General features: G+C 39.5%; 4 protein-coding genes across 7 annotated transcripts; 2 read left to right on the top strand and 2 right to left on the bottom strand.

The window, feature by feature from the left end:
- The first annotated feature begins 14,722 nt into the window (after window positions 1-14,722).
- Window positions 14,723-15,532, top strand: LOC134057878 (protein FAM27D1-like). The gene has a single exon (XM_062514922.1). The coding sequence runs from the start codon at window positions 14,723-14,725 to the stop codon at window positions 15,530-15,532; it is 810 nt and encodes a 269-aa protein (XP_062370906.1).
- A 19,388-nt stretch (window positions 15,533-34,920) lies between these two features.
- On the bottom strand, window positions 34,921-55,203 carry ALG5 (ALG5 dolichyl-phosphate beta-glucosyltransferase). Its single transcript, XM_062514722.1, has 10 exons — window positions 55,114-55,203; window positions 53,944-54,085; window positions 53,049-53,095; window positions 52,326-52,394; window positions 51,016-51,108; window positions 49,337-49,450; window positions 47,946-48,005; window positions 45,112-45,263; window positions 37,361-37,446; window positions 34,921-36,162 (listed from the first exon to the last, which is right to left on the bottom strand). The coding sequence occupies exons 1-10, from the start codon at window positions 55,201-55,203 to the stop codon at window positions 36,050-36,052; spliced, it is 966 nt and encodes a 321-aa protein (XP_062370706.1). The 3' UTR covers window positions 34,921-36,049.
- A 217-nt stretch (window positions 55,204-55,420) lies between these two features.
- EXOSC8 (exosome component 8) lies at window positions 55,421-64,817 on the top strand. 2 transcript variants are annotated; one of them, XM_062487650.1, is made up of 11 exons: window positions 55,421-55,440; window positions 57,097-57,133; window positions 58,154-58,217; window positions 58,768-58,841; window positions 59,421-59,466; window positions 60,480-60,585; window positions 60,671-60,716; window positions 60,970-61,066; window positions 62,081-62,201; window positions 64,174-64,280; window positions 64,679-64,817. In XM_062487650.1, exons 1-11 carry the CDS (start codon window positions 55,424-55,426, stop codon window positions 64,792-64,794), a joined length of 831 nt encoding a protein of 276 aa, XP_062343634.1. In that variant the 5' UTR covers window positions 55,421-55,423; the 3' UTR covers window positions 64,795-64,817. The 2 variants fall into 2 exon arrangements, with proteins under 2 accessions (XP_062343634.1, XP_062343633.1); XM_062487649.1 differs by having other exon boundaries at window positions 64,174-64,816.
- A 391-nt stretch (window positions 64,818-65,208) lies between these two features.
- Window positions 65,209-94,893, bottom strand: SUPT20H (SPT20 homolog, SAGA complex component). 3 transcript variants are annotated; one of them, XM_062487648.1, is made up of 25 exons: window positions 94,807-94,893; window positions 93,834-93,931; window positions 91,883-91,918; window positions 90,692-90,750; window positions 90,542-90,608; window positions 89,091-89,217; window positions 88,358-88,461; window positions 87,704-87,820; window positions 87,509-87,562; window positions 87,180-87,319; window positions 85,802-85,958; window positions 85,659-85,715; window positions 83,989-84,060; window positions 82,832-82,989; window positions 80,665-80,697; window positions 78,642-78,753; window positions 76,416-76,524; window positions 75,999-76,157; window positions 73,936-74,005; window positions 72,751-72,905; window positions 70,434-70,489; window positions 69,045-69,158; window positions 66,859-66,964; window positions 66,203-66,330; window positions 65,209-65,351 (listed from the first exon to the last, which is right to left on the bottom strand). In XM_062487648.1, exons 2-25 carry the CDS (start codon window positions 93,849-93,851, stop codon window positions 65,214-65,216), a joined length of 2,346 nt encoding a protein of 781 aa, XP_062343632.1. In that variant the 5' UTR covers window positions 93,852-93,931; window positions 94,807-94,893; the 3' UTR covers window positions 65,209-65,213. The 3 variants fall into 3 exon arrangements, with proteins under 3 accessions (XP_062343632.1, XP_062343630.1, XP_062343629.1); XM_062487646.1 differs by lacking the exons at window positions 66,203-66,330; window positions 69,045-69,158 and having other exon boundaries at window positions 76,416-76,521; XM_062487645.1 differs by lacking the exons at window positions 66,203-66,330; window positions 69,045-69,158 and having other exon boundaries at window positions 73,936-74,248; window positions 89,091-89,220.
- Between the last annotated feature and the right edge of the window lie 49,286 nt (window positions 94,894-144,179).

A 144,179-nucleotide genomic window follows, 5' to 3' on the forward strand; every position in this document is an offset into this window, starting at 1 on the left:
TGGTTAGGCTTCACACACTATTTCCATTGTTCCTTCAATAAATCATTTTGAAAGAGAAATTATTCTAAATGTGTAGTTAATTTTCAGTGGTTTTCTGTTTGGTTTTTGATGTATATTTTGGGCCCAAGCCTCTCCTCCCCACTATCCACTCCACTCATTTTAGAGTTGGACCATGGAAATTGTTAAGTATCCAGTCACTTCAAATTGTGCTTAGAGTTTAATGCACCAGGCAAATGGTTGCAGGGATAAGATTATTTTTAGTACAAAAGAAAATTTCCCTCTTTTTTATATGCTGGTAGCTGTAGGTTCAGCTAAATCATCTTCTGTTGGATCCCAGAAGCCTGGGGTTTTCGAGCTTTCAGTGCTGTCAGGCACTGACCCCCTGGAGAACACTGCTTTTGACCTGAGGCTTTGGAAATGGCTTCTAAATATGAGTTATGAAGTTAAAATCATGAGTGTGTAGGGAAATAGAAGTGTGTGCTTTCACATGGTGAGGGGTTTTAAATTTCATGTTTTTCGAGTATAGTAATAGGTATGGGGACAACATGGAGGATTTTGAGCATTGTCTCTTTCAGTGTTCATCTTCTTCCTTCTTCTTCATGGATTTCAGGTAGTAGTTTCTGGTTGGTCAGACTAGTGTCACACTAAGGGTCATGAGAATGTAATTATTGGGTCAAAAGTATAAATAATATAGGTGTTAATTCTCTATTGGACTATTTGTCTTTAAAAGACCTTGTAGCAGCTGCATCTTCCTCTATTTTCCTCACCTCTAGCAGGTAGCTACAAGTGCTGCTGAATGCTCTGTACTTTCTGACAAGATTTAATAAACAACCAAGCCCAAACACGAGAAAATCCATTTCCTTCGTGTACTTGTTAATCCTGGCTCTGAGTGAAGGCAGACAAGACTAAGACAAACCACTAATTAAGTGGTGCAAAACCCCCGCTCCGCTCCTACAATCTTCCATGAAAAGAAATCTGTAATATCAAATTTTATGGAAGCAAGGAGTAGAATACTGTTCTGATTTCAACCCCCTCTCTGTCACTCCAATCTCACTGTACTGTCAAGAGTTGTAAAATATTAACTGCAAAATTAATTTAAACTACTCTGAGATTTCATTTAAGGCTTTTGAAAGATTTACTAGTGTTCTCTAAACTTATTTATATTTTCTTACATGGAAGAGAAAAACCTTTTTGCCTACACATTCTGCTTCTCTTCAACAGTTCACAGCTTTCTGGATCCAAATCACAGACTTTTGGACACAGTTTGTGCTGGATGGATCCTGAGTTATTTTTGCTAGGAGTTGCTACATCATACAAGGTCCAACAGAAAGAGTTTAGTTCTTAAGGGCTTTTCCCCTTTTTTTTTTTCTTTCTTCATATAGCTGGAGACAGTCTAATTTTAGCTGAAAATTACATATTTCCACTGACTGGAACTCTGAGGAAAAATGTCCTTGTACGTCAAGCTATTTACTGCTTTAAATATATTTCATTGACCCCCTGTGCACAGCAAGTCCAAAGGCCTGAACTACACAGAGAGCACTTAAAACAGGATATGGGGTAGCTTCCAAATGGATGCCTCTAGAAAAGCAGGTCCATGACTGCCCTAGTCCAGCCTTATGGACCCTTTTGCCCCCACCAATAAAGGCCTGCTCACAGTCTTCAGTACCATTTAGATGTAACCACTGAGGAGACAGATGTTGTCCACCATAGGGAGTGGCAGAGCTCTACAAACCGTATTTGTGCACAATTTCCTTAAATGTACAAATTTTGTAAGAGTTCAAAGGACCCCTGGGGACACTGTGTGCAGGCACAGGTACAACACCATGAGTGAGACAGGAGGCCAATCCCAAGGACTGGTTCCTTGGCACACTTGGATGTCCTTGGTGCCATGCAGCTCTGGAGCATGCTGCAGTGTGAGCACACATAGGCCAGGGCAGCACAGCCTCTTGGACAGGCTGTGATGCTTACTGAGGACCAAGGACTGCCTGGAGCTGTTTTTCTCCCAGCTCTTCTGTTTTGTTCTCATGCCCATCCTTATGCCCCACTGCATTACCCTTTGAGATGCCCATCACCCTGAGAAATGCAGATACATGGAAACATAACAAGCCTTTTCCCTTCCTCCACAACAGCAGCAGTGGTGGGGGAAGAGGCTCAAAGTCCCAAAAGCCTTCCACTGCACTAGGAGGATGCAAGCACTTGGCCCCACAGAGGAGAAATCATGGAAGCAGCTCTTTGGCAGCAACAGCTACTCCTCCCCCCCAAGACTTTCATATGCCAAGCACCATGAAAATATGCACAGAGGAACTACAAAACTGGAAGGCAAAACAGGCACACCTTGCTGCAGGCAGTCAGCAGAGCACTGAGCTCTGCTTGTGCAATTTCTACATCATCCTATGTGTGTATTCATTTGTCCTCAATTGTCAAGAGAAGCTCTTGACAGAGCACGGCAGAAACCCCCTCACATGTGCCCTTCGTGAGTCAAAGATCAATTCCATGGAACTATGGAAACCTGTCCCACCATACAAAAAGAAACTTCAGATTCCAGGTTTTTTCCCTACTCTGTATTAGTAAAAGTCCAGTGACCTGGAGTATCTAACTGCATAGTTACTAATGCCTTTACACAAAACCAAAGTATATTCCAAACACTTGAGGGTACACGTGAGAACAAAGTCAGAGTGATTTATCACAGGAAAAAAACACCCCTCAATCTGTTTGTAAAACATAATGTGGATAAAATTTAGCCAGGCAGGCTCCAGCCTTTGCAGGAGAAAGCTCAGCAGCCTACAGAGCCCGGCACCAGCCCCATCCTGACATCCTGTGCAGTGGAGGTGTCTGTCCCTCGCTGCCCTGGTGAGAGCCTGTGAAGGATCCACCATCACATTGCTGTCATTGCCTAGCGGCACCAAACCACATCCTCACATGAGAAAATTAAACAGTGCTGGGATCACTGTGGATCAACCCTGAAAGCAGCAACAGGAAGCAAGGAAAGCCTGGGATGAAGGCCCACTGGACCAGTAGCAGTGTAGAAGTCTGCTCTATGCTGAAAGGGAAAACGGCTCACACTTCTTATCTGAGGGGGTCTCCTGGGCTCTGGCATGTGTAAACAACTGCTCCTGATAAGCTAATGCAACATTACAATCATCAGATGTGAAAACATACATGTTCACATAAAAGTGTTGTCCCGAGATTTTCTTTTCCATTTTGACCAAGGATTTAAATAAACACATTAATCTCGTTCAGTCAAATTAAATAACTCAACAGTGACATCAGTATGAGTCTGAGCACTATTGTTGCTAGTGGGAGAGTCGCCAAGACTATGTGTATAAAAGCAAAAGCTGTGCTTTGCAGACCATGTGATGTAGTCTCAGATAAGTACATTGCACAATTTCCTACTGCTGCCCCCCCAGTTTCTTCTAAAATCTTTTTCCCCCAAATTAAACTGACATATAAAATATAAATGGTATTAAATAAACTAAACAGCTTTCAAATAATATTATCAGAGCATCCTAGTTTAATGTTATTAAATTACCTAATACTGCACACTATTCAGCAGACTAAGCCTATGTTGCTATGCTTAGATTCTCCATTGTGAAATAGTGAGGCAGCCACTCTGCTCCAGGGCTGCAACGACAGAGATGTCAATTCACAATTTAATTTTAACAGTCTTTCAGGACAGCAGTTGCTTAAGCTGTATGCCTTTGGAAACAGGCAACTTGCCTACCCAACTGGAATGTTTGAAACTCATGTTTCAAACGTGATGTATTTTCTGTGCTGATGATCCACTGTGTTTCTTGACGCTTGATACAGTTTAGAGTGGCAGTGGGGAGGAAAGTGTTACAGTTTTGATCCATATTCCCAGCACATGTCCATTATACAATGATGGAAGTTCTGGTCTGGTCAGCTCTATCTCCCTAAGTGACAATATGATATGCTATCATGAGGATGAGTCAGGCATCATTCAGGATACATTCCTAACACGATTCCTTCCTCTGGGACTACAAGGAAGGCTTTGTCTATCTGTCAGCTAAATGACTGATCAACACTAAACACGGTCAGTCTTCCATGCTGTAAATCTTTATTCCTTTACTGGGTTTAGCCTAAGATCTGAAGCTTGATTTAGGGAAAAGGTAGAAGATGTATGGGATATGAGCATGGGCTCACCCTTTTTTTTTCTGTGGTCTGCAGGAGAAGATGGGACTGGAAACATGTCAGCCCAGTTCACTGGCTCCATTCTCCCTAAACATAGGGTTGTCTTCTATTGCTGGCACAATAGCGGTGGGAAACATCCCTGGGCACAGCAACTTTATTACCTGTAGCATGTTATTACCACAGCATCTGGAATGGCTTCAGTCTATGCCAGCAGCACTCCCCCAGACAACTATGGTGCACAGTTCAAGAGTTAGGAGGGAACAGGGGTCACTCCTAAAAAGAAGTCAGCATAGAGCCACCATGTTTTGGAGGGTGAGAAAACCATGGCACAGAAGTAAGCCTCAAGGCCAAGAACAGTATGAGGCATGTTTAATTTATTAGTGCAGAAGCAGCAGAATTTACTTGGCCACATAAACATAAATTTCTGACACCCATATCTGAGCTACTCATCCCCAAATCCCTAAATATGTATTTGAGAAAAATATGTGTGTACATGGCATGGACCATTCCACTTAAACGTAAATATCTAGGGAAAAAAATAGCAAAATTAGGCACTGCATACAGCTAATGCTGTGTGAGATGAGGCACCTCAAGTCTGAATGACTGCAAGGCTAAGAGACAGCAAAACAGACATGAAGTGGAAGGTACCAGGATATTTTAGCCTCCTCCTATGCCCATTTTTCACCTTCCAGTGTAGAAATAGCCTGTAGGTCCCCAGGTGAATCAGGAGAAATGTGTTGCTCCAAGGGCTTCACTTCAGTAACTTCTACTGAGGTATTAAAGAGCCTGACATGCCAGGAGCAGAGGAAAGCCCACCATAATTGTGGGCTTAAAATTTCCTAACTGGAGCCAGGTCCTGATGAAGTCAATAAGAGGGGTTCCAGAGCTCATGGAAATTAAACATGCTCTCCTCTGTGTCTTGTGCTGACATCTCCTCTATGGAAAGATTTTGTGAAGTTTAGATTTTACCTAATGTAAAAAGGATCCATTGTGTCAGGGAAGACTCCCATCACATCTCAGCAGAATGCCTGTACAGTCAAACATGCTGCTGAAGTTTCCTCTAATTCAGTTGTCATAGAACCACAATCATAGAATATCCTGAGTTGAAAGTGACTCACTAGGATCCTCAAAGCCAACTCCTGGCACTGCACAGGCCACCCCAATAGTCACACCCTGTGTCTAAGAGCATTGTCCAAACACTTCTTGAACTCTGTCAGGCTTGGTGCTGTGACCACTTGCCTAGAGAGCTGTTCCAGTGCCCAGCCACACTCTGGATGAAGAACCTTTTCCCAATATCCAACCTAAACCTCCCCTGACACAGCTTCATACTATTCCCTCAGGCTGGGGGAATTTCACTCCCATAGGCACAGCTGTGAAATTGTACCAGTCCTGGTTAAATTTCACTCTAAGCTTTCTGCAGAAGTCAGAAGGGAGAACTTTCATGGATGCTAATGAAAACATACTTAAGACCCCACTGTGTAAAAGCAAAGTGCCTAACTTCCCTCAAAAGCGTATCTGTGAATGTGCATGCAAGTACAGGTGTAGGCAGATGTGTATGCATTTCTGGTCTCAGCATAAAGCTTCAAGGTGCTGCCTCCACTCCAGCACTTGCCCGGGCAAACTGCATGGTGAGAGGCATGGCTATCTGTCTGGAGAATGCCTGACATCACCAGTCTCCGTGTCACTGCAACTGCTAAGTAAGGCCACAGAGGGAGATTTCTCAGAGGGTTGTCTAGACATAAGCTGTACAGTTCTTGGAGATGCATGTGGCTGGAAAACAGAGCAGTCAGACAATTATAGCTGGAAGTCGGACACTCGGTGACTAAATCACAACAGAACTGGAAGGGAGGAAATTGTTTCAGTCAATCAGGGTGAAGAGGAATGCAGTGAACATGCTCTTGGTTAGTTATTTTTACGTAGCACTGATTCATTACTTCTACCTACTATGAAAGAGAGAAGCATGTGAGTTTTCCTAAATTAACTGATTCTCGGTATGTTTTCAAATGTGCCCAGCCGGCAGCAGCCCACACACACCAGGGCTGGCAAAGAACCTCCCAAGTCAAATCATCACTGCCACTGGCTATAGGGATCTTCTACACATTAGCAGGGAAAAGGTGTTTAAAACAAACAAACAAAAGTGTGTACAAATATGTGGGTCTCAACTGAGTGGTGAATCTCACTGACCTGGCCTTGGGCCTCACGCACCAGACCTTTTTGGTTTTTGTTGCTCGCAGAGCAACTTGGAGCTGGGCAGCAGAGGTTTCACATGTACACTCATTCCAGTGTGAAAGCAAATGCCTGAGCAGCACAGTCCAGTAATCAGCTCATGGCTCAGCAACAGTGGCCACATGTCATCTTTGAAGCATGTAAATCACTTGTTCCACTCATGGAACCCTCAGCATCAACTGGGGTCCCCCGAGGCTTCTTCTTGTCCTTTGGACCCACCAGACCAGGGTGCTGTTATGAATCTATCTGAAATCACTGTCTTTCACACACAAGAAAATGCAGTGAATGAGTTACTCATTACAATGTTACCAACTTATTCCACAGCCACAGAACCTAACACCTGGTGTTCTAATTTAATAGGATGTAAAGAAGGCTGGGTTTTTTGGGTTTTTTTTTGTTTTTTTTTTAATTAAGAAATTAAATTTCTTCCCAGTTTGACCCTGGACTGCTCCAACTAAAAACAGGAGGTAGAGTGTTTGAGGCTCAAATTTATCCATGTTTCGCACAGCCCTAGCAACATCTTGTTTATTTGAATAAGCTTAAATGAACAATGCAAGCTTCTGAAACTCATTTTCTTAAGTCTTTTTCAAGTTTGTTCAGAAAACCCTTCTACAGTGAACTTCATGTGCATGCATCAATATCACAAAGCAAATCTCACAGCGCCTCATGCCTCTCCAGACACTTTTTCACCCTGCGGAGCCTTCACCTGAACTCACTGCCTCCCAAATAAAGAAGGAACAAAATCTGATACTAGTGACTAAAAACTTGTGACATCCACGTAATTTTTCTGAGCTCGTGTAGCCACTCAAGTATTACCTCATCTACTCATCATCTTTTAGCTTCTTTTGACAGGAATAACACATTCTTATGTGATATAAAGAAGGAAAGATTCAAGTATAAAAGCTGCACACCTTAACACAGCTATGTGCACTTCCATAGGCCAAACATTTGCACAAGTGTTTCAAAGCATAAATTCTGTTGCAAAAGAAAATTAAGTACCCAGATCATACTTGGTGTGCTCATGATGCCTGATTAGGAAGGTGTGTACCAATTCCTGCTGTCGGACTGCTCTGGATGAGCAAATTGGCAGATGCTTCAACAAAGCTTTGTTAGTGTGACATAAGATGGGGAGAACAGAGGTGCATGGGCATGGTAACAAGTACTCCCGTGTGCTAAGGCTGTTGCAGGCAGGACAGGGGCAATCTGCCTTTCATGTTCGCTTGAAAAATGAGGAGGAACATACAAGTACAATAATGTGTTGGGATGGCTGCTGCTGGAAGTCTGTGGGTGCATTTTACTCAGCTTGCTTCAAAAATAACTGTGCTGGCCTTGGGGAGGAAAAAGGGACTGGAAAACCCCTTGATATGAGCCCTTATGTCCCTACATCCCCTACTACAACCAAGCAAAAGGGCCCCTCTCTTCAGGTGCAGCACTGGGCTAGCATGGCTACATTGGCTTTTACCCCTGGGCTACTTGCATCCAGCTGCTGGGGACAGCAGCCCAAACCAGAATGCTGGACATTCCCACCAATCTTTGCCTTTGAAAATCTCCCACCATATCTGAAGGCACCCTGCAAATTTACCACAACCAATGTCTATGTAAAAATATTAACTGGACCAATTTATCACTACGATCTCTCTCCAACTGCACTTCCTTCCTTGATATTAATTTTTAAAGGAAACCAGTGACTGTGATGTTTATAATGAGTGAACCGCACAGTGTTCCTTGTCTGGGCCACACTGAAGTTTCTAAGATGCAATCCCACAGGGACACATCCTCTTCTCTGCCTCACACCCTGCTCCCTGCAAGCAGGAAGAAGTTCCATTCAGCTGGTCCCTGCCTTACCTCTTCCTGAGGCTGCCTTGCTCAGACTCAGACTGCCACCTCCAAGGAAGAGCTCCTCTCTCAGCTGCTTTCCTCCAGCAGAACTGAAGGCTAAGGAGCACTCATGCTGTGGAGGAGCTCTGAGGCTGTGTCTGTGGGAGAAGGCAGGAGGCATTGGGGTGATGAGGAGGTGCATCAACCTGCCCTAGGAAGCCAAAATATCCTCTCATGGTTTTGGCTATTCCCATTTTATAGTCAGTCAGTCTTGCATTCTTCACATACCCACCGTTCCCAGAAACTGTAGAAAAGCTCATTGGTGTTTCTAAAAATGGAACAGTTAGAAATATGCAAAAAAATAGAACTCCTGCTTTTAAAATAAAAGCTGTTTCGTCTCTAATACAAAGCATGCAGCCAAGTGCCTCCAGAACAAACACTTCACAAAGGAAGAAGGGGACTTGAAAAGAATTTCAGCTTCAATGCTGGTCTAAAGTTTATAGCCACACTAATCAGATCCTGTAATCCTTGTTATCAATCACTGGCATTCTTGGAGTCATTCCCAAATACTCATTTTAGGAAAAGGATTTGCTTAGATTTAGATGTTAAGAATGTTGTGAATAAGGATACATCTAAAGAACAATTACTTCACCAAGGATGTGGCACTCTAGTCTGGTGGAAACCTGTTCTGGAAGTTCTGTGCCTTAATTTGTTAGAAGAGAATATGCTTTTGGGGACCTGCTTGTGCCTTTACAGTGCACACGGGGAAAAAGGATAAAGAAAATATTCTCCTCGTATTGTATGGTAGCACATCCCACCTCAGAGAGGTCTGTATGAAGCATTACTCAGTCCTGGTGTTAACACAGCAGACATTTTTGCAGATGATTTAGCATCTCATAGCTTGGAAAGTGAAATACAGATCAATCGATCATATGGATCATGGATAAAATACTCAAAAAGAAGAACTTCCAGAAGTGCTTCCCCTCTGGCAGCAGACCTGGGAAGGAATCAACAGTACTGTTGGCCACCTCTCCTTCTCTCCAGGTGAGACAGCCTGGCCAGCTGCATAGGGGGGGATAGATTTCACACACAAAACACTTTCTGTACACATCACACTAGCAGTTGTCCATGGAATTGCATTAGTATTTCATTGTGTTCAAACCATATCGCATTCAAATCTGTTTTTCCTAAAAGGCTTCCATTGTGCATCACTGTGGGAAATTGCTAATGCAATAAGATTGACATATAGGTTCTCCTGCATGAACATCTGCAGTAATCTGTGCTAATTGAGCCCTCAGTGGCTTGTGAAACCCTGCAGGGAGGAGGAAAGGTGGAGCATCCACAGGGCCTACATCTTGGAGAACTGCAGCAATAATAAATAAATAAATGTGTGGAGACGAGTTAAGCACTAGTATCAGTGTGCTTTATCCATGTAAAGATCTGATCCAGCGGCAAGGATTGCCTTAGTCAAGGCACCAGGATATTTTCTATGAATAATATCTGGATATGCTTGGACTGTCTGTGGAAGTTATTTCCCAGTAAGAGGGCTAAGAACAAAAGGAGCAAGAACTTGCCTATCTAGTTCCCTCCTGTGGGGGAAAGGACATAGCTGGCCATTCCCAGTGACTTCAGCAGATGATGTGGGTGCTCAGATTCTCTGTAAACCAGAAGACCTGCTTATGAGATTAAGCAGATTTCATATACCTACATTTGAACTTGGGAGTAAAATCCAGAGGCTGGATTCTCTTTAGCATGTAAGATGACATGTCATGTTAACTACCACCTTCAGAAAACACTGAGTAAAAGGCACAAAACAGGCCCTGAGTCTTTAAAAGAAATATTTTACTCTTCTTCAAATGCATCGCAGTATTCCAAGGAGTACCCCATTTCTTCATGGCTGTTTCTGCCCTTCCTCTCCCTCCTTAACACTCCCTGGTGACCCATGCAGCCCCTACAGCCCAAGGCTCCCAAGGTGGCCACCACCAAGAAGCTTGAGGTGGTCCTGTAGGACCACGCAGCAAGACAGGCATGGAAGCCACAGGCTGCAGCCTCCCATGGGAATGGATTTTGGTTTCTCTACTCTAGATATCTCTGTGAAGGCCTCATGCCCTGTGTGAAGTAATTCAAGATCTGTTGATGAGAGAGAGATAAATCAGCTACCTCATATACTCTGCAGGGTGAGAAACTGCACGTTGGCAGCTGGGCCAGAGTTAATTTGACAGAGACAAGTAGGTTTGGATAGGCAAGACCAGCAAGTAACCATAAGAAAGTTTTGAAAAGCCACATGAACTCTTTGTGCCTCCGGTCAGTTTAGTGCCTACTGGGCAGTGTGTGGGATTGCTTCCTGCCACAGACCTCAGGGCAAACAGCTTTCCCTCAGGTGCCTTGATTTCTGCATCTGTCCCACAGGTACCCTGACAGGGGTGGCTTTGCAAAGCATCATCAACTCTTCTGATGAGGGATGTTGCAAAGGAACGCTTAAAAGAAAAAAAAAAAAGACTGCTTTGGTTTTGTCTTTTTTTGAGGGGGGGTTCTTTGTTTTTTGGGTTCTTTTGTTTTTTGGGTTTTTTATTTGTTGGTTTTTTGGGGTTGTTTTGTTTTTTGGGGTTTTTTGGGTTTTTTTTGTTAAGGGAATGCATAGCAAGAAAACACATATTAAAAAAAAAAGATCAAGTGTTGTTGTAATGTATTGACCTCAGCTGCAGGGTTATTCACATTATAAAGAATTCTTCATTAGGTGGAACTTTGCTGCTTGCCGACAAGGCCTTCTGGAAAGGGCACCTCCATGGCCAGCTCCTGCCTGCTGTTCTGCACAGCACGGTGGGTGACCCAGCACACCACCAGGCCAAGCCACCATTATCAAGAAGTGGTCAATCTCACTCCCATTGTGGCCAGGTAATGAGGGTGAAAGGAAGCCTGAAGCAGAACAAACTCTAATGACCCACTAGTCTGTTAATTTTCTTTCCTGCTCATTTCTCTCTTTTAATGGACAGTGAGTTTGAGGCCAACAGTTGTGGGGAACTCGGGATATGGGGAATATTTTCAAAACTTATACAAAAGCCAGGCTTTCTATAGAGAGACTCCAGAATGCGAGATGTTTCAGAAAGAAAAGCAGAAGATGCAGGATTTTGGCAGGGTCATGATAAGTGGGAGCAGAATGTAGGTGGGAGAAGAGAGCTTGTTGGGAAATGGGAGGTTGCAGTATCAAGCTGGAAGGTTGCCACAGTGTGGACTAATGCTTTGGCATCTGCAAACAAAAGGAAGGAGAAATGTAAGAAGTAACATGAAGAAAAACTGTCAAGAGATATCTGGAAGTATCATGACATATGAGGAAACAGAAGAGGCAAAGATGATGCTAAGTTTGGCAGAGGGAGAATGGTTATGCTTCTGACAAGGGAAAAAGAGTGGGAAGGAAACAAGTTTGGATAGAAAGATGTGAGAAAGATAAAGCTTTGCTCCTCCCAATCAGAAACACACCTCAATCTTAATGCTGTCTCAGAAAAACAGTGATCAGTTATCAGATTTTCTTCTTCTGTTTTTTCTTTTGTTTTTTTAAGTAAGGATGGCTGTATATATTGGGAAGTCTTCTTCACTTTAGGTCCACCTCCGCCATGTCCTTGGTGCACCCTTGTCCAGAGGAACTGAACCTCAAAGAGAACTCCTCAACCTTACATCTGTCTAAGGTGCAGAAACCTGAAAACAGTCCTGTAGAACAATCTGCCTGATGTTTCACCTGCATTAACCAAAATGCAAACACGTATTAGTCAGGATCTCTGTCTGGGCTCTGATCCTGCAATCTATTAAATCTACTCATCTGCAAAAGCACAGCTGGATTTTTACCTGCTACCATAAATACGCAGGGCTCAAGTGTCTTTAAGTCACCTTTCCACCTGTAAAATTCCCACAGTATTAACCATTCAAACATTGCAGACAAAATATAAGATGAGAAGTAATTTGGGATATTTTTGAAAATGAGTTTGTTGCACTGTATTCAAAGTCTAGTGCTTCCTTACAACTGTTCTCAAGACAGTAATAGGACCGCAATGATTATGTCAAATTATTGTTGTGTCTATCCCTTGCTGTTCATGTACAGTAACACTAATGATTCTTTAAATCTGCCTGTATCAGGAAACCAGGCAGAACAACCTTTACTATGAATATTTTTACTGAGTTGTTTTCAGTTAAAATATTTATGATGTGTTGCTTTTTTTCTTCCTAACCCTGTAATTATTATTTGTAAAGGGTACATATATATTGCACAGAAAATGGAATCTCTCTATGCTGTCACTGAATTTTTTGCAGCAAACAAATTACAGAGCATATATATATATATATATCTTCCCTTATCCTTTTAAGTTTCTGTGAAACAGGGTACCCAGTACTGCTGATGCTGGAATTACTGTTAGTATCAGCAGCACTGGTGATAAACTCTAGCTAGTGTTTTGGTTAGAGGTCACTTGTAGTTAGTAGTCATTGTCCTTTGAATTTAACAATGGAAAAATAAAATTTTATAGCGACAGATTAGCCTGGCCATCAAAATTACAGCACTTTAGCACTCAGGAGAGAGGATTGTATGACACACTATCTCCCTGTCTGATAACAGCAAATAGCTAAGAATTCAAATGCGAGATGCAGAAAGCCTGTAAAAGAATAAGAGGAGAGAAAGGAGGATTGACTGCCCAGATGTTATGTGATACATTATATTGACACTTCTACACTCCTCTCTTAGTGAGCTGGGCCTCTTGTGCCCACTGAAGCGAATATGGGGCACTACTGCCAGTTCCTGTGAGCATAACTTTCAAATCCGAGGTGCCACTGAGTTCCTCTGTGCCACATCCCCACCTTCTGCAGATACTTGGCACATGTGAGCATGACTCTTAGTGAAATACTAATTCTCAGCTTCTTCACAAAGTTGTGCAGTTGACAGCTTTGTGTGTGTTCATTTCAGCTGCTGCAGGTAAATAAAAGCTATCTCCACCTCGTATCAGCTCACAAATACCGACACAGATTTGATGCATCCATCAGGAAGTCTCCAGGATTTTATATATCATATGGATATGATAAGGATTTGTGATAAAATACACTTGACCCTTATTCCAGGCATTTTTGCAGAATTACTGTTTATCAGCTTGTGTGTGAGTTAACAAAGTGAAGAAGAAAATGTTTCTAATTCCATCACAAAGGCCAGACAGGAATGGGAACTACTGCCAAATCCGGTAAATACAACATATCCTTCTTGATACAACTGACTTTAAATGTATTTTTGGGCATGTTTATTTTAGCTACTAAGTCAAATTAACTCAATATTTAAAAAACCAAAAAACAAACCACAAACATCCCCAGTCTCTGCTTTAAAATCTAACAGGAAGCTAAGATGAACCAGACAGACACTGGTACTTATCAAATCTGAAAGAAGGGAGTTGTCTGGCTGGATTAAAATGGATGAGGTTTGTTTGAGTGATGACATTTGTCCTACCATTGCTGAGGAGAAGAATTTTGCAGCACTTTCTTCATCTTATGCTCCTGAAGATAGGAAGATTAGTCCTACCACACAAATACTTGCACATATAGAGAGGCACATTTCCACACATCAGAGATGCTGGAGTGTACTGAAACTTGCATTATCTGCAGTGTCCTTCCCAAACCACTGCAAACTTGAATACATTCCCAAACTGTGCACATAATTTCTCACTTTTGCCAAGGGCTTCACTAAACAGTTGACCATTCTGGGTTGAAATATTTCTTTCACTAATTTATAAGACACAAGTGTGTGTCTCTGTGGCCGCATATGCCCATGTGTGTGTCATTTATTTTTATTCCCACTAATGCCTCTTTTAAAGCAGACCTGGCTAGCATCAAATAAATTTACCCATAAAATCGAAGTAAGAAAACACAAAGTTACCAAACAATATCTGAATTGTTACCAATGAGCCCAACTCCGAATTCCCTCCGCTTAGAGCTGCCTGGGCACGGAGATAAAGTCACAGTGATTTATAATTTGCCATATCGAGGGCTACTGTTTTTGGAAATGTTGGTTACTTGCTAAGATGTAACGTCCTAACTTCGGAGCCAAAAAACAAGAAGCCAATCAGATTCATCGTTCGTAGCTGGAATAAAAACCCCAAATCGCAGCAATTCTGCTCCGTTGTGCCCGGGAGCGTGTCCAGGAGCGGGATTTCTTGAACAGAAAATAACCTCTGAAAGGAAAAGTATTTCCAAACGTGTCATGTGGGACTCTGTTGTTTCTTTTCTTTTTCTCTTGTTTTTTTCCCTCTCTCCTACTTAAACGAGAAAGAAAGAAATCCTAACAGCGGGAAGACTTGTCAGCGTTTAGCCATCCATAAAAATGTTTTTTCCCCGCGCTCCTCCTTTCGCTCGCCGTCCTGGCGTCGGTCTGTCTCATCTCGCTGCTCCGCGGCCCCAGCCCCCGCCCGCACACCGCCCCAGCCCAGCGGGGCCGGGGCCGCCAGCCGGGTGAGAGCACCGGCCCCGGGGCGCCGCCGCGACTGCCCCGCCGGGGCACGGGGGGATGCTGCGCCGCCGCCTCCGCCCCGCCACCCTCACCGCTCGGGGAAGGATGCGGGACAGCCCCGGCGCGAAGTTCGGGGAGACGGCGGCGGCACTGTTCCCCGTCCCCTCTGCTTCCCCCCTCCGCCCTTCCCGGGACGCGGCCGGGAGCCCCGGCTCTTACCTGCCACGGGCGCGGGATGGGGTCTCGGCGCGCCGCGGGCGGGAGCGCGGCTGCAGCTGCGCGGCGGCGGGGCCAGGGCGCAGCGGCAGCGGCAGCGGCAGCAGCAGCCCCGGCCGGCGTCAGTCAGGCGGGAGCCGCCAGGCTGTATTAGTGCGCCGGGCTGGACCGCGGCCAGCAGCGCCGCGGCCGCTGGCCCGCCCCTCGGCCCCCCGCCCCCGCGTCCCCCCGGCCGCGCCGCCCCTGCCGCACTCACACACGCTCACACACACACACACACACACACACACAGCACCGTTCACACACACAACAGCATCGCTCAGACACACACACAGCATCGCTCACACACACAGGATCGCTCACACACACATAGGACCGCTCACACACCCGATGGCACACAAGCTCACATACACCCGCTCGCACACTTGCAGCGCTCGCACAACGCGCACATCGCACAGATACAGACACACGCACACGCTCAAGCACCCACGGGCACTGTCGCGCTCACGAACAGAAGCCCGCGGTGTTTCACTCACACACTCGCACCATGCGCCTCCCCGCACCCGCGCCCACCGCACGCCGCCCTTCGCCGGGCTCACCCTCCGCACACGCAGAGTTCTGCCCCTCCGGCACACGGGCTCTCTCCGGTGACAGAGCTCACCCCCAGGCACAGGCACACACACGAACCATCCCCGCGGAACCCGCCCTTCACACAGCCCCGCCGCCGCTCGCCTCCAGCCCCGCGGGAGCCCAGCCGCCTGGGATGCCGCAGGCCCGGTCTGCCCTTGGAGGGGATGCCCCGATCCTGCCCTGCCCTGCCCTGCCCTGCCCTGCCCTTCCCTGCCCTGCCCGGAGCCGTGCGGGGCCGGCGAGGCGCTTGTGTGTGACCGCGGGGCCGCCCCGGGACCCGTCCTTCGCCCAGTGCTCTCGCAGCCGGCCCTTCCCCGGGGTCCTTCTCGCCAGCCTCCGAGCCCCCGAGGATGGACACAGTGGCCAAACGGAGCGTGGGCCAACTTCAACCCCGTCCTGCGCTGCTACGAGCGCTGCTGACCCGGCTTGTGGGCACACGGGCAAATGCCGGCTGCGGGCAAAGACTTGGAATCAGCGTCGTCCCAGTGGGACGGCTGGACAGCACAGCTGCGACAGTTTTGGGGATCAGACTGCGCCTTTCCACACCGGGCTGTGCAGGGGTCCCATAATTTGTCGGACTGGTCAGAGAACAGCAAACTGCAGCTGGCACTGATGAGCAGATGCATCTCCTGCTCCAGATTACCTATTAAACCCTCATATTCCCTAGAAGTAAGCATCTCTAGCTATGTAACGTATTGCATTACCCGTAATAAGAAAGGGCTGAAAGAAGGGAAGTCAAGCGGCTTCAAGGACAATAGACATAAAAGCTGCTCATGAAATTGGGGCTCCAGGCAGTGCTAGGAACAGGCACTGTCTGAACCTGACCCTGGCTGCATTGAGGGGTTCCAGTTAAATTGCGCTGTGCCTTTTGAGGTCAATCAATAAATATGATTAAAGATACCATCCTGCTGACATTTTCACCAAAATTTTTTACATTGTAAAACATGACAGCAAAGCTAATGCTGTTTGAGTAGACATCAAAAAGCCACAATGCAATTACAGCTCCGCAGCGCAGTTTTATCGAAGCATGCGTGCGGGAGGGCTGTGGTGCAATAGGGAGATACAATGTAATGCCCCAAAATATCTCTGATTCCCGCTTTGGACTAAGTGGTCTTCAAAGACCAGTGGTTTCCCCACTGCTTGTCCAGCTTCTCCTACAGCAGACTTCTCGACAGATGAGCGGCAGAAGAAATGCTGTTAATTTAAAATCTCTGTAAATATTAATAAAGTGTCAATCACACATTCTAACTCGGCGTTCTTTTAGATTTAATCTCCACAATGCTGTTTATTTTTAACTGGAGACATCACACCACAAATGTATGTGCGGGGCAGTTGGGGGGGGTAGGGGGGATGGTTCAGCAGAGGTGCAGTGTGTAACTTACTGAAGCACAATCAAATTCTGCTGGGTCTCACTGCATCTCTTTCTGGTGATGAAATCTCTGGTTTCTCATGCCTCTGCTCACAGTTTCTGCTACCAAAAAAAGGGGTGGCAGGAAAAGGTGGGTCTTTAGGTGGGTCTTTACACCTGCCACTCTGGTGCACAGCCTGTTGTGCTATCTCCAGTCTATCTTCATTGGTGTGGTACATTAAAATACCAATACTGGTACTGGAGTGATCCCAACCAGCAGGTGGGGGTGGGGGGGGAGTGGGGGGGGAATGGGAACAGCAACAGAGCTGCTGCCTAGATTCAGCTGTCAGTTCCTAAAACTTTACTTTTACTTTGATTGAAGCTTCCATTTAAATAGGCATAAATTATTTGTGAAAAGACTTAATTGCATTTCTATTTGTGTGGTGGTGGTTTTAACTGTGCCATGTTGAAAAAAGGTCTAGCTAACAGAGATCAAATGGGTATATATATATATATTACTAGAGTTTGATATATTATAGATTGTATAGCAGGCAATAATATTTTTGCACACAGTTGTATTTCAGATCATGTAGCATGCACACATACATGTTTTATTACAAGAGCTGCATATATGCTGGTGCTGCCTGCGATCTGTTAAAATTTTGGAACTATGGATCTCATCAGGAGCAGTCTCATATATCCCGTTTGTCCTTTCCACCCTCTCCTTTCAGAGCTTTCAAAGAGCTCAAATCAGGGCCCAAATCAATGAGCCCAGATTTTCTTCTGCAAGGCTTTCAAAGCTGGTGTCCTCTTCGTGAGGCTCTGCTCTTCCTGCCAGGGCGACTCATCACCTGTCACTCCTCTGCACCACCTGGGCTCTGCTAATTCCATTTCTCATTTGCCATTATCTCTCTCCAGTGTCTCATTTCCCTTCCTGCCTTTTGTACAAGCCCTCCTTTAGCCTGCACACGATGTAACTTTCCTTCTCAAATCCCCTCCTGTAAAATAATGGACCAACCTTCTTTACTCATAAAGCAACACCCAATCTGAGTTTTCTCATTATTTTGCTCTGCATTTTGTCTTTTTGTACTGGGCAAAGCTGTAAAGAAAATCATCAGTATAAAGTAATATAGAAAATAGTAAAGACTGGATGTAGCTGTAAAAGGGATGGAAGGATACTAAAGTTTTTTAGCACTGATACTGTGTAAAACATAGAATAACATGAATTTTCCACTTGGAGGGAACTGCAGGTTCCTGAGAACTGTAAATATACTGACTGTATGTACTGCTCCAGGGCTCCAGTGAAGTACTGGCACTGTCCACCACCGAACAAGGAGCAGCTGTTATAACAGCAGTGTCGTGTGCCATGCGATGGAGATCCCTCAAACAGCTCCAAGTGTGCTGCTGTGGGCACTAGAAGACTCCTAGCCACAGTATCTTGGATTTACTGCGTGAGTTACATTTTCCTCAAGGGCTTTCTCCAGGCAAAGACACAGCAGGCACTTGCCTCTGGCAGCAGATTTTTGGGAGCAGCAGCATAGCTGTGGTTCCATTGCCCGCTTTGCCTGTGCCAGAGCCCTGGAAAGTGAAGGCTGTTCCTGTATTGCAGGGTGGAGTCAGACATGTGGGGCAGCATTGCCAAGAAGCAGCTGACTATTCGAGCAGCAGCAGTCACCATCTCACTTTCTCACAAACCCAAATCCTGCCAGAAGGCCTGTCTCCACACCTTTCTCTTCCCTTCCCAAGAGAGGCCTGGACCAGCCCCAACCCCTTGCCCTCAGGTTTGACTGGTATTTCTTGTGCTGTCTGGAAGCTTGGAGCTTACCCTGCTTCTTATCCACAGCCAGTTTGGATATCTCAGTATCCTAACAAAGATCCCAACAGTTTGGACACATCTGCGTCAGGTTTAAAAATAAACACTTGAACCATCAGGGAGTCTTACTTCACACATCTTTTCCAGCATAAGGAGGTAAACCATTTACTTTTACAAACATGTTTTGTGCTACTCGCATCAATTTCCTGCATTTTTATGGTTTAAGATGCTAATTCTCAGAAGAAAAACAGGTGGAAAAAGCAGCTGCAATCTTGTGCAGCATGCTGGTGAATGCAGCACTGCAGAGACTGCGCTGGGCAGCTGGGTGGTCTCTTCTGTCACAGAAAAGGCATTACAATTGCTCATCTCACTGCTCTTTGCTATAGACGCTGCAAGTGAAGCTATAAATCCAGAGAGGCAGAAGAAGGAGGTAGGCAGGCAGGTTTGGAGGTGCATCCCTAAAGGAAGAGAAGGAAAAAAGGGAATCAGCAGTAGAGTGGACAGAGTAACAAGGACCACCTGAGAAGACTGAAAAACAATAGCTCAGAAACAGAGGGAGACGCAGAGGTGAGCAGGCTGAGTGGCTTCATGTACTGCCACCACGATGGGGATTCTGTCCCCTTTTGGGTCAGATGACTAGTAAGATCTGAAATTTGTCATTTTGCTTCATGGCACTTTTCATCCAGGGTTGAAAGAGGTGTCAAGAAGTGAATGAACATACTGTGGTATGGACTTCCTCTTGGTACCAAATGAACTTCCTCTTGGTACCTTTTAAATTACCAGATGAAAAAGACTCTACAAAATATTTGGACTGGCCAGGTTACTAGTTTTCATAAGTGAAAAGGACAATTTCCTATCAGTATCATAACAAGATTTTTGTTAGTGCGTGTATGTAAGTATTGGCTACAGTAACTGCACAAGAATGAAATCGTGATTGTGATTAAAGATTTTGGGGGCAATTTCTGCTCTGAGCTAAAATCCCATAAATTCTAAGGAATTCCAGGGAAATTTGTATTCTTTGGGAAATTTGTATTCCAGGGAAATTTATATTCATCTTATAACACCAAAGCTCCACAGGGTCCCTTGATTTTTTTTCCTTTTCTTTGATCAACATACAATGACTTGGCTTTAATTCCCAAAAGCTTTTAGTGCACTGAGATCCAGCTACCTGCCTTGTTATTTGTGCTGTCTTTGTTCTCTGCTGCAGAGAATAAGACTTGAGATGCTCAGAACAATATGGTTGTTGAGATGTTTTTTATTCCAAGAGATATGGATTGACCCTAGAATAGGTGAGATTAGTTGGAAGAACAAGATTTTCCAGTTGACAGTCTGTTACTTTCTCCTCAAAACTATGAGACCTTGTGGAGGAAGAGAACAGAGATAACCTACTTGCACTTCTCGTTCCTTTAGCATAGCAACATTGATGACTTAGTAAATCTTAGAAGGCAAAATCTGGAAGGATTCTGTTTCCACCTTTTTTAGCCATCATTGGCTGAAACCTGTGATAAATCACCTCCCTGATATTTGCTTGACCTGGATGAAATATTTATGCGCCTCTGGCTCAGCTGGCATTGATTCAAGAACCGCTGTAATCCCCTGCTTTCACTTCACCTTCTGAACTTCACACCTAATGCTGAGAAGAATCAGATGGAAGTCTCAAACATTTTATCTAAGTCCATTCTTTATCTTACTAACCTGAGCAGTTTTCTTGTTGCTGAGGGCTTGCTTAGATGAAAAAAAAAGGTATACAAAAGAAACAATATACAAAGATTCGTTGGCAGTAAGAATGAACCACTGTCTTTGACTTCACATATAGACAGAGGTCCCAAGATTTCCCTGAACCTTGGAATTAGAGCCAACAGCTATGGTTGAGATAGAGCAAATCTTCTGGAAAAAGAGATTCTGAAATCATTAGTGATGGAAAATCCATTATAAGCCTTGCTAAATTGTTCCGTGGTCAGGCTTATCCTTGGCTGTAAAGAAAAATAGCTTTCTCTGCTCTGAACTTTTCTAGCTACAGCTACTAGAAGTGTGATCTTGTGTCTTTACACATGGGAATAAAAGTTCATTATTTCTGCATGTCTAATTCCTTTGGAGCCTGTGCTTATGCTACCTTTTCCTTCATACACTTGACAATGGCCTTTAAATATCAGGTGATTTAAACATCTTAAGAGTTGCTGGGCTCCCCTTTGAGTCCTCTCCAAATTGTCAACCTTTTTTGAATGGTGGACATCAAGAAGCCAGCCTTCTCCAGCTCTACTAGACATCAGGGTATATACACAGAGAACAGTTGACCTTCTATGTCTCTATTTCAACCTATGACGTTCACACCAGTATTTAATAATTTTGGTCCTTGCTGAGATGAAGTACAAGATTTATTTAGATTCTAGGTTAGACTCCCCATCCTCTCATACCTTGACCTGCAAACATTATTCACTCCAGCATGTCACTTTACAGACAGGAACAGTGTGCAGAAACATGCTTTTTTCTTGAGCCAGGCTTACAAGAAAGTACTGGAATAACTACCCCATTGCTGAGGGAGAAACTCTACCTCTGAAGAACAGATTAGGCAAAAATCTGTCAGAACAGCTGGTTCTTTCTTGGAGATGGGGAGGGATGGAATGACTTTGAGTTCTTCACCTGGCCCACTGACAAACTAATTACACATTCTCTTCAATTCTTTTTCTCTCCCTTTTTCAACAATGCCATAATTTGTGTCATTGGCAAAGTTCTCGGTAACAACTTCATAGATAGTTCTGCGTCATTATCAAAAACACAGTTTAATACTGTTAGGTCAAGAAATTATATCTTTGAGCCCACATTAAAAATCCATCAAGCTGATAAAATTTTCCCCATTTACAGTGATGTTTTCAGACCTAGGAACTAGTCAGTTTTTAATCAATTTAAAATAGCACAAATTCAATACAGCTTACATTTATTTCCTAATTAAAATGTCAGGTAGCATGAAGCTGAATACCTCTGAAAAGTCTGTAATATCAAACTCATTTCCTTTGCCAGCTAATTTTAAAATTCAGTTTTAATTTCACCAGATATATTTATTGAGTGGTGTTACATCTGTTGTCCTCCTGTTGTCCTCCCTTAATCCTTTAGTGACCACGGCCTGTTTTAACAGTTTTATTGCTTTACCTGGAACTTCTTTTTAACTCTGAAAGACCTCTAATCACCCCACATAGTCCATATATCTTAAAATGCTAACATAATATTAGCTGTCTTCTGCTTTAATGTTCCTAGTCTTTCAAAATCTCTTGAAGTAGCATGTGTTGGTCATAGAGCTCATTAGTGCTCACATTTAAAATCCTTGTGAACCAGGCATTCGGTACTGAATTTATAAGAGCAGGGAATCCAGTAAGCAGAACTTTTCATAAGAAGCTATTGACCTGATAATTTAAAAATGTCTTAAGTCAGGGTTTGCTTTTAAACATCATCTTCAGTTATTATTAAGATAGAAAATATGTTATTACCTTGCAGTATAAGTAATTTATCCTTTTTTTTTTCCAGATAGATTTTGAAATCTTTAATTTATTTTTTCCAGTACTATCATTTCTACCTAGTGCTAAACAAATAATTGTTTGAATTGCTTTAACTTCTGGAATACTTAACTCATTTTTTTCTGCTACTTTTGTTATCCATGGATTTATCCCCCCCTTTTTTTTTTCCATTATGATTTATTTTTTCTAAAATCTCAATTTCTTTTTTGTCTTGTGTGTTTTATAAGAACATATTTGCATTCATACTCATTCGGGGTCTGTCTGTTCTCTGTTAACCAGAATAGCCTCGGTTTTCAGTTGGATTGTGGTTTTGAAAGCATCTCCTAGAACGCATTAAGCAGTTGCTAATTATTATTCCCTTTATATTTATTTTCTTTCTTTTCAGCTGATTTAGCTTCAAAATGCTTTCAGCTTTGTAAGACTGAATTTCTGGTTTTGGTTTGTGGTTTTTTTGTTTTTGTTTTTGTTTTTTTTGTTTTGTTTTGTTTTGTTTTTTGAGGAGGGGGTGTCTTTTTGTTTGTTTGTTTGTTTTGTGGAAGTTTTTTTGTTTTTTTATTATTTCCAAGAACATGTATAGCTGTCTAAACTATCTCCTGATCACACATCACAAATGCAATTAAGTCATGATACCTTGCAATTAAACAATCTCTGTATAGCAATCTCTGTATTTTAGTGATAAGCTTTTCTATCCATCAAGACTTAGCCCAACATAGATTCCTTCCATCTTAGATGCTAAATTTTTGAGGCCAGGGAAGCCATCCTTAGTGAACAGGACTTTTCAGAAGAAACTATTGACCTTACAGGGTATCATTCCTGACGCATTCTGGAAGTAGATTTAAAGTGAATTTGTAGAGAGAATTTTTTTTCTCTTGACCACATTGTCAATGAAGACGAGGTATGAAGAAGATTTTGGAAATATTCAGTGGGGTCACCTTGATGTGTTAATTTCAGTTCGGATGTGCCTCCTTCTGTTTGAAACTCAGCTTGAACAGTTCCACTGCTCTCTACAAGTACCTGAAAAGAGGCTGCAGCAAGGTGGGGGTGGGCGCCTACCCCCAGGCAAAACAAATGATAGAGTGATTAAGCATTGGAACAGGCTCCCCAGGCAATGGTGGAGTCACCATCCCTGGAAGTGCTCAAAACCCGAGAAAACCTGGCACATTGTGATATCATCTAGTGGGCATAGTGCTATTCAGTTGGAGGTTGAATTTCATGGTCTTAGAGGTCTTTTCCAATCTTACTGGAAATTTTGTTTTATCTTTGCCTTTCACAGTGCAGCAGTTATCCCTAAAATGCCCTTGTGTGTTCTGTTTACTTAGAAGGTACAGGATTGTACCTTCTACAAGGTACTTGGATTTTCACATGCTTATATGATTTCTTCGTATTCTTACTCTACAAAGGGAAAAGAATAGTCACAACAACAGGGCAGTAATTCCCCCCTCCCTCACCCTTTTTTAAATGGATTTAAAAGCTCATTAACAAATTTCTCAAAACAGAGACTGCAAAGATGTGTTTCACTTTTGGAGAAAGCCCATCTTGGAAGGTCTTTGAAACCCTAATCACTAAATAGGGTCCTCGGCCTTCCCTCTCCAAATGAAGACACGTAAAGATGTTAAAAATTAATGTTGATGGCAAATATCTCTATAATAATATTTTATTTTAAAACACTCCCATGGTTTAAAGAAATACAGTACATATGCCTGCCAGGGGATTAAAAAAAAAGACATCCTTATAAACTAGACTATTTAAAGCTCAAAATATAAAAAGAGGGAAAATCCCTCAGTGATATCTGACAGACAAGATTGTACTGATAAACATATCTTATTTGTTCAGTGTTGGCATTAAAGCAGTTCCAGTGAGTAGAAGGGAAAATGCCATCTGTATTAGAAAACTCAAAGTGTTTTAATTAAAAACTTGATTTATATGGATCAGATAGATTTATTTGTATTGTTATTATTTGGCAGAAGGAAAAAGAACCTCACAAACTTATAGTTGCTTTAAGCAATAGGGGTCAAGCAGTGCATCATTTTACCCTGGCTTTGCTTTAAAACAAGTTGGGTTGACTGAATATTGAATATATTGAAAATATTGAATATATATACACGGACTGAATATTTTGCTCAGGAGTTCCAAGAAGGAGACCACTGCACTCCAATCCACTCCTTGCAAATATATTGATCTTGGAGATCATTAAGTAATTGCCATTCCATAGGACAAGCAGAAACAGTGCTTGGAGGTCTGTGCCTTTCAAAGGGAGATGCATTTGGTAATATATGCTCTGATTTAAAGTTGACTGCAGTTAATGGGAACTACCACCACTATTTTCATCAAGTTATAGATCAAGCAGTTATTAAATAAAGATTTCAAGAGTAAGTATGTGATAAATTCAATCCCCTGGGAAACACCTGGCACCAACTACCAGGCCTCACATTTAATCAAGTTATCAGAGAAGCTGAGATACATAAAGATCTGTTTTACTCAGCATCTGTTCAGTGACTATTGGACATCTGAAATGTACAAATCCTAAAGAATGTTTTAATACCTACAAACATTTTTAACCCACTCAATGCCCAGGATGAAATACTTTGAGATAGCTCATTAGTCTTACATTTTCTTGTCTTACCATAAAAAACCCCAAACCAAAAGAGAAATAAGGGGAGAACAAGCTATTTCTTATGGAGAAAAGCAGATCAACATTTAAAGATTTGCCACTAAAGCATACCTGTAGATATATCACTGTATGATCTTCAGACAAATAGTATTTATTCCTTAAGTCATAAAGCAGCTTCTTATTTTCTAGAGTATTACCACATTTGAATTACAGAGATGAATTACAGTACATGATGCATATACTGTTGCCATTTCATGATGTCTCTCCATCTTTTTCCATGCTCCAGACCATATTCCAGAAAAATGTCATCATTCCTTTCACAGAAACATTTGTCCAACTGTAATATGGATAATATGGACCCTTTTTTTTTTGTTTGTTTGTTTGTTTTGTGGCTTCCATCACAAGACATAAAGGCACCATATTTTACAATCTAACACATTTAGATTCAGTGAAACTCTATGTTACTGCACACTAATGTAATAATGAGAAATGTAATTAAAGTCACTGCTATAATAACATCTTATCGGAATGCACAATGAAGATAAACTTGCTTATTCCAGAGACAGAGGGGTTATTGCATAGGAAGCAGTTTGTCCTGATGGATTCTTTGATCTACAACCAGTATCTCTGTTAACTGGAGGGGTGAGGAAGGGCTCAGTATATATTACCACATTTTCCTTTGGCTGCCAAAGGGAGGATAATTAAAATAAAGGGGGCTTCATGATCAAAGAAATGGAAAAAGTTACGCTGTCCAGTCAACAAGCTAAGGGAAAAAGTTTTTAAAAAGATCTTCATTAGTAAATATTTAGAAGGCACAGATGCTGAATAAACACCTCATTTAGCTACAGAGTTCAGCAGAACAATTACTGTATGAAAAAAATCAAAAGATTCAAAAGAAAAATAAAACTAGGCTGGTGGCTAGTATGTAAACTGTGTAGAAATACCACAACTATGCACGAGGTATCAGGTTTTCTTCATAAAGGGTGAGAAATTACTCTGATTCATCTCTCCGTATTTTGTACACAAATGAGACTGGATGGCAACTGAAAGCTTCAGAGAAGGCTCAGAAGTCAATCCCTGGGAACTGAGTGAGATAGCTTCAGCAAACTGGCCCTTGGCACTGTGAATCTCAAACTGGAGTGCCCAACTAGCTCCGGTCTCTCCCAAAGGAGGCACTAACAAGCAGAAGAGAGAAGAAAATAAGAGATTTCTTTATTCTGCACAATGCTTGCGAAAGATGGAGCACAACGTTAATTGTTTATTCCAAATACTTAAACACTCAGTGCAAGGGTCCATGTTTGCAGAGTCCAAGTGGAAATGACTCAGCATGCTAAAAAGAGCAGGCTGTCCTGTTGTAATTCACATAATTAAAATATTCTGCCTAAATGCATTACATCTCCCCACACACATCAAAGGCTTGTGTTTCCTCAAATTCTGCATGTACATTTAGGGAAGCCAGAGTTCTTAAGCTCTTATGAGAGAGAAAATATGATGTGGTCTGGGCATCTCTGTCTTGGTGTGCATAACATCATAACACTGTGCAAAATACCAGGTCCCAGGCAAAGATGCTTAATCTTCAATACATTCTGCAGCACCACCACTGCTCTGTTACTCTTTGCTGCATTAAGGGCAGTGTGTCTAATTCAGTTTGTACATCAGCCTGTATCGACATGAGCTTGTGTGTGGGCCCACCAGCAGCCCAGTAGTGCTGGAAAACTAGGTTGTAGGTATTAAGGAGTCAGCAGGAATCTGTGTCCTAGCTGGCATATTTTTAAAGGTTTTTTGTTTTGCTTGGATTTTGAAGGCTGTATGGGGAAGTTCTGGGGAGCAGAGCTCTGTAGAAGAATAGCACTTGTGATGTGAATGGGCAAGGGCCTGCTGTGCCACTGTTGGCATTTGGATAGGGCTGTCCTTTTCCTCTGAGGCTTTAGATAACATTGATGAAGGCTTCATCAGCATATGTGAGATATTTTCTCTCTGGCCTGGCAGCCTCCAGGTGATGGAAAATGCAGGTGGAGAGGCAGAAGTTGAGGGAAATAAGGACTCAGCAATCCCCATGGGGAGAGAGCAGCAGCTGTGGGCTTTGGGTCAGTAAAAATAGTGACAGTCATTGCAGAGGTGTCCTGAAATGAAGGAGGAACCAGCAGTAATGCCTGTGTGGGCTGCTTGCAGTGGGACTGACTGGATTGTGGGTGCAGCCTTGTCGGGCTTTGCTGGAAGAGACATTGACAGTGAATATGAGGGCCAGGCACTTTGTGCTTGTTGTACCCTCTTGTATCGTGCCCTGGAGATGAGTGATGTTAGTAAGCTGAATTCTCAAAAGTTCTAGAAGAATAGGTTGCTCTTTTTCCCTTGTAGCCCAGCTGGGTCTACAGCTGGGATGGTTTTAGGTCAAGGATGATAATGTGAAGAGAGTGAGGGTAGGGGCCAGGGTGTGGTGGTGTTACTCTCTGGTCTCTGGATGTCAGGTCCAATCTTTTCCTTGGCTTAGGGGGATGTGTTCTGGCTGACTATGTGACAGACAGTGTCAGGACTCTTCTGGTGGGGGCAGCCACTCCAAAAACTGGAGCCTGTCACCTGGCCCACATTCTTCTTGGCTGAAGCAACATCTCCCTTCAGGTTTCTTTAATGTAATTTGGTATTTACAGCGGGTTGGTGCTATTTACTGGGGTATTGTACTGTGTATCTTGTGAATACAAGTCTTAGGACTGACAACTCTAAACAACTACCACATAATTCAGGGGATGAAAAAATGAGCATATTTTAGAAAAAATTTTCTAGTTCACTATTTTCCCATGATACTCCCAATCTAGTTTTCTCTAGCAGCAGTAACCAGTTATTCTGTGGCATTTAGTTTTATGCTACAAAACATCAGTTTACCAATTAATTTTCCCTCTTAGTGAAGAGTTGGGGAATAGATCTCATTTCCACAACGTAAGTGTAAAATTCCTTTTTTTTTTTTCAGCTTTCATGAATTAGAGCGGCTCTCCTTGCCTGCCTTAGCCCCTCAGTTGAAAGCTGTTGGGCATAAGAGGTGGTGCTTGGTATTTGTAGGAGAGTGAGCACCAGATCATCATCGGAGGAAATAAGGAAGTAGTGGCTGTGTCACCACAGCAACATAATGGCCACAACAAAACGGAGCAGACAGATTTTGGATCCAGGTTAGCTTAAAGGAATTTAATTTGTAGTGCCTCTTTTCTGAAACAGTCACTGAGCTATGGAAAGCTCCAGCATGAGGGCATTGAAATCTGTTGGGCCACTGTTCAGCAAGGAGTGCAGAACTCCTGAGGACACAGAAAAGTGGAGAGGTACACACCCTCCCTTCAAACAGAAAAATGTGTTTGAGAATGGGAAGTCTTGGTTCTTGTCCATGTGCTGGAAACTGCTTCACAACACTTCCCTGAGAAGCAATTGAATAAAATGCCTCTGCAGCACTGGAAACAAGACAGAGGACTCCTTTCCCAAGGGGATATTTAAACTTTTCATTGGAAAAGATTTAAACTTGTCATTCGACATATTTTGTCAGCAACGATTTTATTACTCATTGGCTATTAATCATGGGCCTTACTGTGGCATTCATATTTCAAGTCATTAGCCTTTTATATTCTGGCAAAAATGTAGTAGATCTGTAAGAGTGACTGTTCCCTGCTGTTGAGAAAGCCATGGCATCATAAAACTTGAGCAGCCTTGCACTAATGTAATCAATCTACTAAATGACAGCTATATTTGAAATACAGTGTCCATGTATAATGCCTCACAATGGAAAGCAAAATAGTGGTAGCACTGTTGTGCTATGGCTCAACACCAGCAATTTCATGAGTTTCTTGTGTGAAACTACTTCCATGCTGCACACCCTTCTTGAAGGTCTGTTCCCTCAGACTTGGTGGTGCTTATCAAACACCAAATGGTGTACTGGGCACATAGCATTTTGATGTCAGGTTTGCATCCTAGCAATATGACAACCACATCTTTTTATTTATTTTTTTTAAATTACATTATGTCTTAGATATGAAGGGTAAATATTTGCCACTGACTTTACATCCAGTGAATGTTTCCTGCAAGTTTTTTTGCTGTGTCAAACAAAGACCTGTGAAACCTGAGTCAATTTATTTTGAAGTTTTTTATGGTGATACTGACTACAAAGACAACAGCCATCCTAGGGGCATTGCATACATTCATCTGTCCTCTTGTTTGAGAATGAAGAATTAATGTCTACAGGACACAGTCACATTTAGTATGGGATTTGACTCTGAGTGAATATAAATGCAGATTAAATTGGGGTAAAAATGTTGACAAGACTGCATTAGCAACATGGAAAGAACAAACCTTTTGTAGAGCTAGGAATTTCCCAATACACTTTTAAGGTCCTTGTAAATTACTATCTAGGCACAGCTGAGAACATCAGTCTACATTCCTGCTGAATTTTCCTAATTCTTAAGTATCTGATTGAGTGCAACAGTGGCTTTATGAATGACCATTCTGCAAATTTTTTCCCCAAACATCAAACATCTTGCTTGATGGAAAAATAAAAGCTCTTGCACATTGCTCAAACTTGTGCAGTGATATTATCCATTAGATTTGCACTTAGTAGCAAAGACAGTATTCTCCCCAAAGTAATCACAGTGCATAATAAAGCTTATTTGAAGTGGGGAGTATAATTGCCTGCTGTTGACTGCACACCTACAGAACTATAAGCCTAATACTTGCATTGATAGAGAATATCTCAGGAGGAGAAGAGCTAAAACCCCAGGACCTTTAGTGCAGCCTGCAGGCAGGGTAATTGGGGTCCCAGGTAATTGACAAAATGACTTCATATTCCCTGTGAATGTTTGCTGTTCACAGCGAGGAGCTTCTATTCCAATGTATTAAAATCTTTCGTCCTACCACTGGAAAATTCAGTAGAGGTTTTTAGAGGGTAATTAAATTATCATGCCCATCTTCCAGATTAGGGCTAGACTGATTTACTGTATAATCTTGAGTAAATAAGGGGTAGCCAGGAATAGAAAGAATGCTTCATTATTTTACAACCCAGAGCAATCATTACATGTGAAATTAGATTCCTGTAACCATGCAGATCTGTTCAAGGCACTCCTGAAATTCCTTTGTGATGGGCAAGGGTGCACACAGCAAGATCACTCTTCCCTCACTACTTTCTTCAAAACCTTTCAGTACTGGAGGCAGAGCATCCATGGTTTCAGGGAATGGAGTGAGCCTTACACTAAATTTTCCTTCCTTCAGTCTTCTCAGTGTAGGATAAAATCCCATTCTCTTGCCTCTGAATGATTGTTCTGGGGCACCTGAGCAATGACCCCGCATTTGGGAGTCTATCATGATCCTCTTCTACTTGCTGGAAAAGGGAATGTCCAGGATATGAAGTTAACTCTTCCCTGATTCTCATGAGGCTTAGGAAGGCCCTGGCAAGTATGTGAAAGACAAACATCACACATGTAGACAAAATGGTGAGTAACATCTCCACTCTGCAGTACTTCTGTAGCATCTGACAAATCACAACATTCCTTATTCTTTGTTTAATACTTAAAGATGAATGGCTCTATTAAGTTGTCTAGCTCTATTTATTCATTTTGGTAAACAGACTTTTTCAGTAATTTGTTTGATAAGTGAACTGAAAAGGTCCAGATTTCTTCTGCCATGGGATTACTATAGGCAGATATGAGTGTGAGTGCAAGAATTTCAGAGGTGTCATGGAAATTGAGGTAATACATGAAAACATGAATAGTGTATGCAGAAGTTGCTTAAGTCTAATATATTCTTGTGCAGTCAACCATTCTTCTTTTCTAGCTTTCTAGCAAATACTGGAATGAAATTACTTGCTGTCTCCTTTATGAGAATAATTTTTGTATTTGTTCTTTTTGTAGTGCCCTTGCAGTACTCCTGCAGAAATGGGCTATTTTTCATTCTGTTCCTATTCTTAGGAAGCATTTTATTGAAAAAATAAATTGTCAAGAATGGTAAACTTAGACATAACATCAGAAAACATTTTTGTGAGACCAGAATTTTACTGTTTGATTGAAAACCAGTAAAAGTTGTTCTAACCTCATCTGCATTTTGTCTTTCATTATCACAAAACCTTCTACCAGGGGAGAACCTAGCCAGACTTGTAAAACAACCAAAGGGAGAGCTGACAGTTGATTACCACTTCCAAAAAGTATGACTTGGCTTAAAAACTGGAAGATGGCCATGGATATGGTTTTGGTTTTTTGGCAGCAAGATATGGAAGTTATCAGCAGTTCTGTTGTTGAGATCTTAAATGGCAGAACTAGTCAGCCAAAAAGAGTTAGAAATTCCTTGTGGTTTTGAACTTTTTCCTAGTTTGACAGTAGATGACTGAGAGTATGCAGTGGGTGGTTTATGGCAGCCTGTGCAACTAAAGCTGTAGTGTGGCTACAGGGTGAAGCCTGTTCTTGACATAATTAGCTAGACCTTTCTCTACTCTACAAAGATAGGAACATAAGGATTAGTCCCACATGTGGAAGGCAGCTTTCCAGAGACTAGGAAAAGCGAATTTGCCAAAACCATTTGCAGAACTCCATGATTGTTCATCATCCTGTGGTTCAAGCACCTCTTCTGATCTCCAGTCCAAAAGCTGACACTCAATATTTCCTTTTGTTTTGTAATGGGATCCTTATACAGCTCCAGACTAACCTCAGATGAAACACCAAAACATGGCAAAAAACCACGTGGTAATGCCACAGTTCATGTCACCTCATTCTTCAAGAATATTGCATAGAATGTGCCAGCAACAAAGGCTTGGATTCAGTCTAGAAATTGAAGTTCATTTTGATAAAACACCAAATTGATGAAAATCCAATGAAGGAAAGTGATCTTGACAGCATAGCATGAAGAACCAAGGAAGGCAGAGCCTGACTGATGCCAAGGGGTGCACCTGAGGGGAAGCTAAGGTCATGTAGGCAAGAAAGATCACCTGTGGCTAAGCCATTTTGGAAGGATGTTTGTTTGGTTTACAGCTGCTTCTTGAACACCAAAGAGTGTTCTGGTCCTTGGAAGACTAAGCCCAGCAAGTAGGACTGGAACAGTTTTGCTTATTCCTTTTTTACACCAGAGAAATACCTAATTATGCAGCCAGGGCAGTTGAGCAGATCCATGAACGAACAATTAAGTAGATTAAAAAACATCGAGGGAAATGGAGGCTAGTTAGGACTTTCTTATCTGATGGATCTCTTAAATGAAATCATATTCTAGCACACCCCTCTCAGCTATGATCTCACAACTATTAGTAATGCTTGGTCGTATGAAAATATAATTTCTTTCCCAGGAAGAAACAAAGGTTTGTCTGTAGCTTCTCCCCTGAGCCTTGATGACCCCTTGGGCTTGTGTGCTTAAGACTCCCTGATGTGCTGTTTGACAGCGCAGTAGGCACGACTGGGTAGCATCCCATTCTTAACCTCTGAATCCCTATCCCAGAATACTAGATAACTTATGGTCCAGCTGGCAGGGTGCAGCTTCCAGCAGTGCTGGAACACTACTTTAATTCATGCCCCTTGAGCTATTACAGACATGCCACTGCATCCCTAAGAAACACACACGAATCATAATTAAGGTTAGATGTTATTTTAAGTAATAAACACTAAGATACAGAAATTTCACTGCAGCCTTCTGTCTTTCTCTGTCTCTTCATTTCAACTATTTTTAGTTTGCAGTTAGCATTAGGACTGTGGACTCAAGGAACACTTGGACAATAGATACATAAATAATTATGGATAGGTCTCCAGAGCCTTAAACATTATCAGAGAATTCAAGTTAAATACTGGCTGGTACTATTCCATGGCTTGGAAATACAAGCTGTACTTATACATATTGCTACAATTTTATTTCCCATGGTGAAAACCTAACCTCAACATTGGTGGTAGTGGAAGGGTCTGCACAGAATCTTCGAGAATTGCAAATTGATGTATTACTGAATGCAATTCTGCAGAACTGATGCCATCTTCTATGTCTGCTTATACTTCACTGCAGTGAGCTCTGAGTACTTTACATTGACTGAAATAGATTAAACCTGTGGGATTACTCATTTAAGAGTTATCCTGCCTTGTGATAATGCTGCAGTGTTGCTGAAACCTGTTAAGAGATATTAGCTGCTAGAGTTGTCACAGAAAACATATTGCACATCCACAGACACGCCCAAGAGTAAAAAGAAAGTTTTTACTGTTTTTCCAACTGATAATTAAAATGTGAGTTAAAAAATAGCTTGTAAGGATAAAAGCTAAGTGCCTATCAAGGGATATTGCATAGCTAGTGCTTTGGGTTGTGATACAAAATAGTAACAGTAAAGAACTTGTGTAAACTACTGAACATTTTCTAGTAACTTGATTTTTTTTGCATGTGTTTTTCAAAGAGGACTCTTTATATTGTTGCCTTTTGAAAAAATCTCTTGTGAAGTATTAGTAAAGTGGTGCAGAAAAGTAAGGTTTTTATGCAGATATACAAAAGTTTGGGGTTTTTTTAAATTTAAATCTCTACTTATAAAAGCACTGCCTAAGCAGACATTGACGTTGGTAAGAGTGTTGCAGAATTACCATGTAGACTTTCTCCAGACTCTTTCTTTTGTTTTTATTTTCTTTTCACAGTCTGTGAGAATACTTTGTTTTGAGTCTTTGGAGAGCTGGGTCAGGACACTGAGTAATACAGAAGAATTTCACCTCCTGTAGGTCACCCCTGCAAATGCAAGGCTAGGAAGAAATAGCAAAAGTTAAGACTCCACTGAAATACAAATAAATGTATCTCTGCAACTCTACAAAGAGAAACATCACGACAAGCTAAGCAGAACACTGGTTTGAATGACAGCCTTGGTGATCCGGGAGGCTCTTTGTTTACATTCGAGGCACTTAGTTCTCTACACAGTCTCGGCAATTAAGCAGGCCTGCATCAAATGTGAATCAATCAGCTTTTTTTCCGACTAGGAATGACTGAAACATTCTACTCAAACCTCCCATTTCACGTTGCATCACTTCGTAAAATCAAGCGGGGTCCCTGGAACATGTCAACAGCCAGAGTTGGATTTTTCTTGATGGAGCTCAGTAATTTCAGGGTCTCATTTTGAGAGGGCAACAAGATCTCAGGTCTTGTATAGACTTAAAGGAGGAACTTTAATTTACTCTTCCTGCCCTTGGAAAGTGTACTAGCCTCCAGGTGACAAGTCAGTCTACAAACTTGTGGTAAGTTCACAGCTACCAAAAGGGGAACCCCTCATTTTGCTGCTGCACCCTTTGCCTGCTGGACCATGGAGGGAGTCATTTTAGATCACCAGAATGGTAGAAAACGATCTCAAATGAAAGGGAAAAAAAAAGCAGACATGCAGAAGATAGCATCATGCCATTCTAGTGAGCTGAACTGGCTTGAGGGAGACTCTAAGCCCCACAAGAGGCGTAGAGAGGGAGCAAGAATATTCCCCTTTATAGCTCTGCACAATTAAACCAGTACATCTGCTTCTGAAACAGAACCCAGGAGAATCTTTTCCTGATTCTGGGATAGCTGTGCAACAATTGAGGTGTGTTGAACCTGAAAGAACACACAGCAGAGCAGAGCAAAAATCTAAACCCAAGTGTAAGTTTAAAACATGCTTTTTTAGAGCTTGTGTGTGGTGAGTCCTGGTCTCCTGTTACTGCCTGTGTGTCTTGTACATCATAACCTGCAAACAACTGCATAGGAGCTGAGTATACTACCCAGAAGACATCTGAATGCTACATGAGTGACAGAAGACAAAGCCAACCGCCTTTCTCAGCTGAAGTAAATCTTCCATTTTGCTCTGGCTTTCAGCCTCAGCCCCAGAGCATTCTCCTTTTCTATTTCTCCCCATTTTCCTTCCATCTCAGCTGGCTCCTTCTTTTACTCCAGTTCCGCTTTTATCCCCACTGCAAGGGAATGCATCAGGCTACTATAGAAGCAAGCACTGCAGGTCCCTTCTAAATCAACATATTTTTTGATTCTGTGAATCCACACTGCAGTATGTGTCCTGAGGAGCTGGTATTTTATTCTAGTAATGGCAGTGAGGAGTGGTGATTGATTCTGCAGAATTGAAAGACACACATCTGGACAAGGTAAGAAAATAAAGCCTTTGAAGTCAAACTGAATATATTTTTTTAGAATTTATTCCAGCACTTTATAGAAAACTGAGGTAACCCTAACAGAAGCAAAACTCAACCCAGTGTTACAGAAAGAATAAGAAAAATCACCAATGAATTCACATGTGAAAGTACAACCATACATTGTTAATTCTTTAAAGCTCTTCAAATTTGTACAAGTTTCAGAGAGACAGATTGACTTATTTTGTTGGCACTTCACAGCTACTTTGAAAGCACAAATGAAACTGTTACTGTACTGTAATGCAGTGTGACATTAGTATGAAAGAGTCAAGACCCCTCCCTCAGTCTCTGATCTCATTTGAAGCATGACAACATCAGACTGGCATTACTAATGCACAGGTCCCCAGTGTACACTGGGTCTCGCTTTTGCATGCTCTGAGCTTTCCATACCCTTCACTACAGACCTGTAGATGTCAAGGACTCCTAGCCTTGAGCATACAGCAGTAAGTATATATGAGCAAAATGCATTTACAAAGATGTTTTAAAATTAAATGTGCTTTCTCTTGGACCTTCTACAGTCTGGAAAAGATCTGCAGTTCCATCTCAGGAAAACTATTTCAGCTTCAGACAAAAACATTTGGAATGTCAAGAGACTATTGCAAATTCTGAGAAACAACTTTATGAACATTACTGTTGTAACTCAGTAAAATCCATTAATGTTTCCCACAACACTGAATCTAAACATGCATCAGTGTGAACCATGAATGATAATTCCAAGTTGCAATATGGCCTAAAATTTCTAGATATAACAGAAACAAATAGTTGTGGTCATTCACAACAGAACATTGCACAATGTAGAACAGAGTGCCTCTTTTTAATATGTAAAAAGAGATTCCAAATATATGATGAGACAAAAGCAGATATATTTATTTGAATGAATTTATAAGACACGTTCAAGCTACTATTTAATAAAATAAAAACTTGATTACCACTTAAGAAAATCTTTTTGGAAATGCTTTCTTTTCCCCAAATGTAGAAAATCTCTGCTGACAATCTTATAAAACATACACATACTGCAAAAACAAAACATACAAGAGCAATGAAGAATTACCTCAGCTTTCACCACCACTTCACTTGATTGAAACTGTTCTTATGTTCCATTAGGCATAATAATATATTTGGAAAATGTAAATAACCTAATTACATTTTTTTGCTTCAAGCTTCCAGGCACCAGTCATATACCGCAGTCGTATAAAAAGAAGATCCCTGCCCATCTGCAGCCAGCTCCAAAAGGGAACTAACTTAGAACCTGTGATTAATGAAGAAGAAAACCAGAATGACATTGTTAGAAAAAAAATGAGCACTGGCACGACACACATTTAAGCAGTCATGAATCTCTGCATTCTCAGCACACTCAGCCCCAGATTTTAGATCTTTACATTAATAAAAATGTTATATTTTGAAAGCAATTGCTTTCTGGTAATTACATTATGCCACAGGTGGGACACTCTGGTTTGCAAGAAGCATAGTCATTCCATGTATGTGACAAGATGTGCAGTGCTCTCTGTGACAAGTCTTTGTTCAAGTAAATGGAAACCTGAACACCAATAATTAAGCAAATGATTTGTCCAGCAACTTTGGAGAAGAGGCCCATCAGCTTGTTTTACAACAACAATATGAAGCTGCCAATCTTCAGGCAAGGCAAAGAACCCAACTTGGTTAGAAAACCTTACTTGGTTAAAAAACCAAGCCTTCTGCCATCTCTGCTAACATTTGTGTTAGGCGCAATGTACACATGGAGCTGCACTGAAAGGAAACATTTCTAGTAAAGTTGGCTCAGGACATTTTCTACTTGCATCTGTCATCATTGCTACAGTTCATTATAATTTCTGTTGTTCAGGGGTTGTGCTGAGGAGATTAAAAGAAAGATAAAAAAACATGAGAAGGGCAAAAAAATAGAGTAACTGCATCTGATGGGGGGGAAGTGAGCCAAATCAAGTGGTACCTCTTAAGCTGGCTCTGCACTGATGAACTATGCATGGAGCTGAGTAGCAGAGACCTCCTTACACGTCTGAAACAACATCACATCTTAAGAAGAGATGGTGCTCTAGAGGAAGCCTTAATGGCTGAGAATTTTGGAAGGCAAGATGCAGTGAAATGGAACTGAATCAGTAAGTGATAATGGTCAGACTCCCTTCACAGTGTTTTACAATTGCACTAATTTATTAACAAATTACAACAAGAGGACATGCCAAAGTAGTGTTTTGTCCTATCAGTGTAACTCCTTACTTTTGTCTCCAGTGGGACTGCAGAGCTTCTCTGTCATGCTACCCCTTTATGCAGTCTTTCTGTACCAAGCCATGGCAGTAGGTTTGCAAGGACATGGCATTCAATATTTGTATGGAAAGATGGCTGCGTGCTATCAAAAGCGGGTAAATAGGGCAATAACCTTGTTACTCTGGATTGACATGTCAGCAATCTTATAAAAACATGAACTATCTCCCTACCTTCTATTTCAGTCCAGTTGACAGCAACTTCTGCTATAGGTATTTTGATGCGCTGGGCTATATAAAGAAGCTCCACGTCAAACGCCCTGAATAAGAACGGGAAATACCAAATATAATCACACATACTCCCAGAAGAAAGACAGTGGAAATGTTAATTAAATGATTATTCAGTTATGCAGTTGCTACCAATGCTCTATGGGTCAGATACAAATGGATGGGAAATTAATTTTCCTGACTAAACATCTCAGAACACAGCCAAAATACAGACAACAATAACAATACTTCACTGTGTCCTATTTTTGAAGGTATAGATGACTCTGTGTTCAGCCCTCTGCTTGCCTTTCATTCTGTCATAATCACAATTTAAACATTTTTGAAGACCATGAAGACCAAGCAATCAAATGCAAAGCATCACTCCACATCTCTAGTATAGTTTCATCAAAGAGAACATCTACCTGCCGTTGCTTTATGCTGATCTGCTGGGTGCTCCTTTTACTTTCTCAGTCAAGGAACTCAAGGAGGCAGCATAGAAGTGAGAAATCATTTATGTTATCGTGCACAACAGAATCCAAACAACAGTTAAGTGAGCACTTAATGCACAACACAAAATCCCTCTTGAGAGACTTGTCTTTTTTGTTGGGTCAATTTTTTGCAGGTTGTGCAGCAAAATGAATTGGGACAGTGATCCTGCTCTGTCAGGTGCTCCTTCCTGCTCACTTTGTCCAGAATACACCTTAATCCTCTCAGTTCTCTGCACAGAGAATTGTCTGTTTCATTCCTGGAAATGCATTCTCAAGTGGGCCTTCTGGCTCTGAAACCCCAGACTTTTGATATTCAACAAGTAGTCTGGCAGCTTTTAATGCTCGTTTAAAAATCAGCATATGAAACTGCCAGTAGCTACTACTGGCAGGGTTGAACATAAATAACAATTACGAAGATTCTGGTGATTTGTCTGGTTATTCTTGTTGCTAAGTCCAAGACAGTTTTCTTTTGAAATGAAAGAAAATCTTTTGCCACTGGAGGAAATGTATGTATTAAAGGGTTGCTTGAATTCATGTCTTTGGTAATTCCATTTAACACTAGAGAAAAGATGGAAAGGAACAGACAAGGTGATCAAGAGCAGGCAGAAGACACACTTTAGCAAGTTTCTTGCTAAGTTCAGATGTTATTTCCTTCTACTTCAAGCCACCTTATCCTTTTAAGCAGCACATTTCTGTAAAACTATTAATAAATTCAACAACAACAGCAGTCCACTGAAATGCGCACGCAGGTCTGACAGGTAGGTTCCCACTGAAGTACAGACCACAGCAGGCTGGCTTGCTGGTGGAATCACAGGCACACAAAGACCTGAACTCGCGCTCTCCGTGTACATGACAGGAGAGCCACTGATTCCAAACAGGACAGCATTAAAACAAGCAAAGGCAGTACAGATTGATGTTATCTACAGAGACTAAAGCTATTGTGTATAGGGAATTTAGAGCTACTTTGCAAATCTGATTTTGATTAGGACACAGGCCTTCTCATTGTCACCAAAGAAGTTACAAGAATAAATTATTTTTTTAACTCAGTGAACTAAATCTGCTCCAAGCAGCCTTGTCATTTCACTGCTTGCTTTACATGAGGGTTGAATACTATTTTATTAATCACTCCGTAGTCTCTTCTACTGAAGAGGTATTTAATTTTTTGCTGACATTTTACATTTGTGAGCCAAAAACCCAATGTATTCACCTTTGAATGTTTATGAATCATGTGTATTAAGACTAAATCTAATTTTGTAATACTACTTAAATGACTAAAAATCTTAAGAGATGCAGAATAATTGCCTGATGAATTAGACTGTATGAGCTGCTCTAAAAGTATTACATAAACTATTAGCTTAGTGAACTAATAGTTATTTGCAGTAATTCCTGTGGACAACTGATTACTGGAATGTCAGCACATACATCACAGAAGAACAACATTAAATAGTTCTGTGAACTAGAGGGCTCAAAGCAAGAGATTAAAAGCACAGGAATTAATCAGGTTGAACACTAATATCATTACATGTGGCTGCCATTTGGGTAACGGTGAACATATCCTGAAATTAAAAAAACTATTCAAGGCTGAAAGGAGAATGACTTCAGTAGAATACCACCAGGTAACCATTTTTCATCCCTTTTCCCCACCACCTTTCAGTATACCAGAATGGTTAGTGAGGGAAGACAGACTGCAGTGTGCTCAGTACACTGACAGCAGCACAGCCATACTCCAGACCACCAGATCCAGATGGTACAGGAGACCCATACAGAAGCTTCCACAGCAGCAGATGAGCTGTAAGTGCAATTCATGTGATTTGCTGCAAAGCCATTAGTGAGCAGTTAACCTGGGACAGAAGTGCTCCTAGGAACAGCAAGCTGTTATTCACACCATGTACTTCATTCTGTCCAGAATACCCAAACTTGGCTCCAGCCTGAAAGAATTCAGGTTCCAATCTAAATACCCAGAGTCAGCCAATAATCTATGATTTGAACAATTTCCCCATCTATTTCTAATAGTGGCTCCATGATGAGGTAATTACCACGAACATGTAATATAAAATAATGAAAAAATTCTTAAAACAAAAAAAAATGCGGCTGTGTTTTGCTTAAGTAGCAATTTAAGACAATACTGGCTAAAATGAATTTAAAAACCAAGCTGGTAGGTATTTAATTGAATTCAGTCTTTTAAAACCAAATCCTTAAGATGGTTGAGCTTACAAAATATCTATCCTTAAAAATTATTCTGTATTTTAAAATTGCACTAAGATTCTTTTTCTGGTCCAATACTATTTGTTTCAAAAAACAAAATCAGGCCTTCATTTATAATGTTTTAACTGGAATTTATGAGTTTTGTGCATCCAAGATATGTTTTCCCAGTAAACTCTTAGAGAAAACAGCCAGTGGTCAAAGAGGTCTAACAATGAAAAAGGATGCCAAGTGGGCTAGATTGCCAGAACTGCCCTAGCTGAACTTGGGCTTTTGAAAGTCCACATGTCAGCCAAGAGCAGGACTTTGTAGAAGACAAAACAGACACATTTAAAACAGCAAAAGTATTTTTGCGTTGATTAGACACGCATAAACAATTCTACTTGCCATGCACAAAACGAGGAAAAAACCAGTTCATTCCACTGCTTGTATTGGTCTACAATGGGACAAAAATGGGAAAAAAATCCCTGTAGCGATATGAATGCTTATTTTTCTCTAATTTTTATATAGCAACTCATATTTAGAGATTAGTGACAAACTGGATAAATAAATATTATTTTTTATATTGCTCTTCCCCAGTTTTAAATGTGAAACAGCATGCCTTGTTCAGTGCACAAGGAAATTTTTCTAGATAAAAGTAACAGCAACAACTTGATCTGCTTCATTGATCTGTTGGCTTGTACAATGCCATCATAAATTTCCACTTCATAAAAATACGCCAATCAAACCTAGGACTAGAACTACATTTTGAATTTCCCGTCCTTTTATCATAAAGGTATGACTGTAATTGCTATGTCTAGTATTCCTAAAGATAGATATTTTCAGGCTGGAAGAAATTTTATCTTGTTTTTTTTTGTTGTTGTCAGAAGAAATCAATGATCAAATTTAGGATGGGAAAACTTGGCCAGTGAGATCATTTAATTTTCCAGTATTTCTCCTGTGCATCAAAATTTAACATGAACAGTTACATTTTTCAGGTCAAAACTGGAGATGCAGAACTAGACCTTCTTTTGTAGCCTGAAGTGAGTAATTCCAACTGTCTCTGTTATGTTTTTATAATATCTCTTTTAATTTTCTTTTAAGTTTTAAATTAAAAAATCTGCTCCATCCATTTCGGAAAAACAGATTAGCTGTGTAATCAAATTCAGAATCTAAAACACAAAGCATATGCTCTCTGTTCAAAGGGCTGCTTTCATTTCAAACTAATGTCAAAACTTTGATATTTAGAAAGTAAATTTCAAGAATGTTTCGTTTATATTCATATATACACTGCCAAAGGATAGTTAAACAAAAAAGACAATGAGAACACTCACCATAAAAAGCCAGTTTAGTATTCAAGCATTATTTCTTAGTACTGAATATATAAACAGTTTGTAGAATCTATTAATTTTCAAATGCTTTCTAAAATTTAGGGTTAGATTAAAAATATTTTAGGAAATAGCTTGGTCTCTCTTTAAAAAGTGTTATGTGATCCTTATTGCCATAATATAAAACTCTATTTATCCTTGTATGCTTCAGTTTCAAGACTTCCTAAATATAAGCATCCATAAATCAAATTCAGCACTGCAAGAAGAGAAATCTGGTCTGTTTTCTTGTATTTTTAATATTAAAGAGGTGATATTCACATCAATGTCCACTGGAGTGGAAAAAGCATGATGAAAGCATAAAGAAGTGAGGGTCTAAGCAGGTGGGAACTATTAGATAGCTGATTTTATAGCAATTTTATAGTAACGTCATGAGGAAACATGTTATGCATCAATTTTTGTCCAAGTATTTTTTATAAGCATTCACCTAGCACTGTAGTACCCCCACAAATCCAGCCCTGACTAAGCTTGAGCACACAGGACATGATCTGCTTTGTGCAGAAGCCTGGTACTCATTCCCTTCAGCAGCTCACTACGTGTTCCAGTGCAGCAGCTGGGGAGCCCTGGGCAGGCTCCAGGAGCAGGGTGCTTAACTCAGATGGCTTTTATCCTATTAAATTCAGCAGCCACCTCCATTATTCCCAGAACATCTGAGCAATGACCACATGGAACTGAACACTCCTTCAAGTACCTAACAGACCTGCACCCCACTTGTGGGATTTTAAGTTCCAAAGAGAATCAAATAATTACCTTGGATGTCAAGTAGCTCCAATGCAGTGAGGCAGAAATGGAAATGAATCCAGATTTCAGAGCCTCTTATCCAGTACTAAGATAGTGGTTTCTCTGATACCCCTTGCTGATGGTTTCAGCATGAACAAGTTTCTCTGTGACCAGGTGGGGACTCCACAATGTTTCAAGTCAGCAGAAGTACAATACCACTTACTGTTTCTTAGTCTTCTGCTTCCATACTATTATAAGTACAGAACCCCTATGGCACAATGTCGAACCAGTCATTTTACATGTGTTATGCAAGAAAAAGATATCAGGGGCCAGATTTGCTTAAAGTAGGAAGTTTCCAGCATTGACCTGTTTCAGATTCTGACACAACTATATTCAAAGAAATCCAACGCTATGGGATGAATGTTTGCTGTCCCTATATAATTTCCAATGGCAATTACTCCAACTGTTTGTACAACACTGACATTTCACTTAGGACTACCATTTCCCTGAATATATGCACTCACTGCTCATACCTCCCCAACTCTCAGTTTATTTCCAGATCTTATGAGTATTAACTGGGAAAGGGATGATACTTGGATTTGTGCACTGACAGGCTATCTTCCAGTTACACATGCTGAACGACTAACTGCGGAGTGAAAAAGTAACTTTTGAGACCTTACATTTTTTTATTCTGCAGTGGCAATAATCTGAGTTTCTCTCCTCTAAGACAGTTTAATTTTCCACAAACCTTGCCAAAGCTTTTGATCTTGAAATCTCTACTGTTCTGTCAGATTTGATTTAAATTAGCTAATCAATATAAAAAAGAAGCTGGGTGAACACAGAGACTGTTGACTGACAGATGAGCATAAAACTAGACAATACACTGCCAGTTTGAGCAGAACTAAACCAAATTTTAAAAAACACAAAAAACCTATGGCTGTTTTATGCAAACTTGTGACTTGGAATTAACTGAAGAGCTTCTTTCATGGAAGAATTTGAGTTGTTCTTTTCTTGATACACAAAACAAGCATTCTTCATCACTAACCAGTACATTTCAGAAAAACAGAAAAACACACAGTGGATTAGTTTATGGATTACTGTAGATAAAAAAGCAAGAATAGAAGGCTTATCTAGTGGCACATACAAGGCACAGTGAACTAAGACATGAAGATCTTGTACGTTCCACACCAACTATATCAATACTATAAAATGTTAGCAATATCCCTTTTTCATTGCTTCTATTCCTGGATAGTGGGGTACAGAACAATTGTTTATACTCTTTCATTCCTTTGGTGCTAGATAATTGAAGTGGCAGAAGAAATCTTATTTTTACCCAGAAAATACTTTTTATAACCAGTAAGCCCAATTACAAAAAAATCCTTCAGTTTAAAAAAGAATAAAATTTAAGATTTAATTTTTACAGCTGAAACTGATTATCCACATTTATTTCTTTCAGTTTTCTTCTTGAAGTGCTTAATTTATAAAGTAAAGTTAAATAAGGCAGTTTTGAGATGTGCACTTCTGGGCCTAATGTATGAATTGAACCATGTATTTAGAAAATCCCTGTAAGTGAAATTTACAGAGCTTTATGGATCAAGACTGGGTTTGGAGGTAGCAGCACAAATCATACTTCTGGCTCAGCCAGAACCCTATAATCTCCTTCAAGGCAGTAAGCAAACCACTTGGGTGGGGAAGTGAATTTCTGACGATGCTGTTCTGACAAAGCATTCAATGCAGCAACAGCTCTGCATCCCACACGAGATTCATGTGCCCAAACACAACATTTGCAACTGCAGTCTGGAGGGGCAGTACAGCTGTCAAAGCTCAGCCTAAAATGATACACATTGGAATCGACTAGGACTGTAGGATTGCACACATTTGTGCATGGGAACATTGTTCAGCAGTTCTGTTCCCTACCAAACAAGTGGAAGCCCATGAGAGATTTCCCTTAATGAAGACAACAGTTTAAAGACGTTTGATTACACCTAATTAAACTACCCCTTTTTAGCAAAAATTGTGGCATAGAAAATTTACAGAAATTATAGTATTTGTGTGAATACAGTGCTTCAGTCCTATAATAGTAGTCATGGCTCTATCACTCACATACAGGAACTGTTCTACCTAAATTACAACTAAAGGAGCTCTCAAGTAATTAAAAGACTACACATAATTTTCTGTTGTCTTAAATTAATGGCATCTGTCAGTGGTCCTCACATAAAATACATTAGCAAGAAAATAAGTAAAGAATTAGCTTTCACTTTAGAGTCCTCAGCAATTACAAACATCTTATCAGATATTGATTTTACATAAAATACATTGGTTAAGCAGTACTGAATTGTAATGTATTAAAAAAAAACGCTGATAAGAATTTTGAATACTCTTAACATTCTGTATCATAATAACAGCTTCTCTCCCTTTCTTACTCTGCTTGCATGGCTCATATCTGTAGAAGTGGAGAGGACTCTCAGAAATTGGGAGTGAATTACAGCACCATGAAAAATTGTTAGTTTGAAATTTCTTCTGGAGGTGAAGAAAAAAGATTTATTGGGATTTTCAGGTTTTTGAGGCCTTTTCCCTCTTTTTTCCTCTCCTCTTTCCTAATCAATTACCATTTCCTCTGACAAGGCAGAACCAAAATATCCTACCTAGAATTACATACATCTTTTAAGAAACAAGAATAAAATTGAATAAAGAATAAAATTAAATACCCAACTACTTTCCTAAAATGTATCTTAGTAAGAACACAGAACTTCTAACAATTACCAGGATACTTTAACATAACAAGAAATCAAAGCTGCCATGCAAGCAATACTATAATTGGCTAAACTGTGCAGCTGGGATTTGTATATCACATGCTTCATCATAGCTGCAATACTAAAATTACTTTTTCAAACCCATGTTCAATTATTACAAAACACCACCAACAAAAAAAGGAACAATTTACCAGCGTTCTATGTGAAGGTTTGAGAAAGTCTGCAAGGCAGCTTCTCTGGTTAGAAGTTTAAATCCGCACTGTGTGTCCCGGATCTCTTTGACACACAGAAACCACACCAGGAAGTGGAACCCATACATGAGCAGAGTTCGGAAGTAAGAGCGCTGTGGACAAAAGGCAACAAGTGGTTTTATTTGAGTGATGAGTGAAGTGCTTCAAGAAAGCTGCCTTACAGGACAGCGACTCTGTTTTGTGATAGCTTTAAAAGTTTGTAAACTGCTTGTATTTTGCACTGGAATGAAAGCATAACTTACCAATTGTTACAGTCAAACAAAATTTTGGCTGAAAGGGAATGATTTTGATCTAGGGAAAGACTTGCCAGTCGTGTATAGTCTACGATAGGAGAAATCAAAGTTCCTTTTTCTCCTCTCCCTAGTTCAGAGCAGTTTTTCACTCTTCTTATTATGCCTTATTAAGTACAGCAGGAACCTGCACCTGGATTTCAGATAATTAATGTAACAGCAATAGTATCTTCTGCATGATTCTTTGTAAGCATAAATGGACCAAGTGAAAAAGAGGTCTAAAGTAAAGGCTGTTGTGCAAGACATCTCATTTGTATTTCCAGCAATGTTACAGTCATCTCTTTTGTTCTTTTGCTTTCACAGATATATTTTATATCTCTGATAAATGTTCCCAGCCTACTCTTTGGTTACATACAAGTTACACACAAGATGTTCTTGACACCATAATCATACAGATAATTTTGTCCATGGACTGCAGAGGCTGGAGTCTGGATTTGCAGAGGTCCCTCTTAGTCTTTTACTCAAGACAGTTCCTAAACCAACTAGAACTGTGATCCAAAAATTCCTTCTGAACTCACTGCTGTTCTCAAGCTAAATTTAAGTGATTGTATCTAAGCCATATATCACGTAAAATCTTCAGGAGCCAATGATTCAACTGTTAAGTGTCTCTGGGTGATAAGACATGCCTTTAAAACCAACAATCTAGAATGTCACTTGTAAAACAGGGAAGATGCTTGGCTTATTAAATAATAGCCTTTGGCTCAGGGAAAACCGAATTCATAGCTTGTGCCTTTTGAAAAGTGCTCCTGCCCAAGGTTAATCGTGGATCTGGTGTGGCTTCTTTGGCTCTTTTGGCTCTTGTGACACTAGGCTCTCATCAGGGCCAGAAGGGAAGTGCTAAGAGGCTGCATGATTGTCGGACAGTGAAAATGCACTTACTTCACAAAGAGGAGTTCCTGGGTTACACTTATCACTCCTAAGACTATGCAAGTCATAATACAGATACATTAAAGGACATTAACAATTCTAGAGGCAGATCAGAATTCTTGATGTACTGATACTGAATGCAAGGGTGAAATTCTGGTCTTAATAAATTCAATACAGCTGCTTATCACAGCTTCATTCTACCTATTTATATGCCCGTAAGTCCAGAGAGAAATCCCAGCATCTAAAAGATTGCTCTGTAACTTTTTTACACCTATTGCACTATACAACAGTCTTGTCCCACTACAGTAAAAGCAGTCTTTCCACTCTGGTCTAGGGACAACTGGGTGATGAAACAAAATGGGGTACACATTTCAAGCAAATCAGTACTACCTAAGCAGTTTGCAGATTGCTCTATTAAACATTCAGAAATATGGGGAGAGCAGGAAGCAAATGATGAACACATCCTAAAAACTGTACTTTTGATGAAAAGATGAAAGTTCTGTTTGAATTCTTCTCCCTAATGTAGCAAGACCTTCAAGAAACATGAATATACTGAAAGAAGTCTGTCCACATTCAGTGCTTGACCACGCAATGAAACACTTTTTCTGGACTCCCCTTTATCAGCTACATATTCACCCTGTAGTAGTTCCTGGTTTCTGATAATGATAAAGGTTTTTTTCTTGCTGGGTTGTTTCTTTTTGTGAGGATGCATGCAACATGTATTTGCAAGATCTCAGGAAGAATGAACCACTCCAATACTATCTCATAAACCAAAAGAAAAAAGGTACAGATCTACCAGGGGCTGAACATTATCAGCATAACTTCTTTTGAACTTCTGTAATTATTTTAGTAGTTGTGTATATATCTTAGAATAAATTCAAGTACTAACCATCAGTATAAATAAAGCTTACTCTTGAGAACATTCACCATGATGAGCACATCCAATGACACTAAAAAATGAGCCCAGCAATGTGTCTGGTGCAATTCAAGTTCCATGCCTGTGCTTTGTCAATTACTGTCTGCCAAGACATCAGAAAATCAGATGCAAGATAAGGCCTTGTGCCTGTGCATCACTGTTTATTATACAAGAGTCACACATAGAACAGTACTGTCTGTGTGTTCAAGACTCAAAAATTTTACTATGAGTAATAGAGAAGACTTAAACCACTTTCCCATGAATAGATGTACTCTTCAAACAGCTGGCTGCTAATTATCCCCAACTCATTTTAAACAGGTTTCAAGATCTGAAGGCCAAGTTCTTGCACTGGAAGGAAATCAATAATAACAAACCCATCAGCTGTCTTCCATTCCAGCCCCAGTACTGGTTACTAGCTACCAATTCTGTCAGGGTTTAGAAGCTCTGTTTGTGAGGTATTCTGAACTATAAAAATTAAATCCATAAATTGGAACACTAACTGAAATGAGTTCAAAGTGCCTGAAATCTAGAACACATCCTTTGTATATGATGGAGGACATCCTGCATGTATGACAAGCTTTTCCTTATTTTTAGCATCCATTCTTTTACAAATATTGATTATCTAATTGCAAAAGCTGTAGAGCAGAAACAAATAATGGAAATATTTGGTTACTAGTACACAGCAGGAAATGGAAACAAACCTTTGCTATTGAGTCCTTCTCCAGATGAGCTCTAGAACCACAGGAAATTGCCATCCCCTTCTGTACAGGAATATAAATCAAAGAGTTATTACTTAAATGAATATTATTTGAATAGGTGGAATCTTGTGTTGAGAAACATAAAATAAAAAAAAAAACAACTTCAAGGCAGTACACTTCTCTACTTCCTGTAGCTGCACTTCTACTGCTAGGTTTTGAGCCTAAATCAGTCTTCTACAATTAAGAGATAATCTATAGCTTTACTACAATTTGCATATGGTGTATGCAAATTGCCTCAATTTATTCAGGTTCTGGTTAAACTTTACATTGTTTATTTCATGCATACTGCAAATGTGTTTAGCAGCACATGTAAGTATGCAGTAATCCTAGGAACTAAATGTTATAATGTACATTTTCCTTAAATATTGCACAATGGAACCAGTAACAGAATAAAGCACTTTTTGCATGGATGTATCTTCAAACAAATAAAATGTCATGGTATCAGACAAAAATATAACCTCATAATTAAATTAACGTGATCAAAACAAAAGGTTTAACACTATTCTCACTACTGCTACTACTTCTCACATAAAAATCTCTCAAATCTACTCTATTTGTGGCCAATGCTGGAGAACCAGCAGCTGCTGCCACCCTGGTAAGAAAGAGAGTCAGGGTCACACACTGCCCGTTGGGTCCTGAGCCTGTGACTCTTGCTTTCACAGACTGCAACCCCTTCCACAGGTACATCCATCCCACACAGCTCTGTCTGGAAGGCTGCACATCTCATCTGACCCTCTGGGAAACCAGCTGAAAGTACCTCACTCATCTGCATTTAAGCAGAAAATAAACCTCAGTTCTTTCAAGTCAAGCTCCCAAAAGAGCATGACTGTGCAGGGAGGTGTTCTTGTTCCACAGGTTCTGGAATTTTTGTTTACAACAAAAGTTCTTCCAAATACTGTCATTAAACTAAAGACCCTGAGAAAAGAACACCTGTATAAAAGAGGATGGAATTAAGACGCACCCTTAAAGGTATATAGGATGACATCAGATAAAATGAAAAAACAAAACAGTTAACGAAGAAAACTAAGTAGGCATCACATGGTATTTATACAGAACAGAACAACTTCAAATAATTTGAAAGAAGGACAAACAGCAAATAGAATGCTCTGTACTGCCTTGAATTAGGCACAATGGATGCAAAGGAGGTAAGAACTACAGTGAAATCTCCTACTGACAGCCCGTTCTTGAGGCTTCTAGCCTTACACTTAGGTCTTCAGACTTCCACCTATATCTTCAACTGGATCTCAAAAAATTTGAAGAGAACTACAAAAGTCTGTCTTGTGTATTAAAGTATGCATGTGTATTGAAGTAAAAGCATGAGAATTTATACTCACAGGCCATGGCCGGAGATTCTTTAGACCTTCTTCTACTTTTTCAATATCTGCAAATTTTGTAGCTCCATCTGCATCAGCCATAAGAATCTTTTGTCCCCGAGAACTAAAGACACCCTGCAATGAAAATAGTCAATAAAAATATCAACACCTTTGAAATCAATTATTTGTCATAAGCCAGGTGCAAGACACTCCAAAAACCTAATGTAGTAACAAGACAGTTATGTCTCAGAGATTCCACACAACAGGTGAGTCTTAAGATTCTGCTACTAACAATAGTTCACCTATTTATAAGGTAGTAACATCTATAGACTTCACATTCTGAGTGTCCACAGTGACAGACAATGCATGCACATGAAAGGCTAACAATCGTTCTCAGGAAAACCTAAATCCAAAAGTCAACAAGTTGCTACAGTCAGCTCTAGAGGGGAGCATGAAGAAGCAGTGATTAGCAGTTGCCACTGCACTGGATGGCTTTTCTTTGTCATGTGAGCTACAGAAAGGAGGATGCAGTGCGAGTTTTTCCCAACACTGTCTCAAGAAAATTCAAGAGCTATTTCTCAAAACTAATTTAAGATTAAGTCTCAAGTCACAGTATCACTGCAAAACATTTGTGATGCACAGGTTCCACAGCTTATTTTGCCATATGCTTGGTCAGAAACATTTCATAATTTTTGAAGGGGTCCAGACAGGAAAACAATTAGCAGTGGGTGTGACAAAAATACTGCTGCAAGCAAACATGCATGTGTCTGGAAAAGCCTGTCAAGGAAGCAGCTGTACACACATCCACTCTACACGATGCATTGCAAAAGTATATCACACAGAAAATTGTTCTCCTTCTCTTGGAATAACTTCAAAATTGTATCTCTTATAATAGTTCCATAAATTCTAATATAATGTTCTCTCGATTTCCTATAGGTACTCATTTTCCACAAAAAAATAAACTGACACACTAAAGATAGAGCTGAAAATACATGTTAGTGACAATCCATAGGTGATACTGCCCTTTTTCAGAAAAGCAAAGAGTCATTCATTGTAGGAATACGATGTTCATTCTAAATGTGTGACAGCTATTTCATTTTTAGAACATGTTTATGTTTGTCTTATAAAAATACCTCTGTGAAAGCACAAATTGTGCTGCTTTGACTATCGACTGTGGGTGATAGCAGTGGGCTTCAGTAAACATAAACTTTGCTGGATTAATTCTTGTTTATCAGCCATGGTAAAAACCACAGCCATGACCTGGAGAGTGAAGTTTTGTCTACAAAATCTTAACTTTAATCTGTCTTGGTCTTTTTTTGTTGTTGGTTTTTTTTTGGTTGGCTTTTGTAAATATAAGCCTATTGCTAAGTAGAACTAACATGAATATGAAATTCAAGCATTTTTTCCACTTTGAATTCACTAACATGAATATGAAATTCAAGCATTTTTTCTGCTTTGAATTCTCATATTAAAAAAAGTCTTTGTTATTGATCTTTCTGAAAAGACAACACTGCTGTCAAGATCTAAAATAAACTTATTTTGAAAGAAGTTTTTGCTTTAATTTATAGAATCTGTACTCAGTTTTATCATAATAATTTTGTTAATGCATTGAATTCAAAATGTCAATCAGCACAGTTTTATCTTCTGCATATTTGGGCACACATAGTTCAAACAGAGAAGTAGATGAAAGTATTAATTACCGTCCTGACTGCTCCCCCTTTCCCTCGATTTTTTTCCAAAGATATCACTCGCACTTTGTCACTTCCATATTTCTTGGTGTACTCCTTTGCAACCTGACAGATATACAAAAAACCAGCATAAAACAAAACCAGGAATCAAGGGAGAAATATACATTTGCTCACCCTTCAAAAGAAAATAAATTAATATCACAGAGCCATAACCACTTCAGTCGGCACAAATACATTGCCAGTGTTCACTGGAGTCTGCTTGGGAAAATAAAAAACAGTTCACAGTCAAAACAAGAAGACTGAAGGAACTAAGTAATGTTCAATAAGAGCAGGATATTTCCCTAAACAATTTCAACTCCCATCGTCCCACCTTCAAAAACTCAATCCTAACTTAATTTATATCATACTATTGCAGACCTTTTCTATTAACACCAATAGTTAATAAAATAAATACAATTTTCTATGACAGCCCCCTATTTCTCACTTGTTTTGCTGCTATTTCTGGTTTTGAAGATAAATTCACGTTAATTTAAAATTCCATTCATACTGCAAGGATCTGAACATTTTGGTACACGTTGTGAGGAAGCGAAAGCTTGAGTTATCTACTAATTTTTTTCTAAAAGTTGTCTTGAGTCCATTTAAGTCCAGAGGCCTGCAGCCTTTGTATGCTCAGTTGAACAAAATGGTAGAAAGAACGCATAGCAGTCAAAAATATATACCAGCAATCCTTAAAGCAATATGCATTTTAGTGACTAGCTCAAACATCTTCCAAGCAGTAGGAAAAAAAAATCCCACAAGCTGGCTAGCCTTCCTTGCCAGTGACATACATCAAAGTTGAAGCACCAGAATACAGAACTATTTTTAAAATACTACTACTGGCACATGGATTTTTAAATAAGCGATCCCATGAAGGGTGTGGGAAAGAACTATGTCAGCTTTTCTGTCAATCACAATATGAACAAAATGTTTAGCTTCCTCAAATTAATATTCACGTCATCACTATGCACATGAAGAGTATTTAATGAGAAATTTAAGTTAGGATTAGAATTCTTAGAATCTCAGCTGCAGGAAAATGGCTGTCACAGCTGCCAATCAAGAAAACTTGAATTTGCAAAAGAATTATATGTGTATTCATGTGCATATGTGCCATCCACAATGCATACATGACAATGACAGGAATAATTCAGAAATGTGAACTTCAACTGTCAACTGCTTCAAGTACCAAAATAAAATATAAACCACTATTGTATTCCACAAATATACAAAAATCCAAATAAAATTCCATGCCTCTGATTGGTTGAGAAGAAATTTCCTTTTCTTACCTTTGCAGTTTGATCTTTACTACCATCATTAACCACTATCACTTCGTAAGTGAATGAAGGATCTTGTTTCTTGAAAATAAAAGCAGAAATAATGCATTTCATCCAATTTCTTAAGTAGGCAGTAGGTCTTTCAAACACCATTATTCTTTTCTCTCTAAGAGTCATTCACAGTTTCCAACAGACATGATGCAGTAGATTTCTTAAGATGGCATAATTAAAGAATTTTGCCATATTTGATGCAGGTACCCATATATTGGCTTGTCACGCTACCATCTAGAACTGAAAAATCAATTCAGTTGAAGAAGATGGAAGCTTAGAAAAACATCACTTTTAAGAAAACCCAAACAAAACCCACAAAGTTTTCACAATGGGCTTCTTACCCAGAGAACAAATCCTAATGAAGAGCAGAGGTTTATGAAACTTGGAACAAACCAGGACTTAGTTTAGAAAGCTAAATGCATGCTTAAGCCTTAACTCTGTCTTGGACAGATTTAATGCATATGAAGATTTTTTAATCCTATAGTAGCATATTAAATTTTTACTTATTTAAAAATCCTTTCTGCCACTCAATCTAAAAATAACTGGTAAGAGACAGAAGCATTATTTCTAAGTGGCCAAGTACTACTGTTTTAATGTACACTAACATGACAAAGTGACTAGATCTCTGACTTACTATACACAATACATGAAAAATAATGAATTTTGAAAACAAAAAGTAAATACCTGTCTTTTTTCTAAATAATCCAAAGCTTCATCCATCATAAGTGGTACTAAAGAAAAGGTGGAGGAGGTCAGGTCAGGTTAGTAGATTTTAACACCAAAAGCACCTGCACAAGCAAGCTGAAAACAGCCACAAAGCAAGGCTGAGCAAATCAACTCTTTCATACAACACTACCTTCAGTAAACAAGCTTAGCAGCTGCAACTATAAATGCTGTCCTTTCTGAATGCAGAAAGAACACTTAAGAAAATCACAGATACAATACAAAGCAGGATAAAAACATTTTTTCTGAGGAACCAACTTTTTAGTTTGAAGTATGTAATTCTTTACACAACATTAAAGGAAAAAAATAAATCACTCTTTATGACTGACCCTCCAAACTAGCACTGACTTTATCTATTTAAGCAAGCTGTCAGCTTGCCACATCAGCTTCAGAGCTTGATTATTTCTATCACATCTAAAAGCCTTCTCTCAGTATCAGGTGCTCCTATCCATGGTCAAGTCAAACACAAACCCGTGAGATCATCCCTTTTTCTCCTTGTCTGAAGCTGCTGTTGTTGTTTAAGGAGTGGGAAGTTCTTAAATCAATTTTAAAAGTATTTTACTACTTCTTGCCTGGCAGCATTTACAGGGGCAATGAACAGCCATTCTTCTGGGGTTCATTAAAATTAAGAGGATTTTTACAAGTGCCCCATGTTATTTTTAGCAGTGGAAATCAAGTTACACAATGCCTTAATTTTGAAATTCAATGTACTTGGACTGTTTTCTGGGAACCACATCCAAAATCTGATACATAACCCGGCCTGCCAGAATCTTCTGCTAACCCAACTGACCTCTGTATTATTACAGTAACAACAGACAGATTTTTCTTCTTTTCCTCAAAACAAGAAAAATCTTACACCGGTTTTCCTCATTGTATGAAGGCACAACGACAGAGAGTTCTCTTGTAGCAGGATCATGTATATTTGGTGCAGATCCTTTCCTGTATTCACCATCATTGTGTGGCATTGTTTTGGCAGTTACATGAGCGATTACACAAATCTGTGATGAAGAACAAATAAAAAAAGTTGTCCAGCATTCTATTAGAAGCTTACCTAGCTGTTAAATGTGCCATCAGGGGTAACCAAATATATTTCAGTAGTGAGGCGGATTAATGTTGTGGAATTTCACACAAGACCAAAACCCTCTCCTGCCGTTTGGTTACTCCCACTCTGACTGACCACTCTCAGCATCATTGGCTTGTACCTGTTTTAACTGCAAAGCATGCAGGTGCTTGCAAAGTCATGGTCCAAGTCCCTTCCCCAAGTAACCCTGAGCACACAAGCGGATGTCACCTTAGATCCCCCAACAAGCCACTGAAAGCAATGGAAAGGCTCATGACCAGCCAGACATGTGCTTGCAAAACTGAGGCTCTGATTGCTTTATGCACGGCTAAAAAAAAAAAAAAAAAGCGGTAGAATTAGGGCTCTGGAGCACTCTTACTTGGTGACACCACACACAGAATCATTTAGGTTCAAAGAGACCTCGGAGATCACCGATGCCCCAACACCACAGTATCAATTAGAGCACTGTACTCAGCGCCACGTCCAGCCTTTCCTTAAACACCTCCAGGGAAGGTGCCTCCGCCACCTCCCTGGGCAGGATGCATACGTGGCACTGTAGACAGGCAACAGAATTCCGCTTTCCAGGGGGTCCAACTTCTCAACCGCGCAGGCCATTTCGGACACACAGAAACACAGCAAATACCCATATGGTTAACGCGAAGGCGGACATTTCCCAACACGGACTGTAAGGCTGAAACGCTCCGTCCTGGTCGCCTTTACCAGGCACGGCACGCCACCCCACGCCGAAACACGTTCCCCGCACAAGCCCAGCCCTGCCGGCTTCTGCCGCCCGGCCCGGGCCGGCCCTGCCGCCTGCGGGGCACGGCGGCACCGCGGGACCCCTGGCCGGGCCGGGACCCCGGGCAGCGCCCCTGCCCCGCACCGGGGGGCGGGGGCGTGCACGGGGCGGCCCCGCGCACCGCCCCCTCCACGGAGTCCCCCGGGCACGCCGTGCGCGGCTCTCACCAGGACGAAGAGGAAGGCGGCGAGGGCCGCCAGCGCCAGCGCGGCTAAGGGCAGGGACAGGGGCAGGGACGGGAGCGGCGGCAGCGCCATCGCCCCCGGCAGCCGCGGGGCCCCAGCGCGCCGCGACAGCGACGCGACAGCGGCCGCGCCGCCCGCCGGGTGCCGCTGGGAGCCGCCGGCGCCCCCCGGCGGTCAGGGCCCGGCAGCGCCGCCGCCCCTATGGCCGCCGCTGCCGCCGGTCCGCCCGCGGAGGCCGCCGGGCGGGAGGGCCGCCAGGGGGCACCACATCCGAGGCGGGGACGGCACCGCCATGGCGGCGGCGTTCAAGTAAGTGCTGGGCCCGGCGGCCGCGGGTGCCGCCCGCGTCCCCATCCCCATCCCCACCGTCCCTTCCCGCGCCTCCATCCCCACCGCCTCGGCCGCCCGGGGAGCCCTGAGGGCTTTGCTTTGTCCCGTCACCGCCGCGGCGACGCGCGCCCTCGGGGAGCGGGCTCGGCGCGTCTCGTTGGGGTGGGGTGGGGGCTGAGGAGAGCCGGCGTGTGCGGGAAAGGCTGAGCGAGCGGGGTTTGGCCAGCCGGGAAAAAGCGGAGCTTAGTGAGGCCCGGAGCTACCTGGTATCACACAGTATTCCCAGCTGGAGCCTTAGAGATCCCCGAGTCCGACTCCTGGCCCTTTGCAGGACACCCCCAGGAGTTACAGCACGTGCCTCAGCGTTATCCAAGCGCTTCTTGGACCCTGGCAGTTTTGGTGCTGTGATCTCTGTCCTGGGGAAATTCCAGTTCCAGTGCAGAATCACCCTTTAGGTGACTAACCTTTTCCAACCAAAACCTCCCCTTACGCAGCTGATAGCGTTATAAGGAGGTTAAAACTAGGGTATTCAATTACTTCCCATTTATAACTACCCATTTACAACTAATGTGCGAATAGTAAAATGGTTTGGGTCAGAGGGGATCATCACAGATCATCGAATTCCAATCCGTCTGCCAGGGGCAGGGACACCTTTTGCTAGACCAGGCTGTTCAGAGCCCCATCCAGCCTTGAACACTTCCAGGTACGGGGTATCCACAGCTTCTCTGGGTACTTTGTGCCAGCATCCTTGGTTCTACTGTACTTAATGACTTAAAAGCTTCAAACAAGGTTTAGGAAGTGCTGTTACGTGAACTGGAAGACAACAGACCTTGCATTGGCTTTATAATCCAGTAGTACTGGACCAACACCCGTGGAGCCAACAGGAGCCAGTTCATGCTGGCCATTGTGTTGGTGATGACTCTGTATGTTAGTTTGCATTTGGAAAACTTGCTTAATTCCATTTACCTTTTTTTCACCCCTGCCCCAGAAGCACTGTTTTAATGCAGCGGTGACTGCTTCATTTAAATATTGATGCCACCTTTTATAAAAGCTTTTTTTAACCTTAATCATCCCTGTTTAAAATACTAATATGCAGAAACTTACTAGTGTATGATTAATAATAAGAATTACTTCTTGTCTGAAGCACTGCATGAAGCATGTTTTGTAATTTTATATTTTCTCAAAGATTCTAAGAAAAACTGAATAATTTAAATTTTTTATACAATTTTCTGCGTCTGAATGCAGTCCTTGAACTAACAGATATTTCACACATTTTATAAAATTTTCCTTTTTGCATTCCTTGAAAGGCATTTACACCCTTCTGTCACTGAACACTTTTTATGATTTAAAGCTAATAGGATTAATGAAGTAAAAGCTAGCAGTTCTTATTCAGTGTATGTGCAGGCAGGTGCCTTGTATGGAAGAAGCGTTTTGGAACTGATTTTAGGAAAGCATCTTTTTTTTTTTCTGGATTAGTTTAGAGTTTCCTCATTGTTCTATAACTATTGCTAAGCAGCTTTGTCAGGCATCTTGATTCCCAGATTATTTATTGTTGTGGGTTTGTGCTTGCTGATTTTTTTTTTATCTTGCCTACTCAGAAGCTTGCATTTAAACTTCTCTTTCTATTTGTTCTAGAACTGTAGAACCTTTGGAATATTACAGGAGGTTTTTGGTGAGTGAAACATGAGATGCATGCATAAATTCCTTATAGTGATTTTTTTTCTTGCTTGCTTCTGCCCTTCTAACTTGTCTGTATGGAAGTCTGAAAGTATGGAAATGGAAATTGAAAAAAAACCCCAAAAAACGGTTTGAGCAGGTGAGGAGCATTTATGCTCTTCAGAACATGTTTTTCTTTCCATCTGTGGTGTTGATGATGTTCATCTTGATGGCTTAATGCTTCTGTTGGTTTTGAAAGGAGAACAGGTTAAATTTGACTAAGATGGTGATGCCGGTTCTTATGTAGTACAAAATTATGTCAAACCAGGCTTTTAGATGCTACAAAAATTAGTAATAGGGACTATTGCTGCTAACCATGCACACTGTAACTGTGGAGGAAAAACACTGACTTTTGTTACCTTAAATTAGTTAATATATTATTGAAGTTGTATTGACTTAGAAATGGCTCCAGTATTACTGCAGTTTTGGTTCTCATCGTTGAACCAGAAGTGTTTGCTTTTGAAAATGTGGTGAATGACAATTCAGATCTAAAATAATGGAACATTCTAAGGATTGTGTGTTGCACAGCTTCTGACTGATTGTATTTGAATGTTGGGTGTTCTTTGGGTGCAATGATTTTCTTTGGTTTTCTTTAGTTCACTCTAATTTTAAGAGCTCCACTAAACAATGCAGACAGGTTTAAACTCTCGTTTTAAGTTACCAGTGTGTGTTCATTATTTGATGACATTCTGAATCTAGCTTCTTAAAGTACCTGCCCTTGAGACAATCAACTTATATTGTAATAACTAAATGTAATAAATAAATGTAATTAATTTTAAAAATCAGGGGTTTTCTTTTGTAGGTCTACAACCGCAAACTACGTATCAGTTGATGAAAAGCCAGCTGGAGTGTGACTGAGTTTTCCCTAGCATTTTTGAGAAGAGAATATTATTTTTATGAACTTTTGTAGCAAAAATATTACTGTGTTATGTGATAAAGTATGATTTCTTATTTGAAGTTTGTAATTTTTCTTTAGAAAGAGAACTGTCGGCCTGATGGAAGAGAGTTAGGTGAATTTCGGACAACCACTGTCAACATAGGCAAGTGCTTATGTGGAATAATAATAATAATAACGGGGAGGTATTAATATCATGTTATAGAGGTGACCTTAATGACTTGCTAATTGGTTTTCTTGGTTCTTGCATTTGGAAACCAGGAAGAGGAAGGATTTTTCTTTACAGTTTCAACAAGCGTCAAAGAGAATGCATGGTACAATATTATCCTTGAGCATTGTTTTCAGTCCTGTTCCTGGGCTAATGTGCACAATGTAATTAGTCAGTTCTGCTCCTGTATGTGCAGCACAATTTAGGTGCCCTCACAAGTTTGCAGATGACACCAAACTGGGAGTGGCTAATATGCCAGAGGGTTGTGCTGCCATCCAGAAGGGGCCTCTGCAGGCTGGAAAACCTCAGCCATTCTGTGTGATTGACTGTTTCATACAGAGATTCCGTTCCACTCTGGATTTGAGACTTTGCTTAGCCTGTGTTTAGTATAAAATGATGGAAAGTAAACACTCTGTGAAGGTTGGATGTTTTTTAACACCCTTTGAAAGGAAAACAGATTTTATTGAACACTACTGTTTCTCTTCAGGTTCAATTACAACTGCAGATGGTTCTGCCCTGGTGAAGTTAGGAAATACCACGGTGATTTGTGGAGTAAAAGCGGTATGGTTGATTTTTATCTTTATTTATCTTTTAGCTGACTTTATGCATTTCTGTTCAGCATTAATCGCCCTTGGAGTTACAACAATGTGCCAGTCACATGCAATTACAGTTTTTCACCCAAGTTACTTCCAGACCTGAAAGTTAATATGTAATGTGATTGTATAATCCTGCTTGTATAGTCTGAGAACATGTATTTTTGTGAAGCCCACGGTGTACGGGGAAAGATGTGTATAAACTAAAGTCCTTGTTATTTCTAGATAAAAGCTCTATAACAGAAAAGTTCCTGAACATCAATCAGTAAGTGCACTGGGAATGAGCTGGCTGGACTATTTTATGCCTTGTAGCCTCAACTCTACTGCTGGCGTGCTGTGACCTACAAGACAAATGACTGCTCATCCCTGTACTGAGTTCTTCCATAGGAAATTTAGAGAGACTAAATTCAAGGACTGATTAAAAATGGCTTTTGTAAATCTCACTGTAATGGTAACTGGGACGAAAACAACCATTTGTATGTAGAACAGCTGGAAAATATTTTGTACAAAATTCTGGTCTTCATTTTTCTCTTTTCTGTTTCTCCAGGAACTTGCTGCACCTGCAGTGGATTCTGCTAATAAGGGATATATTGGTAAGCATTTCAGTATGGATCTTACACGGGTTTTGTATTGCTTCAGTAAAAGGTTGTGAAAGATTTCTTAAAATAATTAATTTGGATCAAATTTTATTACATCCCTTCAAATTAATTTCAAAATTGACATATAGGCATCTAGAATTCCCTTTGCTCTGCTTGTGAGTTTTCCATATACAGCTACCTTTTTATTGCTGATTCCAGCCTGGGCATGGAAGGAAACCTGCAGCAGTGTGTATATGAAGAGGGAGAGGGTAATCTATAGAAGATAGTGGCATGCAGGGTTGTGCAAAGGAATGTTAACTTCTGTTTCAATGTCCCAGTAGGCAAAAAATGTAACTTTTAAAACAGTGAAATCTGTTTATTTCTCAGAGAACTGTCCCGGTATATCCTCACTCCTGTTTGGAGTTTCTTTGGAAATAAAGTAATTCTGTGGAAGTGGGAGCTTAGATGAAACCCCCTTTTTCTCAGGCATCTCCCAAGTATGTTGTTTTCAGTGAGTTTGACTATACTTAGGTTCTTTTCATGAATGTTTTTGCATGTTTTTGCTTCAAGTCTAAAGCCTCGGGTTTTAATGGTTGATGAAAGGCAGACAGCGTACCAGTAAAGTCAGGCAGTGGGATGGAAATGCTGCTGTTTCCTGATCTGTTGAAAAGTGCTTAACACTTGAAGAATTTGTGTTGGTCATGATAGTCAGAGAAGGATTATAAGCAGAGAATGGTAGGATTATGTGCTTTCCCATGGAATATATAGTTTCTGAGGACAGAGAGTACTACAGGACTTTAAACTACTACAGTACTTAAAAAGTTCTTTAATACAAACTGATGCATAACTTTATTTTTGAAGGGAGAATTAGGAAGGCTCAATCGAAAAATTCTTGGTCTTGCCTTTCATTTGAAGTCCATAAAATGGTATTAAGAGCATCTGTTATTTATTTTTTTATTTATTTTTGATTACCCACTGCCTCCTTTCTTTGATTTATGACTAATATAATAATAATTCTTGCTACCTAGTTCCAAATGTAGAGCTGCCATCCCTCTGTGCAGAGAGGTTTCGCTCTGGACCACCTGGTGAAGAAGCTCAAGCAGCGAGCCAGTTCATTGCAGATGTGATTGAAAAGTAAGAACCATCTTAGTGCTGATAAAATACAAGCGACTCTGCTGGAGAGTTTTCTATTTCCATGCTTACTCTCATTGTATTTTAGTTCACAGATGATAGTGAAAGAAGATCTGTGTATTGCCAATGGCAAGGTAAGTTGTATCTCAGAATGAAGAGGGAGATAGTAACAAGATCACAGTACCTGTACACAGGTACAAATACAGAAGGTATTTGAGGTTATAGGGGGTTTTAGTGTTGTTTTTTTTGCTTTTCAGTCTTCATAGCTTAGTTTACATCCTAAGTGCAATTAAGTGTCTTTATTTAGTTTGGCAAGAATTTTCTTATATATTGCACCATTTGCTTAGCTGATGTAATATCTCATATGTACAAACCCTTTTTTGCTAGCTTGCTTGGGTTTTATACTGTGATATCATATGTCTGGACTATGATGGAAACCTTCTGGATGCCAGTGTCTTTGCTTTGTTGGCAGCATTAAAAAACGGTAAGTCTTCCTTAGAACAAGAGACATTCTGATTAGTGTTGCTTGGAGAAATGCATTAATTTTGAGTCCTGGTAAGTAGGTAACTGATTCATGGGACTGTTTGTTTCCTGTTATTTGAATGCAAATACAAGGTGGAAATGGTGGTTGGATGCCATAGATGTGTAACACTTGAAAAATAGGATCTTTTTGTACACTTACTATTGCTTTCTTAAAAGACTAATGTCCGTTTTGTCATGTGTTCTTTGGTGTCAGATACCTGAGTCTTTCAGCAGTAGCCATGAACGAGTTAATATCTACATCAGGGTATTACTTTGACAATATATTTTGTGTAGGCAGGATGAGCTGTCAGAGGCTTTGCTTACAGAAGTACTTTGTCACAACAGAATATTCCTTTCCTAGCTTAATGCATTATAGTTTGTAAAAAAACGTGTGGACTGTTTGCAAGTGTGTGGCTTATAAAGGCACAAAGGCAGCAGTTTAAAGGGAAGATTATGGCAAGGGCTCCCTTTCTAACTCTGAAATGTAAGCCTTGGAATTCTCTAGCTACTTAGCTCTTGTTTTCCTTGTCACTGGCAATGTATGGGTTGTCACAGCAAGAGTTAGCTGAAGGTCAGGTTGCACTGTTTCTACAGATATATAAAATTCATGACATGAGATTATATTGTCCAGTAGACTTGGGGAAATGTACTTTTGGTTAAATATGACTCTAAAGTGGTTCAGTTATGTGGCATTTTGGAAGTTGAAAACATTTCTGTGTAAGGAGAAACACTTCTGTTACCTTGAGTACAAAAATCAAGTACTTCCTTGAATGGGTAGTTCTAAGCTAAATACCTTCCTTGAATTCAAATTTTTTTTTTGTAGACAGTACTATTAATATAGGCAAAACTCTATTCCGATTGATTTTCAGTGGGTTAAAAGAACAGTGTAAATATTTCAGTAGTTGTCAACATCTCTAGGCCTGCTAAATGCAGCAATGTTTAATATTAGACCATTGTAATATTTTCATCTCTTCAGTGCAATTGCCGTTGGTTACGATAAATGAAGAAACTGGTTTATCAGAAGTTAATTTCAAACAGAAGAACCCTTTGATTATCAGAAAGCATCCGGTTGCCACATCATTTGCTATATTTGATGAGTAAGTTCCAAACTGTTTTATACTTTATGGAAACAATGGTGTCTGTAAAACAAATGAAAGACAGAGGATGCCACCAGTGATGTTTCTGCACTTCTGCCAGGGACCAGTGTGGCACCTCAGGAAATGCTGCTCCACCAATATTAAATCCACAGCCTCTCTCTCTCTCATTGAAGAGGCCCCTAGTTCTGTGATGTAATGAGTGCACAGAACAAAGTGCAGTCTGTACTCTGCAGCTTCTTCCTGTGGCTTAAAGCAGAAATGGTTCCCAACCTGAAAGACAAACTTAAAAGTACAGGGGTGGGTACTGTTTTAGGTTTTGGAAGTAACTTTAAGATGAAAATGTACCAATACAATTAATGTTTTAGGAACCCTGTGTTAGTAACTGATAAAAAAAGAGGGTGGTTTTTGAACAGCTTATTCCAAGGATGTAGTCAACAAAGAAAGTAAGAAGTAAACAGTCTAGTTAGAATAATAGGACCCCTGGATAACTGAAAACATGATTACCCAAGGTGAAGTATAAGCAACATGCTTTAGTCATTGTTCATGTTGGAAAATAACCTGATTATGAGAATTTGAAGTAATCACACATGAAAACTTGACTCCTCATCTGAAATTGCTTACTGCCTCTTCATAAGGTGAAGAACGTTAAGAATGTGTGCTGCTGCTGTTTATAAGAAATGTAATAATTTCTGGTGACATCTATTTGCAAAGTAGAAAGTGACAGGATAGTGCTCACTGTGCTGTTCAAGATTTAGGTCTGCTTGGAGATGTTGAGGGGTTATGGCACATTAATGTGTATTCACAGAAATGATTAGTAGGGCCTTTCATAAACAGATGGAGTAGGGAGGGCAATAATCTCAAATGTTGATCAGATGATTACCAAAATGCATTAGACCAGGACATTACTGGTACTTTGAAGTGCCTCTGTTAAGTGCTTTAAAACCATTTCTGCTGGGTCTGAAGTTCGATGTACACAGAGCATTTGGGTAACATAGTAGGGAGACAGTTGTGAGTAGGGTATTATTTACACACAAATCATACATACTTACACATACACTAAAAAGCTGCCTGGAGAAGGAGGCTTTCCATGAGTGTCTGTTGGGCTTTGCTTCCTTCCCTGAAACCAACTGATGCATCAAACAAGTTACTTAAGTCTACTTTTAGCTCCTAAAACTAAGTATTGAGGGGGTTTGTGCCTGTGTTGTGTGGTTTGTGTTGTTTTTTTTTTTAATTCTGGTTTGTTAATTTTTCTAGAGCTGTTGACACAACCCTTTCAATAAAATGCTTTACATACCCTGGCTTCCAGAGGCATTTTTCTTCTTCATGAAAGACTTCCTTGAATAAGTGGGAGGTTGCTGGTTAGCATGGCCATGGCTGAGGAGCACTGGTGCAAAGCTGCTCCTGTGGCAGTGACCTGTACATCAACAACTGCCATCCCTTGAACTGCTCATGTGATGTCTGACTGCAGAATAAGCTGTCTTAAGCAACCCACTGAATCTGTTTTTGAACTATTCCCAGTCTGAGTGATTTAGAGTTCACTGACAAAAAATGGAGAACTACTTTGGTGAACTTATCGTTGGAAATTAGTTTTGCTTTAAGGTGTCTGGTAGAAATTAGTGCAGCCTACACCTAATACCAATGCCAGTCTTCAGTGTAACTACAAAATACTGACTGCAGTTTTTCATACTGCATACTGCAAATAGAAATTTAGTGACATTTTCCTGCAACACGCTGCTGTCATAAATTTATGAAACAGCTTCTATGCCTATTTTCCAGTCATAAACCCATGATGATGTGAAATCTCCCACACTTTTTGGGTTTTTTTTTTCAAATTGGTGCATTTTGGTAGGACAACAGATAAGCTTGAGCACTAAATCCATTACTCTTTTCTAAGACTACAGTAAAAACTATTTTGCAATAACATTAATGGAGCAATGTGTACTAACATAACTGCATGCAATTCTTTCACAAGCACATTACTCATTGTTGATCCAACTGCTGAAGAAGAAGATTTAGCAACTGGAACAGTAACCATTGTAACTGACGAAGAAGGCAGACTGTGTTCTGTCCATAAACCAGGTATTTTTAAATTTACTACAAAGAAACCTATGCAGATGATGATGTTGGGTCAAGAAAAGATTATACACCAGGTTTGCTTTGTGAGATGTGGGTGCTTTATGGTAACAGTGTCTGCTTGAATCATCATTAGATTACACACTCTTGAAAGGAGCTTTAAGATGGTGGCATGACTAAAGTTCAAAAAGCAGTCACAGCAGAGGACAAATTCTGGGCATGTCTCCGTTACAATTCCTGTTTGTTTCCTTCATCTTTGCCTGAAGCTAGGGCTGGGAAAGCTATGTGCTCCCCAGGTGAACGGTGCTGGTAATGACAGTTGGTGTATCAAATTTGGAAATCATAGTTAGATACATGTAACTGAAATATAAATAGAAAATCAAATTGTTCCTTTCAATGTTTAGGTGGAAGTCCCCTTACAGGAGCCAAGCTTCAGGACTGTATCAGCAGAGCAATTACAAGACACAAAGAAGTAAAGAAGCTGATAGACAAAGTAATAAAAAGTATAACACCCAAGTGAACAAAAAGAGAGCTCTTTTCAAAAGTGGATTTGTAAAAATTGTATTTGTTACAGTGTTCACAAACCTTTTATACTAAATAAACAAATACCAATACTACATTTACAAAGTTCATTTTTTCTAAAATGTTTTTCACCCTTATTCTATGTACAATGGTGTTGAGTGGTAAAAAATACAAGATAAAACATTCTGTTAAAAAATTAAGTGACTTGAGGAAACCAGATCCTAGTCACTTTAGAGATGAAATCTTTTAAGTTCTGTAAGGCTGGTTTCCAAAATCAGTTTATTTCTTTTAGTGTAATGTCAAAAGTTCATATTCCCACCAGTAATATAAAACACCAATTTAATTTTAAGCCTTTTCCTTAATAATCTGGGAAAAAAACAAAACCTTCAAATCAATTTTTTTGGGGGGAGGCAAGGCTCATGATTTTGGAGGGGCTGGTGTGCCTCTTTTCCTTTTACTTTTTGAGTGGCTGCCTGAAAGCTGTTGATGCAGGTGAGCTGCTTGTGCTGCTGCTGCTGCTGCCATAGCCATTTGATGCTGCAAGAATCGCAACTGCTGCCATGGAGGAGAAGGGAGAAAAAGCCTGTTAGTGTTGACTATAAAGCTTTCACATCAGGGAGAATGAAGTGGGGGGAGAGAAAGAAAAAAGGAGGAAGCACCAGGTTGACAAAAGGAACACGCCATGTACTGGGGCAATGGGTACAGTCAAGCAGCACCAGTGGCACAGAAGCCTGCTGAGGGCACAAGCTAACATTTTACACGTGAATGTGCACAGATTGGGTTCTTTGCCCTTTCTCTTCATTGCAGTAACTGCAGTAACTCAGCAACTTCACTGAGTGTTTGGGTTACACAGTACCTTTTAACATGATACATTCTCAGTGTATACATTGTATGAATTTTCTATATTTTTCTTTTCCTCCTATGTATTACAAAGAGAAGACTGTGTGCTAAAAAAAAATGCTAAAATATTTTCATGTAGCATCTGAATGGTAAAGGAATGCTTTGCAGAGCTCTTGCTTTCATGTACTGAGTGTAGCAGTGCTACATTTGAACTTCCAGGTGCTTACATCCATGCCATTTTGAAATCTATTGGCACCTGGTATAGTATTTAGATATGTGCCACAAGCACCCCTTGAATGTTTGCAAATCAGGAAGGTGGAGGGCTTAAATGAATAAAAATAAATTCAGTGCTCCAAGCTGAGAGAACCACAGATCCCAGGTCTTGCATGATAGTTTGCCAAATACATGTTGGTTTTGTTGTTTATTTTTCCTTGAATTTGCAAGACCGTAACTGCATTTGTTAAAAAGAGAGCCCAAAAGGGCAACGTTTTTAATTTTGGAGCCAAGAATTGTATTTTTAATTTAATTTTTTTTAAAACACAGTCAGAGTGAAGTTGCTGGATTACTTGTATCTGTTGCTGCTGCTGCTGCAAGGCTTGTTGTTGTTGCTGTTGCAAGGCAGAAGAGAGCTGGAGTCTCTGCTGAGGAAGGCTTTGCCCAGGTCTGTTCACAGCAGAGCCAAGCTGAGACAACACTGAGAAAGGAGAAGGGGAAAGCAGGCAGGTCAAAGAAGTCAGGTTGAGTTGGTCAGGGGAGGAAGACATAGGAATACAGTGTAACAGCAAAGGAGGATCAATAGAATTAGTTTCAGAGTCAAATTGGGAACAGTGCAGAATAAAGTACATGATATACATACTCTGTTAGTTAGAACATAATTAGATTATGAAGTGCTTGTGGAGAGACAAAGGTTTCTCACACTGGATGTTAAGCACACAGTTAAAGAAACATTCCTTAATGAAGTCTGGCATGAAGTTTCATGCATTTTCATTTTGTCTTAAGTTGTTTCCATGTGATATTATCAATTAATGGCACGTAACTGCCCAAACAAAGCAGAGAAGTGCATGCTTTAGAAGTAGAGTATTTCTCATAGAATTCACGTCCTGATAATGAACAGTAAATCATTCTGATCTAGTGTAAGACTTCCTTAAGACCAAACTTCATTTCAGTGTGAATTTATCAACATAAACACTTAGCTACAAAAGGAGGCTCAGCAAGCACATACCTGTGGCTTGAGGTTGCATAAAATTCCCTACTCCAGTCAGGTTAATTACAGCAGCTTGTTGGGCAGATAATGCCTGATCTTGATTGGATGGACCTTGGTCAGACCCCTAGCAAAAATGAAAAGCTTGATCCTTATTACCAAACTTTTGTAGCAACGAACAAGCAAATAAAGCCAGTGTGAAGGCAAACTTCTGCAGTGCCATTTAAAAACATTTAATGCTACATCAATCCAGCGTGTGTAGATACAGGCTATAGTGTAGTCACTAACAGCAGAACAAGCGGATACTGAATACCCCCAGAACAACTTTGTTTTGGCAGAAATGGTATTGCTCCTGTTACCCAGCAGAAATCCCACGTAGCTGTCAATTTCTCTGCAGTCCAGCAGACTGCACTTTACTGTTGTAATCTAATGACAATTTCCTGTCCCACTCCCAGCCCCAAAGTCTTCAGGGGACCCTGAGATATCCACGTGCAAAGGTCCTAATCAATAAAAGTGTGCAAAGCCTGACACGTTCCCATGTTCATATTGTGCCACGCACTCCTTAATTTCACAAAAATACACACCCCACTTTTAAAATTGTACTTTCAGAACAGTAGTTTTCACAGTAATCACTTGAAAGGAATTCGTGGAGTCTGACCTAGTTCTCCTGAAGTCAAAGGGTGCAGAATTAGAACCTTTTCTAGAACTTAAATTATAACACAGGGAAATAAAGCATTATATGCACAATTTGAGAAAACTGCATGGCTCATCAGTCAGAAAAAAAGGTGGTGCAGTCCAGGAGTTGCAATGTTTCTTTAGCATTACATTACAAATCCACTAAGATCTAGGAAAACCAGGCCAAAAGACTGCACATTGAGACATCATCACCTCCATGATAACTAAGAGTCATGGAACAATCGTGGGGAAAATCCCTAAGTAAGAGAGAGAATGCAAATTTGTATTACACCGGTAGCACAAAAAATTGTTGGTTTTGGGCCCAAGTTTTTTCACTAAGCACTGTGAGCACATACATTCCTGTCCTTATGAAAGCTAAGGAATCCAGTGTTCATAATAGCTTATTTTAGCCAATGACACTCTCCTCTACAATGCAAGGTGTGAGAGAAGTTCCTTAGGACAATTTAACCAACGCAGAGATTTTCTCCATAAGAACTTCTGCCACAAGAAGGACTATGCTTACACCAGCCTTTTTGTAAATGCCCTTGATGTTCAATATCTAGAAAATAAAATCCAGCAGTACAAAGTCATATGATTCTTTTTTTTAGTAGTTCAACTACTAACTGACATTCAGAAATTTGGATGCTGTGAAGGAACTGGAAAGTTTCCCATTAAACTGTCCCATAATCCAGAACAAGGCCTGTAGCACAGAAGGCTATATACCATAAAAATTTTTTGAAGAGGCATCTTATTTATGAACAGCCTACAGAATCACAAGTGAAATAACTACAAACTTGAGTATCCAGTAGAGTATTTGGTAAGTAGAAGGCTTGTGTGTCAGGAAATGAACACAAAATCAGAGCAGCTAGTTTTCTCAAACTACTGCATCAATGTTGGTTAGGATTTTTAAGTACTAACCTGGTACCTGCACCTTAGGATTTTTAAGATGCAACTGACCAGTAAAAATTTGTCGTTTTGAGGATGGATCAGTCTGTATCAAGACTTTAGATTTCCTCAGTGATTAAAGCCTTTAACACTAATTACAGGCAACAGTAGAGCAAATGTCTTAAGACTACAGCTATAAAGACAACTGGTATTTCCTTTGGTGCGAAGAAAATTCTGTTGAACTACAGCAATGGTGGGTGTAAGGCACTGTCAGTAGCAAGTTTTGGTTGCTCTGCAATAATTCTGACTGCATTTTTTTTCCTGTTCATCTGAAATATCTGTTAGTCATGAAAAGCATAGCATTAAGCTGATTTTACACCACTCATACAGTGGGGCTGGCTCTCTTCATGACAGAATTAGACAATGCCCAGCCAGTTGTTTTGTTACAGCTTTTCTGTACGGAGCATAAAGAAGTATAACCCAGCTCCAGCCATAGCAACAGAGCCACTGCAGTCTTTGCTGTTTGAGAAAGTTTAGGAGGAAGACTTTCCTCAACATCTCCTTCAAGTCTATGGGCTAATGGTTCATTTACTTGTGGAGATGAGGTTTCATCCTCACACCCCAGACTGAGGGCTGTTAGCACACACCTGTTCTCCCTGTTGCTGAGGACTACAGGTTGTAGGCTGCTGATATTGTTGCTGTGGAGAAAACTGTGACAGCTGCTGCTGGAGTGGTTTAAAAATTAGTGAACCACCTGGAAGCTGCTGAAGATTAAAAACAAAAGGCATAATTCAGTCAAACTGCTGAGTTTCCTACTGTTCTAGGATGAACATAGTATTGATAATGGTGTACTTCCTAGAGGCTTGATTTTTGTTTTGTAATACCTTTAAAATCAATCAGTTTACAACTGTTGCTGTTTGTGAAAAAGGCTAATGCTCTGAAAACAAACTTGCATGAGCTAATACAAAGACATTTCCATAGGAAAACATATTTTAATTATTTTAATTAAAATGGCAGATACTGTACTGATACTGAAAGATAAATGCCAGTCTTCAACAGCACTGTCTATTATTTCCACTTTCAGAATATTCCAGTGAGTTTCAACAGATAGTGAAATAGCCTTGATTCCTCTCCCTTACCCCAGCTTTAATTGCACTTATTTCAGCCAAATTGTTCTTGGTTTATAGTGGCAGAGCTAGCTTGAAAGTATGTCCTTCAACACAGAATCACTCAAATACAAGCATTTAATTCAATAGAAAAGCTCTACTCTGGCATAACTGCCTCCTGTGTCTGCCCTTTCCTTGTTTCTGGAGTGGGAAGAGAAAGTAGCAAAGCTGGTAGTAATTTTTTGAAGTGTGGGGCAACCTGTGTGGAACACTGAAGCTGCAATTCTGCACCTGCATCTGGCAGCTGACTCAAGGTCTGGGAACCCCACCCCATTCCACAAACAATCCCTGTTCTACTTTTAAATGTAACTCTGACATAATAAATATCTGCTCATGTTTGTATTTGTATGTATGCTTAGTGCAAAGAAAGCATTTACAGGCCTTCTAAACTCCCTATATTACATGCATTTCCCTTTCAATTACCAAAAACTCTTTACACCTATTACTGCACCTACCTGTGCATGCTGAGACTGGCTTTTAGGCACTCTACATGTAACCTCTGAGTGATTCTACTACACTGTTTTGTATAGTATAATTGTAACTTTAGTATAAAGAATCATCTGCAATGAAACCTTAGGCAAATCCTGAAAGACTGTATTTTAGGATTAATCTTTTGAATCTGAATGTCAGCATCTTTATATTGTTATTGAGAATTATATGCTTTTTTTCTGACCTTCTACCTGGTATCTCTATGGAAGTAGTCTTTTCTCTTATCCTAAGCCTTTTAAATAAGCAATTAAGATTTGCAGTAAATGGTCTGACCAACTGGCTCCAAAGATCTGTGTCGGACAGTGCAAGAAGCAGCACTAAGCGGTCTCTACAGAAAGATAAGAAATTATCATTATTATTGTGTCCAAGTATATCAATTACCTGTAGAAGATTTAAGGGCCGAAGATTTGATGTATTTTTCAAACCAAATGGGCTGCCTGTTAAAGAAAACATCTTTTTATTAGTAGTGAGTCTTTACTCAATTGTATTTGTGTTTTGCTGTACACCTTTCCACTGGGACTATTTCTAAACATCTGGAAGCTGGAAAACTGGCAAGTGTAAATTGCTTGTAAACTTAATACTACATGTATAATAATACAAGTGTTATACTAGCAAGTGCAAATTAAATGTAACTTAATACAATGCTGCATTTTCCATAATGCAGTTCATAGTTACTCAGACTCAAAGTGCACAGGAGCTGGCTAAATGGAAAGAAATCTATCACAACAAAACACTATACCCTGTGACCTATAACCTGTTACACAAAGGTGATTGTGGAGAACACCACAGCAGTTATTTTACAGTGATCCTTCTGCCTTTAAAAAGTTTTACTGTTTGTACAGCAAATCCAAAAAAGTCCAAGGCCTCAATGAAGTAATACACTCTTATCAATCTTTAACCAAAAAAAATCCCACCCCAAATCTGGGCAATGCTCCAGTAAGACAGCAGCTATCAAACAGAAGCTCTGGAAATCTTGCACAGACCTAACTCAGCTCACTACTCGCATCTGTTGTGTGGGTGACAGCACAGCATGTACAAATCTGTGACACCAAACTGGTAGAGGCTGATAGTGCTTGAAAGGACAGAAGTACACTACAAGCAATCCTCATTAATTGAAGAAGTGGTCCAAAACTCAGTAACACTGAATTGAAAACAAATGACCAAGTACAAAATTTAACTGTCTTTGTGTCTATACAGCAAGAAAGGACATGAGAAGTTACAGTAGGTCACAAACATATCCAAAATCATCCATATCACAAACTACCGAGCACACGAAAGAAAAGAACCTCTTTACACGGTTTACATTTATAAAATTCACTGTCACAAGATGCTGTAGAGATTCCTATTAAAAATATACATGGGTTCAAAAACCAATTAGATAAATCCACAGACTAGAAATCAAGCTCAGGATATTAAGCACAAAGATCCATGTGGATATTCTTCAGCTGAGAAAGTCTCAAAGCTGTAGATTGCCAGAAGAGTTACAGTTGTACACAAGGAAAGTTTCATTTTGCACTTTTGCCTGATCTTGAACATTCCTCAGTATCCTCTAATAGCAACTATCAGAACAGAATATAGACTGGATGGATTTTTGGCCTAAACCAGTAAAGCCATTCTTATGTTAAGGTAATGCTGTTGAAAAAATACAGATAAAAAATAGGCAGACCTCATCTGGGGAAATGTTAACAGGAATGTTGTGAAAGAGATGAGATGCATTTATTCTGCTGTGCTCCACAGTGGTAAATCAGCCAAGCTCAGGCTTGTGTCCCGTTTTGGTTATCACATTTTAAGAAGGATGTAAGCAAATTGGACAGTCTAGAAAAGAGTGGAGTGACAGGATTATGAAAGGTTTGAAAAACACGACCTATCAGAAAGAAAAGACAAATGTGGGACATGACAGCATGTTTGATACTTAGAAGGTAAAGAGAAAGAGCGAACAACTATTTTTCACATCTGAAAGGTATAAGAGAAAAAAACCTGCAGTTCAAGAGGTGCACTGTAATTAGAAGGAAACATTTTGCATGGATAATGAACCACTCCAAACAGCTACTGAGGAAGACTGGAATCTTCTTTAGTGAAGGTATTTAAAGACAGTTTAGATAAACATTGCTCACTGTTTCAGTATGGTTTAGAAAAATTTGACTCTTAGGGATGGATAACTTGAAGTCTTCTACTGTTCTCATTCTATAACCACACACTAGACTTTTTTCTTTATTATATGTTCAGGAAAAATAAACTGATAATTTAAATTGTGCTTTTAAGATTTATATAGTTGCATTTGTAGCAATAAGGAACTATCTAATGGTTGCTCAAGAATAAAGTAGTCCCAGGACCAGAATAAAATGTGCTACGCATTTAAAAAAGTGAGGCCTCTAAGTTCAATCATGCCTTTTTTTTCTGGCAGTAAACATTATCAAAACTGCATTTGAATGTGGAGTTTCTCTCAAACTTTTTACTGAGCACACCAAACAATCCAGGTTTCGACTGTGTATCCCCAGCCTAGCTCACCAAAAAACAGCCTCAAACAATCTCCAACGTAGCCTACATCTTGAATGCAAAAACATGTATGTTGTTCCTGAGCTCCAGCCATCAAATATACAACCTCCTCACACAATGGCCACTTCAATCCATTTTTCTCACAAAATATTTTCACACTGTCCCTGTCTGAAGGGTGGCTTTTCCACTCAGTCACACTGACCTGCTTGAGAGGCAGATTGCATTGCAGCGGGCAGCGCACTTGGTACCAGACCTCCTGGGGGTAAAATGCCACTCAGATTTATACCTGCAGGGGCTATGGCACCAGTGTTGCACCCCAACATAGGGTTTGAACCACTCATCAGTGACTGTGCTCCACTGTAGAAGAGGAAAGACAACACATCAAACCCAAGTGGTACAAGTAAATCTGAGTAACTAAACTGTTGCCCTCTGTCTCATGGCAAATACATCAGTTGCTTGCTGTAAATTATGGGGCTATGGATAAAGCATCAATGCAGCTTAAAAAATAATTTTGCCTACAGAATAACATATATTTCATATTATGAGCACATACTGTTTTTTTTTTTTCCTTCTTTGATACCAACTGATAAAAATAAACCACAAGTGGTCCTTTCATTCTAGAAATATTAAAAGGTCAACAGTCTTCAAAAAGGTTGTACTATCATAAAAAGAACAGGTTTGCATTTTCTTTTTGCCCCATAGAAAAAGTCCAATTTATCAACAGTGACCAGCTGCTGAACACCACAGCTGGACAATTTGAATGTCTGATAATTGCACTGAAGCACACTATGTGTCCTACACTGGCCATCATAATTCCAGAATTTTCCTTAGTCTAAAAAGCAGTTCATGTTATACATGAACACATGTATATACTACACAATCCACTCTTGACAGCATTTATTATTTTCTTCAAAGCACAGATGAAGTTTTAAGGATCAAAGAGCATTTCACCTGAACGTTTGTTTTTTTTTAATTGACAGAAACAAATCTGTTCCCAGTTTTCATTTAGATTGGTCTGCATATGATATTCTCTTTGATTAATTAAAAAAGGTTCTCAAACTTGCAGACCAAAACCTCAGAAATCACTTAAATTGAGATAAAGCCTTAAGAAATGAACTTATATGATTCCAAAAAGATGAAAGCCTGAATAAAGGCCTTTCTTAACAGATCTTTTCAATAATCTAACAGTAGGTGACTTCTATTTGAGAAATACAAATGGTTTCTAGTGGCTCTTCACTTTGTAATTACAAAGTGAGTGATCTTTTTTGTACTGCAGATCCTAAAATATTTCCCCTAACAGATGGTAGACAGTCCTGGACCACACCCCTCCCCACCTACCAACCAACCCCCATGGCAAATTAAGAAACCATCATAACAAAAGACTTACCACACAGAGCCCACTACATTGATGAAGTTAAGTCCTGCAGGGTTTGCCATGACCTGGGTGGAGGTTGTTCCTGTAGTAATGGATGTTACCATGGTGGAAAGAGGAATGGTCATTACAGGCAGTGCCTGGCTCAGAGACATTTGCTGCTGAGCAAATGGGGTTAACAAAGTGGGCTGAGGGGTGAAGCCTGAATCTTGGGGAGTAGGGGTGGCAGGAAGGGTAATAGGAGTTGAGCTCTGAGCATCAGGAGGGTGTGGGGTCGATGAAGGGGTGTTGGTTGGAGTAGGAGTAGATGATTTAGGAGTTCCAGACCCTGCTCATTGAGAAAAATAAAAAGTGCTAGTTTGTTATAAAAGGCCAGTCCTTTTTGTATAATAAGGTTAATGGAATCTTACTTAGCACTGACAATTTCTTCCATTTTTTAGACTGCAAGTGTTAACTTCTACATGACGTGTTACAGCACACACTCATTGTTAAGGATGCAGTATAATTACAAAGAAAATCCATTCTCCATGCTTCATTTCTCGTGGCATACACCATTTTCTATTTTCCTTTAAGGTTTCCATAATATATCATACATTAAGTTGTAATTCCATTCAGGAATAGTTAAAATAATTTCTTAGTGACCATTTTAGCCTAATTAATATTTGTCCTGAACTGTTAAACAAATAGTATCCATGTACTGCCTGCACAATAGGTTGTGTTAAAAACGTACCATGGAAAACAAGAGAGTCTGCAAGATCATGTACAATTTCAGTAATCATGGGGCTGATCTAAATTGCATCAGATAGTCAAACTGCCATTTTCCAAGTACTGACCAAATAAAAAGCAACTATCTAATATTTAAGAACCAGAGGATAATACTGCATCTTTAAAAGCTACTGCGTGATTCCCTCTGCTTAAATGGAGCACATACGGCTGTATTTGTTGTGGATGCAGTAGGCAAACTGTATCAACACAAAAAGAAAAACAAAACAAAACCCCCCAAAAGCTCGAGCTGATTTTTTTTTGTTTGTTTCCTTTTTTTTTTTTAGCTTTCATGTCCTGCAGAAAGAAAGGAAATAAATATGAATGGTGACCACAGCCTTAAAGTAACTGTGTGCAGCAGATTTACACAATTCATAATACTAACATAAAACCAGACTCAGTATTTTAGAAGAAAACTTTTTTAAGTTTTCATTTTTATCTTGTGCAAAACAAGAAGGCGGAAGAGTTACACCTTTTGAGCTACCCAGATTTTAAATTATTTAATGCAAAAAGTGTATTATAATACCATGCAGGATACTGGATTGTGCAGTATACAATTATTCATAAAAAAACTGCGAAGCTGCAGCTGTAATTTCCTCTTTGTACAGATCTGTTCACGAAATGGCTCAAGACACATACATGCTTTAGAAAACATTTATGATCTACAGCTATGATTACAATGATCCTGTCAGTGTTAACGAAAATACTTTAACTAGGACGTCACTCACTGAAATTTGTATTTTAACGCCTGAGAATATGGTGCTATCATCAGCAGCATCACCACCACACTTGCAATCAGCAATGATTTGTAAAACAGTGTAGGAGTGTTTTTAAAAAATCATCTTATCGTTTATTGTATCATCACCTCGGGACTGATCAGATTATATACATACATAGATACACAACTGCACCAGCTCCTATAACATTTAAAAAACCAGATGTTTAAATTATGTAAAGGCAAATTGATCTAACATACTGTTTTTACACTGGAGGAAAAAAAAAATCTACACTTTGGAATTTTATCTCATCACATCATCTACCAGCCTTTCATATATGAGGAGATCATGCTAATTGCATAAAATGTATTAAAACGTATACACAGAGGGTGCATACATATATATACAGAAAACGAACACAGTTACAATAAACATAAAATACATACAGTGAACAAGAGACCTGCCTAAAGCTGCACAACTTATACAATTTAGGGTACACTGTACACTTAAGTTCCATCATTCCACAGGTTAAGAAATTCATCTCAGGAAGCATTTATGCAAAAGCCTAAGATTTAATGGAGAATTTAGGTCGTGACTCACTTTGTGAAGAGCTCGCAGGAGACATGGCAGCTGGAGAGAGCATGCTAACTTGATTAAGATCCATAGATTGCTTCCGAGAAAGACCAGCAGGCTTAGAAGGAGGAGGTGGAGTTGGAGATTTTAGATGGCCACTTGACTGTTGTGAACTAAAAATACTACCTGAAAAAGCAGAATTAAAACACATTACTATTCTGTGAGCACATGTTAACTTGAATATTAGGGTACAATTTTGTAAACAACATAATTGGAAATTAAAAAAAAACAACAAACAAGCACATAAAACCCCACAAAAACCCATGCTCTTCTCACAGATAAGATGCTGGTATTTTTTTATGAAATCTTTACTAAAGGGATATCCTGTCATTTTACAACAGCAGAACATGTTCAAACACGATGTTTGAGTCAAAAAGTAATTACCTGAAGAACTACTTCCTGAACTTGAAGGTAATTTGATAGGAGGAGGTCGGTGTTTCACACCTTTCCCCAGTACTGAAGACTGAACAGAGCCTGATACACTTTCTGGCTGCTGGGAGGAAAGAGAAATTAACACAACTACAGCAATGATGAGAGCTTTCACATAGCCGACAGAAAAGACAATTCAACTGATTTGTATTAAGACTTCTCAGAACTGCAACAAAATTCCTTTCAGCCATTTCAGATGCTTATGTATTTGACAAAAAATAACCTATGATGAACTCTCTTTAAAGTCTCTGCCATCAAGAAGCAGTACAAAAGTGCTAGTAAAAAATCTAAACCGAACAAAGAAATAAGTAGAGTATCACTTTTCTCCATAATTCTGGAATTTTTTCTAGCAATTTTCACAAACATAAAACTGACAAACCCACTTGAAATAATAAAACATTTAGGTTTTACTTCAAAAATTACGTAATTTCATTCATTCATTCTGTATATACCTGCCATTTTCAAACAAGAGAGACTTAAAGAACAGGATCAGAATTCTTCATAGTGGGAGCAGAATTTCAAATAAATTCAGGCAAATTCTGAATGAAGACATATTTACCCACTGGCTTCAATGGGACCAGAACTTTGCATCCTTAAGAGGGAAGATACAGCCTTTTTGTTTTTTCTTTTATCCTAATTATCAGGTTGTCTCAACATATATATACTTCATCTACTCAAGTCTGTAGTTCTCAGTCACTCACAACAGACCCTAAATCCATAATTCCAATAGCTGACATTGTCAAAAGACTCAACAGTGAAACACATTCACAGTTACAGTCTATGTGTTTTTACCTTGTAACATCTCCATAAATGAAAGTAATGTTTAAACAAACATACAGTTTGCAAACTGCTAAAACTAGGAAATGAGGCTGGCAATATAGTGAGTGAAATATTTCAGTACTTGGAGCCTCAATTAAATGTACATGAGCCAAGAAATCAGATCATTGTGCAGAATCACCCTTTTTGGTGAGCTTAACTTCCACTGATTCTCAGTAATAAGAGACAGTCCCTCTACATGTTTCTAATTGCTTGCTCATAAAAAAGAATCTTCCGAGGAAAATTCTGAGAACTACCTTTCTGTTATTCTATTAAAATCTGCTTTCCTGATTTTGAAAATAAAGACCAATGCCATTCCAGTGGTGACTAGATCATTAAACACAGTAACCTGAGGAACTCTCTTCCAGCTTTTGGTGAGAGCTTGGACAGGCAGACAAGTTGACTTTGGCAAGTACCCTTCCACCCCATTCACTGTATGATTTGAATGTATATATACACACATACACGTACACGTCTGTATGTGTGCACACACACACATTCACATCCCTTTCTGCAACTGCTGGCCTCGGAATGCTGCTGGTCTGCCTGACACCAGGAACTACCTCCTTCAGAAAAACATTGCTGGAGTTTGTAAGTATGTATTCAGGGGGAAGATGTCACAAAGGAAATACCCCAGGGGACAGAAATCATATTTACTAGCTGGAGCATAACATACACGCCACTGCAAAGGCAAAGGCAGCAAGTAAAACAAGACAATACTAATAGGCAGGAAAATTTGGGAACACAAGAATTTATACTGGAAAAGTAGAAATGCATCTGCATGTAAACATACACACTTTAAAGTCGTTGGCGTTTGTGTTTTGGAGGTTTTTTGGTGTTTTTTTTATATGTTCGAGGTTTTTTTGCCTTTGGCTTTTTGTTTCTTTTTTTTTTATATATTGTTTTTTGTTTTTGTTTTATTTAAGTTTTCCTCTTCAAATTGAAGAGAAAATAATTTGAATTTCTAAAGGTAAAAGAAGTTCAGCTACTCCATCTGCTTCTGTGTTTACTGACCTGCAAAACAAGACACACAGCTGAATTTTACTATACTGCCCTATGAAAGGTTCACCTGAACAGGGGAAAATGCTAAAACAAAACTTTGGAGCTAACTACATGATACACAGCCAACCCCAACCCCTCAAAACAGCTAAAACATTTGAACATTGAAAACATAAATGCTTTCCACCTATTTTTCCAATATACTCACATGGAATGATCATGACCATAATGCATTTAAAAATTCATTCAAGATGACATTTTTGGGTTATTTTACTGTTAAATGTGGATAGCAAAAATTATTCTAATAATTCAATAATTTAAGTGCAAATAAAATAAAATAAATGTGTAGCTTGAAAAAAAACTCACTTCCATTTCCTTCCCTGGAGAAAGATGACTGACTGATCCACTTGAATTATGAAACATCTTCACAGTACATTTAGCTTCATTTTGCACTAACTCCTGGTACTGGTTCACCACCCTGAAACAAACAATGAGGACATCAAGATTAACAACTTTGAACTTCCAAAGCAGATCCTTACAGATAAAGACAAAATTGTATATGCTATAGTCATATATTTTATATATTACGTATGCATATCTCTAGATAACATAGAGATGTGCATATATAAACCATATTTTACCTCTTTGTATCTTTCTACATTACATTCCTGGGCTCTTAGATTTATTCCATTTTTACTTTTAATCTCTTTTTTTTTCTAATGCAAAACACAGTGTGAGAAACACACTTTTGGAGGAATATGGAAAAGAATAGAATAGTTCCATTCCCATAAGCAACTGCAGATCTTTGAGATGTTAAGTCAATGGGGATCCCATTCCCCCTTCTTTACAGGTCCAGAATCTTTTATAAAAAGTGTCTCTTCTGGTTATGCTGCCTGTGAAACAGTCAACCTTCCTTCAGCTTGAGGTCTTGTGTTCAGATGAGGAGTCTAAATGCAAGGGCAGAACAATCACTCCTCTGTGAGCATTATTACAGATATTTGATAAAGCATCAGGCAAACAAGTTTAAAACACTGTTTTATCAAACTGGATCAAATACTACTACATCTCTACTAATCTAAGATAACCAAGTTGAAGGAATACTGTTTCACAAAGATGAGTGGAATATACAAAATGACCTTGAAGTATAAAGCTGAAGTACTGTGGTCACTTACATTCTATCAGACTGGATCTCAGTGAAAACCTGCTGGAATATTTCCATTATCTCACACCTAAATGTGATGAAATACTCTTAATCTGCTACAGCTCTGCTTCTGTCATATGCTGTTACCTGACTAATGCAGACATAAGCAAGGGCCCTGACACACACGATAGAGGAAAGGGGGCAGTGCACTTTTTTAGCAAGTAGATTTTAGACTGACTTAAAATTGGTGGAATCAGGGTAGCAAAACACCATGTACTCAAAAAGGCGGTCCTGCACTCCTCTACTGTTTCTTCTTGTCCTTGTCCCTGAAACCCTGTTCCTTATTCTGATGAAAGGACTTGTGCAAACCCAGTGACAAACATGATCAGAAAATCAATCCCAGTTAAAACTAGGCTCTTGTAATATTGTTGTTTTACTTTTCAGCCAGCCAATCTCCCCAGTTCAGCTTACAGAACAAGCAGCCAAAGTATCAGCACAATGGAGGCAGGAGAGAATATAAGCAAAGAGTTTCTTGATCAAAATTACCTATTTAAAAAAAGAATATTATTATCGATTTTTGATCAAATCAAAGACTCATTTCCCTGCCAGGCACAAAAGGGTGCGTGGAGATAAGAGCTATGGCATGTACATCAGCCAGAGATATCCTTTGGAGGCACAAAACTACAACTGGTTCTGACAGAGGTTGCTTTTTAAAAGTTCTGTGCTTATACACAGAGGCAATCTAATGTGATATATGCTAACAAACACTTACAAACCACTTATTTTGTTGCCTCAGTTATCTCTGAATTGCTAGTCCTACCCATTCTACAACGAAAACGTAGTGAAAAACTTGCTTTATTACTTGCTTCTCTAGGGAAGCTGAACCAAGACATGCACAATACACAAAACTATGGTGTATAAACCTTAAATCCTAGATTACAGTTCAAATGAACCATTTTGATGATTGCTAATTTACCATACCAAATGTCAGGATGAAATTACTGCCAAGTGCTCTCAGAGTTCAGGTGTACTCACGTATTTGATGTCCTATATTCTTCCTTGCTTGTTAAACACAGGAAATACACACTATTCTACTTCTTGATATGATGACTAATTCCTCTTTATTTCTCCTCATTTGTTCTGCATCTGTTTCCATAACCATAGCAAGGGCAGTCATAACTGCCAAAAAGGAACAAAATTTATTATTTGTCATCAAGCCAAATATATGTACAAACTGTATTAATTTACCTTTCAGCATCAGTCTTCGAACCAATAAGGAACCTAAAATGTAAAGTACATTTTCAATCATGAATTGGGCTAAAACAATATATTTTTATAATCACAAAGCTTCAAATAAATTGCAGTGGTGTGTTTTTTAATATCTGCTCAAAATACAAATGATAACGTATCCATTCAATGGACTGAGTATCATTCAGTATTTGAAATACACACCTGACTTCCTAACTATATACACAATATACACACATGATCTTATATGGTCTCCTCTGACAGTAAATTCCCTACAAAAGGCAGAAGTTTTGGATTTTATATAAAAAAAATAAATGGAAGTGAGTAACTGCTACAGAATTATTAGTGTAAAAAGTTCAAAGGAAAAGTTATGTATAAATCAACACCATACCAGTACACTTAGACTGAAATACAAGTGTGCTGAGGGGAGGTCAAAAACAGCCCTATGCATAAGATTTTAACAAACACTGAGTTTCCATTGTTTGATTTCACTTATGCCAATTCCAATTCTCCGTGATTTTCCAGACCTCCTAAACAAGTATCTCTCCTTTGCTTAACATGGCTTGCAAACTTATTATTATGTTTTTAACTTTACAGAACTTTCTCCAGCTCCAACAAAAATATTTACTTTTTATTTACCTTCTTCTTTACTACTTATTTACCTTTCATTTCATATGACAGTTTGCCAAGGACAAGTTATCCAAGGTTTGATGAACTTTAATTGTGAGTATCTTAGCAATGATTTCCAAAACCCTCCAGGCATATAATACATCTAAATTCATTTGATTCCCAGCCTTATGACACAACTCTTAAGCAGCACTGTTGTTCCAGGAAGATTGGTACTAAGCATGCGTGCTGGTTTTGGCTGGGCTAGAGTTAATTTTCTCCATGGTAGCTAACACAGGGCTGTTTTGGATTTGTGCTAAAAACAGCTCTGGTAATACACGGGTGTTTCAGCTATTCCTAAGCAGTACCAACAAAGGTCTCCCACAAGCAAAAGGGCTGGGGGTGTACAAGAAGTGGGGAAGCAACACTGCAAAGACAGCTGACCCCAAGTGACCAAAGGAGGGATATTCAATGCCATATGGCATCATGCTCAGCATATGAAGCCAGGGCAAAAAGGAAGAGAGGGGTGGGGGAAGGATTTAGAGAGAAGGCTTCTGTCTTCCCCAGTAACCATCAGGTGTGATGGGGCCCTGCCCTCCTGGAGACAGGCAAACACCTGCCTGCCCATGGGAAGTGGTGAATGAATTCCTTGTTTTGCTTTGCTTGCACGTGTGGGTTTTCCTTGACCTATTAAACTGTCCTTAACTCACATGGTTCCTCACTTTTACCCTTGCTATTTTTTCCCCCATTCCACCAGGGAGGTCGGGGGAGGAGGCAGTGAGTGCTTGTATGGTGCTTAGTTGCCACCTGGGGGTTAAACCACAACAGTATGGAAACAAACAGTAAATAGCTCAAATCTAGGGGATAAAATATTCTTAATACTCAGAATGTTTTAGGAGTGTCATTAAAAAAGGGACAATTATTACATACTAGAAGATAAAAATAACTTTCATTAGCAGAACTAAAAGGCTTGCTCAGTCTCACTGCTCCTTGTCTTACTGAAATTTATAGGCTCTACTCTGCTGCATGGGTTCCTCCACACAAATAATCTGGTATATGTAACAAAAAGAGCAGAGAACAGAGAATATTCGTAGATCTGCAGCCAAAAGCAGCATATTCCACACAATTCAAAATTATGAAACTTCTTAGAAGCTCATGTTTTTCTTCACTTATTTAGGTCAACTGAATCTGAGAATAAACAGAATATAATCACATCTTACACTTCCATAGCATCTGGCACATTTTGAGAACAATCAAAATTCTGAGTATCACCAAAAAAGTGCAACATCTCATAGTGTCTCCACAATTTTCATGACTGGATTTGCTGGTTGGCTTTCCCCCCAGTGTATCTTTAATGTAAAATAATGTACTAATTTAACATAAAAGTACATTTGAAATATGATGGTTGCTTGTACACTTTTTGGTTTGGCTTTTTTTGGTTAAAAAATCTTAAATCAGACTTTTAGCTCTTGAGTATTTTTGTGACTGAAAATTATAAGTAATGCTTGTTTTCCTCCACCTATTGATCACAGGATAGCTTAAAAAATGACATGTAACTTACTGTGATGGAGTTAATAGGTTGTCATTTTCCTCATCACCTTTGAGTGTCTGAATTTTACCATAGTACAAGGGATTGCCAAGAGACTGAAAAATGGTCAGTTTTGTTTTTTGAAGCTGATTACCAACTTCACATTCAAACACATAATCATCCTTCATTTCCTAAAAAGACAGAATGACCTAGTAAGTCTTGAACAAGCCTTAGCCAAAACAGCAAATAAAGCAGACCAGCTCCATATGCAATGCAGAGCAAGACACATTCTATAAGTAACCCTAAAAGTAAGCAACACTCTCTAGGAAGGGGTGCATTACCTAAAATGAAAGTGATTCCAGAAGTTACATTAACAGGATGAGAGGAAAAGAGGATTTATAATATCTTCTCTTAAAAGTAAAAAGATATTGCAAACCCCAAACAATCATGTTAGACATAGAACTATAGACTGGGTAAATAGAAACAGTTTTGTATGAATCATAATTATTCAAAAAACACTGAGAGTAAAATGTTGGATCTGAACATTAAGTTCTATGGGAAAGTATTATTTTTTTCCAACAGGCAACTACAAAGATATCATGATACACTCCTGTTAATAAAGATAGTACCTTGCCTCTGAAATGATAAAAATTAATCAATTATGTGATTTAATTACATAAATAATCAATGAATTACTATTAATGTGAATTAATTAATTATTACATTAAATTACTACTTCTGATCAAGTCACATAAGCTTGTGCCAAAAATCTTAAGGTTCAACTTAAACACTGCAGAAAGTTTTTTTGTAAGAGGCATTTAATATTAATCTCTTTCAAAATTAAACATTTTGATTTCAATGAAGCTCTTTTTCATCAGCCTTTCAGTGTTTGAGATAAGAAAGCAATTTATTGTGCAGAGTTCTGCTCCATGTAAGTGATGATCCTTTCTTTAGTACAAGCTGCTTAGCCTTGTATTTCTGGAAAATCTGAGGAAATCAGACTGATCACATGCTTGCTTTACTGTAAAAAATTGCAAGGATCTCTGGTAATCTTCCCATGTCTCTGGAACACATGGAAGATTAACTGAATTGGGGGAGGGAAGATTATTCCACATTACATTGATTTTATTGAAATAAGAGGCATTTTAAGTAGAGACAGTGAAGTTTGACTAAAGGACTAAATTACTCACGTGTGCTGGCCAGACAGTTGGTTGTGAGTCATCAGACTTGATAGACTTTTCCACTTTGGCATATTTTTCCACCTTAAAGAAAATCGAGAGATCAGAAAAGAAAGAATCCCCTATGTTACCCCTATGTTTCTTCAGAGAAACTTAACCGAAGAACCTTCAGAACTTTACATTCATAGTGTTATACTGTATTTGCTATGTTAAACTTAACAGCAGAGTGACACATGGTTTCAGACTACAGATTGAAATCATTGCCTGCAATGTGGAATGGTTACGTAATTTCACAATAACAGTAATTCCTAAAGCCTCTGATTAAGTCAGGTACAACATAGTTGAAGTGAAAAGAGATTTGTTTCGTAGAAACTTACACTGCCATTTCACGTGTAATTTGTGTCCTTGCCAGCCCTATGATGTCCAAAGCTACAGTCTAGTCTAGTCTACAATTTTTAAAAAAATCTCAGTATACTAGAGAAGACTTGTGGAAAGGGGTCCTGGTTGGTGGCAAGTCAAATCTGAGCCAGCAGTGCCCTGGCAGCCAGGAGGGCCAGCCCTGTCCTGGGGTGCATCAGGCACAGCATCACGGGCTGGGCAAGGGAGGGGATTGTCCTGCTCTGCTCTGAGCTGGGGCAGCCTCACCTCCAGTGCTGGGGGCACTTCTGGGTGCCACAATGTAAGAAGGCTATAAAGCTACTAAAGAGTGTTCAGAGGAGAGCCACAAGGATGGTGAAGGGCCTTGAGGAGAAGCCACATGAGGAATGGCTGAGGTCACTTGGTCTGTTCAGTCTGGAGGAGACTGAGGAGAGACCTCACTGCAGCTACAGCTTCCTCAAGAGGGGAAGAGAGGGACAGGCACTGATCTGTGCTCTGTGGTGACAGTGACAGGACCTGAGGAAGTGGCCTGAAGTTGTGTCAGGGGAGGTTTAGGTTGGATATGAGGAAAAGTTTCTTCACCCAGAGGGTGACTGGGTGCTGGAACAGGCTCCCCAGGGAAGTGGTTACAGCACCAAGCCTGACCAAGTGCAAGAAGCATTTGGACAAGACACATGGTAAGATTTCTGGGGCTGTCCTTTCCTGCAGGACTAGGAGTTGGACCAGATGATCCTTGTAGGCTCCTTCCAACTCACAGTATTCTATGAGTCCCTTCTGTACACTAATAGCATGTGTTTTGGCAGTGCCAGAAACTAAGAATATGAATGCCCCCAAGAGTAAAATGCACACAGAGTGAACAAAAGAACTCTGAACTAGGCTTCTCTGTATAAAATTTAAAACTTTTCAAAATATTAATGTCCCATAGTATAACATATCAAAAGACAGGAATTTCTACCAAGATGAAAAGTGACTAATTTTTAAACAATCTACAAACCTCATTTGCTTTTCTGGTTTTCATACTATCAGACCACTTCAGACATGTGCTCACTGAACCCACAGAAGAACAATACTAACAATTTGTTTGTACTGACTACTTTAGCCAAACTATTCTGTTACAACTGCAATATATTACAGTGTGGCTTAATTTGTGTTTACACCTCATGGTACAGAAAAGTAATTGTAAATGTTAAAGTCACTCCCATTTTTTAAAGGTCATTCTTTGATACTGGTTACTTCTTCAACACTTCTTCATATAATATAATTTCTAATAATTGCTAATTATACATAACAATTGGTGGTCTTACATCTACTTCAGAAGGAGCAGTCAAGTAGCAAGGGTTCTGTTTCCACATATCTACGCACTGGAAGATGAAAAGCCAGAATTAATATATTAAATTCTTTAATTAAATAGTTAGAAGTATATTACATTACTTTTCAGAACACTTACATTTCCAGCTTTTGAAATTTTGAGGTCATACTGCTGGGCTGCTTTCCTCTCCTTCCTTTTCTGTAAGTAGTCAAGTAGTCTGAGCTGAGGTGGAGTTGAGTAGTGAGCTACTTCTTGCTGTCTGTTCAGAGAGGACCTTGAGTACCTTTTGAAGCACCTATGGCAAAATAACACCTAAGCTTGTAAAACCATTGACATCAAATTCTCCACTGTCCTTGTACAAAAACAAAAATATGCAGGGAACTGCTACTTACATGGAGACTAATAGGTTTTTAATTACTAATTTAAAATTGCTTTTCTGGATTACACTGTACAACTTTAAATCATGACTTCGTATTTATAAAATACACCAGTATTCTGTTCATCTGTTTCAGCACTAAGAATGGGTTTATTTTCCAAATGTCTAATTTAAGTACATCACCAAAATGAGTAATTAAGAAGTTGCCAAGCTTAAATTATTATCATAATTTCAGTTCCATCAAATGATCTTTGTCCTTCTTATGTAACTATAAGGTTATAAAGAAAGTAGCTACCTCTAGTCTTTGTTTCATGACAAACTCATGGGTTCAGTAATGCTGTTCTGGACATTAACTTAATCCCTCTTCCTATTTTGCTAGTGGAATATTTGTTGATCACCAAGTTTTAATTTCAAGGACAGCTTGATCAAATTCATTATTTATATATTTTTAGAAATTACCACTGGTTTGGCACTAGCATAGAATTTCAATGGAAATTTAATTTTAAATATTTCAGTAATTGTGACAGACCATTAATACATTTCCTTTTTACAGAGTAAATGCAACTCTTGTGGTAGAACAAACATGCTGAACAAATGTTTCAGGCTTCTGTGGAAATAAAAAAGGGCCTAACCATGCACAAAAGTGAAATAATTTCAGCATTCTGTACATAGTGCATACCACATTATTTTAAATTTTTCCAAGATTCTTATATACTTACACTTCTGTTTAGCCTGAATGTCAAACATACAAATAATTGTTTTCATTAGTTCATTCAGGATTAAACTTATATATAGCTTTATATATATCTGTTGCAATATATCTGTTTATTTTACATTACTGAGCTGCCATCTGACTCTGCTTACACAAAACCTATGCAAAAAACAAAAACAAATCCAAACTGCAATATAACTGATTATGTCATAAAGAAAATATATATACTCTTTCCTTTGATATACAAAAATAAACATACTACAGTATCTACTAGTAACTGAAATACAATATTGAGCACTTAAAATATAATTCCTTGACTGTTTCTCACACATTCCTATTTAAGTAGGTATTACATACAAGGAGCTAAATTTTCACATAAAGCATCACTTGTATTTTTCTTTGAAAACATGTTTCATACTGAAAACTACCGTTTCATGGGGCGAGTGTTCATCTTCTGCTTGTTGTACAGGAGTCTGTTTGTAGTACAGGTCACGGCTATTGAAGGATCAAGACACAAAGGCTCTGCTGTAGCCAAAATAAGTTGGCTCTCAAGTAGGAGTTTGTCCTCCTGTAATATACACAGCTATTAATAAATAGCAAAATGTGAAAACTTTCACAGTAGTCAAGTTCCTATATACCTGTGTAGGTAGACATTGCCATAGAAAAAAAAGAAAAAATATTAAGCAAATAAAAAAGCTTTTTTTTTTTTGTGTATTTATGACATCACTGCAAAGTTTTTAAACAACCTCTAACCTACCTGTGTCCATTTGTGGTTGTCACTTGTTATAGAATGCACATCGCAAATTAAAGTCTGAGGAAAAAGACATAATGGCAATTAGCTTTCAATTGAATAACAGGATTTCTTAATATATGTTCAATAACACAATGCCTAATGCATATCCAGTCTAGGAACTACTGTAACACTGAGAAATTACTTAAGGCTCCTCTTTACCTGCATTGTAGGTCGCAAAAGAATGTGCTTGCTTTGGTACGTTGGAGATTTCATGTTACCAGACTGCCTATAGTCACGTATTTCTGCTATGACACATCCACAATGGAAAATATTAACCTGGTTGAAAGAAGAACACCAGCTTTTAAATGAACAAACATTTAATAATCTTTCCCCGCTTCTACAAAGAAGTTTGTTATATAACATATAAAACTCAGTGAAACTAGGAATAAAACTCACTACTAAGTTTTTCAGACCAGTGGTCTTTCCTGTGTACATAGACAGGTTTGTTATGCACACCTAAAACACAAGCTTCAAATGCAGTGTTTTCATATGCCAGCAATGCAGTTGTAAGAAATTCCCACACCAAACATTCCATAATGACAAAGAACAAAGGAAATTTTGCTAGAGCAGAGCTGAAGATGTTTTACAGCCTTAATCATGGCTGTGAAACATCTCTCCTTTATCTCCTTCTCCTTAGTAGTAAGTACTTTCTTTTCCTATATATTAATCAAATATTTATTTGGGGCATTCAATACTACAGTTTCATATGCACAAGTGTCATACACTTAAAACCACCTACGTGAAGCACTCAAAAAAATCAGGGTCTATCTGGGTACAATACGCAAGTTCTTTTTGAAAACAAAAGTTTCAAACCTGAGATTTTTCCAAAAGATCAACTAGAATAGGTGGTAGTTCCTCTGCATCCAAGTATTCAAGCAGCTCTCCTTCCTCATAAGGCAGACGAATGGTCTCAGAATCTGAATTTAAACAAAAGCACATTACCTTTGTGTTTCAAGTTCAAACCTTACGAAATCTAAAAAAATCTTGCCACAGGGAAAAGTAGGGTTGGCAGAAACCTAGCCACATATACCATTTTTTTGCATTCTATTAATTTTTACATCCATTTCTGTTCTTAAGAGTTTTAGTTTGTTCTTACTGTGCTAGCTTCTGCTCACAGGTGACATAATGTATGCTCTTATTGCATATGACAGTACAAATGGCATGCCACCAAAATCCCACCAAACTGGAACACAAATGCCTCTAGACAGATCTGGACGTGGGAAGCAGTGAAAGAAACAATGTGACAGAAGGAACATGAAGTGAGAGAAACTTGGATATACAGTTCCAGAAACCAAGAGGAAATAAGAGACTGGAAGGCTATAAAAAAAATATACCTATCTACAGATTTCCTCTATAGATAAACAGCTCAGAGCTTTATGTAAATTTTTTGTTCAAATACAGTTGGTTGTTCTCCCACCCCCCACCGGAATTACGCTGGAAGCAAAACAGTTAAATGTAAACAACAACATAACCTAAAAATTCATATAATAATAAAAATTTATATAGCATTCTGAGTATTTTTAAAAATTAAAGAGAAAAATATTACCTGAACCATTTTTTCCCCTGAGCATCAGTGAATAACCCTCATTTCCTGGATAGAGGTTTACCACCAGACATGACAACGTCTCCTGCATAACCAGTTTCTCAAGTAAGTTCACATTTCTTCTCAGCTTCTGCTTTAAAAGCAAACACTGCTCATGAACATGATACTATGAAATTATTAGCAGAAATAAAAACAATTGCTAGAATGTGACTTAGATTAATGACAAATTATACATCTAAACAAACCCAGTTAAATTTAATTGTACTGTATTCAACAGAGTAAACATATTATGTATTATCACATGTTCTTATAAACACAGATTTTTGTAAAAAAATCACATTCATTTAAATTATAAACACTAGAACTGAAGTCCACAGACAACAGAGTTAATAAGAATAACCTTATGCTAAAATGTTGCAAATCTACAGTGCACCATTATTTGTATCATTTCTACGAACATCATCAATCCAGTACAACTTGTCTGATAACAAAAAAATATTTAGTACTTTCAGATATTCGTAACAGAAGGCAGTATTTCTCTTCAGGATTACAATAATGAATTGGAGCATTTGGAAGCTTTCTTAATTGCATTTTCTTGTCTTTATTTGCTGAAATCTGATCCAGCATCCACAGAGACTTTATTTAACTGTAAAACTATCTTTTTTATGTATAACAGATTTTTATAATTACTTGGAGTGTTTCAGAGACCACATAAACATCCTAAAAACTGAAACATTTGAAATCCCCTTAGAACTTAAGACAATGAATTCTAAACCTCAGCTAATTTTACAGTCTCTGGTTGGAGGCCATATTTCATCTCTGAATACCAGCTCTGGGTACAACCATAAATTGGGAGCTAACCCAAGTACTCATTTGTCTTCTCATTCATTTTACTTCCTTGAAAGCAGCAATACAGCAGACTCCACAGCTTTTTCTTCTTGCTCAATCTGACATTCAGAGTTTAACAAAGTAATCTGTGCCTTTTACACCTTATATTTAGCACTGATAAGCCTGTTTAAATCTCTTTGCTAACACTACGACAGTTTTTCACAAAACTTCTTAGTTTACCAGGAACTGAAGAAATAAATTTGAATTTACAACCAAATCACAAGGTCTGAAAAATGGCAGTCCCAGTCTTCCCATGGCAGTCACACTAAGCAATTGATTGTGAAACTGTAATAATGATAATGTCAGTGCACGTGGCATTGACACTGGCCCTGAGCTTGAACACAAGTGCCTTTTAGTGACCCAGGATTAAGACAGAATGAACAGCTCGCTCAAGCCAGTCTAGGCCTTACTATTCACATTATGTAGTCTTAACTTTAGGTAACTACTACAGTAAGAAGGGTTTATACTTCATTTAACAAAAAAGTCAAGTGGAATTAAAAACAAAGTATTTTCTCAACCTGCCTGTTTAAACAGAAATTAAAAGCTTCTCAGCAATTTCCACTTACCTTTATCTCAGGCTCTTTTTCACATTCTTCAATATATAAATCATAAAGTTTTTGAAATACAGATTTTCTGAAATTAGAAAGATTCAACATGTAACCAAAACTGAATCAAAGAAATGCTGTTAAAAAACTAAATACTGAAACTTTCAGTACCTTCCACTGGATAAATATTTTCTTTTGGGAGGTCTCTGACGGGCACTTTCAATGATATACTGAAAGAGAAAAGTAAACAAAAAACCAACATATATTACAAAGAAATTTCATTCTAGTTACCACACAACTAAAGATCATTATCAGACAGTGTTCCACGTATACAGAAAGTAATTAACAGTTATGGAACATGACTGTTCCAAAAATGCACTAAACACAATCTGGATTATGTTACAGTCTTCTACAAGGACACAGCTCAATTTAGCTGTCAAAGACAGCATTTCATGGCTATGGCATCAGTTCCATGCAAGGTTTTGATTCCACACTCACATCTTGTAATTGCAATAGGAACTAATGCTACACTACTGTACTTAGTTACCACTGGGGAAATTAATATGGTTAACACGCTAAGGTACAACCGGGTTTATGCATACTGGCTTGACAACATTTACAAATCAAGTACTCTTCAACATGATAATTACAGGAAGTTCTCCCTTTTCCTTTTGCATTTACATTATTTTTCTCTATAGAGCTGTGCATTATAAATGCAATTCATGTACATTAAACATCGAAATGAAATAAAGAGTAAGAGAGACAGCATCCTCCTGTAAATTTGATTTATATTCTAACAAGGTTTCTCCAAATCTCCATTGTTTATAGTATTAACTATAAAGAATTTATAGTTATTTACAGCTTTGTTCAGAATTTATGTGAAGAGAGGTTCTCTCACAGGAACATGTGTTTCCCATAACAGGGTTCAAGGTAACTGCTACATCAGATGACAGCATTAAAGAACATGAATATGAAGAAGCTGTGTCTTCACTCTCACTGGGCTATCTTTAAAAATACAAACAGGATTTTACCATGTATTTCTGCCAGGTGTCTCTGTAGAGCCCTGTTTATTTCACAGCACACAGATTCACTGTTTTAAAACGGGAAAGCTCAAGTCTTGCAGTCTATCACCATTGCACTTGATGATGTTCTCAGTGCAATGGGCAAGAGACAAATACATGACAGCAATTTCAGTGAGAATTCTGCAAACGCAGTGTTACATGTATAGGTGATTACACACATCTATATTTACATAACGTGGTATTCTATGCCTTTCCAGAAGAAGTAAAAAATAGCTGCTGTATTTTTATAACTCTGAGACCAATAAATTATGTGCAAACAAGTAATTTAGCTGCTTCTTACCTCAGCACGATCCAATGCCAGTTCTAAAGCTTGTTGCTGCAAAAATGACAAAGGGTTTTTTAGAAATTGCATTACGTTTTTTAACAACCCCATACGTTGAAAACACCCCAACAACCCTACTACTACTGAAACAAATTTATAATTAGAAGGTGGGTGCAAAAATTCTTTGGCACATAAACTTAGCTAAAACCTCACGTAACTGCATCCCAAGGCTTAGCTAAATTATGAAGCCTTAGAACAATGAAAGGCAATTAGAATTAAAAGTAGGAATGGAAATTGCACCTAATAAAAGCAATAACAAATACTAACCAAAACAATTAGAGATGACAACTAGAAAACCAGATCTTCTTTATTAAACTGGTCACTAACTCAACAGAAATGATAGGCCAAAATCATTCTGAACGGATGCACAGGAAGAAAACATTTATCTTTTAGATGCCAGTGCTCAAGTGCAGCTATTTTTCACAAAATGGAAACAAGGATCTTGTGCTCAGAACATTACTTCTGCACATAATACAATTTAAGAAGTGCTCTCTATGACTTACTGTTAGGTGGCTAGGAAACAAAAACTAGCTTCCACTACAGACTTCCTCCAAGGCAGGATAAAAGTCTGCCCAACTCTACAAAACACAACAAAATCTACAAAAGCTTCTCAATATCCCATAGCATGGTATACTCAATACCGATTATTTCAATTAATTTAGGTCCTTTGGAATGTCTTTTACTTCAGTACACCTGCAGCTGATACACCTTTATTTCAAAAAGAGCCCACAACTTGGCAGATCAGAATTATGAGTTCCTGGACTAAAATTTGACAAGTATTTCAAACCAGAATAAACAAGCACATGCCAAAAAACCCAAGAAGTCTTCCTTGGCTGCTAATGTTCCTTCTCTGGCACTCACTTAAGCTCTGACCTCTGTGCAGGAATAATGTGCAGTTGCTAAATGAACCAGACAATGAAACTGATTTGGGCAGGGAAGGAAAAGAGAACACTACTAAGAACCAAAGTGTTCTAGGAGAATGCCATGAGCTTGATTCATATCCATGTAAGTGCAGAGAAGCAATGCATTCACTTCAGTGGCAGCTGGATAAAGTCCTTAGGAATGTACTCGTGACAAGCTCTAATATTCAGTGAAGCTTAGGAACATTTGAAATAGGAACCTCTTCCCAAATATGTATTTGTCCTACTCCCTCAGTTTAAACCATCCTAAAAGCAAACACCTCTACTGGAGCCTCAAGCACCAGAAGACACACGAGCCATGTCCAATCCAAGGTAGCACCAGTTATTACATACCTAATATTTTATCAGACTAGAATCCAGTGAAAAGAACCATACTGCACAACAACAAAAGAACAACAAAGAAATATACACCAAAAACACTCATATAATGTACCTAAAACAGAATTTCTTACCTGTTCATGAAAATCCCCTCACCCACTTACCGTGCTATTGTGTGGTAGAACCTGCCACGACAGAACATTTTAATTTTCAAGTGTCTAGGTGCTTTTATGAAAACATCAAATACTGATGCCTTCTATACAAGTTGATATATCTAATAGATACATCTACAATGCCTATGTCTACATATGACTTAAAATATTCAATTCACTGACTGTTTAACCTTAGGTAAAAATCCATGGCAATATTAGCCTCTGTGAATACGAGACTACTATGCAGAAGCAGGATTTATATGCACCCACTCCTGACTGAAAACACACCACTAGCTTGACATAGCAATTCTTATGCTGCATCGAGTAAGTGCTTAGAAGCATTTACAGCCTATGAAGGAAGACACTCCTAAAAAAGGAAATATCAGAATTCAGCAGTGACAAGCAAAACAATTTTTTAAAAGAAAATGTCAAATATTAACGGCATTCTTCCCATCAGCCAGACAGCTAGCAGACTAGAGCAAAAAGATCTGAAAATATATGATCTAAGTCCTAACTTACCATTGTAGTTGAAGCCATGTGGCGAAATGGCAAAAGAAGTACTTAAGGAGTTTCGTGTAACAGGCAAAGAATCATATTTGATGGTCAGACTTGGGGTACTGAAAACAAAAAAATTCAAGGAGAAAAAAATACCACTGAGAAACAAAACGGCTATTTCGTTTAAATAACACTGAGAAACTAGATGGCTATTTTATTTAAATACAACATTTCTGGTGGTTAACTGTACTTAAATCTCATTTGCAAAGTTTCCTTTCCTCCAAGAGCAGGAACAAGCGTTCCATTCCCTGCTAGTGCAGAGGTTCTCACTCCAATGACTACTACTACTTTACACATTGTACATTAGTTCTATTCAACAGTAAAGCAATAAGCATGTAAATGTACATATACTGTTCTCTACTGCAGCAGTCTACTACAGCATCGCAAATGTCACATCCTCAGATGCACAGGAGGCTAAAACACTTAATGAAAAGCTGAGTGTTTAGCACACCGCATCAGCTCTTTTGTCCTGCTTTTGAGAAGGTGCTATTCCAAAGCCAACACCTCCACTAGAGGTGTCTTCCAGCACTGTTTGGTTTAAAACTGACTCGCAGCAAGCTGTCAATCAAGAAATGAAAAAAATTTGCTGCCACCGCCTTCGTGGACCCGCCGGGGCGGAGAGCGAGCGGCGCAGCCACCGACAGCAGCAGGCGGCCGGGAAGGGAAGGGAAGGGAAGGGAAGGGAAGGGAAGGGAAGGGAAGGGAAGGGAAGGGAAGGGAAGGGAAGGGAAGGGAAGGGAAGGGAAGGGAAGGGAAGGGAAGGGAAGGGAAGGGAAGGGAAGGGAAGGGAAGAGCTGGCCCAAGCCAAGGGCGCAGGCCGGGCCCCGCCCGCTTCCCGCCCGGTCCTGGTCCCGGTCCCAGCCCCGGCCCCGTCTACCGTCCCGGCGCTCCCTCCCTGGCTCTGTGTGACCCCCCCGTGCCCGCCGAGCGCCGGTACCTGGCGGCCTCTCCCGCGGACCCCCGTACCGCGGCCCCGCCGCCCGGCCGCTTCCGCCCCGCCGCTTCCGAGCCGCCGCTTCCGAGCCGCACCCGGAAGGGGCGGGCAGGGCGCCCTGGAGAGCGGGCGGGGAGCGGCGGGGCCGCGGTACGGGGCGGCGGGGTGGGTGCCTGCGGGACGGGGTTAGCTCTTCGTTTTACGGAGCCTGGGCTGCGCTGCAAGTCGCAGCTCTGATGCCCTTGTGAAGATTAGGTTAGGCTTCCGTGTGCCTTAGGGATACCGTAAGGATATTTGAAGGGGTTTGGTAAGTCCGTCTGGCCCTGCACAGGACCGTCCCCAAGAGTCACACCGTGTGTGAGAGCAGTGTGCAAACACTTCTTAAGCTCTGTCAAGCTTGGTGCTGTAATCACTTCCCTGGGGAGCCCGGGGCCCATGGAGCTGTAAGCATCCCTACTCAAGCTCTGCCAGGCACATCTACACCACTCACTGTACATATGTCCCTGGGCACAGCACTTTTATGACTTGTGCCGTGTTTTCCCCAGACCTTTCTAGCACTTCGGTTGAGCTGTAATTTATTTGTTCACAGCAATGAGCAAACATGATACCCTGTGGTCCAGCAGCCGGTCCTATAGGAAAAACCACACCTACTCTTCAATGTCTTTGTTAACCTTGTGGTACTGACATGTCCCAGCAAGGGGTGACTTGAAAACTCAAGCAAATGTAGGCACTGGGACCTCCAGGTAGCTCTGGATAGAGTGAAGCGCTTCTTGTAGGACTACCCAGGTACTCTGTCTTGGTGCTGAGACTGTTTTGGTTTCAGCACTGGGTTCTTAGTAGCACTTCTGTGTGTCACAGCATAGCCAAAACGTTGGGTATCAATTACTGGAGGTGTCTAGAATCTCTCAGAGGTTCTCAGTGCATAGAATAAAAACATCTGATGAGATCAGTTTTCTTCAGCTGTGGGCATAAATAAGTTGGATACCTACTTTTAGGAACAGGAAGGCTAGTTTATTGATTTTTTAGGAGCCCGTGTTGTTCTGCACACCAGAGACAAGATGACCAGAACCCTGTCCTGGAGCAGGAGCAGGTGGCTGTTCATCCTTGACTCATCTAGGTACTAAAAAAGTTCATGGTCCAACAGTTCAGCAGCTGCATTTGATCCATCTTTGAAGCTCCTTTGAGGATGCAGCTGTGCCATCCTTTAATGTCTTTTTTTTCTAAATTTCTGTGCTGTATGCCTGGGAGTACCAGAATTCTGTAGCCATACAGATACACCTGTCCCAGTACAAGATTGCAAAGCAGTTTTTCGTTTTCCTCTGCTTTTTCAAAATTAAATGGCTTGCAGGCCTATGAATCTGAGTCAGGTTTATATCCTGAGGCTGAGACAGTGATTCAAGTATGGTCCCTCTCATTTGAGTACAAACATTAAAAAGAAATGACAGCACGCTGTGAGTAGAAATGCTGCTTCATTCAAGAGAGACAGACTGTGAGCCTGTGGATGAAACTGAGGGCAAAAAGCTGTGAACTCCTGAATTCTAAATCAGTTATGTCATTAACTTTGTGTGTGAGCAGTTATAAATACCTATGGTAACATTTCCTACCCTGGTAATGTACATCTGTATCCAGGACTTAGATGATTTGCAGACCCCACGGCTTCCATTTACTTTTAAAGTCAGATACACCTTGTCAGGTATAGCCATCCATTCTTTTGTAGGCAGGTATTTTTAACTTGACTGTTTAAATAGAATTTTAGATGACTGGCAAATACAGCACAGAATGTGGAGAAGATTCGTGTTCTTCAGCTGGAGACATTTCCCCTGTCTTAGTCAGCCTCCTGGTCAACCAAATCACTCCCTTGGGACTTGGCTGCATTGAAGAGTGCCTCTTACTATGGTAGCATTAACACATAGAGACACTTAGAATTATCAATCTCCATCTCAAACTGAGCCTTTCTGGAAGTTCTTACCTCAGTTTTAAGATGCTTAGTAGAGACACATTAAAACCAGCCTTGATTTTCTGAATTTTCTGACTTAGACTTTGTGGCATAGGCATGTTTAATTTCATTCCTTCTTTATTGCTCCCCACTTGTTTGAACTTGACGGTTCCTATTAGACACTGAAAAAACTGTTCAGTATGAGATAAAGTGGGTAAAGGTGTGCCTGTATTTCTGTACACAGAAATGTGGTTATCAGAGAATGAATTGAGGAGCTAACAATCCTTTTCAGGATAGCAAATAAAACAAGGAGATTTAATAGAGATGGTAAGTCTGAAACGTTGTGAGCCACAGAGAGTAAGCTGGAGGCTGAGGATTGAGTTTTGAATGCAGGTTTTTTTCTGTTTTCTTGAGAAAGGCAGGGAGAAGGAAGTAAGAACTGAGCACATGGACAGTGGTCAGAGTGGATTGGCTCCCTGATCTGGAGGTAGTCAAGGCAACATTAGCTGGGGCCAAAGGAGGTTATGCAATTGTCTTGGTTTGAAAGACAGGTGTTTGCCAAAGAAAGCAGAAGCTTCCCCTTGGACTGAAAAAAAAAAATTGTGATTCTTCCGATTATTATAATTTTGGAATTAAGAGAGCTCTCAGGCAAAGATATGGGGGTAGGAATATCAGTTCTTTACTAGTATATCTAACACGACAAACAAGAACAACAACAGCTATGAAATTACCCACAAACAGAACAGTAACTCAGTCCCAGTGTTTTTTGGCTGCAGGCACCTTTTCCCTGAGCTGCAGTTCCCGGTGCTGGGGGCGGGCGGGTCCCGCAGAGCTGCAGGAGGGCTGGGGGTGATGGCAGAGCTGTCCCAGGGGGAGAGAGAGATGGAGAGAGAGCCCTCCGCTCACGGTGTGGGTTCTGGTACTCAGCAGAGTGCTGGATGGTGGTAGTTCACAGCGAGAAGACAGCCGGGCAGGGTCCGATGGTGGTTTCCCGACGCAGGGATGGGACACAGGCGGCGATCGTCCTTCTCGTCCGAACTCCGCGGGGGAAATGGGCCGAGGCCCAGCCTTCCGCTTCCTCTTCTGGCTGTTTGAATCTCGTGGGGTTTCTCTCTTCCCTCCCGTCCCCTCCCCCTTGTCACCAGGGCCCAGTCAACAGGTATCTTAGCATGACAATGGGGAAAATTCCACAGAGGGAAAAGGGAGAGAATCAACCCCCAACAGCAATCCAAGCTGTACTTTATATGGGAAGGCTGCTCTGGCTGGTCCTTTTCTTGCCATGGGCTTACATAAAAGCCATTATGAGAATGCCAAAGTATGCTTATAATAATTAATGTCTCATGATGGTAGGTCAATCTGTTGTTTGCATTTGGATTTGGGATAGGTGTCATATTCTTTCCATGATCCAAGGAGCGTGTGGTTGGAGGAGTTTGGCACTGAAGGCATTTTAATGAGAACTTAGGGCAACAGAGATACAGCCAAAAAATTTGAGTCTATGATGCCAAACCTACCTACCTTGCTAGCACATAAAGGGAGGCTTACAATGAAACCATTATATTTAGAATATTTCTGGAAAGAGAATTTTGTCCAGTACCAGTTGATCCAACATAACCAATCAAAGCAGTCAATTAAACAGTGAGGTCGCCATGGCAAACCAGAGTGGAACAATAAAACGAGGCCCTCTAATTAAGACAATGATGTTTGAATGCAAGAATTGCAGTGTAAAAAGTTAAGGGCAGCTTCAGGATCCCTATAAACTTTTGTCCAATTATTCTTGTTCAGCAAAGTATAATGTATGTACTTTGATTATGAACAAAATTAATGTAGATATTAAATCTGTAATAAGGATAGAAATAGGATGTTTTCTTCTCCTTAAAATATTAAAAATCACGTCCTTTATTGAGTGCCTCGTGTAATGGATAAGCAAAGAAATATACTATTTCTACATAATTAATTTTTGGATGGGCTGCTCTGAGTAGTCCAGACTTCATAAGTATCAGATTTGTTAGCCTTCTCTTGCAGTACTCAGAATCTGGAAAACATATCTGCAAATTTTCATTTTTAACTTTTACAGATTATGTGAAAGTACAGCACATTTGTCACTCTTTGGAAGAAGTATGTTTTGTTTAATTTAAAAAAAAGATGTTATTACTATTATTATTTCCAGTAGTGACACCCTTGTTATGTTCTGTCTGTCTAGTTTGGTCTGATTCCCATTTTCTTTGTTCACAGCAAATCAGAACAACATTTTATTCCTTAATGCAGGTACATCATATGATGAAGAGAATCAACTGTATGAGTGCTATCATGAGACTTCTGTGCTGGAGACTGTAGGACATGTTGGAGCATGGCAGAGTATCTGTGGCTGTCCTTTTAAGGCTGTCCATGCATCATTTACCCTGTGTCAGGAATTTCGAAGAGGCAGACCACATTCCCATCACTTTCTTTGACTTTCTAGATGAAGGCAGCTGAATTTAATGTTGTCTCTTGCATGTTTTCTGCAGTCTTTATGTGGAAGCCTCCCATACTTAATTGGAAAAATCATTTCAATAATCTTTTCCGAGCCCTGGATTTAATTTTCACTGTGAAATAAAAATAGCAGGAAACCTAAGATCCTCAGTCTTTGAGTAACTGGAGTTTATCATGAAAGTGTTAAATTTTTACTGAATGTAATAGAGGTTCATAAGCCTTAGCAGCCATCAGGTCTTAATCTAATTCTTAGATTATAGAAGTATTGGAATGTACTTATCCCTAACCTGTCTTACTTGTTTTTCTGAATCCAGTCATAGGTATCTCTTGGTCTGAAGGTAAGTTAGCAAAATTAAGATAAGCCAAGCAAACTTTGCAGATAACTAAGAGACTAATAATGAGGTTTACCTGATACAGGATTCCCAATGGGAATGAGCAGTCATCTGCTGAGAATCAAAACACCTTGTGAATCAGATGGATGTTGGCATAAGGCAAACACAGTACTCCTGTTAGCCTGCAATTAATTTTCATCTGTTTAGTAAAACAGCTATTCCTTGGCTGATTGCATGGCCTTGCTGGAACCTCTACATTTTCCAGGTTTAAATTATACTGTTTATAAAATCAGGTTAGAATGCTATCCTGCCTGCAATATTGTTTCACTGAACCCACTAGAGGTCAGGGCTGTACTGCTAAGGTTAGTGGTTAAAAATCAGCTACAGAGAAATCTCTTAGGAGGTTGCCAGAAGTGAGAGCTTTGTGAGAGAATTCTAAATTATGGAAATTTAGAATATGTTGCATAATTCAGATAATATTAAATAATCCACTGTATTTACTAATGCTGAAGTAGGTCAGTTTGGCAGGTCCATGGTTATTATAAAAAATATAGAGCAGTGACAAAAATATCTAGTCTGTCTTTTAATTATTATATCTATTAATTTCTAATAAATTGCTATTGCAGTTTTTGTTTTAGCTTTGTGATTGCATTTTATGCACTGGTTATCTAAGTGTCTACTTAAAGAAGATCGGAGACAGGCCTAAGGGATTTTTCTTCGTTCTGTAGAACAAGGGTTAATTCAGGTCCCATAACCTTCTCAGCAACATTTTAAAGGAAGGGGTTATAATACTAGTGGTTTGTAATCCAAAGAAGGGGCAAGGTCTTCAACATCACATTTCACACACTGTTCTTTTCTTGCTGGTAATAGGAACTGATTTAATCTTGTTATGAATAACTAAAATGCAGCAGATGATCTGTACTTTGTTCATATTTTATTCTCCTCTTTAGTAGTGTTCCTTTTGTAAAATCCATGCATGCTAAAGCAAAGAGAGCCACAAGGCTCATGGCAAACCTATACAAAAGCTTAACACTGACTACACCAGTGTATGTCAAAGCCAAGGGAAGGCAGATGAGGAGCTTCATATTGCTTCTGGTTTAAGAAAGAAAACATTCTTTCTTCTCCTGCATTGACTGTATGCCTGAGAAGGCCCGGTCCACCTTGTGACAAGAACAGGCAACCTGAAGACATGAGAAATTAGTACTCATTCAGACTGGAAATGATGCTCATTTCTTTGCCGTTGTTTGTTATGAAATCAGCATCTAAAATATCTGAGACATCTCTCTCAAGTGACCAGACTTTAAACACACAGCACTCATTTCTCATTTTGGTATCTATGTGTATTATGGATGTGTGCCTGCAAGTGAGAACAGAGGCACCAGCTCCTTGCTGTGCCAGTGGCATTACAGGATGGATGTGTGCCTGCCTGTGGAGTAGGTGTGCTCCAAGTGAGTGCTGGGGGTGCTGCAGGGAAGGGCTGTGGCTGCAGTAGAGGCACATACGGTGGGACTGTGCTCCTGGCTTTGCTGGCATTCTACCAGCCCAGTAGCCACGTTGCCTGACCAGTAGTCAACAAATTCTAGGTCAGGTTGACGCGTGACATCTGCCATATGTGACTCTGGAGTAGTGAACCTGCAAAACCACAGATAGAAGGGACTGTGGGAGAGCCAGAAGATTGAACATTAAACTGAGAGCAAGATGATTGAAAGATCTGATAGTGTTTATTTTTATCATTTTTGCAGAGTATGAGACCTCCATCCTTCCCTGAATTTTTGAAAAATCAATGATTTCAAATTTCATAGATGCAATTGTATTTTTATCCAGAATAACTAAGATTCTTTCCATAATAATTGGCTTAATTATTCTTTTGAAATCTCACACTTACAGAATTTGATTTGATTTAATTTTGAGCAATTGAAGTTGTTGTTATGTTTCTGACTAGGTCTAATACCAGTATTTTCATGAGAATGCAATGTGGTGGGTTTGTACATTTGTTAATACTCCCTAGTAAAGGAAATCCTTCTGGCTGTGTGCTGGGATTTGTTTTCAACTTGTCTTAGTGAACCAAAATTAGGAAAAACAATATTGCAAGATGGTGTAGAACAAACTTACTTCTCTCTGTCAGCAGGAAGTGTGATATATGTTGTATTATTTGTTCCTGTAAACTTTACTGAACTTTTCCTGTGGTACATTGACAGTCCAGGATAATTTAATGGGATTTTTTTACCAGGCCTGGCTGAGCCACCCCATGTTGCAGTATGAACAAACTGTGGTCTTGAAGCCTCTGTTGTTTAAGCCTTTTGACTCTCACATTTTACTTTTCCCATGATATTTCTTTCAGGACACTCAATTTAAGAAGAGTTACTTGTTCAGTACATCTCTGTCCTAATACTTATGCCAAAAATAATAATCAAGTGTTGCTGCTATGTAGTAGTTAAGTCTAGATGGTGTAGTTGGTAACCTCAGAAATCTCACACACCATCCTGCATGTCAGAAGCTTTCTGAAACTAATTTGCTTACCCAGTATTTGGGCAAAGTTGGGGTAATGTAGTGAAGAGTGAAGAATTATAATCTTCTTCTCTGCTGAGGTGTGCTGGTGGCTTGTGATGGTCTCAGGGTGGATATCCAGGGCCAGTTCTCCACAGAGAAATCCATAGGCGGCCTTCTGTATGGGGAAATTCTTCATCCACTGTTGGTCATCGCACTTGTAGTGCAGTGTAGTCTTGCAAATGGGTGTTAGCCTTTCAGGCCTTAGACCTTTCCTCTCTTCAGAGGTAATGCATAGCAGGCTTGGACCCTCCTTATTGCAATTGCTCTTGGCAAGGGACTGTGGGCCTCAGTAGCACTTTTCTTAGTTGCATTGCTGAGTCCCGAGACAAGGCATGAGTTATGTGTGTTGTGGATCCTTTGCTGACAAATAATTTTGTCTCCAACCAAGAAGGCAAGCCTGAGAAAGCACGGAAGGCTCTCTGATGTGGGAGTCGGCTTGGCCGACATCCCCAGCCAGACCAGTATTCCTAATGAAGAGTTGTCCCTCGGCCCCAGGCCTTGGAGGGCATTTGTTTATGTCCACAATAGTCCTCAGAGAAAAAGGCTGTCAAAGGTTTCAAACTGTTTGTAATGATGTTTTATAACCCTTATTTCCTATTGGTTGCCCTTATTCCCAGTTATGTCATCCCTATTCTCCTCCCAGTTCTGGAAAGTTCTTGTATCTTTGTACCCCCATTGGTTTATGTTCACTGCATTCTTCCACCCCATCCTACCCTATTGGCTCCTGCCCTGCATTGCTCCTCCCTTGCACCACTTTTTCCTTTACCCATTGGATTCTAACCCTGGACCCACCTCTCACCACCCCTTATAAATACCCTGTATTTTACCTTACCTTTGTCTTCAACCACTGATTCTTAGGGAGGCTTGGTTAATGTTTGGGGTTTTGGGCCTTGTCCCACATTTATTTTCACTATTATTAAAGTATTTTATGTTGCTAGTCATGCTCGTTACACCACTCTTCTTTTTATTTCCTGCCACTATTGCCCTAATATCAGAGGAACCCTAAAAAAGTATTGTCGGAGACCACCCTCACCCTTGACAGTCCGATATGGATAAAAGTAATGAAAAAAAAAATCAAAACAGTTGGAACTTTGTGAATGTGAGCGTGCAGCGGTAGCATGTTAAGACACAGAGGGTTTAGCAGCTGCCCATGTGAAAGCGTCTGTGGGTCTGAAGTTACTCAGTAAGAGTGTCTTGTCAGACATGCAGAGAGGTGTGTGGGCCACTTCAAATGGAGATGGATCCCATGCACAAATCTCTGCCATCTGACTGGCATCTGGCCTGAGGTCACTCTGTTTTAGAAGGTGGTGAGTTTACCAGCCTGCATGCACACCATGCTGTGTCAGCTTGCTGAAGGTCAGAGCAAGTACGTGCTTTGGCATGCCCGTTTTTCTAGTGGAAACATACTGTAATTATGTTAGAGCTAAGTACCTATGGATGTTTCATGAGTGCCAACATGCTTATTGGGAAATCATATACACTGCACTGCTGAAATTATTGTAAACAGCAGTGTTGTTAATCATAAAATTTCCCAGCTTTCTCTGCAGAAGGATCGTTGCACAGGAATTCCTTTGAAGATAAAGCCGTAGTAACAAAATGAGGGCAACATCAGTCCTTGCTCTCAAAAGATGATCAAAGATTAGATCCACATTTATCAGTCCTTTTTCTGGGGCTTTTCCTCACTGTCTTCCATGTTCTTTCTCCCTATCTAGTTTGAAGAACCTTTTCTTAATAATGAAAAATGGCCCGGTTTGAATGGAGCTAAAAAAAAACAACTCCCATTTTCCCCATTCTTCTCTCATGCTGTCTTATGCTAGAAACGTGTATTTTTCTGAATATCCTAGAGCTGTGGGGAGGGGATTCCCTGGGACAGCAAGAACAGTATCTTTAATCACCCAAGAAAGGATTGGACTTAAATGGGGCATCATACAAATCTTTGCTAATCACTGTAATCATTGTGCAATGATGGAAAGAGGGACACTTCAATCTCCCTTGTGGGGAGATTGGTACACTGCATATGTTCTGAACATGCCTCAAGAATTGAGCTCTTAAGGTAAAAGGCCTGGGTCTGGAGGGACACTTTACCTGGTTTATTATGCATGAAATAGATGCTGAGTTTTCAGAGCTATCAGGAGTACATTTCTTCTGTCCCAGGTACAGCATTCTAGGTGTCAGGTGAGCTCTGATGTCAAAAACCAAGCCAGCTGTAGAGTTTCTCTACAGATTGAACAGATACCAAATTGTGATTTTGCTGAGCTATACTTCCAGTTAACGCACCAGAAACGGCAGCTGGGACTCCTCTGCAGTGGGGCTTTTAAAGAAAGTCTGGATTAAGCTATTTAATACTAGTTTTAATGGTAGTAAAATTAATAACTGATAAATGCAATAGCTGACAGCAGGGCCCTTAATTTTTTCCCCTCAAGCCCAGAAAGAATGTTATTGTATTCCAATTATCTTTGTGTGCCTAAAAATTTAAAAATTTTCAATATGCCTTTGTTTTAAGTACATTTAAAACGGTGTTCAGTATAAATAATAGTCTTTTAAATGAATAAGTAGTTCGGAAAAGAAGTTAGATTAAATATTGCTAAACTGACAGAGCATGGAAAATATCACATGGTGAGAAGGCCAAATATCCTTATGATGTAACTTTGTCTTATATATCAGGTCATAATTTTGTTTGAGAATATAAGTTTATTTCCAGTTATTGGCAGCCTCTGCTTTTCATCTTTATGACCTTCAAGTGTGTCTGTTAAGAAGAACATTGACTCAAAGCCATTTTCTTTTAGTTGCTTTCCAGATAGAATCACCGTATCTCCTTTTTGTTTAGAGAATCCAGAAAGTTGTCATATGAGAATTCACTTGCCTTTTGTTTTGGCTGTTTATTTTCTTTCTTTCATCTATTACTACATGTTTACATATGCTGTAAATGACAAATAAATTCAAAACTTTGAGCTGATACTGAAATCTAAAGTCTTTAGGCTTTTCTTACATGAACATAGCCAATTTATTCCATATGTTACTAAAAAGTTGGCTTGTAAAATCTGTTTATGTGTTAAAAATAAATGTCCTTTCAAAACTAGCAGCTGCTACTCATGATTTTAAGGGCTTTTTGTCTATGGATTTCATTTCAGTCTTGGAAGAAGATGTAGGAAGGTAGGCCTACTGAAGGGGCTGACCAGCCCAAAACCTGAGGCTTTCAAGGAAGCATAGTGCAGTTTTCACTAACCTGGGTCCCTCCACAATCTGAGGTCTCTTTTGTTTTGTATTTGTTTTGTTTAGCTGAAAGTGTTAATGCTATGCCCAACACAAACTGCTGCCTTAGAAACAACATACTTTTTGTCTTTGAGGGTCACACATGTTTGCATATTCTCAGGTCAGTGGTACTTCTAGTTATTGTTTAAACTCCTGGTGTGTCAAAGGCTATTTTTTGCTGCTACTGTTATTTCTGTATCAATAATGCCACATTTGGTATGGGAAATTAAGTGTGTCATGGTTTCTGGTGTGTGTGAGGGCAGCTGTTATTCTACAGCTGTGGAAAAGTGTACTTGATACTTGGGAGCATCCTATTTGTTTCTATTTGTTTCTGTACATTTGTAATCTCTAAAGAACTCCAGACAGGCGATGCTATTTCTGGTTTAAATTCTGATACATATATGTATATGGAGGTATCATTCAAGTATGTGTACCTTTGAGAACCCAAGATGGGAGTCATGCCCAGACTACTGTCACCTAAGCTCCTGCGTCTCAAAAGAAATTTCCACATTCATATGATGTGCCTCAGATGCCAATAGAATAAAGAGATCAGTACAGGGAACACAGTGGGGTTCAGGTGCATTAATTCAGCTCAAGACTCTTAAAAGATTATTCAGGTGATCACCTGTAGCTGTCCCTTTTAGGATAAACTGGATCAGTTGATTATATAGGTGGGAAGAAGATTTTGTTTCCTATGCATGTGAGTTTAATGCCCTTTTTGGTGGTAGGGGTATGTTCCTGGAATTCAGCTGCTCCATATTATTTCCTGTGAGTCCTGTGACATAGCTGCCAGCTCTGTGCAGGTGTTCTGGATTGCCCATGACACTGGAAATCTCTAAGGTCACTGAATTCCACTCTAGCTCTGGTGATATCAAAATTTTATCTTTGAAGTCTGACACTGACTCAAGCCCTTGTCCTTTACGGTTCTGCTAATCGTGTCTCTGTTAATCTGCCTTAGATTTTTGTCTCATGCCTAAGTGTTGGACGCTGGTTCTGCATTTTTGTTTTAAACTTTATATAAAAGCAATCTGATCCTTGTTATAAGTTCACGGTATTACTCAAACAGTTAAAACATACAAATAAATTTTTAAACTAGAAATCTGAATCAAAATTGTGTAACTCCATGTTGTCTTTGTGAAAGGCCTTCTTGAATAGTACAATGTAATTTTTGAAGTATTGCTGTATTTCAGTTTTTTGGGAAGTAATTATTACTTGCAATTTTGGGATCCTTTGGAATTAATGTATTTGGTGTAATTGTCATTTTCTTTCATTAAGAGTTTTACCACAATTTAATGATGTGGTTTATAAATACTGGATGCTCTTTCTCTTGACTTCATAACCTTTTCTTTTAAGCAGCTCAAGCATTATTCTGATGTAGACGGCAACTTTCCAGTTCTGCAGATGCTATGAACAGGCTTAATTAAAAAACCTTACTCTTCTATTCTGAATGGCTAGACAAAAAAATCAGATTTTGAAGTAGATCCAGCTGTAAGCTGGAGGAGTCTCTGGCATAGCCTTTTGCTATTTCAGTCTGAAACTAATGCCTTCTACAATAACTACCTTGTATATCATTTCAGACAGCTACCTCTTTCAAATGCACCGATTGCCCTACCATATATCAAAAAGTAGATAACATTTCATGACAATAAATGAGTAAGAATTCATAGTAAGGAATAAACAGAAATGCCTCAAGTGGAGTTTTTTCAGGTATTAGGGTTGCCTTCCTGAACTTCAGAGACTTACAAAGAGTGGTCAGAGTATGTGTGGCTTATGTTTGTGTTTCTCTATAAAGAAGAGACAACTTTAAATTTGGGTTTTATTTTAACATTTTGCTGAAGATTTAGTTCAGTACTGACTGACTCAGATAACACTCAAATAATGCCACAGCCTAAGATGTTCTAAATGTAGTCAGGAAGATTCCTGACACAGCAGGAATACTGAGGAAACACTGCCCTTGTAGTCACAAGAAGTAAAGTTTTATTCACTAGCTGTGAGAGTTTACATGCTGTACACCCTCACCTTCCACTGCTTTCCTGTCCTGTTGGGCCATAAGGTGCCCAGCAAGCTTCTCCATCACTCTGTCTCCATCAAAAGGACAGGGGAAAAAAATGCAATGAAGAGCTTGTAGGTGGGCTAAGGGGAGAACGATCACTTTTCAACTGCCACCATGGGCAAAACAGACTCAACTTGGCAAAATTAATTTAATTTAATTTACTATTTGCCAATAATGAGAATAAGAACTAATCTTAAAATACCTTCCTCCCACACCTCCCTTCTTTCTGGGCTCGGCTCCACTATGAACTTCTCCATCTCCTCCTACCCTCATCAGCACAAGGGGATTGGGAATGGGGGTTGTGATCACTCCATCACATGTTGTCTCTGCCACTCCTTATTCCCTGGTCTCTTCCCATGTTCCAGTGTGAGATCCTTAAACATAGACTACAGTCCTTCATGACCTTCTCCAATGTGAGTCCTTCCCATGGGTTGCAGTCCTTTAGGAATGAACTGCTTCAGTGTGGGTCCCTCATGGGCTCTCAGATCCCACCAGAAAACTTGCATCAGTGTGGTCTCTTCTCCACAGACTGCAGCTCCTGCCAGGAGCCTGCACCTGCGTGGGATGTCCATGGACCACAGCTTGGTTTGGGGCACACCTGTATGGGGCCTGCCTCAGGCTGCAGGTGGATATCTGATCCACTGGGATCCTGCAGGGGAATGAGCTGGCTCTCCGTGCTCTGCTTCATGGGCTGCACCTCCTCCCTCTGATTCTCCACTGACCTCGGTGTCTGCAGACTTGTTTCTCTCACGTATTCTCACTCCTCTCTCCCAGATGCTGCTATGCAACATTTTTCATCCTCTCTTAAATATGTTATCATGGAGAGATTTCCTGTGTCTCTGATGGGCTCAGCTCTGTCCCGTAGTGCATTTGTCATGAAGCTGGTGGAACTGGCCCAGTCGAGAGCAGGGGGGAGCTTCTGTTGTCATCCCACAGAAGACAGAAGTCTGCTCTCTAGGTATCAGCCAGCCGGCATCACTTAGGCACCAGGTTTCTGTTGTGTAACCAAAGCATTTTTTCACACAGATACTGTTCCATAGATTTTTTAACAGTGTTTTGATTTTTTGTTATATCACATTTTATTTCCAGGTTTGCTCATATTTTCATTAATGTGATACTCGATTAGTTTTGTCATTATTAATTATTACAGTGACTATATGAGACAATTTTTAGCTAACATTAATAGTTCTTTCACAGTTTGGGGTTTCTCAGCTAAATTTTTCCTTCTGCCTGTCTTGACTAGTGTCACACATTCTTCCGCACATACATTTTCTGTCTAGTTCTGATGTAGCTAGTCTTGCGTGACAAACATTTTGCATAGAGGGGGGCTATTTTTATTGGCTAAAAGTATTCTATTTTTACAGCTCAGCAGTACTGAAATGAATTCACTGAAATACAAGGTAAAGGAAATATGATTGCTGCAAAAAATTGATGGCATATAAAATACATAATTAAATTGACCAGTAAGCTTCACCTCTTAATTATATTGCTTCAGAGTTGTTCTAATTACCCGAAGTAAAAACAGCTGAAAATGTATCCAGTGATACATAATTGTTTCATATTTCCTGTTATGATTTTAGAAAAAAATCCCAGTCTTCAATCAGTCCCACTTTGAGGAAAAGCGCAACTCCTGTAAATGTGGAGAAAGTTACCCAAGCACTCAAATGGAAACCTCAAAATTGCATGAAAGGGTGTGAGAAATTTCAGTAGAAAACAGATTATGTCATTCCCTCATTAGGTGTCTGATTAGTCACACACTGATTTTTCTTTTCTGCAGCCACCCTATGCCCCCAGTATTGTGCAAATAATATGTGGGTTTCATAGCAGATATAGTAGATATTCTTTGGGCAGATAAATGTTAAAACCACATAGTTTGGAATATAGTCTAGTTAAGGTTTCCAGCTGGAGTCTTCTTGCAAACCCAGCCAGAATTGGACTAAATGGTTTAAGGCTTTTTTTTTTCCCCTACTCTTTCCTTGTTCCTTTTCCTCTTAGAATGAATTAGAACAACATTTAAGATTTGTTCTACATTGCTTATTTTTTATTCTTTTAATTTTATAGCCTCTTCATTGGAAAAAAATGGTGAAATAGCAAAAAAGGAAGAAAAATATGTCCACATATGGGGGAAACTTCTAAACTTTACTTACTCATTTTTATTCAGTGATACAAAGATGAAAACACATTTCCAGTAATTAGTTTTTGTACTTTCTGAATACCTTTCGGTAGAGAGCTTGAGTAAAAGAAGGACTTTATACAATGTCTCATTATACAAATAGAGAAAAAGGGTATTTCTGGTTAATCAAAGGGGTGAAAGATATTCTGCATAACACAGTAATGTTGGCCTAGATACAAGCTCTGGCTCAGTATGTCTCTGGACTGGAAATTGTGGGAAATGAAGAAAATATTATTAAAAGAATATCTCTCCATGCTTAAATTTTTCTTCTGTTTTCCTTAAATCAAATATTGGAGAGCACCGTTCAATCAAATGAACCTCTTTTTGTAGCTGGAAAGGCAGTTCTTATGTTCTTAAGTTCCAACACTGTCCTTATTTTTTTTTGTGAATTTTACATGCTAACACTTACACTTCTCAAATCCTCACAGATTGCCATATGAATGAAGAGTTGTTCTGCTTTTCAGATTTTCTGTTTTGAGAATCAGATGTTTCAGAGTCCATCGTTTCACACCACTCCCCTGGAGAGACGCACAGCAGTCAGTAAACTCTGTGTCTCTGACTCCGATTCTGTCTCTGTTCTACATGTTTCCTGCTGAGTTACTGTATAACTTTCTTACTGACTTTTAGTGTTTTCATTTTTCTGTGGGAAATTATTTTGGCTGAAGGCCATACTGTATTTCTATGTATTATTTACAACGAAGAAACTTGATGTGAAAAGCTGGGGAAAAGAGCCATGGGCTGATCATAATAAAGTATTTTTTGAATGAAACAGGTCATTAATTTAAAAATGAAGAGAAAATTGTGAACTACTCTTCTTTTCACTGACTAGCCGCATCTTCTTGTAGCAGCTGGAAGCAAGTGACCAGAGAAGTCAATCTGCAGATTTTCATTTGGGCAGAAGGGATCTCCATGGTTGCCACACTGATTTACAGAGAAAAACCTGAGCTGTTAGTTCTGTACTTGTAATTCTACTGCTCCCATATCACCAAGACTACCTGCAAGAAATCTGAAAAGCTGGAGTGAAGCAGGTATAGTTGAGATGAAGAACTTTATATGAAAAATATGGATCATACTTAGAAAAAAATGTTTCTCTTGGTGGTTTTCCTCTTCTTCCACCTTCTTCACAGTTGAACATCTAAAATAATCTGCTGGCATAACTCAGCTGCATTAATTAAATGGAGAAATTAAATTAGTCCAGATAAAATTGTAAGAACAGTTTTAAACTTATAAGCAACTTACAGCAGTTACAATTTATAAGAACATCTTAATGTTCACGTGGATGACTCAGCATATATTTGCACCTTTAGAGTAATAGTTAGCAGCTAATGATTAATAAAAGTTAAATAGGTTTAAAACTGGGGCCTAATTTTCTATTGGTTGTCTGTGGCAAGAGAAATGTTACAGACTTACAGAAAAATGCATCATTCCCTCTTCCTTTCCATGCTTTCCACTTCATTGCCTGGGTTCTTTTTTTTCTGGTTTTTTTTTTTTCTTTCTTTCTTTTTATCAAGGAAAGGTTTTAGCAAATGTAAAGGGTTTGTATTCTTAGTAAAGCATTTAAAAATTGTGGCTTAATATGTGGTATCCTGTTACTGAAAATCCTCTGTCTTGCAGTCTTCCTGCAGGCCTTTTTCTGTATGAACTACTTCAGGTTATCTGGGTAGCTTGGAACTGTCCTAGTCTCTCAGGTCCCAGCACTTTAAGGGCCTTAAATTATCATGACTACTTTGGCTTTGAGGTAGAAGAAAACAGAGAGGTAGGGAAGCTGTCTGCATGGAGGTGATTTAGCAATGTTTGCTTTGTCATTAAGTAAGCTGGAGACGCCAAACTCCATAGCTGATTACAGAGGTTGAGAACACAACCAAATATTGTAATAAATTAGTGATTTCAGTACTCAGAATATTATTGCATCGCTTCTGCCACTTTCTTCACTTCTCTGAATGCAAATGTTTGTTCTTCTGGCAGATGAGTGTTAACATTTCTGGTAGGGTTGTTTTAAGCTCACTTTTTGCCTGCTCTTTGAACAAGAATTAAATTTGGATAGAAAGTTTTCAGAACTTGGAGATGCTTAGTTTTCAGTGTCCCCTGGATTAGATTGTGTATGTGTAACAGATTTGCACATGTGCCTCTGGCACTTCTCAAGGACTTCTGGACATGCAACAGCCAGTAAGTGATTGCTTGGAGCAGTAGGATGGCAGGGTATTGCTGTGTAACACTTCAGGCAAAGCCTGAGAAGTAGCCTTAATAGCCACAGTCTGTTTCTCCTTTGAGTCATAGCCCCAGAAGATCCAATATCAGCTCTGTTGCTTTAATCCAGTCTGTGAATCTAGGCAGCTGTTTCTCGTGATTGTTTCCTAGTACTTCTTTTATAGTATTTTATTTTTTGTGCCACGGTGATTCAGTTATGGGAGAAGCTTAGCGAGATTCATTGGCACTCTGATTCCTTTTCTGTGTTTACTAGAATGAAGTAATTGACATGTGGGAGCATTTATGGGATTGTGTCAGACTAGCTAGACTGAAAGCAACGGACAGATGTCCAGTGAGTTAAATATATGCAATTCTTGAATGTAAATGATGAATTAGATTAAGGAACAGATGAAAATGACCATATTGAAAATGACTGGGGTCTGATCTCATTCCTTCTGGGAGAGTTTTTGTGTATCAAATTATTATCACAAAGACAGCATGTTTCTGTTTTAGTGTTATTCTGGATAATTGGCACATTCTTTGCTATTATCATACTGTGTTTGAATGTGTTTTTCTGTGCCTAAGTGGAACTTCTCAGTAGGTAATTTATGATTATTTGTCATTCACATTCACTTTTATCTGGACATAGTACTAGGTAATAACAGGAGTCTTGATTCATACTCTCAGTAAGTTTTAAATTCTAACAATTGATGTAAATTTGTCTGATCAAAGTAACAAAAATAGAATTCTATCTTTCTTTTCTTGCATATGTTTTCATCACTAGGAACTCTGTGCACACACACAATACTTGATTTTGTACCCCTGGAGATTGTAGGGTCTTGCTGGGACACAGCTGAATTGATCAGATTTAGCATGAAATGCGTTTAATTACAACAGAAGAGATTAATTTCTTTCTAGCACACAGCCTAGTATGAGCTATTTTTTTAAACCTCCTCTAAGCCACTGGAGAAAAGTAGACTGAGGTCATGGCCGGAGGCCCACTCTAAATCAGTGTGCCTCTGGCTCCATTCATCCCATTGCTCCTTCTGTGTCTCTTTTAGCAGCTGCTGGAATAAGCAGAATTGCGTTCCAGTGTACTGTCTGTTTCCCTGGAGGGATGCAGGACCATGGGGAATGTGGAAACCTCCCTCTTGGTGACAGTTCAGGTTTCTGTTGCATAAAAATGCCCATTTAACCACAGTTAACAATACCTGTAATGGAATGGACTGCTTGCAGCAAGAGCCTAGACAAATAAGTTACTTAGTTACTTAGGTAAACAGAGTTAAGGAAGATAAATCCTGGTATTAGTCTATTAAATATTTACAGTCAACAAAAAATGAAGTGTTTACATGACAGGCTGTGTGAGGGTGTGGTGTGATAAGTCTTTTCTGCCTTTCATTCTTTACAGCTACTTCATAAAATGTGAACTAAGAAAAGAAAGAAAATACGAAATAAGTTAAAGAGAAGCATGCACTTGTAAATATTGATATAACTGCTTATTGTCACAGAAACAGAGAATAATTGATTGGAAGTGACCTCTGGAAGGGGTTGGGCCATTGTTTGGGCCATTATCCCTGCTTAAGGAGGGCCACCCAAAGCCAGTAGCTCAGGACTGTGCCCAGTTGGGTTTTCAGTATCTCCAAGGATGGGAACTTCACAAGCTCCCTGGGCCAGGTGTGCCAGTGCTTGGTCAGCCTCACAGCAAGGAAAGATGTTTCCTGATGTTCAGATGACACCTCTGTGTTTGAGTTTGTGCCCATTTTCTCATGTCCTTTCTCTGGGCACCACTGAAGAGCCTATCTCTGTCTTTAAACATTCCCTTCAGGTGTTTATACACATGGATAAGATCCATCTGAGCCTTCTCTTCTGAAGTCTGAGCAGTCCCAACTCTCTCAACTTCTTTTCCCAGGGGAGATGCTCCAGTTCCTGTATCATCTTTGTGGCCATTTATTGCACTCTCTGCAGTATGTCCATGTTGCTTTCACGAGCCCAGCATGGACACATCTCTCCAGGGGCAGCCTCACCAGTGTCAGAGGGGCAGGATCATCCCTCTTGACCTCCTGGCAGTGCTGTGCCTAATGCAATCTGGGTTAACCTTGGCTTCTTTGCAGCAAGGGCACATTGCTGGCTCGTATTCAACTTGATGTTCACCAGAACCCCCAGGTCACTTTCTGTCAAGCTGCTTTTCACCTGGTATATGTGGGTGCTTTTCACATATACCTCTGCCTAATGTTGTTCATCCTCACATATAGTACTTTGCACTTCCTCTTGCTGAAAAAAGAAATTATTAAAATTATGTCGAAAGAAAAAAAAATTTCTTAAATTGTTGCAACCACAGGGACATTCCTTCTTGAGGTACAGGGCTTTCTTTACCCAGTCAGGTTTTCTCCTACTAGTTTTGTTCAGTTTGTCTGTGGGGTTTTTGTACAGTTTTTTGAGGAAAAGGCAATAAAGCATTGAGTTGAAGAATGTAGTTAAAGTATTTTGTGGTCAACCCTGAGATGCTACTCTTAAAATCTGGGTTCAGAATATTGTCTCCAACCATTGTGGCTCTGCAGGAAAACCACTTTCTCTCAAGTTCTCATCAGTATATTCTGCCTTAAGCCTCAATTAATGTGAAAAAGAGGAGAAAGTGAGGTTAATGCCTTCCCTCTCCTTTTGCCCCTCTCCTGTGGGGGCAGCTGAACTTGCTAATTATCAACTAATGAAGTGGCAAATTTCTGTACCATGATTTAAAGTAAAGTATTAACAGTTTTCATCTCCTTACATTCCACAGTCTTTACTGGAGCAGTTTGGAGGGTGATTTGTAAGTGGTCTAGTGCCATTTATTTCCTTCCACTGAAGACAAGGTAGACTTCTGGGGTGGAAATTTAATCAACAGCCCTGTTTTGTTGTGTCTCCATTCAGGAATCTGAGCACTTTAATCCTAAATTAGCTCTTCAGTGCAAGGGTTTTGACTCAGTACATTTTTAGTGTGTCATTTACCATAAGAGTCCCTCTGTGTCGCCTGAGACTTCCAGTCACTATGACAACACGAATCATAACAAACTGGTGAACATCTGCAAGAGATTATGAAAAGGCAATACGTGGCCAGGTAGTTTTTTCAAGAAATTTCATTGACCTATTTTCAGAACAAGCAGAAATGCAGGACTTGGGAGTGTCCCTGTTCTGTGAAGCTGAGTCATATGTGAGTACTTTCGCTGTCAAAATGTGACTTGGGTTTATGCCCCAATGGTGGGATGTCTTCCAAATGCTCAACCTCCACTTGTGGATGAGGTGGAACGATGTGGTTTTGGATATGGTCCATTGGTCACCTGGTTTTGGCCATTCCCAGAGGAATGGGAATTCACCTCTCATTGGGAGATGCTGGTCTACCTTTGTAGGAAAAGTGGTGCTAAAGAGGCAGAGAATACAGCTGTATATATGTGTATGGAGCATTGGGAGCTGCTTTCCAGGTGTAGGCATTGATCTGAGCAGGTGATTTGATTTATGCACTTCCTTTCCCGCTTGCTTTCATCATGTTAGCAAAGGTTGTATACGTGCTGCGATCTGCTTTTTTCTGACAGTCTACTGGTATGTGCTTCTGTTTGAAGTGCTTATGTTTATTTTCTCAGCAGAGAAGAAAATAACTGTTTTGTATAAATTTAGCAGACATTTGTAGCAAGTAATTAGTCTCAAATTCTGAGTATTTCCAGGTTAAATATGCTGTAACTAAGAAATACTTGTGGCTCCCAGAGGTAATACTTTGACTTAATTATGACAGATAAGTGAAGTATGCTACAAAATATTTATCAGTGAGGTTTGATGACTTCCTAGACATTTACAAATTAATGTGAGTCATCCTTACTATGTTTCCTTGCATGAGGAAACATAATCAATGCCTGTCATTTAAATTGTTCTTTTTTACAGCTAAAAAACTTTGCTTATTTGTGGTGGTAAGATATCAGTCTGACTAAATGACTAATTCAGGCAATAAAGAATGTCCTTTGGGGAAGGTGGGAGTGAAGTATTTACATAAGAATTGGTCATTGTTTGTTAGATGTCAGAATAAATCCAGATTCCAATTCCTATGAACAGAAGCCTACATTTTCCAGTAAAACATGAAGCTCTGACTAAGAAGTTTGTTTCCTAATTGTGAAGTTATGGTCTCTCTCCTTTGGTATTACAGAAACTGCTTTGAGGCCTACCCAGACAATGGAAGTGAATCCAGAAGCAGTTAAACTTTTGCTAAGGCATCTGGACTACCACGGCTGACGACATTTAAAACACCATTAAGATACTCTAATAGAAAGCCTTAGAAAATATCCAGAGAGAATCTGCAATAGTAAAATTTTATACTCATTTAAATCCTTTACTAACTCATTTGGGTAAGTTTTTAATAATATTTTATTGTGTAGAGCAAATGAAGTAAGGGGACACATAGAACCTGTTTTGTGCTAGAATTTGAGTAAGTCTTTATGTGGGTGGCCACATTTCACCTTCCTTGGAAATGAAGGCATGTGTGTGAGTCTCAGTGAATGGATTTAAGTATCTTGTCTTGAGGTCAAAGATAGTCAAAGCAGAAGATTTTATGTCCTGTCCCACATTTCAGGAATAGGCATCACTATGAAGTTTGATTTGTGTGTTTCGTTTTCCAGTTTGCTTTCATTGTGTAAGCAAAGGTTATAAATATGCTGTGATCTGCTTTTTCTGACAGTCTACCAGTATGTGGTTCTGTTTGAAGGATTTATGAGAAAAAATAAGAGTTTAATATAAATTTAAGGGAATTTGTAGCAAGTAATTCGTCTCTTTTATCTCTACCGTATTCTGTGTACATCTATGTAAAGTTATAGCTTAATTATAAAGAACTTACTTCTCTATTTTTTGCATATCTGTGTGCATTCTGTGTATGGGTGTTCATGTGATGAATAGAGCCTGTGTTGCTGTATTCACCTTATATCACTAGGACAGCTACATCCAGCTCATCCTACTCTATCTCATTTACACACAAAATTCCTTCTGGTTACTTTTTTCCCTAGTTAATATACTCTGGACTTATGAAAGTTACAAGTTCAATTCTGTTAATGACCATTTTTCCAACAGAAAATGTCCACCCCTAAATAAGAAATCTCTCTGTTACTTCAAATATCCAGGAGCTATATATATTCCACTAAGTCCTCTATATATTCCACTATATTCCTCCATATTATTCCACTAAGTCTAACCTGAAAAGTATAGTCTGTAACTTCCTAAATTATACCTAGTTCAGAATTAAGGCAAGAATTAATTGAAAAAGATTTCAGTTTCCACAAGCATAAAGGATTTGTAAAGGGAGAAGCAGGGTAAAAAGCAGGCAAGCAATAAAAGTCAAATAAAAATGCTAAAGATATTTGCAGACTTGACACGTGTCTACAGCTATTGGCTTAGAATGATCAGGATTTGTGCCAGGGACAAATATAAAACAAGCTCATTGCTTGCATATGAATCTTTAAAGGCCGTGTGTTAAGTTAATGTGCTACTGATAACTTATCACATTTTATGTCTAGACTTCCAAGCTGACATGAATAGGAATACTTCAATGTGATTTTTCCCTCTGGTGTTTTCCCCCCCACAGTTGTGCCCTTTTTCTGCCTCAGTGCTGCTAAGAATAATAATGGAAACTTGCTGTCAAAAAAGACGGGCAGATACACACTCCCCGACACACCGTCTTACCTTTTCATAATGTAATGTGGAGCATGGAGCTTTGGGCCATGCAATGATGTGTTTCAATTTGAATGTAGTCATTTCTTCCTTACCTAGGTGATGCACTATTTACATCTAGACTTATCCTTGAGGGGCTTAGAAGATTTAGGTCTTGTTTTGTATCTGCAGTAGTACACCTGAATTATTGATGGGTTACCAGATAAGAAAGACAATTCTTCTGGTCATACACTAGATTTTTACAGTTTTGTAGAACTATTCACTTAGAGAAAGTTTTAAATTAGCAGGAATGTTCTTGAATTCATGGTGATTTAACTACTCTGGCAAGTGGTTTTCCATTAACTTTGTGTAAGAACTCCTTAAAAAGCTCTTCAATTAGTAAGGCTTCCCTACCAAAAGATTAAAGAGTGACATGACTTAATTGTCTTGTCTTGAATTGTCTTAAAAACACTATGAAAAATACCTAGTTTATGTAAATTTTAGCCATCTGACAACCTTTATAACATCCTCTGTTCTTCAGTAGATTTATAGAATGTCTGCCTAAATATAATATACATGTCCGTGTAAATATTTGCTTATGTTTTACCCCGTCACCCATTTGGCTCACAGAATTGATTTCATCTTATTTTCATTAAAATTAGGATAAATGTTCCTAACAATGAGCAACATATTTCCTATATGTGACTCGATCTGGGGGTATGAGATGTGGACATTCACATTGCATCTCTTCACCACTGGGTGGGTTAATGAAATAATGTCAAGGATTTGGGTCTTCAAATGCTGAATTAGGAATCTGCTGATGCTGGTGAACCTATTTTGATTTGAGTCAATACTATTCTTGCTATGAGGTATTTGGACTTGGGCTTAACCCAATGCACTGTATTGATACTATTTACTCCTTGGCTTTGATTTTCTCATCTTTAAGTAGTCAATACAATTTTATTTTTGAGTGTCAATGAGATACACTTTTGAAATATTGTTTTTAACCTGCTGTCTATTTCTCTGTATGTATTTCAGGTAGAAAGAACTTCTAATTAAAATTTTTTATTTTCTAATTAATTAACTAATTAATAAGGAAAAGGAAACAGTGTATTTTATAAGCTTTTTAAATCCTGTTTTATGTTGAAAAATATGAGACACAATTAATTAAACTTAAAATAAAACCTTGCTCTAAATATCTGCAGTGTAATCTCAAGTGGGGTTTCAGGCTTTTAACATTTTGGCTAAAATGTATAGATATTTTGCTAAAGCATTACATACTCTCAAGGCGTAAATAATCAACAGCAAGGACTGACTGAAGACCTCATGCTCTGACAGTATAAAAGAAGTTTAGATGCCTGGATCAGGCAGGAGAAACTGTCTGTAACCTCACTGCACACATTGTGTCAGACCCTGGCATGGCCTGATTAGCAACATTTGATTGAAGTGATCTAGTGCGGGTAATTGACAGCTAAGACAATTTTGGATCTCTTTATATCAGAGGAGTATCAGAATGACCATGGGTTTCATTTTTGAAGTTAGCTCCATCAGTGCACTGAACTCTGAAAAATGGTAAGCCTGTGTTGCTGCAAAATTGGAATTTTACTCGTAGGTGTTGTGCTTTACTCATCGCTCACCATGTTTAAGCTGGGCAATGATGCTCAGTCACTTTGGGCATGACTAAATGTGATGCTCAATGCTTTTCTCTTTTTGCATGTGGAGCTGAATATGAAGAACTGGTGGGCCTTAACTTTGCTGTTTTACAGAGATATTAATAGGTATTTATGGACTTACTGAATGAAAACAAAAAAACTGTGTATTACATGTTACATGCACATTAGTTGGGGCAAAGTGCAGGACAAAATTATTACTGATGAGTTTGATGTATGATTTTTGGCGGTACCAAAAAAAGAAAAAGCTGTGGAAGAAAATCAAGCTGGGGCAATAAACTACTTCTGCAGTCACTGTCTCTTTTGCAAATATTTTAGCTAGCCTTTAAAAAAAACAAAGATGATGTTTCACTTCCTTCATTGATATAACTCTGAGGTGCTTAGTTGGGGTTTCTGGAGATGTGTTGGAGGTCTTAGTGTAGGCTCTCTGGGCTCCAGCTCTCTTTTTTTTAGGCACATGGGTCACCCACAACATCTTGTCACACCTGCCAGCTCTCTGTCTTCAATATTCTAAGTAATTGAAAAATGACCCTAGGTTCTAGTGTCCAGACAACTGAATCAGCTTGTTTTGCTTTTTCCCTGCATCTCAGAAATGGGATTTTTTTTAACCTGAACCCTGGACACATCAGCTGTCCTCAAAGAACTGGCCTCTCAGTCCTGCATCTTCAGCAGTGGGTGGAGGCTGAATGGAGTCTATCCAGAGTAGGCGTGTGGATTTCCTTTGCAGGAAGAAACAGGGCTTGTGGGAGGATGAGGTGTGTAGGCAGGGAACACGCCCACTAGGATGAGAAGCTGGGATATGGACATCTGGGCCTGAGAACTGGGATGTGTACCTATCTGGGGGGACTGGATATGGTCTAGACTATGTCTAGACATGATCTAACAAAAAGTACTAGATTTTTGGCTATGGGAAGCTTGAAAAGTTCCCAGGTTGAGCAGGAGGGATGCTGAATCCCTCATCCAGCTGCTTCAGGACAAATTAATAATGGAAAATTCTCAAGTATGGTGGTTTTCACAACACTGCTGGTGATCTGGCAGTCTTACTAGAGAGAGGTAGGTAGCTCTGAACTGGATTTGTGGACATGAAATGAACTCTTATTATTTGTCATATAATATTTAATTGCTGAATTTAGTAAGAAAACTATAGTTCTAAAAATATTGTAGGAAAAAATTATTTGCACACTTAGCAAAAGAATATGTGCATGCATATATAAGAACATTTCTATTCAGAAAGACATTTTTTCAAATAAAAATAATGTGTTCCTCCTCACACTTCCCAACCCACCAATTCCTGTTTATGTTCATTTCAGATGTAATTCAACTTCTTTGTGAACACAAGTTGGGCTGAAAAAGAGAGAACTTTTTTTCAATTCAACAAATTTCTTTTCAGATCCTCTGACTCCTACAGAGAGAGTATCAGGCTCTTTATTCAGTTATAGAGATATAAATCACAGGACTGTGGAAGAATGTATTGATGGACATTACTATTCTTCAGGAAACCAGGGGAAAAGTTCCATTGCTTACTGGAATACCAGAAGGTTGTCATGTATTAAGAATATTAAGAAATTTAATCTTTGTCATTAAGTATTGAACTCAATGATGTCCTTCGTGACTCTTCAGGGAGCAGCTTTGATAAATAGGTCTGGACATGCTGTGGGAAAACCACTGTAAGTTACATCTGCTGTGAATCTCCTCTGAAAGTACATGCATCTTCAATCAAATATTCAAGCAGAGCACTTCTTGTTGATAGGAAGAGTTTTATAACTCTGTATCTACAAAATAGTTGACAGCTTCCAAGAAAAAGATACTATCATGAGATTTGTTCACCAATCTACATAGACAAACCTGTGGAAAGATAAAGAAAAGGGGAGAAACCTGGCCCAGAGCTCTGTTGCTGACTTTCAGGAAGGTTTCCATACTTATGTCCCAGCTGAGTGTCCTTACTGCTAGCCTCTAGTCACAATTTCCTATAGCTGCTCTCCTTCTGGTCTGATGCCTCTTGCACGCCTGATCACATAAATTACCTCTCCTGAGTGACCTGCTATCCTGAATCCCAGGGCTGTCTTGTGGAAGATGTGGATTTGAATCTCTGCTGACTGAAGGAAACCAGTTCATTGAAGGTGCTCTTGCAACTTTGTGGAAGGTAGTAGATATGACCAGGAAGTCCCTAGTCCTTCCAGAGAAAGAGAGGTAGCTGATCCAAAATAGATCTAGGTATCAGTTTTTCTGATTATAGAACAAAGGAACAGCAACTCCCTTCAGAGGTTTTCTAGATGCTGTTGCTTTTCTCCCTGATGTTCCAGTGTAACTGGGGGCTAATTTTAGGAGGTCAAACTTATATCCCTGAGGCAACCACTGAACGTAGGAAAGCTGGATGCACAAGATGAACAATGAAGATGTGCATTGTGAATTATGTGTAAGATTAATATAGACCTTTAAAGAAAACTCTTTCCAAATATTTGTCTTTAATGAGATACATGCAGGCCAGGATGAAAAATTTTCCCAATTTTCCCTGTTTCATTTGAACTGAGAAACTCCTCATATTTTAGCTTCACTTGGTCCCTTTGCATTTGCAATGGCACATCAAATCCATTTTACAGGCTGGTACCTAAGACAGAAACATTAGGCTAATCTATCCTTCCTTTTTTTCTGTTTCCTTTCATTTTATTTGTCTATCATTTTGTATAGGCTCTTTTCTGATCATGGTAGATTTTGCAAGACCAGATTTAGTTGGTGGTGGTACCAAAGGAGATATTTCATTTAATAATTTTTGAACACAAAACCACTTCCTTTGCTGTGGTATCTAAACTTCATTAGGTTTATTGTCAGCAAGATCACTTCCTTATAGCACTGTTTCCCTTTGAAATTTATCACATTCAAACCCTTTAGATAATGTCAGCTATTTGACTGAAGTCATCAAAGGTGTGATAATGAGTGACAGATCTGTGGTACTATCTTCATCAACGACTTGTTATTACAGTTCAATTTGTGAATGAATTGACAGTGAACCTCTTCATCCTTGAACCCACCCTGGACTGTTCAATATAATGAAGGTGGGTGTTCATTCTTCCCTTTAAAAAGCATCCTGAACAATACTCCAGAAGTATTTTTTTAGCTTCATATATATGGGTTTTCACACGTAATGATACAACAACAAGGGGTTATGGCTTTAAACTGAAAGAGGATATGCTTTGATTAGATACTAGGAAGAAATCATCTGCTATGGGAGTGATAAGGCACAGGTGGCTCAAAGAACCTATGGATGGCCCATCCTTGGAAGAGTTCAAGACAAGTGGGATGGGGCTTTGCACGATCTGGCCAGTGGAAGGTGTCCCTGCCCATGGCAGAGTGTTTGGAACTAGATCAGAGCTCCATCCAACCTGGCCTAATGTAGCTTCTCTCAGGGGAATTTTTAATTACGCTTTCCCTTCATCCACAAACCTTTGCCAGTTCCAAGATTAAATTTTCCCTCTGAGGCAGACTGTGATACAAAATCCCTGACCACCTTGTCCAGGCAGCAAGCAGAGAAGCTGCCAAGGGCCTCAGCTGTCAGCCCATAATTAGCATTTGTTTAACCTACGTGTTATTTACACACTTGTTATGGACAGCTAATCCAGGAAAGCAGTCCTTTGACCTTCCACCTGGGACTGGAAGCAAGGAGTTCTGTGTCAGGGCTGAGGCAGGGTGGGAGTTCTCTGCAGAGGTGTGGCTTGCCTTGTGGAGACTTTCTGCAGCAAAATGAAGGAAAAGGCTGCTTTTTTTGCTGTTTCACAACTACTCACTGACTTTGGAAAGCTTGCACAGTGAAACTGTTGGAAAATCCAAGCTCTGAAGTTCAATTGGTTCTTGGAAATCACCGAAATACTTTGTTTCTGTTTTTTCTTTTTTTTTTTCTTTTTTTTTTTTGTTTGTTTGTTTATTTTTGTGTTTTTTTTCTTTTTTCTTTTTTTTAATATTTTTTTTGTCAGGGAGGCAAGGATTTTTGACAGGCTGAAATTTCTCTTCATGGAGCCTCACCTGTTCTCCTATCATCTAATCTAAGAACCACAAAAAACAATTGGAAAATGCTACTAGAGTTTTGTCAGGCTTCTGACTGAGCCCTTTACCCTGAGCTGGGAGTGTCTATACACAGCATCAATGACTGGGTTTGCTACTGGCACTACATGCAGAAAGGGTCACAGAAACAAAATCTAACCACATTTCTGGGTCTGAAAACCCTGTGCTACAAAACTTTGGGCAGGGGGCAAAGCAAAGGACCCCCTTCACAAAAGGTAGAGAAAGTAGCACTTTCCTACTCCAAAGAGGTGCTCCGAGGATGACAGATGCACAGGTTTGTCTGTCAGCAGGGCTGTGAGCATCACTGTCAACACTGAAAGGCTGAGGTAGAGGGACCATAACTCTGTAATCCCTTCCACGGACACAAGGAGATCAGCCCTGATGTTTTAAATTTGTGGCACACAGACTTCAAAATCAGATTTTTTTCCTTCTCACATTTTTCCATAAGTAGTTGGTTTAAGTAAACTTGGGTTTTTTAGACTGATATCTAATTTCATTAGTTACATATGGTAAAGATTTCTTCTAGAGGCAGCTTTGCAAGACTGTATTATAGTAAATATAATAATCTGCCTGCTTTGCTAATATGTAACACTTAAGTAAAAACTGTAAGAAATTGCTCTCATTTATGGTCAAGTGCTCTCTTGCCTATACAGGTTTGGGGGTTTTGTTTGGTGGTTTCAATTTCTAAATGGTATAATATGGCAATTCTTGCTCTTGCTAATTGCATTCTGAAATTGCTGTTGTGATAAAAAATCCCAATCTGACAAATCCAACCCAATCCCCCAAGTGTTTTACTCAGTACCTTATGCATTGTGTTGTCAAGACTGAATATGTTTCTCTCCCTTGACTGCATTCCTTTGAAAAGGACAAGTCAGCACAAGGTGGTGCTAAATAGCACACCATTAATCTTTTTCTAATATACAGCCCTGAAGGGAGCTTCGGGAAAAGACAGTTAAAGGATCTTTTTTTTAACTGCCTGATAAAAGATTTTTCTTTTTTATTAGTTAATTTATTTGCTTGTCTGTCATGACCAGGAGACTTTTCCTAGTAAAGCCTGCCCACTTTGGCTGTCAAGGATGTCTCCTTTGAGAGGTGTGGGCCCCCAGTCTTTGGCTAATGCAGTAATGTCATTTTAAGCTTTCCTTGCAGGAAAGTGTAGCTGTTATCTACTTATTTTTAAGTGGATGGTGGTATTTTTCACCTCTGTTCCACAGCTCTTTGGGTTTTGTGAGTTGTTTCTGAGAAAATCTGTGGGCTTAAGTAACAAGGTTCTGTATTTCATTTGGACCAATTGCTAAGAAGAGGTTGAAAATGCAAAATAACTGAAGAAAACTTGAATGCCTGGGCAGATTCAGGACTGGCAGCTCCAGGGAGGATGGATGCACTTTCACCCAAGAGCTGTTCTGTTCTGTGTGCTGCTGCTCTGTCAGAAGAGGGGAGGGATGCAGTGTTTGACAGGCTGCTGATCTCTTTGCTTTGTCTGCAAGCAGAAGCACTAACTAGATATTTTGTTTTCTTGGCACCAAATCGTCTCTTCTGAGAAAATACTGCTGAGATGCAAACTGAAAGGGATGGACATCCTTTAAAAATTCTATATTTTAGGGGAAGGCAAAATGAAAAAAAACTCTCTAAAAACCACCAAAAATCAAATTGTGTTTTTGCTAGTAAACACAAATCATATCAGCTGCAGTCAATTAGCCAGAGTACTGTACTTGCTGATGCTGTGTTTTCTCGAAGAATCTTGACTCCACAGATATTTGGCAGCACTTCAACATTGTATCTGCACCTCAGAGACTTTCTTTCATGTCTTTTGCCCTTTAAAACATGTGTTATAGATAGGAAATGTCCCTAGGAAAGCCTGGAACATCATTTCTTCTGCAAAACAATGTAAGTTTGAGAGGGGTTCTTATTTCTTTGCCATCATTTAAGTCCCATTGTCAGAGAGAGCTTCCTAGGGAACTAGGGGAGCAGTTATTAGTCTTCCTAGAGAGGTGGACAATACCCCAAGTCTGTCAGTGTTCAAGAGAAATTTGGACAATGCCCTTAACAGCATGCTTTGACTTATGGTCAGGCAGTTGGAGAGGATGATTTTTGTAGGTCCCTCCCAGCTGAAAGATTCCATTCCATTCCATTCCATTCCATTCCATTCCATTCCATTCCATTCCATTCCATTCCATTCCATTCCATTCCATTCCATTCCATTCCATTCCATTCCAGAATAGCTAGCTTTCTCTCTTAATTTGTTTGGATAGGAGTTGAACTAATGAGTCAGAGGAGGTTGGCTCTATTCTCTTTTATATAGACATATCTTAGTTAACATATACTAATATAATAATATTGCCTGAACTGAGGTTTGAAATCCAGGCTGAATAGCTCCCTAGTTCTTATAAGCCAATTTTCCACCAGATCCCTAAAACACGTTTGTAACTGTGGTGACACATTTTCAGTTGGAAGCAAAGTGCAAATCAAGACTTGTTCTTCCTGCATGATGTTGATACTCCATTTCATTAAGAGACATTAATTTGATTGAGAATTAATTCTTTATCTATCGACTCTTTACTGGGCTTGACAATGCTGTTATATGTTTGTATTCTAAATCATGTTTTATAACTATTCATATTCATTTTCATCAGAAGATGAGTCTGGACAACTCAATCAGGATCTGAAGCATCCACGTTTATGGTGAAGTTCTTTAGGTAATTATGGTATGAGCTGTTGGAACAATATTTGGCAGACTTCAAGAGATTAGACATGTTTATATAGTGGGAACATTGAATTAGTTTTGAATAAATACCTGGACTTCAGAGTATAGTTCAGTGACTGTCTGGAGTAAGCAAGACATTCCTTCTTCAGATAGGTTATCCAACAAGTTTTTAGTGGATAGATGGATCAGAAGTCTGCTTTGATATGGCAATCCTTGCTTTGTATGTTTTAAGCATCAAGCGCAGAGAAGACCTGGAAACACAAAGTGGCATTTCCAAGGGTGAGATCTGATACTCCTCATCTGTGTTTTTAGTTTCAGCCAGGTATCTGAGTGGCAGCACACACAAAAGCTGAGAGTGATCTTTTAATTACAAAAGGAAGTAATTAGAAAATAAAGTGGTTTTGGGGAGGGGTGCTATTTTTTGGTTATGCTTGGGTTTTTTTGTTGTTTTATTTGTTTTGTTGAGTTTTTTTTTGTTTGGTTGGGTTTTTTTTTGTTTGTTTGTGTTTTTTATTTTTTTTTTTGGACAGGAGATGTTTCTTGTGAAGAACATGAATTCATATACCAATAATCTTCTTTTTTTTTCTTATGATCTGTCCACATTTTCAGATATGAGTCTGGATTCTGTAGTTGTGCAAATCCTGGACTGGTGACTTTTTTATTTGTCCTCCATCCCATACCTCAGTTTATTTATCACCTATTTTTGACCATTAGCAGTAAATTGCTTTCTTGTTCACCTAAGTCTCAGGTGGGCAAAGAGATCTACTGTGAGTCCATTCAGCACCAAATAATTAACTTGGTATAGAAAGTAGATACATTTCCATTCAGGAAGGCAAGAGGGAGCACATGAGGAGCCAGCCCAGATTCTTGGTTAGAGGTTATGTTTCTAGGAGCTATTTCATAAGGCAGCTTTGCAGTTACTGAATTGGCACTGAAAGCAAGTTAAAAGACAAAACAAATCCAACCCCAGAAAACTAACAGCTTTATAGATAATGATTCTCCAACTATTAGAAGAGGCTCAACAGAGAAAAAGCAGATGGTGAAGTAGAAATCAAAGTATTTGCTGATCTCATTTCTCCTGTCGATACTATTGCACTGCTACTTGCTTGTGCCAGCGTGAGAGAGAAATTTGTGCTGCTGAACACCACAGCAGGGTGAAAAGCTTCAGAAGTGCTCTGTATAAATTGAGAATGACTTTACTTTGTTCCTGAACATGGTCCTTCAAATTGACTAGTGAGATATTTTGTTTGGTGTTGTGGCTATCCTCATTTAGTGCAGCTGAGTCGTTAGTCTCTTTCCTCTGCTTTATGTCTTGTAATAATAGGTCTGCATACAAAGGTGTGAGCCTTTGGCATCTACATTGCCCCAAGTGATTAAAGTGCTGAAAGAGGAGACATTTTCCTCATTTTGTAATAACACTGCCTTCGATGAGTGCTATAAATCACCTGGTCCTTATGCTGATTTTCCTTTGGCCTTCTGGTGTTGTCCCTCCTGCAATCTGGAATGAATGCTGCTGTGAAGCAGTTTGTTTCTGGGAAAATCATGCTGGCATTTGCAGCTTGAGCTCCTCTGGAGGATACAGCCTATTCATGTACAGAGAGGCCTAGTGCTTTGCTTGCTGGAAAACTTTCAGTACTCTCTGGAGTGTTAGTAGCTTAAATTACAAGTGACTGCATCTTTCAGGCTTCCAGTCTCTTACTTCACTAGGATATTATAATTTGACATTTTGATTGTTTGTTTAATGAAAGCGTTCTCTTACCTATAGCTCAGTTGTTCTGATATTTTAAAAAGAAAAGAGAAGAAAAGATATATTTTGGAAAGCAGGGATCTTGACTGTATGGGAACATTGTTTTCTATCCAACAGCACGATGCCAAGCAATTAGAAAGAAGAGTAGCATTGGCCTTCGCACTGTGTTACAGTGAGAAAAATATGACCAAATATTAAACATAAATTGATTTTTGATAGTCTTTGATTCAGATCACAATTTGAACAACTTCCACTATTAGAGGTGCTTATAGCTGAGTCTTGGGTTCGGTCTAGGGTAAAGGGATGGATCATTTGCGCATGTGGTTTGCAAATGAGCTTGGTTAGGGTCCATTTCCTCAAGATGGACATGGCCCATTGCATATGATTGTTCTGGCATATTGCTGCTCTGCAGTATGCTTTGGTGTCCATTGGCTCTTGAGTTCTTCTGGGTGGCTGCATAGCTCAGTTCTCTCTGAGCAGGGTTGCAGACACTCTGCTGAGTGCTCCCCTCAGATCTCAGAGGAGAAATGGGCTGAGCTCTTGCAGACTGAACTCATAACAACTGGTGCAGCTCTGTGTGTTGGACCCCTCACTGGAGTCAGAGTCTCCAGGGTCAGCTGACAGCAAGAGAAACCCTTGGAAGCACAAGGTCTTCAGGAGCCATGGGGACGGGTGTGGTGCAGTGAGTAACGGTATGTAATGCATGTGCAAGGGGCCTCTGGATAATACCTGAGAACACCACAGATAACAGCAGGAGCTCTGTATTTATCTCTGAGCTGGAAAGAATTGCTCATTCAGTTCTATCCAGTCCTAGCAGAGCCAACATCTGAGAAAGATATATGCAAGGTCAGACAGATAGCTAACCTGCCTTTCAGAAAGTTCTTCCTCCTCCTGGCTGTTTCTTTAGTTTTTGAGCTAAGGTAAGAATAATATATAGCTTTAACCTTTTCAAAAAGAGTTTTAGATGTTCTTATTATCTGTATGAATGTCTAATTCTACTTTTATTGCTGGCCAATTCTTGAATGCATCACAGAGCAATGACTCACATGGTGTAATGCTATGGTCATGTAAAAGGCACCTCTGTAAAACATTTTTCTGTTTCACTACTTATGGCTTTTCTTCTTATGTTTATGGAAGATTTGTTTGCATGAGACTTCTATCAAAACTTGTATTTCAGATAGAAAGAGTCAAGTTCACACAAAGGTCCAGATTCTTATTCTACAGCCATTCGGTTTAGAAGCACTAACATTGCATGAGAAATGGCACACAGTCTACAGAAGTGTGCATTAAGGATTTCTGTTACAGCCGCAGGAAGAAGAAAAGAAACAGAGGGAGTTGCAACGAGTACCTTTAAATAATGCATGTTCTGTTGATTTGGGAAGATCTTTGAATTTTTTTTCTTTTTTACTGAGTTTTTAGATTAAGAGAAAGTTTATTTAAATTTCTAGTGTAGACAAAGCAGTAACAGGCTTTGAACCTGCCAGAATTTTTGAAAGTAGTTGGGAAGCTGGCACTCCTTGTCAGTAACTACCAGGATTGTTCATGTGCTCAAGTATTCCATGCTATTGGTCGTGCCTCTGTCCTCTTGAGCTGCATGGTGGTGTGTGTTAACCAAGAAAACTCACAAGAACAGTTGAGCAAGACAGTGGTTTCTATTTTTCATTAAGGGAAGTGGCTTTTCTCAGTTTGTTTTGTTTGTTTTTTTTGTTCTGGTTTGGCGGTTTTTCTCCATACAAAATATTCCTCTCATTCTTTGAGGAAGATTGTATTCTTCAAATTTCTCAAAAATCCCTTCAAATTACTCCGCTTCCGCCTGGTGGCAGTCATCTTCACAGGAGCTTCAGCTTTGTTGATTGGCAAAGAGAGTGGTGCACACAAAGGAGCCTACTCAAATTTCCTGAATTCAACAGAAAGTTTCTTCATTTACAACAGCAGATTCTGAACATGATTAGTCTTATCTGACAGACTTTTCGGAATGGAAGAAAATCCATTAATAAGTTTTTCAAGAGTTTGTTAAAATGCTATATTAAGACTAATTTAGTTTGCATCAGGGTGTATCAGAAAGTCAAAATGTCCCTGAGGTAAGGTCACAAAAGGGCTCACAAATCTAACACAGTAGATTGAAGTAACAGGTTGTATTGAGAGATACAGTTCCTAGCAGATTAAATACTGTGGAAAACTGGGAAACTCCTTCCAAAATGTTATGTGCTTTTTGAACTTCTCTTATGAATGTATTATAGAATTAATATAGTTCCTTGAAACTCATCTGATTTAGACCAGCTGGGGATGAGGTCTGCTATATGCTGTTGGGGAGAAGCAGGAATGCATTTGAGGACATTTGGCAAAGGTTTTCAAGTTATTCTTGTTGCAAGTTTGAGCAAATGTCTGTGCCTGAAGAAAGTAAGCAAGTTACCTTAATCCATGGCACTTATTTATTTAATGTGTATTTAATGCATGATGTTCACCACGTATAAACCCAAAACCAACGTGAAGTTAAAAATGAACTGCAGGCTTTTCTGCTTACAGTGCATTTGAATAATTTTTAACTGTTTTCTGTCAGTACAAGTGCAATTGGCTGAAGGATACGATTATGCTGGAACACCGTGAAATGAGGAAAAAAATAGGCACACCACTATTGTTAAAGCTGAGAAGATTTCTGTAGCAGTTGAATGAGTGCGAATTCAGTTAGCTGAATTTAAACTAAAGGCTGAGTGCGATTTTTGCTGATAGGACTTGAAGGACAGATTGGCAATATGGTGCATTTCCACCTCATGATTTACTAATGGAAACCATTATGAATTCGTATGGAACTGTAATTGAAACCACATGATTTCAAATCACTCTAATATTTGAATTTTGTCTTCATGAAGTTTATAATTTATTATTTCTTCTCTCAGTATTGCACTATATAGGAGTATTAATACTTGCCCCAATACTATGAAAATACAGACAGGTCCCTGTATGTAGTGGGTTATTTGTTTTCTATGCAGCGGCCTTCTCTTTTCATGCCTTAGGAGCCCTAGTTCTGCAACTTTCATTCTGTATATTTTCATCTCCTCCAGTGAGCATTGATTACACAAAATATCCTCCCAAATTCATTCCCATCACACTGTCCTCCCAAATTCTTTCTCCTTCTAGTATGTTCTTCACTGCTGAATGTACTACTGCACCTCAGCTATTCAGCAAGCTGCCATACCAGGTGTATAGAGGAAGGAGTTGCTAGGAAAGGGATGGGTTTCTGTTGCAAGCTGAATATAGGACTGCAATAGTCTGTTTATTTATACAGAGCAAGGAACGTCCTTTCTGTACATAACACAAAACCCCCTTTTTTCGTGTGCCATGACAAATTCAATATAATAATCAAGAGTTCATAAAAATGGCTTGACTGGGTCTCAAGGACACAACAGCCAAAGGCATTTACAAAGGAAAGAATTTGTAGACAATTGAATTTAAGGTGTGAATGAGTAAGTTGCCCAATAATGAGTTTTATGTAAATATCAAAATTTTAAAGAGCAACGACATGGTTTTACTCATGTATCCTTGCTTTTTTCTTGTTTAAAATAATAATAATACTCCTGGTAGCAGTGAAATAATTTCATTTCATATAATACTATATGAAATGTAATATGGTTTATGATTTATTCTTCTGGCAGCCTTCTATAGCGAGCTTTGCCTAAATACTGTAGGGCTGAACTCAGTGGATGGTGACATGAAGCCATGGAACATTAGTTAATGTTGCAAAACAGAAATGCAGGAGTTACTGTAAGTCCCGAAAATCTTGGAGAAAAAGGAAAGTAGCTGAAGAGAAAAGCAGAAATAGCCACTATAATAACTTGATAAGCCTAATGCAACATAACGTGCGGATTGGCCTGACCAAGAGCAGGAAGGGGAGCTCTGTCAATCTGGCCACACACAGAGCTGTGATTCATGCTACGTGAATATGTGTACATGAAGGGATTTCAGGAAGGGCTGGTAAGTTGAAACTGATCGTGCAAGTTGGAAGCCCTCCTGGCATAGGTCACCTGATCAGCCAGGGAAAGACCACCTCTATTTCCCCTAGTCTCACTATTTTTTTTTTTTTTTTTTTTTTGGTATTTCAAAATCAATCAATAATAGAGGGCTCTCAAAATTATTATCTTTCCCCGATATTTCCCACCACAGGAAGAAGTGCACTTATCCCCTGGAATTATTTAAAAACAGGCTGCCTCTGAAACCATCTGGCTGTGTTTTAGCATCCTCTTTATCAAACTTGCACACTATCAGGCAAATACAGAATTATGAGTAAGCCATACTCATAAACAAAATATGAGCAAAATAAGCATGCACATGGAGTGAAAAAAGAAATAAGGGAAAACGTATTGTATTGGAAAGTCATAATTTTTCCTTGAAAAGTCATTATGTAGAAGTATGTTTGGCATGCCCTTGTGCTCAATATAAGTTTGATTTAGGGGAAGAAGAGAGGGAGAATGGACAACACAGGCCCTCTTTCACCTCTGCTGCTCTGATGATCTCAGATTCAGTGATTGAGTAATTCTTAGTTAGTACAGAGCACATGTAGGCTCTGGTTTATCAGTTTCCAGGAACTGGCTTAAGAAACCTCATTTAAAAGTTCAAAGAGCAATGTTTTGAAACTATCTCTGGGATACATTGTATTCTAAAGGAAATAATTTCAATGTCCTTTGAGGTTTGGTGCTCAGTTCTGTTTTACTCTGGATGAATTACAGTGTAGGAACGTGAAAAGGGAAGGTGTTAGTATTTAATCCTACTCCTGTTTTAAAAAGAAGTTTCAAAGGGATCAAAGTTTCTTTTCATGCTCTACTGCAGACTGGTTAAAAGATATTCTTCCCTTGTTGTTAACTCTATCTATGATTATGGATGCATTATGGCCATTTATACTGAAAATGCTGCTGTCACTGGAAGTTCCAATGTGAACACAATGTGGGCTCGTAAGTGTTTACATACTTTCAGAGCAGTACAGGGTCTGTCCTGCTTCTTGGTTATGACAGCTGGTTCCAATTTTTGAAATGTGTTCACTGTTTCCAGCGAACAGTACATTGCATTAACTAGGTACATCCTGTCTCCAGATAGCTGAGGACCTGCCAGACTGTGAGATATATTCACCGCTCAGACTTTCTATCATGGGTAGTCATTTTTCATTAGTTGCTCTGATATTTGATGAAGATATAGCAATAGCTGAATTTTGGTCATTTGTGAGGAGACTTGACTTTGCTTTTAATTGACTTTTCCTTTTTACATTGCAGATTTTATTGAATGAAAGCATGATGAATGCGCAGATTATAAAATATTTTGTGGTGGAAGGTCTACCCAGTCTTCACTTCAAGGGGTGGGTTTTTTTGGTTTGATTTACTTGGTTTAGTTTCTTTCTCATCCATTTCTTTCACATCCATTATGTTGAAAAATATTCCTGCTGTCCACTGTACCACTTAAGACCTGTAATTAAGGTGTGCTCCCTGTAGCTCCCTTTGGCTGAAGTCAGAGCTAGAGCTAGATACAGCTCCTCTGTAGCATCCTTCCAGTTAGAGCACAAACAGCACACGTCATTGCTGGACACAGAGCTGAGGCGAGCAGAGCATCGTTCACGCCCACACTCATCTCTTGGATGACCTTGCAGCTCTTGGTGGGGGAATTTATCCAAGTTTCTTATCACCACATGGAGAGCTGGAGGGAGAAGAGGAAGAGAAGCATCTGTTTCTCTCCTAGCTGGCTCTAGGGTTAGGGGCACAACTAGAGAGTTTCAGAGCTTATTAGCACTTCCAAATGCTTGATTTCCAAGTCTTACAGCTAATGGCCCATGCATGTCCTATCCTTTTCTGCTTATGGAAAAAGGCTTGAATAAATGCTCTGTAATAATCTGGGAAATGGGAAGAAGGGAAAGAAGTACCTAGTGAAAACTTGTTATCCTGATTAATGTGTCATTAGACTGACTACTGGTTTTAATATTGCCCTAGTAATGTTTGGGATGAAATTTTATTACTTCCTATCATTTACTGCTCATACCATCATTTACTGATCATGTACAAGACCCAGTTAGCATAGGTCTTTTCACCTGGGGAAGTAATAGGTCTATCTTTGTTGTTTCCTTGAATTCCAGATGGTGGAAAGTGCAAAAATCACCCCATGTAGTGGTTAATTTAGTCTCCAATTTTATAACAATTTTATAATTACAGATACTGAGGAGAGCTATTTTAACCCCTCTTAAATCATTAAGTGTGCAGCTCTCTGTGTGTGCAGGAACAGGACATGTCCTGTCTTGGCTCCTTAATGTGAGCTTTCAAGAGCTTTTGTATTCGGATTAGTTTTCTTTACAAGTTTCAGGGCCCTCTCAAGTTTCAGTCAAGTACTCAGGCAGAATGACACTGTTCCTATTTCTTTATAAGAATCTCTAGAGAAAACAAATTTTATTTTAAATCTTAAGTGTTCCTCACACAGCCCTATTTTTCACTAATTCACTGCATTCCAATACTATAGAGGTATGTTAATTGACATTTTTTCTAATGAGTAACAGCCGAACTTTTGAAAGAATTCTGCCAACTATCTTGTACAATATACTGGCTTTAATTCACAATCAGATGAAAAATGGAATGTATTTTTAATGATAATTTCTTAGATGAAAGAGTTTCCACTTTACACTTTTGCACAGTGAGAATATGCATGCTTTTGATGTATTTATTTCAGAGAGCAATCACAACACTCTCATATCTTACACGCTACTCCAGATCCTCATCTGGGCAGTGCTGCTCTCAAGCAATGGTTTCCAACCCACAGAATGTGGGCAATGAGCCCAACATTAGTCATGGAACATTTATTCCTATAGACTTTTATTTCTTTAACATTACGTGCGATCAGAGTGGCACATGTCCTCTGAAAACAGCACAGACACTTTTAGTCATACTTGCATATACTTCTCATTGTTTACATATACTTTCCTATCTACTCTGGAATACTGATTATATTTTCCAGGGAAACTTTTTAACGGCTCAGATACAGTGTAAAGAAAGAGTATGCTTTAAAGGGTATTCTGCACAAAAAAGATCACTGTATTTTTATGGCTATGTCTTATCACCTCTTTGATTCATCAGGCATGAAAAAAATTCCTAGAAAGAAAAAAATTCAAATATTAAAACATTTATTGCTTCAGTTGAAAACACTTTGAAAAAAAAAAGTATATATATATGTCTTCATATATGTGTGTGTATTTATATGTATATGTGTATGTATATAAAGATTTATGGTCTATACTATCTAATAGATTTTATAAATTTATTTCCTACAGTGATCATGGGTGAATACAAACCCTGTGGTGTCATTTGCTTGGCTGGGATTTCTGGAAAAATTATCTAACTCTTCTTTTAGTACTTGCTTTTCCTCTTGTCATTACCTGGCACTATTCTATTCTGTATGTATATTTCTCTATCTCTCTCTATCTCTATCTATCTCTATCTCTATCATCTCTCTCTATTTATATCACCATCTATTTATCTATTCATATATCATCTGTGACTTTTTTTAGTACTAGAAAGAAAGGTTTTCCACATTTTTATTGTGTTTCTGCTGTCATCTTTGTCCGTATTCCTCCCATCATGATGACATTCTCATGTTCTTGCAAGAAGTGTAATCGGTTGTTATTATTCCTTCTGTTTTCACAGAGGCTGGTTTCTGATATTTGTCACAGCATGCAGGAATTTTTTTGACTTTATTGTTTTTTCTGAACTCTAATTTTGAGTTCTATGTATTTTTCTGTCTCAAGTCTCTTTCCTTTTAGGATGCTGGGTTGTTTGTCACATACCCATAAAGTAGTCCACCATAAAACACCTTTCATTAGCAATGGAGGAGATTGAGCGGGTACCTCATCAATGTCCCTAGGTATCTGAAGGGAGGATGTCAACAGGATGGAGCCAGGCTCTTCTTGGTAGTGCCAAGCAACAGGACAAGAGGCTGCAGGCAGAAACTGATTCACCTGAACATGAGGAAGAACTTCTTTACTGTGTGAGTGACCATGTACTGAAACAGATTATCCAGAGAGGGTGTGGAGTCATCCCCTCTGGAGATATTCAAGAACTGTATGGATACAATCCTGTGCCATGTGCAATAGGATGGCCTTGCTTGAACAGGGAGGTTGGACCAGATGCCCCACTGTGGTCTCTTCCAACCTGGCCTATTCTGTGATTCTGTGGTTCTGTGCCTCCATTAGGTTAGCATCTCTAATTTGCTTCTAGTTGTCAGGTAGAGACTTTCCTTTCCCAGTTATTATTTGCACAAATGGAAAGTGTCCAGACTGGCCAGTGAGATGTGTTCAGTATTCATTTTTAGTGAGAGAATTATTTTTTTTAGTTTTACCTCTAGAGCCATAGGCCATTTCCAAATCTCAGGGTGCCTGGCAGAGTCTGGATTAGGTCAGGTCTTCTGACTGTCTCTCTGATCCCATGACACAGCAACATCCAAGTGCCACAGCAGTGTAGGTCAAATGGCTTTAGCCAGACAATTTTACAAGTACAGTTTCCCTGAATAACTCAGGAAAACACCAAACACGTTTCTGGTTGTATGTTTACATATTTTTTCCATAGTCCCATTTAGGCTTTTTTTTTGACTGTTTCAGGTATTTGCTACCAATAGAGTATGTGAAGTCTTTCTGGAACTGACTTTGATGAAGCTTGACTCTTCCTTCCTACTGACCTCCTTTTGACTTTTTCAGCTATGATGAATGAGTCAGGGTCTGAAGGTGGTGATCCATGCGCAGCCTTTTCTTGTATTGCTGCCAGAGGATGTTTTCAAAAGGAGAACTGAACACACGATCCTTTAGGAATTTCCTTCTCCTCCTCCATTTCTTTAATAATGTTAAAATATTACAACATAAAAGACTGCCATATGTCAGAGCTTGCCTTGTTGCTTGCCAGCATTCAGGCAACCGATTATGATCAATTATAGAGAAATAAGCCTCTTTCTTAGAAAGCTAACATAGATCTGCCCTGTGCTGTTGTGTCCTGGTGTGTGTAAACTGTCTGTTACACACCTCTTAAAGGGTTCGGAAGATTAATGCTCTAAAATAACTCTACCCAGAAATAAAATTGTGATTATATCCTGGTGGCTATAAAGTGGGACTAAAAAGTCTTCAGAGCTTTCCCTCAGCTGGTGGAAATATAGGGTTACCAAAACCAGAGAGAGAAAAAGTGTTTCTTTGTGTCATGTGCTCAACATCAAAAGGGGAAGGAGACAGAGACTCTGAAGAAAGCCTCACAGGTTCTGTAATTATCTTCCTGACCCTTCAACTAGAGGCACTTAACATGCTGGGATAGATGGCTATAAAACCAGGAAGAAACTAGTGAAAACACTTTTTAAAATGGTCCTATCTTTTTCCCTGGAGGACTTTCTGATGTACTCTGTACAACCTCCAGTAGCACTTGAAAGTATGTCAAAACCAATAAAGCTTTATGATTTCAGCTAAGCCCCAGATTTTTGGGTGAAAAACTGAGAATTCAGGAATTATTTCCATCTGCACCTGCTAAAGCTTTTGGCATGAGCTGAGGTGGGCAAAAAGAGGCAGCATTTTCTTGAGCTGCCACAACAAAACCTGTTCAGCTGAGCTTCTTGAGTCTTTATGCTCCCCTCTCTTTTCTGCATTCATAGCTCATGAAGTAGTTACATCTGAGCTTCATCACTACTTCCTGTTCCTCCTCTCCTGTAGGAGAGAGGGACAGAGCCAGAAATGATGCTGAAATGATGTGAAAACTTTTCATACATGGATGAGGAGAAATGGACTAGGAAATAAGTCTTCATCCTTAAGTATTGAAGACAAGACTCTTTCAAGGTGTGGTCATGGGAAAAGTCAAGACAGTGTAAGAGAATGTGAGCTTGTGGGTGGCAAGAAAAGATTGTATGATACATTCTGCCTAACTAGAGTTAGTTACAAGATTGTGTTCACTTTTTAGCGCATAGCAGAGCAGTCATAAATGCCTACACTGAGTATTTATTGATGTAGAGAGGTAGATAATGTTGAAACCTCTATGGTGTACTTCCTCTCCTTATTAACTTTAATTAAAAAACCTATTTAAAATGATACTTTACAGAGTCTGAGTGGCTTTCTTCCCCAGATAATAGTGGACCAGCACTTCTGTGTGTAAGAACAGTGCTGCTTAGGAACAAAAAAAAAAATGACAGGTGCTTAAAACAATGGACTGTGTCTGAGGAATCAAGATTAATCCAGATTTTATCTTCCTCTTCATAGTAAACATTTTATTCTGTTTCAGACTAAGAACCGCAACACAGAGTACTTAATCTGTCATAATCAGCAAGGTTAAAAATGTTTGATCATGGACTCACTTTTGCTATAAAGTTCAGATAAGGTAGATCAGCTCCTGATGGAAAAGAACCAGTGACCATTTTTTGCTTGGCTCATTTCTGTGCCTCCTTCACGGCATGAAAACACAGCAATAAGTCAGGGTTTCTCTCCCTGGCATCCTCTGCTCGTGAAGGGCACTCTGCAGTTTGCTGTTAATGCTGACTTCCAGAACATTTACGCTTGCATAACAAAATTACTGGGAAAGTTAGGGGAGGAAATTCAGCAGCTTTTTTCCACAGCAGCTGTGATTCAAAACCTCAAAGACATTCATATCCAATGAGTGAGGCTGCACTCTTTTCGTATCCTGTCTGATTTCTACCACCTCATTAGTTTTACTGGTTTTTTAGTCAGAGGTCAGCTGTATCCCTCTCCTATTTGTACCCCTATGGAGGGAAACGCTTGGTGAATTTTCCCAACAGTATGAGATTCCATCTTGTGTTACGCAAGTTGTGTAGCTCTTCCGAAGGTCTGTTTGACTCTGCTTATTTTATTTCTCATATTTCCTCTTCGTCAGGACTATTTCTCTGCGGGCAGCCACTGGGGACTTTTCTTTATACATCTGATCCTATGTAATTGGTGGGGTGCTTTTTCTCTTTTAAAGTATCTGCTACAGGTATTTTGTTGCTCTATGTGGCTGTGTTACATTGTATTTCAACTAGCTAGAGAAATGGGACTGAAAAGATGTGCTCTTATCTGTAAACAGCACTTAGGGATACGTTTGTCTTAAGCACTTGACTATTCCCATCAAAGCTGTCTGTATGTAAGTGCTCTACTAGGTCCTTGTAGCAATAGCACAATTTCTTTGATATTCAGGCAAATGAATACTCACAAAAATTGTGCTGAATTCTTAATATTTACCATCCCCTAAAGGCTGCAAATAAGTTTCTCATTTTTGGAAACATACTTCCAAGGAGATGTTAGGTAAATTATTAATATTTTTGGAAGCTGCAAGTCAGTTTTAAGTATCAGTGACAAGTGGGAGTGAAACTCTTGATAGTTCTTCCAGATTTTCATGTTATGAGTAATCTCCACTTTCACAGAGTAAGAAAGATTTCCTTAGAAATTGCAATTGCTCAGAGGATGTTTTCTTTTGACCTATTACAAATAGTTCTGTGAAACAGCATCTTGTGTCTGTTACCTTGGAAAGTTTTATGACAGAGAGCACTAAACAGCAGATAGCTGCTCACTACTCCCTGTTTAATGGTTGTGCACATAAGACCACAAGTAAAGAGAATGCAGTTTCCACACACATTGAGTAAAGGCAGCAGTTGTGACAGAATGTATTTTAATATTTGGCAATGTCAGCAATAGTGGAGAGGATCAATTGTGAAATATCTCTTACCTATCTTGAGGCATGTGAACTCACTTTTTCACAGCCTGCTCTGCATTTTGCCCCATAGCATCTTGCAAGAGGACTGGCTATAAATAGGGATTTCTGAGAGTGGTGTTTATGCCTTCTTGTTTTCAGCTGTGAAATATAGAAAGCAGGTGATGTCTCAGCATGCTGTGTGAAAGCAGGCTGGAGGTGCATGGGGCAGGTTTATCCTCCTGACTAAGCCCAGCAGATATTTCAAGGTCAAGTTGTGCAACCACAGGATGCTGAATGGAAGGTTCACAGTGCCAGGGGTCAGCTAGGAAAGAGCTATTGGAGCAGAATGCTTTCTGTTCCTGGATTCTGTTCTGGGATGAGGAGGGAAGATAAGATGCCATGACCTCACTAGCTGCCAACGAGGTCGTGGCAGTGACAAGTTAGGCTTCTGGGTCCCAGTGTGAAACTGTGCTCAGGAACACTGGGGAGGAACTACACCTTCCGTGTGTGGATCTATTGAATCATAGCTACAGAAAAATCTGTACAAAGGTTTGCTGAGGTTGTGTGCATGGAGGAAATTAAGGATAACCTGACTACAGTTTCCACCTCTTAAGAATGTGCCCAAATTTCAGGCTGCAGAGCTGCCTCCTGTAGAAGGGAAGACAATGCTGCCAGTACTCCCATAAGTCTGCTGCTACACTGTATGCATGCTGCAGCTCACCTGCACAAGGTATAACCCACTTGTCCCATAAATCCCCTGCTGCTGGATGCCCTGGAGACACAGCAGCAGTATGGTCAGGGTACTGGCATCCCTCTTCCTGTCCTATGTGGAGATCCCTGGGAAAAGGGATATTATCATTATTATCATTACTAGTAATAATACCCAATAATATTTTAATACTTATAATATACAATTATATTATATTATATATTATAATAGTACTATATAAAATCGTTGCTTCATTGAGGTAGGTAATTTCTCATGACAGTTGTTAATTTGAAATTATTTGACAGGTATTGTCTCTTGGTGATATTTCTGAGGATGAAAAGGATTCTTTCTTATTGTGGGTTTTGATAGCTCTCTGTTGTCAAGTGGTCTTGAGGCCAATGTAAGACAAACAAGTGATTTTTTTCTTTTGGGAAGGATTTCTACTTCTTTGCATGATTAGTCCTTTTCTACTTCCTAATGGTTATATTATAGAGGTTGATAGTGGAACGTAAATTTATTTCCCCACATTTCCACCAAGCAACAAAATAAGAAAATCTGGGGAAAAAATCTCAATTTTGTTGCTTGGTGTTTTCATGGTTTTGTTTCTCCTGTTGGCTTGAACTGTATTAATTTTGTTGTTTTCAAGGGGTTTTGTGCCTACAGTGCTTCACAGTGAAAAATCATGAGAAAACATAAGTAGTATGTTTTTTGGCTCACAGATAAGCTGATTCATGGTTGTGGTATGGAGTAGATCAAGTCTTTCCCAACAAAACATAAACTGCCCATTACTGTAAACCTTAAACTTAAAAAAAATATCTTGGATACCTCAATGTGGGCCTATACTGTAGCTGTCTAATGACTGGTATGCAACAAATACCACCCTTTAAAAAGTTTTTTTCTCATGGGAGTGGGACCTTAAAATCCACGATGTATATTATTCACACAATAAGAATAAGAAGTGTGAATTACTTGTTGTGATGGTGAGATTACTCTTATTCCCGTGGGGGCTTCTTTTTCCCACATGTATCAGTTCTTTTTGTTGCTGGAGCTGGGGAGGTTGGATGCGTATCTTATAATCTGTGAGTGATGGAACAAACATCTCTAACCACCTTCTATAAGGTATAGGGAAGGGAATGGGATGTTCTCAGCATGACCTCGTTTTACAAATCTCTGGAGGATGGATCATGGCTATTCCAGGGAAATCAAAAAAAGCACATGGTGCTTTTTCCAAGAACTACTAGACCCTGGGGTCAAAGGCTTAATCACATCAACTTTCTTGTCACATTCATTTTCATGCTGTAAGAAAGTCATGGGGTCCTCTGGCCAGCACTACCACTAGCCATGTGACTGGGTGGATGAAATCAGTATCTATGTTCCATCTTACTGTACATCCTTATTACAACTATTTGTTGGGGTTTATTTTCTTTACAACAGCTTTAGAAAAAAATTACATCTTCATTGCTTGAGAAAATAAGCTCACTTTTTAGCCTTCTACCAATTCTTTCACTACTCATATTTTGGCTCTGGAAATCTGGAATTTCTTAATATTATTGGGTATTTTCCGTCCTAAATAGATTGACTGAGTCTACTGGTTGAATACATAGGCTACATTGGATAGAGTAGCTTGGAAATAAAGTATATAGGAGACCTATGAAGAGGCCTGCATGGTCAAAAAGCTCATGTAGCTGTGTATGTGGCTAGCAGGAGCTCTCAGCAGCTTTTCTGGCAGATGTGATAACACAAAGGACTGAAGACATGTGAATTGTTGCTGTGAGCAAAGGTGAAACCTGGAAAGTGATGCCTTAAGTTTCAGCTGTTATATTTTCCAGATTCTGTACTGCATTAGTATATAACTCTGAACTTCATATAAAGTGTTAACAAGTTCTCTTCACAGTTTAGTTAGACAACACAATCCTTTTCCAGCCTGAGAACCAAGGACACCATTGCAGCTTCAGGCCCAAAAAGTTTAAACAACAGCAAAGCAATCTTGGAGGATGGGACTTCATAACCAGAAGCTGTAATTGGACAATTAACCCCAATAAATGAACCAAAACTAATAAAAATGTGAACACTTGTGATCAGTTGTCCATCTTGGGTAGAGCCATGGCCAGTCTCTTGTACTGCCCAAGGTGTATCCTTTGAAGGCCTCTTAATAAATACTGTCCTTTAATATCCTTTATGTCCAGTATCCTTTAATAAAATAGCTAGCCTTTGTTCCAAGTAGCCTCTCACAGGCATTAAAAGAAACCATCAATTTGTTTTTAGAGTATTGCTCAAATCTCCAATCCTCTTCTTTTACTGTCCACTGTACTAAGACTAAATGGAGGATAAACTCAAGGGTCTCCTTCACAGTCTACAGGGTGCATGCAAGGGCTTAACAAAAGGCTTTGACAAAGTAATGCATGTCCTAATCTTCTGTTGAATACCTGCCAACACTGAGAATGTTTAAACTTCCTAATAACCTTGATGTTCATCAGAGGTCTGCTTATCTGGTCCCTGTGGCTTTGGGATCAGTGTCTGTGCCTATGCCTTCAGCTTGGCTTCTAAGTCAAGCCCAGCCCTGCCTTGGGCCTTTCTCTGCTGAGCCCCAGGGACAAACCTGACTCACTAGACATGGTCTGCACATGCCTTGGTCTGAGCAAGGTGTTATGCTCGTGGCATTGCCTGATGTATCTGATGTGCTCGTGGCTTGGCAGGGCCATGTCACATTGTCACGTCTCTGTGCTCTTCCCAGTGCTTGAGCATCACCAGATCAGTGTCTCACAAAGTGCAGCCTCACCTGGTCTCATCTTTATGGCCTTCAAACCTGTGTTTTCCACCTTTCACTGAAAACAGAAATCTCTGGGCTCTCCTTGATGAGTAGATGTAAACAGAAGTGCACAGATTTGTGGCATCTTGGTTGCAGCACTGAACTAGGAAAGAGGTTAACTTTTGGACATCTAAGATGACACATTTTAGCTTTTAATTGCTTCCTATGAAATGCACTTTAGAGGTGGAGAGGAAGGGTGGGCAGCTCAGGACTCTCTTATTCCCTCTGCCCAGTAAAGTAGCAGACAACAAAGTCTAGCTCCACTGATAGGCTTCATAATAATTTTTTATTCCTGCAACTTAACAATAAAGAAAGTATTTTCTCTGCAAAATTACCCAGATTACCTGTAAGTGTCAGTCCAAATGAGCTTTGAAAGAAGTTGTATATTGTATTTCAGGTATTTTTTACTCAATTTGTACATAAAAATAATATCGTTATTTAGGAGTGCTGAGAAATATTATGTATAACTAGACAAAATTTAGCTCTTGGCCACTTTGTGGCAGAGGAAATAACCCAAATAGTTGGAATACATTGTCTTGTTGACTTCTCATAGGAAAAAGCTTTTCCTGGGTTCACTAACAGTATTTCACTTTCCAACATTGATCTGTAATGGAATTCCTCATGCTGAGACACGAACTCAGCCCCTGTGATATTTCAGGTGCTCTACACAGTGCAGTAGAGAAAGGCACAGAGATGCCTAAGTTCACCTTGCTGGGGCTTTCTCCCTATCTACTGGCAGATCTGCTGGGCACAATGTTGCAGCTAAGAGGAAAAGTGTGAAAGCCCTCATTAGCTCATGTGTCAGTGCTGCTGTGCTGCTCTGGGATCTGGGAGATCATCTCCTAGTAGTGTTTCATGGATATTTCTACTCTTTCAGTGCTAGTTTCAGCATCAGCATGCTGTCTTGTGCAGTATGAAGACACCTACTGAGACAAGAGACACTCCAAAGAGACTACAGACACCACAGGGCTGTCTAGTGCAGCTGGGCAGCAAGGCAACAGAGGTGACTCCCCACTGCTCCCTGCATGGGTAATACCATAGGCTGATCCATTAAGGGGAAAAGAACATCTAGATTAAAATACAACAGAAAGCTAATTCTTGCAAACCATTCCTATGTGGAGATGTAGAATCTAGTATAGTGAGTGATTTAATTTTACAATGTTCGATTTTTCTGTGCCTGACATGTACAACACTTGGCACTCTGCTCAACAGTTCTATGTTAGAAAATACCATCCATGTCTGTTTCTGTTTCTTCACTAGTCTCCTTGTGTTCTGCTGAAGACTGCAGAGTTTGCATCCAGCAGGCATTTCTTGACGGCCAGACACAGAGACTCCAAAACTCAGTTAATATTTGGGTCAGATTCTGATCTTTGTTCTGCTGATGTGAACTTGGAATAACTCTCTG

This window comes from Cinclus cinclus, chromosome 2, assembly GCF_963662255.1.
Source record: "Cinclus cinclus chromosome 2, bCinCin1.1, whole genome shotgun sequence".
NCBI lineage: Eukaryota > Metazoa > Chordata > Aves > Passeriformes > Cinclidae > Cinclus > Cinclus cinclus.

Coding starts and splice junctions, on each gene's coding strand:
- ALG5 (XM_062514722.1), bottom strand. CDS start 55,203: ATGGCGCTGCCGCCGCTCCCGTCCCTGCCCCTGTCCCTGCCCTTAGCC. Junction 54,086..55,113: donor CCGCCTTCCTCTTCGTCCTG/GTGAGAGCCGCG, acceptor TCTTCATCACAG/ATTTGTGTAATCGCTCATGT. Junction 49,451..51,015: donor AAGGGGGAGCAGTCAGGACG/GTAATTAATACT, acceptor TTTTCATTGCAG/GGTGTCTTTAGTTCTCGGGG.
- SUPT20H (XM_062487648.1), bottom strand. Junction 76,158..76,415: donor TTCAGGAAGTAGTTCTTCAG/GTAATTACTTTT, acceptor CTGCTTTTTCAG/GTAGTATTTTTAGTTCACAA. Junction 66,965..69,044: donor CTCAGCAACAGGGAGAACAG/GTGTGTGCTAAC, acceptor CATTTTTGCTAG/GGGTCTGACCAAGGTCCATC.
- EXOSC8 (XM_062487649.1), top strand. Junction 60,586..60,670: donor ATTGCAGATGTGATTGAAAA/GTAAGAACCATC, acceptor ATTGTATTTTAG/TTCACAGATGATAGTGAAAG. Junction 62,202..64,173: donor TCATTTGCTATATTTGATGA/GTAAGTTCCAAA, acceptor TTCTTTCACAAG/CACATTACTCATTGTTGATC.
- LOC134057878 (XM_062514922.1), top strand. CDS start 14,723: ATGCTGCGCCGCCGCCTCCGCCCCGCCACCCTCACCGCTCGGGGAAGG.